General features: G+C 41.8%; 1 protein-coding gene and 1 pseudogene across 1 annotated transcript; both read right to left on the reverse strand.

Moving 5' to 3' along the window:
* Positions 1 to 5,898: 5,898 nt before the first annotated feature.
* PTGFRN (prostaglandin F2 receptor inhibitor) lies at positions 5,899 to 101,438 on the reverse strand. The gene is made up of 9 exons (XM_063126790.1): positions 101,308 to 101,438; positions 67,736 to 68,113; positions 64,652 to 65,071; positions 61,755 to 62,138; positions 56,854 to 57,279; positions 33,941 to 34,360; positions 21,829 to 21,936; positions 10,876 to 11,181; positions 5,899 to 9,242 (listed from the first exon to the last, which is right to left on the reverse strand). Exons 1-9 carry the CDS (start codon positions 101,357 to 101,359, stop codon positions 9,076 to 9,078), a joined length of 2,661 nt encoding a protein of 886 aa, XP_062982860.1. The 5' UTR covers positions 101,360 to 101,438; the 3' UTR covers positions 5,899 to 9,075.
* On the reverse strand, positions 16,762 to 20,446 carry LOC134399361 (fascin-like; annotated as a pseudogene).
* Positions 101,439 to 144,179: the final 42,741 nt, after the last annotated feature.

Consider the following 144,179-nt stretch of genomic DNA (forward strand, 5'->3'; position numbering starts at 1 on the left):
AAACAAATCTTTAAAAAGTTCTGCTTCCATTTAGTCAAAGGCTGAAGGGAACTCACAGGTAACTGATCACCTTTCCTCCAACCTCCTGACCTATTATTGTGGCTACTTTCCTCTGCCATTTGTTGTGAAGGGAGGAGGAATGAAGACCTAGTACAATACTGCTTAACAACAATTCCAGTTTTGCTATATAAAGTATTAAGGGCTAGGGAAAGAAGCTGGCTTTTAATATTAAGCGGCTTATTTAGGCCTCTACGTTCTAGAGATTCTGCATTTCAAAAACTAATTAGATTGACAGAAGCTTGGATCCCAATACAGGATTTCTAGAAGCAGATTTTAAGGTGGGAGGGATTAAATGACTATTAAAGGACAAAAATTAATAGCCTGTACAGCCACCAATTATTACACATTGAAAGAATGGCGGCTGGGGGTGGGGGAATTGATCAGACACATATGGCAGCCCTCCAAATTCACCTCAAAGAAGCAGGGAAACAGATGAGAATTTCAGGAAGCAGAGGTATTTTCCAGGCTCTGGAAGGCAAGAAGGAGACATTTCCTTTCATTTACTCTGATCAGCCAAGGGAGTTCTGCTCCATTAACCCTGGAGATTTCAATTTCAAAGCTTGTCTCTTTCTCTTATTCATGGATTCCTCCACCAGAAATGCTAGCCAAAAGTTCCAAGCATAAGGGACAGGCAGGGCCAATGTGCACACAACCAATTGTACAGTGACACCCTCATGTTCTTCAAGTTGAGATTGTAAACCTGTATTTGAGTTTTGTTGTGATCACATGTTGCTCTTTGGCATCCCAATGTAATGCAAGCAACTGATGGTTCCATCTGCCAATGCATTTCCCTAAAGTATGAAAAGTGTGGTCAGTCTATGTTCCACATCCTGACAGTAACTTCTGAAAAATCGAGAGATGAGCCCCAATTCAGTTTAAGATGTGACAACAGCCTGTTCAAGCAAGCCTAGACAAAACACAGTACATTCTAATGGATCCAAACCACACTATAGGAACCTACAGGGTTATCATCATTTGGGGTAAATGCTAGAAGGCACTGAGAAGTTATGCTGAAGTAGTAACAATGTCTTTATTTTATTGATGTGCCACCTTAGAAGTTCTCATGGCAGCTCATGCAATAAAATAGGTTAAATGAATTCCACATTTCTAGTTTAAAATAAGGTGTGTGGTGAGCATGTACCAGGTTTTAAAGGCAAATCACACACGCTTTTTAAAAGGGAAGTGTGCTTTTTCGTGGCGCCGGCACTGCCAAAACTCAGCAGCATGGCAGCACTTTGGGGTGTGGGTGGCAGGGGAGAGGTGCAAAATGGGCCGGGGGAAGAGCAAAAACAACAGGCCAAGGGAGTGCATGTGGCCCACAAACCAAATATTGTCCACCCCTGCTTTAGTTACTGAACCCAAGCAGTTTAGGGCTTTCAAAATCAACACCAGCACTTTGAATTGGGCCTGGAAATTGGGCCAGTGCAGCTGAGACAGCACTGAAATCACATAATCATATCAACTAGTCCCAGTTAATAGCCTATTTTGGCCTCTATTTTGGACTAACTGAAGTTAGCTGGGAGTTCGAATCACACGTGCTTCTAGGCTGCCACTAAACCTGTACACTGAAATCTTCTGATGTCCTTGTGGACCCACTAAAAGGTGCAGAACAGGGCACTGGGCATTAGAGGTAGGAGCTTTGAAACAGAAAGGCACAGCGACGGCCTCTTAAAAATCAGAAAGAAAACCATTGCTGTGCACAGACACAGCAGTCGAGAGGACGGCTTTTAACTGACGAGAGGCAACGAAAGACAAGCGGAGGAAGGTGGGCAATCATTTAGAAACTATTTGAAATTGGATCTCAAGTAACATCATATGTGAAGACTGGAAAGGTAGCTCCCCCCACCACTCCAGGGTATTTCGGTGTGTCTCTCGCTGTATGCATAAGCGTGCAAGCATATGTTTATCTGTCAGCCTGTGAATTGTGGCTGGATAGAATGTTGTGTGGTGCGACATGAGAGAGAAGAATGGGAGGCAGGGGATCGCAGGGTTTTGTTTTCAGCTGCTGCAGCAGCAGAATGATGAAGATAATTAAAATAGAAGATTGCCACAGTAAATCTAGCAAATTAAAAAACGTCAGGAATTGTACAGAGATAGGCCAGCTGGAATGTTTATTTATTTACAATATTTGTATACCGCTCCACGTCCAAGATTTCAGAGCGGTGAACAGGCTCAATGAATACAAATACCATATTAAAATAATTACTATTTTTTTAAAAAAAGAAAGAAAGCGTTTTGATAAAACTGAATTCTGATAAAACTTGAAAGGGATGAAACCCGAAATTCTGTGAACCTGAAATGGACTCCATTTCAAGTTCACAGCTTCTCAACTTGGTAGCCCACACATTCGGCTTGGTGTTTGAGCCATTGAAAAGCATTGATTTGGGGGTCGTAGAAGATGATACGGAGTTCTCTCTGTGGTGTTTTAGCTGCGGTGGCCCATTTCCACACATGTAAGTCGTTGCTTTCAAAGTTGCAATAACCAAGTGGAGAACATGCATGTGCAAATCAAGGCTATTGCTAAATCTGATTTTAGCAGTTTTCTTCGCTTCCAGCTTCATTTCCATCGACAATACACTTATAGAGTACACCCACGAGCAACGTCTCTGTTTTAGATGGTTAACAGAACCCGCACACCCAACAGAAACTGGCTTCTCTCCCTGCTGCTGCTTTGAAATTTGAAATGCAGTTTGCTTGGAAAGGACTACTCATAGATTGCTGTTTCCATTTCACAAGGGCCATTAAATTCAAAACAGCTTTGTCTGAAAGCCTGGAGTTTTCTTTTTTTAAAAAATGCCTCTGATCAGAACTCTGCTTTATCATATTCATTCATGTATATGGTTTCGGAAAGGGGCTTGGCTGGATCAGCAAATTCGAAAGAAAGAAAGAAAGAAAGAAAGAAAGAAAGAAAGAAAGAAAGAAAGAAAGAAAGAAAGAAAGAGGAAGCTTTCAGATGCATAAGCAGACCTGTAAAAATACAGAGGTTTTAAACCCCGTCTGAAATAGAGTAGGGCTTGAAGTTGTAGAGGAGCTTGTGCATCTTAGGCCTCATTCAATCTTCGTGCCAGAAGGATCAAACGGACCCTCCCAAAAGCTGCAAGTGGATTAAAGAGTCAGAAGTTTATTAGAACCAAACTGCCTTTGTGCTTTCCCCCTGCAAGTGTGCTGCCCCGAATGTTTGGCATAGGATTATACTTCATCACATTTTCAAGATCTCTCTTAATATTTCATATTCAATATAGGACTCTGGGAAGCTAAGGGAATTTGAAGAACTCTCACACTGGAAATGTCTAGTAACTTATAGTGACATGATGAACGGTTAGAAGAGCCCCCTCAATAAAATTAACACCCAATTTACCCCTCAAAATTGTCCTTATCATGGACAATTAGCTGCAACAAGCGCCTGTAGGTCAGGTTGTAGGATCTAGTGGGTTCCTCTAGAGCATGGAGGGTCTGAGTCTTTCCCAAGTATCTGTCAAGCATAGGAATTATTTCCCCTACCCATGACAGAAGCCACACTATTTTGATCACGAGGTCATTTCATATTTGAGACCCATGGGTTATTCTACTCATTTGTCACCCGGGCTTAAGTTTCCTCTTCTACATAGCCATTAATAATTCAGGCACTCTGCCCTCCCTTGCATCCGGCCATTTGGGTAATTCATCTATCAGAAAAAAGAAGTGGAGATGGGAGGAATGGGAAGAGAAAAGCGAAGACAGATGACTGGGACAGAAATTTGTGTATGTGTGTATTGTGTAGCACATATCTGCAAAGTCCCTTGAAAGATTTTTAGAGGCAGATTTGGACATGCCTTCAGTTCTACTCATCTTGCAGAGAATGTAAGTACATGTGCAGTTCTGGTTAAGAAGGGAAACATGCCATGACCAGAGTTATCAGAACATATGTCCACTTACCTCCAATGTTACACAAGCACTTTCAGTTATTACCAACTTATTCAACTTATCGGGGTTTCAGAATTGTAATTTAAACATAGTAGTAAAATCTGGCTGAGACCAGTCCCTTTCACACACTTTGAGGACCATTCCTTCAATGATGTTGCAACCAAGATGGAAATTAAACAAGCAAATCAATCTATTCTGCTCTTCCAAAAATGTCAATGCAATGAATTCAGCTTTGAAATAGATAGAATGTGAACCTATGTAAAGCCGAGAGGTACATTGTAGGGATGTGCTCCACTTCTCCTCAGACCGGAGAAGCAGGAGCGGATCGGGGGGCTTCACCTCCGCTTAAGGCGGAGGCGAAGAGGATCGGGGGAGCCGCGGAGCGTTGCGGAGCGGATCGAGGTGAAGGCGGATCCTTCGCCTCTATCCGGAGCTCCGCAAAAAAAGGTAAGGGGGGTTTACTTGGCCCTGCTGTCGCTGCTGCCCGTGTGGCGACGGCGGCAGAGCCAGGTAAGGGGGCAAGGGGGAGGGGGGTCTTACCTCCATACGTCCGTGGACCCGCGGCTGCTTCAACGGAGCCCGAGGACTCAAGCAGCAGTTGCGGCCTAGTCTTCCTGTTTGAGTCCTCGGGCTCCGTTGAACCAGCTGCAGGTCAGCGGACGGATGGAGGTAAGGGATAGGAGGGAGGGGAGTTTACCTGGCCCTGCCGCCGCCGCCCGTGCGGCGACGGTGGCAGAGCCAGGTAAGGGGGTCTTACCTGCATCCGTCGCGGCCCATCCCAGCTTCACTAGAGCCCGCGGCTCAACCAGGAAGTGAAGGCTGCAATCGGGGCCTACAGTTCCTGGTTGAGCCGTGGGCTCTAGTGAAGCTGGGATGGGCTGCGACGGACACAGGTAAGAGGGAGGGGGGCCTTACCTGGTGCTACTCCCCGCCACTGCAGAGCTCCAATTCGGAGCCGGAGCCGGAGCTCCGGAGCGGAGCGGCCCCTAGGCGGATCGAGGCGGAGCGGGCCCGATCCGCAATTTGCGGATTGGGCGCAAAGAGGATCGGGGGGGGGTCCGTGCACACCCCTAGTACATTGGTACATTTTCAGGACAATTTCTTACTACTGTTAAATTCTACAATGTGAACATACTATCGTATAAGTGAAATTCCAAAGCCCAAATCACCACAATATCTTTATTAGGCCAACTCAAAAGGTCAGAAAACACTGTACAAGGGTTTGGGTTCTCTGGAAAGGTGGTGGTGGAGGTAACAAGTGGGTGATGTTCAAGCCACAGAGTCTACATTTGGTTACAGTCCTGAGATAGAAAGTGGAAGAGGACTCCAGACATTTAAATTAGGCTCTGATTTGAGGTACAGATACGGAAATGGTTTGAGTTGCACTTGGGACCCTCTGAAGAGTTGGTGGGAAAAAGAAACAAACGAACAACAAGCTCGATTTGGTCCATCTAGAGAATTAATTATCTTGGGAATTTAGTTGTCTCTGCCCAATGACTGCAAATTATCAGAAGCTACAAATGGGAAAAAATTCAAACTAGTTACAGTAATGATAAGAGCACAGCCATAGTGCCACCGTTTCCCCCAGTGGTCACAGGACCACCCAAAACAAAAAAATGGTACAAGACTATCTGAATCGCTTTAGGGTGATTATAATAAACCACTATGAAATAGTAGCACTCAGAATAATAGCACTGGTCAAGAACTAAAATCGGCATTACAGAATTCGTACTTTTGACTCCAGCAATTTACTGCATAGACCAATGCCATCACAATTTCATTTCCCTTGTATAAAATGGGATAATACACCAATTTGTCTAGTGGAAACCATAAGGTCCATTGAATACCACATCTAAAGAAAAAGCCTTCAGTTAGTTCCACATAATAAACACACAAGATTTTATAAAAAGACAATTTATTTTCAATGTAAAAAAACACATTACACAGCATCATTATAACTGTCCAACTCCTATCTTCCAAAGCCGTGCTGAACATATTTCTTTAAAAGCTTCCAGAGCTGTGCCTAAAACCTCTCTTCAAAACGAACAAAAATATTTCCGGCCTTTTAAGTAAGTTACTTTTGAAATTATACCCGATTAAAGTTCCAAGTGTCCTGAATTCCCAACTGTGAGCTGGAAGCAGGAAAAGAGAGTAATCAGAATTGACAGAAGCCCTTAGAATACTTGACTGTTGATTCCATGATTGCAACTCTGACAAGCACTGCTGAATATCTTGCTGAATCCCATTCAACTCTGAGTTAACACAAAACAGGAGCGACAAATGTTTTCTAGAGACAGAAGTTCTACTTTTTAAAAAAGAGGAATAATATAAAATTGGCACAATTGGAAGGAGACTGCTGGAGTGGTACTACTTCAAGGTATAGTTAAGTACGAGGGATAAAGCATCACCTCAAATCAAAAGGGAAGAGTTATAACCTATTGGCCAAATTTAGTTTCAAAGGAAATAACTTCCCCCATGATCTAGGAAGAGTGGACAACAACTTGAGGGACAGGAACCCTGCTGTCAGAGGCAAGGAATCCCTGAATCAAAATAACCCTGAGTTTCTTTCCTCAAAGAGACAATGTCAGCGTGCAACAAGTGTTTAAGTAGAATTAAACTTTCCTGGGCTCAACTATTCCATAATTATTGCATTTAAATATGTTTGTGTATTCCTCAAAATGTGATAACAGAAAGACACAAGATATAAAAACATGCATGAAATGATAATTTGTGCTTTAGGTAATTGTTTCTTTTCCACATTTTTTTTTAAAAAAGATCAGAACTTGTAAAGTGGAAAAAGCAAGTAAAATATTAGCTCATAATGTTAATATAGATGTCTGGGATGTCTAGATAGGTGGTATACCAGATTAAACAATATAAGCCAACTGGGGCAATGCTCTAAATGTCAAGTACAACGCAATTTCTCCTGGAGAAGCCCCCCCACCAAAGGCCCATATTTACTAAGCCGTTTGGATGACTCCAACTATGTTGATTTTACACACCTTATGAATTTGCAGATTTCCAGTGAATTCCTAAAGCTCTCAGGGTCAAAATTCTTTCAGAAACCTCCATTTGGATATCCCAGAATTAAAGCTTGCAAACCTAGCTGTACTCACAGTCTTAACCACATCAGGTAAATAAGGGCATGGGCCAGCACCATAATTGCTGAAAAGTGGCACCAAATAAGTCCATAATTAAGCAGATACTGCATAGTTAAAATGGACAATTCCCTAGCATGGTTATGGTTTGAAGCTCCCCAAAGGGACATTACAGATTACAGTTAATCTGAAGCTCTAGTCCATGTGCTTAATGCCAAGATGGATTTTCAAGAATTATAAATGTACATTGAAGTCAATGCAAGCTGAATGGATAACTCTGCACAAACTGATAATTTGTGCAGATTCTCCATGCCTTCAGATGACTATGAAAAATGGACCACCATAAACAGGAAATGTCATACATTGGTCTGTCTCAATGCATAACATTCTGCATGCCACTATGTGTACCATGCCCATTCAAGTCACATTAACCAATGAACTTGGCAGATTGACTGCATTTGCTCTTAAACTTAAAGCACAATAGAGCAGGATGGTTCCTTGCTTGTTACTTGAATTTTCAGTCTTAGTTTGAGTCAAGTCATGCATGTTTAATGCGTAATGTTTTCTGTAATATGCCGGTGATCTGACTTCTTATTGCTTAGAAATACCAGCTGTGCTGGAAGATGAAGCTGCTTTAAATCACAGGGACAGCTTCTTAAATCTGAGAGAAGGGTATGTGGAAGACAAGGTCTAGGTCTCTCTACTACAGCAACAAAGAGTCCCATGATGATAATTTATTGCAATCCTATTGAACGGGGGCAAAGAATGCACTGTATTATATAGGCTTTGGCATTGTGGCATGCAGAAAAAATATATCCAGAAAAGCAGCATTCTCCCCCACATCAATTCATTCCTCCTCATCCTTACCCTGAGTTACAATTGCAGACACTGTCCAATTCATCGTCAAAGTCTAGTTGATGCCCTCAAAAGCATTTGTTTATTTATTTATTACATTTTTATACCGCCCAATAGCCGAAGCTCTCTGGGCGGTTCACAATTTGTGTGTGTATGTTTCCCGAGAGCAAGCTGTGGATCTAGTCACTTGTTTGCTGATCTATGGGAGTCTCTGTTATGGTGCACCTTACTTCCTGAAAGCTCATAGCACACTACTAGCTGCGATCAACCAATTCCCCCCCCCCCCCCAATTTAGGAATACTTGGATAAGGAGAATTTCAACCTCAATTCTAGACCTTCTGGTCACTGGGTTAGATGGTACAGTATCTACTTAAGAACATCTAGCAGTCTCCATCCAGTTTCAAGGGGTGACGTGTTCATTACACAAAATCCATCAGCATAGTGAAGTCTGGTGGCACTTTCCGTTGAGATTTTAGTAACAAGCAGGGCACAGAGACTCAAACACCTCTTACCAGAATAATAATAGTGGACACTATATTAAGCACAGTGGAAGGGTGGGTGGGTTTGTATTGCTGTCCGTTTTCCAAGGAGTCAGTTTGCAGGGCTGCTAAATCAGCACCATTTTTAAATTAAAGATTTCAGAGACTACAATCCACATTTATCTTAGCATCAACTCCAATTCCACCAATAAAAAGGGGTATTTTCTTATTAGATATGTCTAAAACATTTCCCTCCTTCCTTCCTTCCCTAGAGATGTTAACTAGTCAGCTAGTTATAAGGAAGACAGTTATTTTCTCTGAGCTCTTCTGATTCCATTTTCCTATTAAACACCAAGGGGAAAAATATTTTAAGAATACAAATTTTGATGGTGAGTATTGTCTAAAGGCCTGCTGGAAGGACACTGTGGAACTGTTTGCCGCGAAAAAAACTACCCCCATAAAAAGTGCCATTGGAAGAAGAGCTAAATGCTGACAAACATGACATGTGCTCTCAATGTGAAACACTGGTAGAAAAAGGAGCAGCTGTAGGTCCAGGACAAGATCAGATGAGTTTTGTTGTCAGGGCATTTTGGTTTGACACACTCAAGTGTGTGTAGCCTTGGGCCTTTCAAAATTGCCTCCCTCCCAAAAATGTGTGCATCCACCTCTCAGGTTCAGGTTTAGTCCATTTCCATAGACATAAGTCGGCGTCTCTCTCGCCTGGTTTCTTGTACCTCTTTCTTGCAACACCAACGGGAAGTGCAGTAGCCAATCAAGCAGGATAAGAGTCCAATGATTGTGGACAGGCCAATGCCAATCAACAGTGGATATTTGAAAGCATTCAGCACTGAGAGAGAGAGAGGAAGGAAAAATATTGTTATGCACAATCCACAGAGACAGGCCAAACATTTCTTCATGGCACAAAGTCAAGGGAGCCATTTCAAACCTGGTTATGTGCAGGTTAGAAAACAAATGATTTTCCTTGTTACCTTTTGAAAACATTGGGCAGGTTTGCATGATTGAATTATGGTGGGCTGTCACACATGTCAGTAGCCAGTTTGAATATTCAACGCCTGGCTGTGACTTGTCATGTGAATCTGGGCAGTGGAGGTTCTGGCCAGTTTAAACAACCCTCACATAACCTAATAACAAACCATGGGTTATGTGAGAGATGGTAACCCTTATACAACCCCCGCCACTGGGTTCGCACAACATGTCAAGCTGTGCCAAGGGCACTGAATATTCAAATCCCACCTGGCAAGCTGGGCTCTTTTGATCATACAAACCAGGTCATTATCTCCTTACTCCCAAATTCCTTGTTATTTGAGTCAGCAAGGAAGGTTCACAAAGGCATTAATGGAGTTCCAGGTTCTGTCTGGAAAAACTCAAAATGCTGAGTCTGTCAGCTATTGCTATTCATCATTATCTAAAACTTCTGCCCCAATCTTAAGGTAAGACCCATACAAGGAGACTTCCAATTAAGCAACTGAACAATCAACTGGCTGTACTTTTCCATTTCAATCTAATTAAAATAAACAAAGTGAGTGATCCAATTGCCATGAAGACTAAGCATCAAACAACCACCATTGAAAGTCAGCAAAACACAGTGGCCTGGAAGGAAAATATTTTTGAAGAATGTGCATAAAATGTACTGCTCCAGACACCAATATGACTGAACAGTACTTTACTGTAGGCTAATTATGAACTTGAAATGGCATTTTTCTTGCCAAGGAAGAAAAATATGCATTTATTAATGTTATTTCTATATTGCCCTTCTGAAGCTAACCAAGGCAGTTTACAAATAAATCAGAAGATAAAACAATCAAGCTTAGAAGCCATAACAGTTCAAAAAGCCAGGTCAAAAAGAAGTGTTTTGAACCCCTTCCTGAATGCAGAGAGATTGGAGACCAGTCACAACTCCAAAGGAAGAGTGTTCCAGAGCCTGAGAGCAACACAGGTGAAAGCTCTTTCTCAGATGTCCCACAAATAGACAAGCAGAGGTGTCTTCAAAAGGGCCTCCCTTGCTGATCTTAATAAATGCACAGGTTCATACTGAAAATGGTGGTCCCATAGATAGCCAGGCCCTAAACTGATTAGAGCATTCACAGTTAAAATCAACACTTTGAACGGTGCCCAGAAAACAATTAGCCACCAATGCAGACTGGGGTGATGTGATCACGATACGATGCACCGGTTAGCAGCCCAGCTAAGTGGTGCACAGTATTGTGAAACAACAATATGTTTGTAAAATGGGGCCACTAGTATTATAAGAAGTCAAACTGCATGCCATTCTGCAAGTGCGCTCTAGTAGTTGTGCCTGCTTTTCACAGGGACACCATTTAGTGCAAGAACTATTGGAAACCCCTCAAGAGCCAGTCATAAAATTGATAGTGGCAGAAAGTTTGTGGGCTAAAAGATTAAATGTATACATTAATTTTCAACGTCAACTGAGGATGTGACAATATTGGTGGCACTCTTACCATCCATTTTCACAGTTACAAGAATTGGTTTAGATCTGATCTCCATCTCCCGTTGCCAGACACCTGCAGCTGACTGGACCCAGGGAGTTACCAAACAGTAGTGGTTGCCAAAGTCTTGGTCCTCACAGCCATGAACTCTAAGTCGAAATTCCAGGGGGGCTATTCTCTCTAAACTGACATCACTACTCCCATTTCTTCTGGCCTGGGTCACTATCCCATTCCGATCCAATGAAGCTAGGAAAACAGGGTCTCTGTCCATTGCGATTGAGCGCATGGCAAACCAGGAGACATCGAAAGACATGTCATCTGCAATTGAAAACACAAACAAAACCAATATAAGGGTAGTTATCACTCAATGCAACATTTTAAAAGTAGTTCTTATACAATGTCAGGGAGGTTCAGAAATTCCTCTTGCTCTTCACAGAGCTTACTCAACTGCACAGGCATAGCCGCATTCAGCAACGTATGGCCTCTAATTTCAAAGCAATAGCCTCAATTCTAAGCTTGTCAGGTACAGAAGAAAGGATTAAGATAATTAGTGTAAGAAGCTCCATCTGTAGCAGCATTGTGGGGCAGTGCTAGCCAGATCTTTTGTTACAGGGTGACGGAAAAGCAAGAGAACTTTAAAGCATTGTGTGATGTGGCCACACTCCCTTTTTCCTGTCCCCATCCTCTGTCATGAACGGTAGGGTCATTTCCAAAAGTCCTGGTAGATTGCACAGTCCCAAGCTCGATCTGGATCATCCCATGTTGCATTCCTTATTGCTACCCTTTTGAGTTCCCAGCACTGCTACAGCATCATGATTGCTCTCTCTCTCTCTCTCTCTCTCTCTCTCTCTCTCTCTCTCTCTCTCTCACGCACACACACACACACACACACACACACACACCACCACCATCATCATCATCATGATGGCTGTGCACCTCTAACTTAGCCCATCAGATTTGTGAGGGCCGGACGCAAGGGGGTCCACTGCCCTCATGGACTCAACCAGATGCTCCAATAAACTCTACTAATAAGTCTCTATCTACAGAGATAGACAACCACAGTGAAAGCCCTACCCACAGACTGTTGTGGGTTCTTCTGAGATTTCTAGTTTTGCTTCCTAAAGGCCAGTTATGTGTTTATTCTTGCCTTGTTTTCCATGTTTTTGACATATAGTTAAGCTGTTCTTTATAAGGAAAGCACAAAAAGAGGATACAAAAACATTGCATAATTTTGGGAAAGCATAGTAATGAGAACAGGAGCAGGAATGCTGGATTCAGAGTGCCACCAGAGAGGGGGGGGGCAGTGGCACGCCATTTATGGAACAGCCTTCCCAGAGGTTTGCCAAGCGTCGTTCTTGTCATCTTTTTGGCATCAAGTCAATACTTATCAGTTTGCCCAGTCCTTTTATACAACTCAAGTCTGGGCCTCTCAGTTGTAAAAAATATTTTTAATCCTGAGGTTATTGCAAGTTTTGATTCTTGTTTGTATTTATGCTTTTTTTGATTTTATGCTTAGTATTCAAAGGAGGCCTGTGGGTTTGATTTTGGTGGCAGTGTGAATCCAATTTGGGTTTCATTCAGAACCAGCCAGAACTCTAAAGGGACTATCCAAGATCCCAGACCTATTTTGGTGTTAAGAGTTCAGCACCATAGCTTTTAGAATTCTGGCTGGTTCTGAATGAAACTCAGAATGGATTCACAGCCACAACAAAATCAGAGCCACCAAATGCCACTGGTAGCATTCACTGCCTCTGCATCAACTATAGGGATGGGGAAATATGAAATATTCAGTCTCATTGAAATTCTCCAAATTCCTCCCTGAACCTCATTTCACCTTGTTCATTTACTATGAGGTCTGAAAAATGGTGTGCACATGCAACGCCCTCCCTGTCTCCTTAAGTAGCACTCCTGCAAGTTATGTAACATTTTGTTCAGAAAAATTCCCCTAAAATTTAGGCAACTTACGTATGGGCACGACCTCTCATAGGTACTAATACTAATTTCTGTGCCATTGCAAAGCTCGCTCTCCAGTATGCATTGCCCCTGATTCAGATCACCTTTTACCTATATATGTACTTCAGATGTGTGTCATTAGGAACAAGTGCTTTACACCAATTTCACTAAGGGGCTAATCTCTCAAGTGTCTTTGCATTGACTTCTATCTCTAACACTGGATGACAGGTAGTCAGAGTCCATCAGCATATCCTGTATTTTTTTTTGTAGAATGTGCAAGATTATAATAAATCCATTAGCAGATCTGCACTTTTAACCTCATTAGGCTGGTAGCTGAGGATGCAGTTTAATTATTGCAACCACCTTCCAGTGAATGTCCTAGTGCGCCCCACTGCAAGCTGGAAAACAAGTGTGAGAGCTACAAACAGTAGATTTACTACAGTCATGCCTAGAGCATCTGTCAGACTCCATTCGAGAGCCAAAAGGTCATTATTGCAATCTGTGAATAGAGTGGATGTGTCCTTGATAGGAGAAGGCCTTTAATAGCTCTTGCCCCATCTGTGCAGATCAGGGCCTTAATAGATACACACTGAAATACCATGATGCTTACCCATTTTTTTAAGTTACCCAGATTGGTGAAAGGTACTTACTTTCTACACCCTTTTTATTGTCACTGGGTTATGATGGAGCAAAGTCAGCACTGTTGCAACATCTTAAAGATATTGAAATGCAGTCTCAAACGGCTGAAATTACAAGTTGCGCATCTAATAAGCTTTATGTGCATGTAGCCCCTTCTTTCCTTAACCTTCCAAAATATCTGGTTGATTTACCCTCTGTTAAGATGAGAACAGCCTTTTCCTGGGCAAGGTTAAATGTACTCCCCTTGGCAGACTGTATGGGGCGCCTCCAGGGTATCCCCAAGGAAGACAGAGGTTGTCCTTGCAACCTTTTTACTTTATAAGACATCACCCACTTTATTTTAGAATACAAAGTCTATTCAGACATTAGGAAAATTTATATCCTTCCTTTGCTAGTTCGGATGAAGGGAAGATCATCCCTCAAAAAACGGTGTTTTTTATTGAATGATTTTTAAAAATATACAACTTTCAGAACTGCCAAATTTCTTGTGCTGGCCCTGCTCTTGCGCACAAAGGCCAAGGGAATGAATGAATGAATATAACACATCTATGTGAAGCTGTATGGTGGCTGGTTGCTAAGTACAATAAACTTGACTTGGACTTGGAAAGGTACTTATACCTGAGACATAAATTTGGGAAAGAAACTTTGTGCAGGTGCATTTATTTTTTATTTCTTCATTAAATTTCCTGTCTTTCCATGTGTAACGTTTATGGTGACTAAGGATAAAATGCCCAGTAAATCATTAAACATAAAAAACACAATATATCAAAAAGGAACAAATAAAACAGTCAAACAGCAGCCAAATAAAATCGTATGAAAATATAGAGCAATGGAAGATGTAAAGGCAACATAATATTTTTTGCCAAGGTGGAGGAAGCTTTCAAATAAAGCTGCTAATCTTTTTATCATCTACATCTGGGACTAAAAAACTTAAAAAACTAAACCACTAAGGTTCCATACTGGGGGTGATTATGGACATACCAGACTTACCTGGCTGTGCAACCACACTGGTTTATAGGGAATGCAAGTCAAATCTTCACCAAGCATATAGAGAGGCAGAAAGATACACTTTAGGAATGAAAAGGGAGGACTTGGACCTGTGCTACTCACAGAAATTGCCTTCCTCGCCTCAAATACAATGCAACCCAGAGAACTGTATGTTTAGCACAGATTGCCAGACATATTCTTCAATGCCATGAGATTCTGTAATTTCTCCTAAGCCATTGATTGAGTGTCCTTCTTGCAATTATGTTATCCTACCTTCTGTTGAAGATCAAAAAGATACTGTAAGCAAGCATTCTTCCCAAGCCTTGTGCCAAGCCATAATAGGATCATTTTTATTGGATATCCTGCACAGTCCCTGCATCTGCTGTTGCTGAAGGGAAGTCAATTAAACTACATGTGCACATTTTTTTAAAAAAAGTCATATGGACAGCCAATCAGAGGAACTGCCCAAGACCCATCACTGAGATATCCAACAGATGGGATATATCCATCTTCACCCAGATCAGCTATCAGCGTCTGTGCCCAGAGGGATAGAAGCGTCCCAGATACTTTACTCCCAATCCCTCAAGCCATTCATTACCCACATTTCTATCCATTTCATTTCTAGGCCCCGTATTTCTGACTAACTTGATCCAATTACACTTGAACACTCTGGGAGACTTAACTCACAGGGAAGATCAGCATGTCTTGACCTGCAACCTCTCTTGTCCCCCTCCTCACCTTCCCATATGCACCCTATAAAAGAAGGAGTTACTCTTTAAAACAATTGCTTTCTAGGCATTTCTATTTCAAGGTCCCCCCACTCCCAACACTTCTGAGAGTAAACTCTAAACATATCAAATCTTAATGTCATTTTGCAATTTTGATTACAAAAGAAAAGGAATATTTTGTAGTATGGGATATTATAACCTAATACATTTGAGTCAGTACTGTTTGGTACGTAACTCAATATAGTCACTGAGGCTGTAGCTGTATGCCTTTGAATACAGTAGGACTTATTTCTAAACATACGAAGGATTGTGCAGAAAGAATCTATATTCTCAAAGGTGGAGAGGCACTTGGGGATATTCCTTGTGATTCTGTGTATCCTAAAGGCATGGTGTCGGGAGCATAACGGGCTTGGTCCTTCTTCTTTTTTAATGTGGATTTCCTTGGTGCCCTGTACCTCCATATTTTATGATACCAGTATATAAATCAATAGCAATTCCAGCAAAAGGGTCAGTAAATATAGTCAACTCCCTAAAGCAGTGTATCACACCAGAGAGAGAGAGGGAAAAAGGTCGGAGTAGTCAAAGTCTCCTTCCCAGCGATACGGCAGGGTCTGAGATCGCATGGAGAGTTCTATGCACAATCAAGAGAATACAAATAGAACTCCCTTTCAGAGTTGTGATTCAACACAACGGCATGTGCATGTGCACTGAGATGTAGGGGACAGGGCCAACACTCAACCCTCCAAAAGCAGCTCGTTTTGTGTGTACATGCGTGAACGAGTTTCTAGTCCCTATGACTGCACTTGTTGGCCAGCTTACATCTGTCTCTAAACTGACCCTCTGACTTATCCACCACCATTGCCCATACACACACACAAACACACACACACACACAGCTCCCCCCCCCCAACTTCATGAGGTGGCAAGATATTTAGAGTACCTCTTATCTGCTTTAGCTAGAGAAAAGAGGTAGTTCAATTTTTGTCGAGTGCCGAGAGAGAGAGAAAGAACACTAACCTAATCCAGAGTGCTACCCCAGCGTGAGGAAGCTGGTTGAATAGCGGTTACCTCCACCACATCGGGCTGCCACTGTGGCGACTCAAAAGCCTCTTAGCTCAGCTCAATACTAGCTCTTGCTGGGGACCACCGTGTGGGGAGGTGCCAATACCAATTGAAGGGAACGATCCTACTTTAGTAGAGAGAAAGCATGGTGGGATCAGAGGCAGAGATAATGGGAGAGGGGTTGGTGTCTCACCTTTACAAACCAGCACCCACTAAACAATCTATGCAGATAAGAGGGCACCATTTCCTGCAGGTTCATTACGTTTTCCCTGTTTTTAAAGAGAGACTCACATAATGAAGGGAAGAGGAGATCAACACACACACCCCCAATTCTACAGCTGGAGAGAAGCAGCAGGCTGGTCTGAAAGATAACCCCTTTCTTTATAAGAGATACACCAGAACATTAAAAAAACCCATCACCAAAACCCACAAAAAACAAAAACAAATTGGCAACCGAAAGAGAAGATAGGAAATTGGCGGGATAGGAAGAGAGCACAGAGCAGAGGGAAGGAAGGAAGCTGAAGTGCATTTACAACACCCAGAGGGGGGAGGGGTTGATCACGTCAGCGGATGCATTGAGGACACTGGTGTGGTCACCCTTCAGGTATTTCCCATTGACTCTGATGGCCACCTTGCTGTAGTCGCAGAACTCAAAGATGAAGACCACTGGCATGTTGCTGCTGGTGGTGACGGACAACTCATTGCCAACCATCTAGTATTTCCCAGTGGAATATTTGATGTTGTAGGTTCTGAAAGACGTCGTAAGAGGAGCGATTGCAATCTAAGGTGCCGGTCACCTTCCTGCAGCCAATGAAGCCATGCTCTCCCCGGAGGACAATGATCGGTCAGTTAATCATTTTCATGAGGAAGTGTTCCATCTCACTGGAAGTTTCCACGGTGGCGGCAAGCTGTCTATTCTTCTTTGCTGTAACATATTTGCCATTTGCTGCTTTAATGTAATGAGCCAGTCGCACCACTCAATATCAAAGTCACAGCTGGCATTTTTAGTCGAGGCGTTGGATTGCAGTCTGCCATTGGAGGTAAGGGTCCAATATTTCCCAATAAAAGTCCTGAAGGTGCATTTCTTGGTATCTTTACTGATTTCCAGTTGAAAGGTTTCTTGATCGCTCTCCTCATTCTGAAAGGTCCATCCCTTGCCTGGTGGAGACGTTCCGCTTGTTGCTGGTGTGCAGGATGACCTGAGGCGAGCTCTGCTCCAAGACAAAGAGTTCATCCATGCCCACTTTGATGCTTTTGCTGGCCTTAAGGGTGCCACTAGGCCCCAAGGGGGCCAGGTACTTGCCCTCAGCATTGCAGAAGGCCACTTTGCTGGCGTGGAACTCGAGCGTGTAGCCAGCAATGGGCACGGGCATGTCCACGAGTGCACCGTTGTGGTGCAGGAAGTAGTGGTCACACGTCTGCATGCTGTAGCGCTGCTTGTGGAAGATGAGGGTGATGAGAGAGTCCACCCCCAGGGCATGTCGTGGGCCACAGTGATCTTGTTGCAGGCTGCGCTCAGTTGGGCGAAGGGCTTCCTGGTCAGGCAGAAGATATTCACCTGCGGGTGCATGGCAATGTGCACGCTCCACTTCTCAGCTGCCGACACGGCCTGCATGAAGCACAAGAGGCAGTCGTTGGTGCTGCTGAAGTAGCACTTGTGCGGCTCGGACTGCATTGACCATCAGCCGTCGCAATGGACCATGATGAGGAAGTGGCAGTCGGCCATGGGCGCCTTGCTGTCGCATGACACGTGCCCGTCCTTGTCGGCTTCCAGGTAGCGGCCCAGGTAGCTCTTGAGGAAGACCATCAATAAGTTGTCGCTGTTGGGCTCCAGCATCCAGATCTGCTTATTCTTCAAGCTGGGCACAAAGGCGTTGAGCTTGAAGCCGAAGGCTTCAGCTGTCAGATACTTGTTGCTGCAGTTGATCAAGCCGAATTGGATCTGGAGGGACTCCAACGAGACAAAGAGAGGCGGGTAGCTTGCCTGCGTCACCTTTGTTTGCCCTTGGCTGCAAGACCACGCTCCCCTGGCGGTGTTCCTTGCCCTGCCTGCCTCTCGCGCAGCCCTCTTCACAAAGCGGGAACTCTACCCACTTTAAGCCTTCACGTGCTGAGGCAAATGCTTGAACATGCTACAGTTTTCACACATGTAATTGCTACAAGCAGGAAGTATTTTGCAATGCATTTCTAAAAGTGTCTGTTTGTGTCAACATCACTGTGATCTAATGGGGGGGGGGGGTCGGAAACCACCACATTTAGCTACTAAGCCATAAGGCTGCTCTCCACCCTAAAGTCTGAGAGACACTCTCTTAACTAACAGCTCCTTTGCATCAAACAATCTCATCTTAAATTGCATCATTTTCTGCCAAAATACATGTGAATACAAATGAGAGCTGGCAACTATTTCTGCATATATTCCAGAAAACACTGCCAGTTAATATATATTTCATTTCAATTTAATCTCTTGCTATGCTGGAAATTAACCTTCCTGCATTTCTTGTACTTATGGACAATCTTTATGGCAACATTTCCATACAGTTGGTGGACACTTTGCTAGTACTGAAACTGTAAAAGTAGCAATAAAAACATAAGCAGAAGCAGCAGTAGAAACATCAGTCAGAAGCAAGATGCGGTGAAATCTAATAGAAGCACTGGTTGGATTTGGTATAATTCTTATACTAATGGACTTTAAAGAGAGATGGCTGGAGGCAGTTACTATTCTAAGACATTCTACAGTATCTGTCACACTTTGGAGCAGCTCTTGCTAATGTGTCATTGTAGGGGAGGGAAAAGTGCCACATGAAACCGTGATAAATTAAGCTATAAAATCGCATACATGGGGCAAGCTATGTTGCTATGACACTTCCTTCCTTGGGGGAAACTGGCAGCAATCAACATGTAAAGCACACATTTAGGCACATTTTGAATTGACATGCAAGCCTAAGCTGTCTAGCTACTTTCCCTGGTCAATCAGCCTTCATGATTCTGAGCCCGCCTGCTTGGTACCATGCATTTCCACTTGACAGAATAGAGCTCCTTTAGCACAGCACAATGTTGAGACCATATGCATTTAACGACATTTAAGCAAGGGTATATAGAATTTTCCCAGACTGTAAACAAAGTAAAAAGAGCTTATTTGATCATTCCCAAAAGCAGTTGCTAGTTGTGCTTGCAGAAGATTAGACTCCTTTATTCTATTGCTCGTACAAGTGTGTGTGTGTGTGTGTGTGTGTGTGTGTGCGCGCGTACGCTCTCTGACTATACACACCTATGGAAAAAGTTGCTTGAAGGCACAACTACTCTGCCAAGTCTACCAGGCCTTTATAAGGCTATTATTGTTGAACCTGAGATAAAGTCAGAGCATAAGGCAAAAACTTAGGAAAGAATAATTCCAATGCAGTCCCTAATAATAGATTCTGTTTAGCAGAAAGCAAGCCAAGATGAAAAATCTGTAACACCAATATTCCAATTCTCACAGTGAAGGAAAGTGAGTATTTCTAAATTGCAGACACTACAAGTGAGTATCCATCTAGGCATGGTCAAGCTACCCCAGCTGCAAAATCATTGTTTCCTGAAGTAATGGATAGGGGTTGGTGATCATACTGACTGTCCAGCACTCTAATCTCTATACCAAACTGTAGGCATTGAGAGAAACTTTGCTGTGTTTTATATTGTATGGATATAAAAAGTCGCCTTTTGATGCCTCTATTTTTAACTTTATTTCAAAGTAAAATTGCAATAGAATTCCATGGAGGATTCTATTATTTAAGCAGAAAACATGCTTAAAAGTATGCATTAAAATATAAATTTTCATGCAGTTTTTTTTAAAAAATTGCAGCCTGATGCAGAGACAGTATGGAACAGATGTATGGGTTAACACATAAGGAAGTAATACCAATTAGAAACAGTTGATTCACTCATCCCTAGGATGGGGCAAAGCAACCACAATCTAAATTATTAGTTTAAGGATTATAAAGTTCCTTGTCAAATTGTAGGCTTCTTGCAATGGAGCAATATCAACATAATAACCAGGTTCAGACAGCACTCTGAGGCTTGTTGTGGGTTATTTAATCCATGATAAGCCATGGTGCTGAATCATACAACCCCACTCAATGGGGAGATGCCATGTCATATGAACCAAGCAAGCATGGGTTATGTGAGGGCTAAAAAGACCATGGGTTATGTGGGAGTTGTTTAACTTTCACATGAACCATGCTCACTGGGTTCGCATGATGCAACAACTCATGAAACGGGGGTTACAGTTTCACTGTACACTACCTTATGTTATAGTATCATGTCTGCAAATTAAATGCTGATTTAGGACCAACACTTGCATGCACTGAACAAATTGATCTTAAGTTTTAAGGAAAGAAACAGGCTGAGAGACAAAAGAGCATTTGGTTTCCCTCAGCAGAGCAGGATTTTTGAAATATTTGCTGTAAGCACTTTGAACGTATCAACAAAAATATTAAGGATTAAGAAGAATGAATGGTTTGCCCTAGATGTGTCCTCAACATATTGTATTAAAAAAGTATAAACACCCATCAAAATTACATTTGTATAGGTGAGCAGCACAGCTTAACTGAAAATAGCTAAGCCCAGATTTGTATGCTGAATACCCACAACAACCACACAGCTCCCTCAAATAAGCATCCTCTGAAATATACTAGATTTTGTGTGTTCACAAGAGGTATAGTGATTATTAAGGATAAAAATTTTCCATAGAGAAAGACAGAAGATTTTTTAAATGTAAAATTTTATATTGCCACATGAAACACAGCAATCTTCTTTTATATGGGAACTTTCATATTATATGGGCACTTTCAGATGTACTACTTTTCCTAGATTAGATATTCAAGGCCTGCAATTCAACATAGTTCCATTCTCAAGTGATACATTTTAGAACTCCCTGTAGTAAAAGAAAAATCTTAGTCCATTGCTAATCTAGTCAATAGCAATTAATTCTTAACCAGAATTAAGATGGGCAATAACTGTAAACAGTCTCAAAAGATGGCTAAAAGTCAACCCCAAAAGGTCCTGTGTCTTCCGGGAACTATTTCCAATTGTTCACAGTAATGCTTCTGTCTGCAGTTTTTATTCTGTTTTGACAGCTGGGTAAACAGAAAGACCGCTTCAACATGTAGAGAGGGCATGCATAACAGGGGATAGCCAAGTGTAAAATTGTGGCAGGTGTTGTGTTTTAAGAGACTAGGGTCCTCTGTGGGTCTACTTGCTGACTTCACAAGATCTAGGGTTCCATCAACTCCATCTGTGCTTTCATAGAAAAGTCAGATCCAGAGCTCCCTGGTATGACTATGAAACTGGCACTCTACCAGCCATTGCTGGAGCTTCTACAAACAGCTGCTAATTATGATCCAACTCAGACTATAACATGTTCAGTAAAGGGTGAGGCTAGCAAATCACGTATATGCAGATTAAAAGGGTCAATGTTACAGATTTTCCATTGAACTGGTGTTCCTTAATTCCAAATATTATTTGAAAGCATATGACATCCTGAATTGCCAGTTTTTTTAAACAAAGAAGTGGGGGTGGGGGAGAAAAAGCAACGATCATCCAAAACAAATTCATATCATACCTGGATCAAGTACCGTCCCTTCAATGGTGATGATGCAAATCAAGTTCACCAATTCACCTCGATAAATGGTTGGATTATCTGAATACACCGAAATATTAAAAACAGGACCTACAAAGAGAAGAAAAAGCTGTTTTATTTCATTTTTTTCTGCGTGTCTCTTTGTATGCTACCCACCAGCCAGTCTAGTTCAGTATGCAAAGCTCTTTGGAACCCAACATACATGCATAAATTACATCTGATCAATAGTCCCTCACATTGACGGACAAAGTATATTTTATGCTGGTAGTAAGCAACAGGCTGCTTAGAGGATTTCTGAGGCTTCAAACAGGTACACAGCAGGATAGCTGCAGCATTCTTCAGGCAGCTTTCTAGACATATGCAATACAGAAGAATTGTACTGTGACTCATATCCATAAACTATTCAACCAATTGCCATTAGTTGTTGCAACTGTGTGAAGTTGCATAAACTACATTTTAAAATTAGGCAACCAACACACTTGTCATTCAGCACCAAGTGTTCCAATAGGCGGGTTCGCACGTCACACTAAGCCACCTTGCAAATAAGCCAGGGTGGATTGTTTGTTGAACAACCCACATTATGATGGACAGACAAACGTGTTTGCCATGGCCTGTTCTCCTGCTCAGTCCTCCATCTGGCTCCAGCATGTATCCCAGGCAAATTGGTGGCAGAACCAATCTAGTCTCCTCACCTCAGGCCCCCTCCCTGTTCTGAACACTGTTCACCACCTTTTTTTGGGGGGGTGGTACTTCAGTATTATTCAAATATGTTTTTATTAATTATTATTATTATTATTATTATCATCCCCATTTTTTTGCAGGTGCTCGACTGCACTTTCGCCTGTCCTATAGGTGTAGTTTTGCCTTGTCAATGTCCTTCCCTATTGCAGCTGTCAATAGGAGCACCAAATTGAAGTACGTAACAGACAAGGAAACTGACAAGGTAGACTGCACATAAGACTAATTTGCACACAGTTGACAAGGACTGAGGAAAAAATCATACTAAGGGATGGCAGGAACCCATTTATGCAGCCAAGAAGCCCTGAAAAGAAGAAAACGTGTGCACAGTAAGAGCATCAAGGGGGTGGGAAAGACAACATCTCCCACTTGGCAATGTAATTCACTCACTTTTAGGTGTTGAACTGACACTTGTGAGTGTCCTCCTCCCATTCAACACTCCTCTGAGTCTCCAGGATGTCCAAAAAGGAGAGATATTGGCACCTGCCCCCTTTTGTGGCTCCATTCGCCGGTCTTTTTTTAAAAAAAAAATACTGTGGCTTTTGCTCAAGAGTGGAGGAGCAATTGACAGCTGCTGGAGATGCTGTGCTAAATTCCCCACGTTCTACCGCCCTGCCATGATTTTTGCCTAATTTCCTCATTCTGTCAATGTCCTGGTCTGACTTATGTCAAAAAACTGGCCAATGAAACAGTTACTTTTGTTTCACTTGTGACTTTTGTTTCACTTGTGCCTTGCTGATGGGGTAGCATTTTCTATTGAACACGAAAACAGCAGGTACAGCAGCTTACGGGCACAGGATAGGCCATGCAGCACACTTAGGTCCAACACCTTGCCATTGGTCCCCCCCCCGCCCCCCCTGCATCTGCCACCTTATTTTGCCTAATGGAAGAGTCACCTCTGGAGGACCCTTCCCACTATTTCATTCCTTTGTTGAAAATCACACCCTCTGGTTGAAAAAGAAAAATGGACATGCTCCTACATTACATATAACATGTAGTTTGGCCCTAGCCTTTGTGTATCTTTCTAGGCTCTCTTATGCTGCATAAGTATGGCAGTAAGTGCTGTTTTTCTTATAGTCAGGTCAGTATTCTCAAGGGATCCAAGCAACAGGAAAGCAAGTTTCTGTTAAGGATGTTAGTGGCTTGCAAACAACGTTATGTTTTCTTGGTCAGTGCTGAATCAGCCGTAGAAGTCAAACTTCTGTACTGCAAAGAGGTGTTCTTTTTTTTATTAGTAAGATGTAAAAAGCAAGGAAAATCTGATGTAGAATTTTCTACCCTCACAAAGACATTTACTACAAGGCTGTGAACACATTCTACTATAGTAGAGGCAATTACTGCCTTGCTGAATACTCCCCAGCCATATTCAAAATTAACATGGTGTTCTTAATTTTCTCTCCTAATTTACTTTTTTGTATGATACAGTGCCAGATTAATTTATCTCAGTAACTGGGGTGAGGGATAAGGAGGATGAACAAGAAAAGCTCACAAAAACAAAGACAAAAAAACTATTTACATAGAGTCACACAATGACACAGCTCAAGACCATCGCATTAATTCACGTATTTACATGTGAGAGAGGGATGTTTTCTTCTTCAGATGCTGCTAAATTTCTGTACTGATACAGCAGTTCCTACATAGGAAGAGTGTCATAGCAAAAATCTATTCTACATGTTTTCCAGTTCAGACAAAAATAGCTGCATTAAATTAATCCTGTATCAAGTTAAGAGGGAATTACTGCATTTTCTAGCGCCTTATCGGCCTATAAATGGAGAAGAGGAAGCCAAACTCATGTCCCTGATGACAGCACATCCCTAGGGGTTACTGCCAATAGTTAAAACAAGACTGATGGAATCCGTTCCTCCAATTCAGTGTCACTTTGCTTTTAGGATGTTCTATGCATAAACAGGCAGGGAGGAGAAATAGGAAAGTTACACTGAAAGTTAAATACTATAACACAAATCTGTTGAAAAGGAGAGAGAAATAATAACCACAACTCAATCAATTTAACAGGCATTAGCTACTGACCTCTGGCCAGTAATCTGTTGTTTTCCAAATTAACAGGATAAGGTATTGTAGGACCTAGGCATGACTCTTACAGATAATGTAGAGGTCTCATCTTAGGGAATACACCAAGATATTAGAAAAAGGAGATTATATTGATGAACATCAACCTCCACTTAATTAACTTGATATCTGAAAACTTTTAAAGCTTTCACTCAATTTATCATTGAGAAAGCTAGTATATTTATTAGGCTGGTAGAGAACAAAATGTAGAGAACATGAATGCTTACTTACTATTGTGACATTTAGTTAGGTCCTAAGAGAGGCATTACCCAACTGGATTTAAGCACTATAAAGTTTCTTTGTGCTGCGTATATTATCAAAGAAGTGTTTATAATCTGGATGAATACGAGTTTGGAGATATAATATACACTTTATAGATTGTGCTTTAATTCTCTGCTGCTTGGATATTTGTTATTTTGAGTTGTAATTTAATGATGTTTTGTTTCACTTACAAGTACCTTTGTATTTCTAAAGCAGGACAGAAATCTTTTAGATGGGTACTCACATGAAAATGGGAGCAAAGTTCTTCTAATGAATGTTGAGAAAACTAAAACAAAATTCTTATTGATATGTTCATAGGTGATGTATTTGGCTAAGGAATACCTAAGGAAATGTGGTCTATCCACAAAACAGAAGAGTAAGGGTTAATAGGGTTAATAGGTAATTCTTTAGCAGAGAGTTGTACTAGATGTCCTACAAGTCCCTTCCAGCTCTATGAGCCTATGGTTATAACAAAAGCTGAAGCTTGCTTCGGCCTTTGTCAGGATCTATTTCATTTTAAAGAAAGAGAGAGAGAGAGAGAGAGAGAGAGAGAATGAACTAGGGTTCAAGGGTTGTGCTGGAAGCATTAAGTTTCAGATCGCTTATTAATTAAAAAAAAAGAAAACTTTAAATACGAGAACCACACCCCAAAAATTGCCATAGCAAACCATGCACAATGCACTTTTGGTTAAGTGTGTGCTCTTTTGGCAGAGGTTAACTAGTCTTCCGTCTGAGATCAAGGATAGCACATACCCAGATAGATGCTCCTCTATGCATTCCTTCACTACGTCCAATGTTTCCAAATGGAAAGTAGGACACATCTGCTAAAATGAAAACAGGGAGACTTTGGGTGTTTCTACACCTAAGGATTATCCCAGGCAAATGGAGGGATCGTCCTTGCCTCCTCCCGGGATCCCCTGTGTGTCATTTGCATGCACAGGGATGATCCCAGGACGATCCCTGGAAAAAAGGCAGGTGTAGAAATGGCCTTTGTCTCTCTTCACTCCCCAAATGAGAAGAGAGCAACACTCCCTTTGTCAGCTCAGTGTTATATGGAATGGCGTCTTTCTGCTAGTGCAATGCTTCTACCACTTGTGGGAAATCTGTTTTCATCCTTGTATAAGTACCAATTCCAAAACTTTGATTCCGCTACCACAAGATGTACTGCAATGTCTTGCACAAGTCATTATGAGTTTATTAGCCTAGATGTTGCTTGCGCTAGTTGCTCTGCTAGTGGCTGTGCAAACGCTAGTGCAGGGGTGAGGAACTTGTGGTCTTCCAGACATTTTGGCTTACAACTCCCATCATTCCTCCTTATTTGCTATATTGAATAGGGCAAATGGATACTGTAGGCCAAAACATCTGGAGGGCTACAATACCTGGGTACACAAAATGACAACCCACACTCAAGATTGAGTATGGGTTGTAATAGAAAAATGATTTTTTGTTGAACTATGGATTGTTGTGTGAACCCAGCCATGCTAATAAAACATAGTTTGTTAACCATAAACAATCCACTAAGAGAACCCATAGTTTGTTGTTCAGTTGTGAACTGTGGGTTGTCCTCCGATAACAAATTGTGGCTTGTTGGTGAGTCTAGGTTCACACACAACCCATGGTTTAATGATAATCCACACTCAATCCATACTCAACCTTGTCATGTTGTGTGTACCCAGTCATTGAAATAAATGGGATTAAAGTTAATCATGACTAATTTAAGTCACACTCATTTCAATGGGACTATTCTAACTATGACTAATGCTTGAAATAACCCATTGATGTAAACAACCTTGATTAAATAATCCACCCAGGGAAAACTGTAGAAGATACACATATTCTGTGCTGATCACAGCCTGATACAACTATTAATTACACATAAGGGGGCCAAACTTGAAAGAACAGTGGCCTTTGTTGAAATACATTGCCCAAACACATCACAGTAATTTAAAAGAAATGAATTAGCTTAAATTATCTTCTCCATTGAGGCAGGAAGACACACGCATAACTTGATTCTACAGACAGTTGAGCTGACAACTCTGTCTAGGCATACAAGCTTCATAAGAATGTGACTTTCAACGCTACACTAACAAGAGTATAACACAGTATGAGCTGTAGGAAAAAGCGATGTAATCTACAAGCCTTTCTTAATCCAAAGTATTACTCATATCTACCCTGGCATCAGACTTTGCAAGATTAAAGTGAAGCTACTATCATCTTGTCATTTAATAGACCCATTTTTCCTGCCACATAATTCAAGCCATAACCAGCAGCTGTTTTTCTGTATACATTGTTTTTCTTTTAACTAACACTAACCACACAGTAAGATATTACCCTCCAAAAGCTGTGTGTTTTAGCTCTGGCATGTATTGCCAGCCACCAATTGACAAGAGGCCATACCAGAATTATTAAAGCACTTTCCTATCCAAAGCGTAGGAGGAGGGTGGGGAGACGACCTCTTTTATACATTGCCTCGGAGAATGGAAGGGAATGCTTAAAGATTATGTTATATAAATGTAAGAACAGCCCTGCTGGATCAAACCAAAGGCTACCTAGTCCAGCATCCTGTCCCCATGAGTGGCCAACCAGATGCCTCTGAAAAGCCCACAAGAAGGACAAGGGCGATAGCACCCTCCCATTGTTGTTCCCAAGCAACTGGACTGAAGAGGCAATATTGCTTTTGAGCCTGAGTGGTAGGATTCTCTGGCACAAATCTGTCTAATTCCCTTTTCAAGCCATCTGTGGTAGCGGCCATTGCCACATCTTGTAGCAGCACATTCTGCAAGCTAACTATGCACCGAGTGAAGAAATATTTTTATTCTCTATACCCTGACTTTCCTGCCAGTTTCATTGGATGAATCTGAAGTCTAGTATTATCAAAGTTCTTCATTCACTTTCTCAACACAATGCATAATTTCATAAACCTCTATTATGCTCCCTCCTGCAGTCACCTTTAATAAAACAAAAACTCCAGCAATTGTACCAATTCTTCCTTATAGCCCCCTGATCATTTGGGATGCTCTTTCCTGAACCTTTTCCAGTTCTAAAATATCCTTTTTGAGATCTGCATAGTATTCCAAGTGCCAGATCCTTTGGTCAGTGAAGAACATATTTCATTCCACTCATCTTTCATATCAAGATCTCAGTCCAAATCTCAATGGGCTTTGCTACAACCTGGAAATTTTCAAACCAGTTCTCAAAACATTGTTCTGTAATGAACACATGGATTTAACCCAGATCTGGGGAATATATCAAAAAAACTTGTGAAGCTCCCTGTTTCAGATTCTTCTCAATTTTTCCTCCGATTGTTCTGGGATAGAGCACAGTAAATCCTGACACCAGATTTATACCACTTCATTTGAAAACTGGGTGCATTTTGTGTGGACAGCTAAAGCCTAAATGAGGGGCAGACTCCTAACAGTGCAGAACATTATTGTTGTGGGGAGGAATCATTCTGCTCCCCCACACATGCACATAACTAATTCACATTGCACAATCATAAAAAAACCCATACCATTTAGTTTGTACAAAATGTTTAGGACTGTTGTACCAAGGACCTTGGTCCATTATTTGATATGCACAAGCTGCCTCCACCTCATTTCTCCCCATCTAACATCCCACTGCAGCCTCTGCCCCACATACCCAGCATATCCTGAGTGATCCCCAATGCTCAGAAGAATCTGCGGGGGACGGGACACAAGGGCTGCAGTGGGAAGGATGATTTCCCTGGTGTTCATGCAAGGGAATAGACCCTTTGTTTTTACGAGTGCTTTAGTCTGTGTTGCCTTTAGAGTTCTGAAATGCAAGATATGAATGTTTTAATATATATACTTTGATAGTCTGATTTCAATACTGTATGAGTCTCAGGTCTGTGCCCAAGGGAACAACTCATTCTCTCTCTCTCTCTCTCTCTCTCTCACACACACACACACACACACACAGAGGCGGGGGGAGAGAGAGAGATTATTCTAATGGCCTTTTACTGGTTTCTAGTTCTAGGCTATAGGCATCTAACTTTGCGGAGCACTGAAAGTATAAGTTTTGGTAGGACTGAAACTCAAACTACTAAAGCAGATCCTGCAGCAGGGCTTAGGCAGAATTTGGGAATAGGCATGCTTGGGAGCAGCAAGCTAAATATATATTATGGTTGCCATGTGGAACAGCACAATCTAGCAGGGCAATTTGATATCCATGTTCTGTACACTGTTTCAGGATAGGACCTGTGTGTGCAATTCTAGCAACACTAATATTGAACATGTTATTCTTCTGTTACTGAAGAATGCAATAAACTTTAGCTATAGCTCATGTTCACCTATCCTTTCGAAGTACATATCAATTTGTGTTATCATTTTTAACACTACCTGGAGCTCTGAAATGGCACGAACTAGTTTGTTACTGGAAAGCCAAAATCTATTATTAAAAGTTATAAAGAAGACAATGAACATTTGGAGCTTTGACATCACATTTATTTTCTATACTCCTCTCATATTTGCCCCTCTGGCCCTATGGTGGTGCAATTTGCTGAATGGCTTGCCTTCAGGGGGCTCAGAGTTCATTATGTGAGGTTATGCAGCCATTTCCACATCTATATTCTGTCCTGAGACTTACTCTCACAGTGGGCTCCAATAGCCAGGCTTCAAGAAATACACTCTCCATGGAGAATATGGAACCACAGATGGTCACCCTTCCTCCCAATTTTGAAGCTGCAGAGGTAGGAGGGATAATCTGAACAATGATCCCTACCATCACCCCAGCTCCAAGTGGGGAGAAAACCTGGGGGGTTGTTTGGCAGTTACAGGGCAAAGATGTCAGAAAAGCCTTAGCCACACCGGCCCAAACTCACAACCCCTTGTTCCATTTATTTATTTATTTATTTTATTTATTTTAGGATTTTTATGCCGCCATTCAGCCAAAAAAGGCTCTCTCTCTCTCCATTGGCTTTTCCTGCTTTGGAGAAGGAAAGATGAATGGGATGAAGTATTGTACGCTGCTGCCTGAAGGCATCCTGTGCTGATAACTGTGTCTCACACTGCTGTCATACATCTAGGATTCCTAGGAGTAAATTCCTAGGTGCTAATCTGATGCTTCTGGCAATCAAATCTACTAAACTGCTGAATCCATATGCTTAAGGGATTGGGACCTCCCAAAGAAAAACTCAGTAGATTATAGCAGTATTGTGGGCATGGGGTCAAAAATGCCCTGGAATGTCCTAAGATCAACACAAAGTTCCAGATTCAATCATGGATCAATGATCATTCCAAGGCCATGAAACTGAATAATCACAGAGAAAAGTTGCTATCACTAACGTGTCCTAGCCACACAAACAGAGCCCAAATCAAAACACCTGCTAAATTCCAAGTAAAATAGGTATTGAAATGTACAGGACTTAAACAAGAAATATCTTGCTAACAACTAATAGATTGTTTCTCATTTTAACTGGTCATATCCTGCTGTACAGCATGTTTGCATATAGGTTAGAGAAATGGTAACACAGGGTGCAGAAAGAGTGGCCCCCAAGCCTATCCCTGACAAAAAATGGGGGGTGGGGAGAGAAAAAGCTCTAGGAACAGACTCTATGGCTCCTGCTGTAGAAGTCTCACTCCTAGAGCATCTCTGGAGCATCCTAGGAATTCATGCTTGCTCCTGACTGCTTCCTGGGATGCTCTAAAAGCAGGGGTTCTATGACAAGAACTATGGAGCCTGTTCCTATAGCATTTCCCCTTCTTTTTTCTGGAAAGATTCCAGAAAAAATTAGATGTCGGGATCCTTCAATAAGAGAAGGGATTAGAGGAGGGAAAAGCGCTGGGAACCAGGATTCCTGGATGGCTGGTGGTCTGGAAATTGCGGTTTGTTGGAAGAGTGTTGCCTTTATCTGATTCAAAGCAGGTGCCAGGCCTCTGAAGTGATCTTGGGCAGGAGCTATATTTGAGTAAGAAGTATGTTATATGCATTTGAGCGGTATGTTGTGTGTCCCTGCCAGCCCAGCGAATATGTGATATGGCCCTCAGATATGGCACTTTTTGATAACAGAATGGTACAATGTAAACAACAACAACGGAAGTATTGTCATCTCAAACCATCACCAGCTCTAGGAATTGCTACACCAGCATCATCTACTAAACAAGGGACAACACGCATTGTTCGTAATTGCATTTATATCCCGCCCTTTCTCCAAGTTGCTCAAAGCTGCTGACATGTGCTCCCTGTGTTACTAAAACACATCACAGACCAAATGGGGAGTCTGCACCATACATAAGTTGAATAGAATTTGATGCCTCCTGCCTTTATGACATTTTTCTCCCTTTCTCATAATACTTGTACCCAGGGTCATCCCATGAAGCTGATGGAGATTCTGGAGAGATTCAGGACAGCTAAAAGGAAGTACTTCTTCACGTAGTGCATAGTTAAACTATGAAATTTGCTGCCATGAGATAAAGTGATGGCCACCAAATTAGATGGCTTTAAAAGGGGAATAGACAAATTCCTGGAGGAAAAAGACTATATAACGGCTACTAGTCCTGATGGTTGCATACTATCTCCAGTATGAGAGGCAGGATGCCTATGTACATCAGTTGCTGGGGAACATGGACAAGAGGGTGCTGTTACACTCATGTACTGCTTGTGGGGTCCTGATCAACAGCTGGTTGGTCCTGTGTGAACAGAGTACTGGACTAGATGGGTCCTTGGTCTGAACCAGCATGACTCTTCATATGAATATACTTATTTTCTTAGTAAATCCAAGCATATATGTATCTTTATAATTAGCAAAATGGGAAGTGGACTAGAAGATTATGAATATAACATAGAGAAGGAAACCCAGATTAACTAAAAGCACTACATTACCAATACCTGGGCCATGACTTGTTTAGAGTATACAGAAAGATTTCACTAAGTGTGAATAAAAAGCAGGACATTTTCAGCTGCCTAATCAAGGACCATTTCCCAGCAATGAGAACTGTTCAGCTGTGAAATAGTCTTAAGTAAATTAGTGATAGTTCCCATTCTAAAGATTTAATACAGTAAATTGAACAAGTACATTTTGATACACAACTGGAAACTGTCTTTTATAGAGTGATTAAACCTATATTAGAATTTGTGTGTTCTGATTGAGCTCCGGGTTAGAAGATGTCCTAATATCCACAAGACTCTTACTTCTTTCTGTTACAATACACATTACTGCCCTTCTGGAAATCATAACTGGAAAGAATCTGAGAGACATTCTTCCATAAACATTTATGGAAACATGATATTTCATGCTTCCTATGGTCAAAAATAATTAAAAATCGCTGGAGTAAGAGTATATTCACCAATTTATACAAAGGGAAAAAAGAGAGACCACCTGCAGTTCAGCTAAGATTGCACATCCACTTCATGAAGAGATTTTCTTGAAACGTGAAACCATTCAGACAAAATTATGCTCCAAAACAGCTCTGGCAAGAAGCCAAACTAGTTGTAGGAAAGTGTTCTGATCCAAATATGTCCTTCCAGCTTCAAGCAAAAATCAATACAAACATAGAAGTCTATTGCAACAAACACTAAAAGCACTAATGTGAACATTTGTGAGAATTCCTTTATCTGTAGTTCTTCTACTCCTTATTGGCTTCTAAGATTAAAGATCTTTGCCTGAGTTGGGCACAGCGCAGAGAGAATACGGCTAAAATTCTACAGTAAAGTATTTATGTTTTAAATACAGCTGTAGCAGGCACCCATTCCCCCACCCCACCCACATATACTGTAGCCCAATGCTATGAAATGATACTCAAAGTCAGCTGGGATACTCTAACCCTAGTCCAACATGCCTGGAAGGCATCAAGCCTAGATTTAAGCCTAGAATGGGTAACAGGTTAATGCTGATTCACACCAGACACAGCCTTGTGGTTAGGGCAGTATTTACCAGGTGAACAGAAAAAGTGTGAAGGAAAAAATGAGCAGTGGGGAGTTGCTGTTGGTTGCAACTCGACTCATCTTTTCTTCACATTTTCTGTGTTTATTGCAGTAAATACTGCTCCAAAGTGGTGCCATCTACTGAGTTCTGACTTTGGTACCTCAACCATGATGACCCCTTTGTGCACACACATCTGGGAGAGAAGCAGCTGCCTCACTGAACAAGTGAAAATACAGCAAGAGGCTGGAAATGGCAAAGGCCGGGAAAAGCTGTAATAATACAACACTTAGCGCTGTAGCCTTGTTTCCAGTCACACGTCTACAAGAGATGATGCTAGACATCAGGCTGCGTTCTAAAAATCTGCCGTAAATTGCGTTCTGCTTGGCATTCTCCGACTGTATGGCAAGCTGCAGTCTTTTCTACCTTCAGTATCTTACAGAACATCATCCACCTTGCTGAAGGTATGATCAACACGTCTCTTCCCACAGACAGCATAGATAGGCTCAGCTTGATCTCACTACAGTGTGCGTAATGGTGCTTTAAAAAAAAGGAGACAGAGCCAGCATTATTAAGTTTTTATACAAGAGTGATTCTTAGTCTGGCATGTGAGGTTCTACTGGGGAAAATGGAATGTGTCCTGACTACCAACGTTCAGCCTCTCTCAACTGCATGGGATGCAGGGTGGAGGCACATATGGCTTCAGCTTCACAGCCTCAGTCAGCGTATAATCTGAGACGAGCAAGGAGGCACAGACATAAGCAAGTTCAGAGTTTGAGGCAGAGAAGGGCGTTAACAAGCATTAGCACCTGGAATTGTATAGTGGAAAGTATTAGCGATTCATATAACTAGTGCTGCAGCAAATCACCACTTTTCCCCACTGCCCTAAAAAGTGCAAGTTCCACTGCTCAAGCATTGGTTTATGCTAGTGTAGCATCATTAGCATTAGTTCTCAGGCACAGTTGAAACCTACCCATGTTTCTTAAATGCTAGAGGTCTCCTAACATATGAAGCACCAGCGGTATAAAAGATTTGAGGGAATTTCAGTCAATGCACCAAAGCACTTCTAACTGGATGACTCACTCGTACAGGCACTGTAATCATCATCATGTTCTTAAAATAATTAACCATGCTGAACTTTGTACTGACCTGAGCTCTGGAAGTCTATCTGGATGGGATTAGATAAGCCATTGACTGCCTCCCGCCACATGCCGCCACCCCCTGGTGACCATGCAGTCACCACGCAGCGATACAGCCCAGCGTCAGAAACTTGGGTCTGGTACATCCTGTAGCGGAACTCGTTCTCCTGGACCTTTTCCAAGACTACACCATCCACTCGTTCCTGATCTGTCCAGTCTTCCCGTCTGACCACTGAGTCTTGATTGAGAGAAATTATGCGAGTGGTCCCATTAGGATGTGATTGGTCACTCAGAGGCTTCTCAGCTGTAATGAGGACTGAATAACGAGGAGTCTTGATGTTCTGGGAAGACACCTTGCATGTCATTTCAAAGGTGTGCCCTGCCATGAAGAATGGCTTCAGCTTCACAGCCTCTACGGTCAGCGTATAATCTGAGAAGAGCAAAGAAGGCACAGACATAAGCAACAAGCAAAGGGTGGACAGACATATGCAATAGACAAGGGATTAAGCTGCTGACATTCTGCACTGCCATTTCAAGTCAAACATTAAGGAGTGCACCATAGTATGTTAGAAGCAGACATACAAAGAATCACAGGACAGTTCACATCCCTAACAGCACAAATCTCAATATATTCAATGGAGTTTACACCCACATAAGTATGCATAAGACTGCAGCCCAAGTGAGATAGGTTTCAGCAGCTATTTAGTGGCATGTTTTGACAATGCATGAAAAACAGAAACAGCAGGCAAAGATTGGCATGCAGAATAATGACATACTGAGAATTTTATCTCCATGCTTGAATGAACTCCTAACTGAGCCTTAATAAGAAGTCAGAGTTTCAATTTCATATTATGGGATGGGCTTTATAAGTGAGCATGGGTATACAGAGTCAGAAGGAATTAACTTTACCAGACCAACAGTACCTCCTGATATAGAGGGTTTATATGACATTTAGTTCAGACTGTCAGTAATTCAGGATAAGGAATCAAGTCAACTACTGAATGCATCTCACAATAACTGTAAAGGTTCCTCTCTCTTAGTATTCTTTTTTAAAAAATCAATACAAGACTTCCATTTGATCTTCGACTTTTTTTGTACTACCATTAGTTCTAATACAGTTGCATTTATTAGAAAGCCAGATACGTTTTCTCACTTTTATTCTTTATCTCAGCAGTTAGCAATGGGCAGTCAATTGACCATTCAGCATAGTATCGTGTCTGTGCATAATCTCCCTTCTATTTCAAAGGTAAATATTACAGCTCAGTTCAGAGAAAAGCACTTTGCCAAAATGGAAGATATTTAAAAGCACAACATCAGTCCGCAAGATTTATCAGGACTGTGTTTCACATTGCTTTAATGAAGAAGTAAAATCAACTGCCTCCATCTCCTTTCTACATTGGAGGACAGAAGGTGATTCAGGCAATATGTAAAGACTGATCTTCACATTTCTGTGACCGGCCATCAATCTAAAATGTTATAACCTGTTGCTGCTATCTTTAAAGGGCTTGGAATAAACTAGCATATATGCAGTTCCAGTCCCTGAGTATTGGTTTTTCCTTCAACCTATTCTCTCATTTGGTCTCAGCTTCTACAGGTGCATCACATACGTTTTAGCTTTTCGGTACAAAGGAAGCAGGTCACGTGCCATGAAAGCAGAGTTATTATTTATAGACCTGAACTAGCTTGGCATTTAGAACTGTTTGTACAACAATCCATTTTCTTCCAATAAAAAACTGGCTGAATATTAAACACAAGGTGAATCTTTTACAAGGCAACAGGGAAATAAGATATACCAAGCTCGCAACACACTTCACAAAATTAAAACTACATACAATAATACTTGTGTCCTCCCCCAAGAGATCCACAAGGTAGTTGTCGTGATTACATTTTGCTGCATTTTGCCTTCAGGCAGCAGTTTTCACAATGAGTAAACATTGCCTAGAAGATGAGAAAACCGAATATGACAACTGTATCAGCACTGTACAAAGGAGATCAGGGTGCAAAGCTATATAAAGGGAACAGCAAGAGAGAAAGAACAGTGTACCAACTGCAGCTTAGCTAAGCATCAAACCATCCAATCCCCACCATTTAAAATGCTTTCAAGGTTGCAGAAGTAATCCTTCAAAACATCGAGAAAATCACATTTCTTAAAATGGACAGCTCTCAGATTTCTCACCAACACTCAGAAAATGTTCAACAGTGCCTCTTGTCCTTAAGTTAATTAGTACAGCTGCATGGTCTGGAAGGGGGTGTTTCATTTGGCCATGGGCATGGGGTCAACTTTACAGCATGCTTTTAAAGCACCTCCCCTGCTGAGTGGTGGCAGTGCAAAGCTGGGAAATCCAGAAAGGCTAACTCCCGATGTCTAGAAAAAGAGAAGAATACTAGAAAAGAACTCACTGGGCCCATTCAGAAGACACTTTAAACCATGGCTTTAACCATGGTGGTAAAGCCAGAAAGCCAGGCTGTGTTCAGAAGACACCTTAAACCATGGCTTTAACCATGTTGAATATGGCTTTTTGCTTTATTCACCATGGTTAAAGCTGTGGTTTAAAGCTCCTCATAATGTCCCATAGCTATGCTAACATGAACAAATGAACTCCCACCTGAGCTGAATCTAGCTTGCATGTACTAATGATGGAACAGTTTAGGGATATTACTTGTTCCCCTGCTAAGCAATCATCAGAATACTACAAATGCTAGACCTAGCCAACACCAGTACTGCTCTTAAGTTAGCCAGCGCCACTACTACGATTCCTCTCAACCTGGGAACCTGAGAATTCCTGGTTGAACGGACTTGCACTTGATCATCTCTGTGGGGCTGGCTCAGAGGAGTACCTGCCAATGGAGCCCTATAAAGAAGAAGGCAAAAACAGGGACATTCTGATTACCCATTCTAGACAGACCTTGCTCTTATTAGCTTTATTCCAAGTCTTCCTTGTTCAACTAAGTAAGTGTTGCCAGAGGCTTTCAAGTAACACCTTGTTGACATAAATCAGTTTTAGAACCTTTCTAGGAACAGAAAGGTTCTAAAACTGAAACAATTGCTGCTTATTATATAGGGGTACTTTAAAGCAAACTATTTACAAGTTACATGTATGCAGATAGTTCTTTCAGCTGAGAATATGGTCTTCATTTACAGAAGGATTAGTCAGTGTCAATTAAATAGGTGGTCTTAAATACTTAGGAGTAGAAATATTGATCATCAGTTACAAGCTTAACTTCTAAAGCATACTCTGCATTAAACTGTAATGTAAATGCCTGTCTTTTTAGCCACAAACATTCTCAGAAGGTTGTTAACACAAGTGCACTTCTTGTCACAATATTTTGACTAATCACTTAAGGAGAAACACATTCCCTTCCTTGTGAGATTTCCATATGAACTGTCCTTGACTATTTTTATATTATAATAAAAGCAGTCTTTTAAAAAACTGGAGGCAGTTCAAGCTATTAAACTCTCCAACAGCTCCAAGCTGTTTACGCAGCTTTTACTTGCTCCATGTTGATTTTATATTTCCAATTATACACCGGCAAGGCAAAAAGCTGAAAAACATTCCATAAACTAACGTTAAGATGTGTTCGTAGTTAAATGGAAAGTATTTTATTGTAGTTAGCACTAATAGTGTAGATTTACAATGATGTATAATAATGAGAAAACTATTAAGAGTAGTTCCTGAAAATCATTACCAGTATAATTAAATTCTACAAGGAAGCAACAGCATGCAACTTCATTGAAAAGGTTGCAAATGAATTTGCCTTAATTTTCCATCTCAAATCTACACTAGCATTCTAGATAAAAACATGTCATGATAGAAAGTTACTTCCCTAGCTCCATTTTCCCTCAGGTTTCATCAAGAAGTGAGGAAAAATGGAAGGAGATTACTTCTGTATAGGGGTGGGCAGACCTCAGGCTTGCATATTCTACTTTGACTGTGTTCAATTCACACATTAACCCACGATGGGTTAAATAAACCACAATGATTTATTTAACTCATGATCACTTAGCATGTCATCTGTCAGCTCTTTTCCCAGCCATGGTGTGTTATTACCCCCCAAATAGGCCACCTAGGAACACATGGTCTGTAGCAAAGGTTATTTTACCTATGGTGGGTTAGTGAGTCATCTGTCACACCAATGTGGGTTATGGAGATCACCTACAGAGCCACTGGACAAGAGCGGCCAAAGACACTGCTGCCACTCATCTCATCTCAAGCAATCTCTGAGCAAACTTGCTTTCCTGCCATATTCAGCTATATAGCCAGCTCCAGTCTTGCATGGTTCCGAAATGGTTTCACACGTCGATAAATCCTCATTTTTCAATGAAAATGCAAAATTCCACATTTATCCAGTAGTACATATAGTGGTGCCCCATAAGGGGAACCTGTATATTAAATTTCACTCCATTTCTCCAAATGTTCAAAGAGATAGAGCCCCCCTTTTGTTGCACATGGGTGAAGAAAGAAGACCCAGCAAAAGTTTGAAAATCTGCAAAGGATGCAGGGATACTGTCTGGCTGGATGGGAGTACTTCGGTGGGGGGGGGAGAGGTAAGGGGAGAAAAAATAAACTAAGCTGTGTAACTTATTATCGTCTGTCAGGGCACAGTAGGCTATTTGCAAAATAAGCTACTCTGCACAGCTAATAAGTCACTATGGGTTAATGTGACATGGGAACAGGCCCTTTATTTTTTACTAGAAGCTTGAGATCTACCAACCTGAGACACTTGCAAAAGACATACACTTTGAATTAAAGAATTATGAGCCCAAGCATTTGTTCCAAGTACCAGAACAGAAGTGAACTCACAGTCCTTCCACACACAAATCCACTCCTAGTTACTCTCCCCAGCTTACCTCTGATCTAAAGGGGTGTCATTTTGTTACCCTTGTTAAACAATTGGGAGTCAGAAATCCTTGATCTTCTCCAAATCACCCAGAGATCTACCAGTAGATCCTGACTGACCTTCCGATCAGCACTGCTTTACAGCATCCTACAAAGCTGTGTATACTTTAATGGAGGACCCAGGAAGATTCCTTCCTAAATGCCACTTTGAACTTCATTTTATGGCACTTTAGGATCCTAGAACACCAATAATGACACCAATATTTGTGCCTCTTAAGTTTGGTCAATCACTCACGTGTCTCATTTGGACAAGGTTATACAACTACCTTCTAGTAGTCTACTATAAAATGCTTCTGTGAATTTCTGTGTTCCATGATGTAACAATAATAACAATAATAATAATAATAATTATAATAATTTATTTTTTACCTGCCTCTCCCTCTGGATCGAGGCAGGGTACAACACAAATAAAAACACCATAAAATACATTCAATTAATTCAAACGTTTAAAACCAGCGCATCATTAAAAACAGCACACCATTAAAAAAAAGGCATCTTAAAATTCAACTGGGTAGGCTCGCCGGAAGAGACAAGTCTTTATGGCTTTCTTAAATTCTGGAAGACTGTTAAGTTGACGAATCTCTCCCGGAAGCCGTTCCACAAACTGGGAGAGAGGCAGAAGAAAAGGTCCTCTGGGTAATAGTTGTCAGCCTTGTTTTTGTTGGCTGGAGTAAATTCTTCCCAGAGGACCTGAGTGTGCGGGGCGGATTGTATGGGAGAAGGCGATCCCGCAGGTAGCTTGGACCCAAACCATGTAGGGCTAGCTGCAGATAAGTCTATAGTAAATAAATAAATAAATAAATAAATAAATAACAACTTTCTCTGTGTACAACTTCACTGGACACCAAATAACAAACGGGAAGAGAAAAAGATTAGAGGGAGTCATACACACACACACACACACACACACTGCCAGAACAACAGGATGATATGAAAAAGGGTCCATTACTACCATGAACAAAAGCCCATTGCAAGAGGCATTCAAACTTCCTGCTAAGATAAAATGGGTTAGGAGTACTATTTATTTCTTTATGCAGAAAAGGGGCAACTAAAATGATCAAGGGGCTGGAGCATCCTCCCCTATGAGGGAAGGTTACAACAGCTGGGATTGTTTAGCTTGGAAAAAAGGATGCTAAGAGGAGACATGATAGAGGTGTACAAAATTATGCATAGTGTGGAGAATGTGGATAGGGAGACACTTTTCTCCCTCTCCCATAATACTAGAACCCAGGGTCATCCCATGAAGCTCATTGGTGGGAGATTCAGGATGAAAAGAAGTACTACTTCACACAGCGCATACTTAAACTATGGAATTTACTACCACAAGATGTAGTGATGGCCACCTATTTGGATGGCTTTAAAGGAGATGGGGTGAGTGGGTGGATAAATTCCTGGAGAAGGCTATCAATGGCTACTAGTCCTGATGGCTATATGCTACCTCAAGTATCAGAGGCAGTAAGTCTATGTTTACCAGTTGCTGGGGAACATGGGTGGGAGGGTGCTGTTGCACTGTGTCCTGCCTTGTTGGTCCCTGGCTGATGGCTGGTTGGCCACTGTGTGAATAGAGTGCTGGCCTAGATGGACCCTTGGTCTGATCCAGCATGGCTCTTCTTATGCTGCAACACATCTGGAAGGAGCACCAGATCGGAGAAGGTTCCACTGTAGTGGAAGGTAGAATTATACTTTGAGACCAAATCGTCTCTTTATAAAAAGCATTCCAAATGTGATAAGCTGGTGTTAAGTGCTTTAATTGTGATCCAGAGACTATGAAGGGAAGTCTGACATTAACTTTGATTTCTTTTTGCTTAATGCCCACATTCCTGAATGATAATATACACTGAAAGCAACTGCCATGCGTTTCCAAGTCTTATCGCCTCAACTAAGTGATTGTGTAGAATAACCGCTGCATATTTTTGCTGGTGTTCTTAGGCCACTGAATATTGACTCGAGGCGAGACAAACTACAAGCATCTGATTTCATTGCTGTGGGCTTTGGACAAAGCTTCCAAGGCACTTGCCTCAGAAAACCCCACATTCCATAAGAACTGCTGCACAGTACAAAGTGTAAGTAGCATAATGGCTTTCTTTTCATATAAATTACTTACATGATCTCAAAAATGAGTGTTCTGTTAACTTTTTTTTTTTGTAATGCATTTCAGAAATACAAAGAAAGGGGATCTTTTAATTTTGGAATCAAACATGAGAAGATAGAGTTACTTTATCATTACTGATCTCTCATTTTCTTTGACTTAATTTGGTTCTCAAAACCAGTCATTCCAGGAATATTTAGACTGAGACTTCTTTGCAAATACTTTAATAGATGCTTTTAATTCTCCCAGAAAAGACAGATAAGAACATGTTTTGCAGAGTTCTTGGGGCAAAATAATTCTCTGCTCCCAGATCGCCTGTACAAGAAAGCACATAAGGGCTGGATAAAGTGTTACTACAAGTTTTCTCCACGTAGTTCCCAACATATATTTGAATAACCCTAGGAATACTATATGATAGTAGCAAAGTACATGGAGGACAGGTGTACTGACAATTACAACCCACAACTACTTAAGACAAGCTCCACAAATTGGTCTACATGGTATTTCTCTGCGTCATCCGGCTGCTCACTGATAGACTAGAAAGTAAAGCACACAATCAGTGCATCCAGGAGATGCATGTTCTCCTATACCAGCCTTCCCCAACCTGGTGCCCTCTAGATTTGTTGGACTACAACTCCCAGCAAATCCTAGCCAGGCCAACTGCCAACATGGCTGGCTGAAAGATGCCAGGAGTTGTAGTCAACGTATCTGGAGGCCACCAGATTAGGGTAGGCTGTCCTAAACGATAGACCTACTGCTATAGACATCATTTTGTCATATGTGTGTATGTGCATTTGATGGCCAAATTCATGGACATGTTTAACATATAGTGCTCATATAGAATGAATCTGTGCTATGCACACTATGTTGCATCATGTCGGTCTGATATATTTTTGTTGCTGCATGACCTGCATTATAAAAAGGTACAATGGAGTGCTGTAGACTGAATAGTATCAACAGTAATGCAAACTCTGCATCCTTCCATGGCACAGTATAAAGCTTATAAAGTTTCTTAGAAACTATACAAATTCCCATGCTGTCTGGAAGACACCAGGTTGGCGAGAGCTGTCTTACAGGATTGGGTCCTAATGCATGGGCTTGCAGGTTTACATTTATGTTTGAAACGTTAAGAACACTCCCACAGCATCAGACCAAAGGCTTATCGGCTATTGGGCGGTATAGAAATGTAATAAATAAATAAATAATAAATATCTAGTCCAACATCCTATTTTCATAGGGGCTCACCAGATGCCTCTGTGGAGCCCATAAGCAGCAGATGAAGGCAACAGCCTTCACTCACCATTGTTACCCAGCTACTGGTATTCTGGGGCATGTGCTTATGGATCCTGCTAGAGGTAGTACATACACATAATGACTAGTATTTATTGATAACCTCATACATTTGCCTAATACCCCTTTAAAGCCATCCAAGTTGGTGGATATCACTACACCTTATGACAGTGGATCCCATAGTTAAACTATGTGCTGTGTCCTTTTATCTGTCTTGAATTGCACACCAATCAGCTTCATTGGATGAACCTGGGTTCTAGCATTATTAGAGGTGGCAAAATCCATATCAACTTTCTCCACACCATGCATAGTTCTTTATATACCTAATATGCTCCCATAAACCCCAAACTGTTGTAGGCTTTCCTCATAGGAGAGTTGTTTCAGCCCCCTGATCATTCTGGTTGCCCTTTTCTGCACCTTTTCCAGTTCTATAATATCCCCTTTGAGATGTGGTGTACACAGTTTTCCAAGTGTAGTCACATGATAGATTTGTATTAAAATGTTCAGTTTTTATACTTGAAGCTCAGAAAGAAAAGGCTCCTGCAGGAAATCTGATCCCAACTCAGTAAGTGTGCTGAAGCAACACAACATATGGCTTGGTGCAGTCACAACTTTCCCAATTGCTTACCAATGGTTAACTTAATGAGGAACTGAGAACAGGATTGCACCTATAACTTTCCACCTAGTATTTTCTGTTCTCAAAAGTAATAGGCAAACTCCCCTCTGTTTCACTTTGAATTGGGTCCATATTTATGAACTATCTCAATGAGTATTTAGAAAAAGATTGTCTATTTTCTGAAAGTTCTCCCCTGACTTGTTACACTGGTGCATGTTCACCAAGGGTGCCTAATGCCTATATATGCATCTTTAAAAATCTGTAAAAAAAACCACCTGTTTTGGGAGGCCCCAAATCCTAGTTTCAAATACATGTACACACACCGCATGTTGATTTGAATCTGACACCTTTCCAAACCGTGTTCTCTGTTCCCCTATGCATAAAGTCTTGTTAAGAAATTTAATAATGGCAAAGGCAACTTGGCCTCTTGCCCTAGATTGCCCGGACAATGTCCATCTTCCTGTAACAAAGGGGATAATCAGTTTCCATATTCAGATTCCCTTCCCACTCAGAGGAAAATGGTTTTACTATAATAAGGTGGGGGCTTCAGTATGGTTCTCCGTCCCCTCCCCACACTGCCCCAAGATCTACCAGAAGATTCCCACTAGGGGAAATTCTGGCAGGAAATGCCAGCATATTATAGCTTAAACCTCTTCCTGCCAGTAACTAAAGTGTAAGAGAGGCATTTCAACCTTTTATAATGGAGAAAAACTGCACAAAACCCAGGAAACCTCCAAATAATTGGTAGGTGGGGCAAGGAGAAGGGGCATGACCATCTGGGGAACCCCAAAGGGCCAATTTGGGAGCCCAGGGCCAGATCTTCACCCAGCAAATTATGACATTTTGAAAACAGTTTGAAAACTGTATTTGGAGTGTGTCCTGGGCCCCAACAGTTGTCACTACTGTTATAAATCGTTTTAAAGCAGTAGTGTAGATCTTGCCCAGGATGGCTGGATTTGGCCTCCAGGCCTGAGGTTCCCAATCCCTGCTTTTACTCCAATTTCTTTAGAAAATCCAAATTAACTTTTTAAAAACCTTATGTTTGTGTTGATGGTTTAATTTCATATTGCAGTCTTTGTTTGGTTCATAATACTAAGGAGGAGTTTCCTTTAAAAAAAAGTGTCTGTAATCACTCCTCAACTATTTCAGATAGTTGTAGAAAGTTTCTTTCCACCCTTTATCTAATTGGTAGGTGGTGGCAGCTGGCTGAGGTACCAGGAGATTACAGGGGTTCTTTGGGCTGGTATCTCTTGCCTTTTACCCTGGATCGTCACAGGATACATAGTAAACAAAACAAAATAACCGATTGTCTAAAATGAAAACTAAAAACAATTCTCACCAAAACAGAAGCAGTACAGTCCAGATACAGATTTATCATCTCAATGAGAACTGATTCTCTTGTAGCTGCTTAGTACACTACTGTGTGCATTGTACTTATTGCTACCTTTGTACCAATTTTGAATGAATGAATCAAGTAAAGGTTGACCTATAAAAACTGATTGGCATTGGCAAATGTTTGATTTATGAACAAATTTGGAAATCATGTTATTTGAAAGGGTAAGTGGGTGAGAGACATGTGCTGAATGTGCGCATGACTTTGAACCAACGTAAGCCCTATTCAGCTGTTCTGTACCTGAATGAGGCAAGCATGCATCAAGAGGGAGCGTGCTAGCCCCATTCCTCTCCTTCATCACATCCGTCGACCTCTCCTCAGGGAAGGTGACTATCAGAAGAGGAGAATGTCCTGTATCCATGGAGCCAGTACACTGATTTTCCTCTAGTGCACTCCCTCTCAATATGTCTCTATTCAAATACAGAATGCCTTAAAGGGGCTCTTATATGTCTGGAAATGAATAATTGTGTATAAAATTAATATATTTTAGGCACCAGTCTATAGACTTTCTATCTGCTTTTACCTGCCCTGAGCTGGAATACAAATACCCACCCTAATTACAGGATAAAACTTTACCTTAACAAAAATATCAGAGATCAGCAGCAATGAAGGTGGCTGTTTATACTAGCTTGGCTGGTTGATTGAACTCCCTCCGAACCCAGGCTCTGATTCCTATCCCTCCTCCTCTGCCCTTCTAAAAAGTCGCCTTTGATGATCAAAAGATATTAAATATGAATAAGAGATAGCAGAAGCTTGTCAGTAAAGAGATACTGATTCTTGTCTCTGAAAGGCAGGCCTGTTCTTAAGAAGTACTCCTTGATTTGCCACTTAGCTCTCAGTTTCCGTTTGTGATCGATCTCCTTACAAGAACTAAGTATCTATCTTCAACTTGTCAGTTGAGCACATTACTTTGCATTTAATACAATTCACAGTGCTCTAGATACAGCAGAGCTACCCTTCAAAAATGCCAAGTTCCACTCTACTAAATGCATAGTAGGGAAATGAAAAGAGGGAGTATTTCAAGGGTGGAAGCTTTACTAGCTTTGTGGAATGGTTCAGAACATTTATCTTCTTAAAAAGACTACCACAGGTCAGTTCCTAATATGAGGTTTCCCAGCATACTGCTATTTGGGAAATTCTTTTCAAGATAGGCAATCTTCATATTGCCTCCAAACATGGGTTTTAGAAGCCAAAGTTGGAGGGTTGTGTAATCTAATCTTGTTTTACACTATGTAATTCTACGTCAGACCTACTTCTAAGTAAATATGCAGTGTTCAATGGAACCTAATCCCAGCTATGCATATGTCTGATTGAACTCTAAATGTTGATCTACTCTTCAGTTAGAATTCCTGCTCTTATATCATATACAGCGCCATACTCTTGCTGCCTAGCTAATTTAATTAGCAGAAAAATAAAATAAGAGCTCATAGCTGTCTACATTTGGAACATCTGACATTTCCTAGACACCCAAACCCCCAAAACACAACCAAGGACTTCAGGGTAGCTGACCATCACTGGTGTTACATGGCACTGTATACACTAGAGCTGTGTTAGAACATAAATAAATAAATAATAAATACTAGTTAGGTTATTTAAAACATTTATAGCCCGCCCTATATCAATAAGATCTCAGGGCGGCATACAGATAAAAGCATACAGTATAAAAACAGTAAATATACACAGCTAAAAACAAATTAAACCATATTTAGTGCTACTGGAACAAGCCCCAAGCTCCTGCACTCCACCCCTCCCCACCTCTAGCATGGCAAGTAGCAGATCAGAAGCATTTTCTTCTATTTTCAACTAACTGTGGCTTATGTTTCATTTTGTTCATGGAACTGAATCTTTGCATAAACTAGGCTTCGATAATAAAGTACACTACTTCCCTTAATTCCATCATAGCAGGGGCAGCCTCTTCAGTACAGCAGTGTCAGTACAGAGGTGCAACATATGTAGATAGATAGCAGCTCAGCAGCCTTTACACACATTACAGTAAGTCTTCTTGACATCCACAAATGAGTAACTATTCTTATGCAATGTCTCAAAAATGCTACAACCATTGCAAACATGTTTAAAGGGAATGCATTTGTCACAACTCTGCACTGACAGCATAACATCAGATAATGCCAAATTTAGTTCTCTATTCTAGATGCAAATCTTCAGATTAAAGGAATTAAAAGGAAAGTGTTTGGTCAAGATTTGCATTTTGACTAGCTGCCTGTTAAGCCTTTTTGAAGACTGGGTACCATTGTCTTAGTATCTTTAATATCTTTTACATATTCCCTGAAACACAGAGAATGCTGCAGATTAGGCTACCAACGGATAATAATTTTACACCACTGTCACATATTAAGGCAGCTTTCTCCAACCTCAGGTCCTCCACATATTTTGGACTACATCTTCCATCATCACTGACTACTGGCCATGCTAGCTGGGGCTGATGGGGGTTATTATCTAAAACATCTAGAGGACATCACATTGGAGAAGACTGCATTGGGGGATTGCTATTAAAACATTCTAGTTTAGAGAAGTTGTCACATTTTATGAGGAAAGTAAACATCACGTAGAATATAAAAGGAGGAGGAGGACACATAAGATTGGTGGATGTTAAATTGAGTCTCATACAAATATCCATGGAGGATTTCTGAGTGATTATTCTTTCCCTCAAGAAAATATTTCCACTACCTAACCACCCACTCCAACTAAACCAACAATGTGGAAGGCCAAAGGCAAGGGTCAAGAATGTAACTCTCCATACTTCTGGTGGAAAAATCCATCCATTGTGATACACATGAATGTCAGTAGACATTTATGGACTATGACAATGTTGGCTTTGGGGTGTTTGCTAGGGTCCCTCATCTACTGGATATGTCAGATACACACTTGTGGATGGTGGCTCAGGATTTCTGGCACAAAAATATTGGCTGAGGTTTTTAGGAGGTACTAGACTCTGGGGTTCATTGTTAATCCTAAAACACAGGAATGTTTAGGGACTGCCATAGTTCTCTAATTCAAGTATCTCATAGAATCATAGAATAGCGGAGTTGGAAGGGGCCTACAAGGCCATCGAGTCCAACCCCCTGCTCAGTGCAGGAATCCACCCTCAGCTTTCTTCAGCCATTGAAAAAGCAATACACTTGACTGTCTTAAACTACTACTCACCTTACTGGGCAGAAATGCAGTGCTACACTAGAAGAGCAAGACTGACAATGTACTGCAACTGATTCCAATTGTTTTGGCTTGGAACCTGGGACAGCGGGCACCAGCACCTATGGAAACCCTGGTGGCCTTTTCTGAGAAGGAGTGATCCAGGTAGGCAACTTCTTCACTTTATTAGCAGTCTGGGCTCCAGACAAGATAGAGCCAAAGTCAAGACCTAGAAGAACAACCGGTGTGCTATAGGTGGTTAAAATGTAGAGCCAGACAAGGGAGACCTGGGTTCAAATCCCCACTCAGCCCAAAGTTTACAAAGATAAAATCCTTCTTTGGGATTGTTGAGGGGAGAGGGATGGGGTATGGGAGAGGGGGGCATGTTTACTGCCCCAGGTTACTTGGAAAAACTGAGAGATAAAAATTCAATAGAAATAAATGTTCAGTATTATTTTTATATAAATAGATGAATGCGATCCACAGAGATTTATGTCCAATACACACATACACACACACACACACACACACACACACACACACAGAGTACCTTAATCCCCTTAACTGTAATAATGTGCAATCTTTGATGCAGTACAGATCACCACTTCATGCTACAGGCTAAACCAACAGATACTATTTTCTTCTCAAGATATTGGGGAAAAGGAGCAGTCAGCAGGGAGCAGGTTCCATACCCTGAACCAAATATGCCACATAATCTACTTGGACGTCCATAAGAGGTCAGGGCTATCACAAATCTTGAGCTAGGTAACCTACTCTTGCTGGCTATGTGTCCAAATCGTCTGCCTAAGGCAAAGAACACCTATGTTCAAGCCCTAGCCTGCACAGAGTCATTCCATTGAAGATTGCAATCAGCAACTCTTAAGTCAAGGGCTTAGAAGTTGCAAAGCCTAGTAAAAACGTTTGCATGGACCTATGTATTTTAGTTTAGCATTTTTGTTTTAATGGATGTTTGTTTATAGTGCAACTCAAAATGCAACTAACAGCGAGGCAGCACATAAGACCCACTTGAAAAGGTATTTGAAATGCAAAAAGCACCATTAAAAACAAAGGTGAACTGTCAAAATGCAGGTTCCCTCACATTTTATACACCTGGCGAGATAAGGAATTTCTAAAATATATTTTAAAAACCTGCCATTACTAAAGGCTTGGTGGCAGGGAATGCCACACATACTGCTGTCATCGCAGCCTCTTTCAGATCATGCAAATATGATCCAAAGAAGCGTAAACAGACTTCCACGGTATAACAAAAACAAAAAAACAAAAATCAGATGAACGTGTCTTTCACAAATAAGACTGCATTTTAAGTTTGAGCAGCTATTACACTGTTTATGCTACATTTCTCTCCAGAAGCAGCTAAAAAGCCTCATGAGAGTGACAAGCAATTTGGCTATTTTATTTTACATACCCCAAACAACGAACCTCCCCTCCCTCCCCACCCCCACCCTTAGCTTCCATTTCAATACAGAAAAAGGAAAGCATTCTTAGCGTAAGTATGCCAGGGCAGATTTTAAAATGTCACATTTCTGCAGAGAGCTGAAGGCATCCCTACATGGACAAACACATCTGTGAACCTGTCTCATAGAAGTTCAACACTGGTCTCCATTTTCTGATCTCTGAACATTTCCTGGTTCAGAGATCGGGAATGCACTGCAGTTTGACACGCTCCTTCCTCGCTTCTATAATTTGCTTTAGCTATTGTTTGTCATTTCAGTTGAATCAGCATCAGCCATGGTTAGAGCCAACTAAAAATTGTCCAGAAACCATGGTCTGCAGTCTACAAAGACTTTATAGATTTTGCAGTTTTGTAAATAAAGTTATAAATAGGAAGCAAATTGCACGACTCTGTATTTAAATCAGACTCAAGTGTTACTTATGGATGTGGGTATTAATTCCCTCCAACAAATGGTAGTCATGTACTGGTTTTGACCTTCATTGAAGCCATCCTCCATTCTCCCACAGATTTTGGGGTTCCAAATATTCTCAGAACAAAACCTACAGGAAAACTTTAGCCTCTGCAGATATAAATGGGCCAAAGAATCACCTTCTTACATATGAACCTGCCTGAGCACTGCGATAGGCCTGAGACTCTGGCTCACTGTTCTTCCACTGGCAGAACATGGAGCCAGAGTAGTTCATAGAATATTCTCCTAAGAAAGGTCCACCTGGCCTCACTGCTGCTCAAGCAATAGCAACCCTGTTGAGAGATTTTACTACATTCAGTGGTATATAAAGGCAGGCAGTAAAGACTGTACTGTTTCAGCAGGCCCTTCTGGATGCTGCTTTAAAATAAGACATTGTCTGCTGCTGCTTTGTTTTTTATTACTTCAAGATCAATTTTTAATGTGTTGTAAATTGCTGCGTGTTTTTATTGACCATTGTTAGTTCCCTTGATTATTATTATAGAAAGTCAAGGTAAAAATACTGAAAATAAATTAAGCCAGAGTAGTTTTCCTCACTGTCTACAGCTTGGATGTAACCAGGTCACAGCTAAAATGGAATGTACAAGGCAATTGTGGGAGAAACACAGGAGGAATTGAAGGAAGACCTGTCCTCCTGATCTACAGCACTGAGCAAACGAACACAGGTAGCAGGGCATTAATTATAATATTGACTGGAGGTGGGGGAGAAACAGGAAGGAGGGATCCAAAGTATGGTTGGCATTTTACCTTCTGACTGAGAGACACTGTGGGAAGGAGGAGGAGGAGGAGGAGATCCCTTCATGTCTAATATGTCTCTTCATCTTTTGACATAGCAATATATATGGTACACACTATACAGTACCAAATGCATGAAAAATGTGTGTGTGTGTGTTTTAAAAAAGCTTTGATGTCTGCATACGCTTTTCCAGTCAGGTACACATTAAGACAGTGATTCTGCTTCTCCCTGACTTCCACTCACCTTTCTCTACCACTGCAGCAGTCACACAATGCACACTCCGCCCTAGTCTTAAAAAGCTACGCATTATTTAAATAGGGGGGCAGTATACCACACAGCCACCTGCAATACTACTACTTAGTGTTAAAGACTTGGCAGCACTATGTCAGTTGTAAATATGGCTCTCCTCTCCTTTTTAGCTACAAAGGACAACCAGCTCCTTAAGAGTTCTATGTCTACCACTGATGTAGTAGCAGACTTACACAGTACAGTGAAAACTGCTCATACTGTAGCCCTCCAGTGAGCAACAATGAATATGCTGCACAGGATGGAGATCCACGTAGGTGCCTGTTCATTGGCAACACCTACTCAACTCAATGAGCAGCAAACTATATAGTTTCTTGAAGGTCACCAGACAACTGTTTTTAAACCACCTACAAAACCCGATTCTATCACCCAGAAATATGCTGAGAGAGAGGAAGTTTCCGTGTTTGCGATGAATGCTTGGGCACCTAATTTAAACATACCTTTTTGACAAAACTGGGTTCTATGATTTGTTCCTATAATCAGTATTCCATTTATTGAAAGAGACCAGTGTGTCAGGTGCCCAGGGACAAGACACAACCTTGTCAAGATACATTTCCCTAGCGCCACCCACAACTGAAATGCACAATGGATCTCAAAAAACGTACTAATGTGTCATTCATTCCAGAAACTCCATGTCTGGATTTTACAATAAGCACTTCCTTACTACTTTACTTAGCTGCTACATGTGCATTAGCTAAATGAACCACAGATTATTTACAGATTCCTTTTAGACAGAACTAGAAATTACAGAAGATACATGGCTATTTCCAAAAATAGCCCCTGCCACTTGGGAGTACAGTGACATCAACATCATATGTTTTGCATTTAGTAAACATTACAGAAGAAAGAGAGAGAGAGATAAGGAATGAATGAGAGATGGGATACTATTTTCCGTTCTGGCCTGTGTTGCAGACCAAAAAAAAAAATGAACAAAGGCATGGGGAAAGAAAGCAGCAAGCAGGGCTGGGAAGTCAGTAAAGCATGTTGATTGAAGGTTACATAATGGGCTTCAGCAACAGAGGAACCACTGAGATCTCACACTTTACCTGGCTACTAGGCCCTACCCAGAATTTTTGCCTGATAAGGAACACTAAACAATGAAATGTAAATTATCCCCCAGAAGTTACTAACCTGCAACACATTTTACTCTCCTCCTTTTTTCTCTTAAGAGGGGCTAAGCGGAGGCATAGTACTCTGTCCCACCTTTGCCAGCCCCTCTTATGAGTAAAAAGCAGGCAAATAAAACATTTATGCAGCAAGCTAGCGGAGGAGACATGGAGCCTCCTCCACCTGTTCACTTGGTTTCTATACTAAGCACATATGAAGAGGCTTCATCTCCTGCAAGTCCAACATAGAAGTACAGCTAACTGGCAGCGAAGGTGTCAGAGGTTACATTGAGAGAAATAGGAATAGCAGTATGACTTTCTCTAAAACTTAAGATGAGGTCATCTGCAAAAGAGTAATAAAAGCAAGAGTTAGATCTAATTGCCCAGAGAGATCCCGGGAGAATGAGATGCCTACCCAGCATGATTACCTAAGCTCTGCAAACCATGCTTGCCAGTTTGGTAACTAGAAGATCTTAATGATGACTACTCTGTTAGTTGAGAAGAATTAAACTTTAATTTTATTAAAGAATATGCTAGCCACAATTTCAATTATACTTCTGATCATCTTAATTGCATTGTATGTAGTAATGTGTTTTGCTTGTTCTATCATTGCATGATTTGTTATTCCCTAATATTGTTTGAGCAATAAATGTATATTTTGTGGTATCACTTTGTGCTACTTGGCTTGAGAGAAGTTTCAAGGACCACAACCCATATATATTAATTCTTGATGCCCAGAACACTCAGCTGGATTTGTGAATCTATCACTGAGTGGAATCTGTCCTTTAAAGCTATTCTCTCTTGATCAGGTGAATCTCAGAAAAACAGTTCAAGTTTAGGAAACAAGCTAGTCAGAGTGGGAAGGAGTTACTAGTCTCAAAGGGATGGAGCTATCTTTAACTCTGCCACCAATCCAATTGATTTCTGGGCCGGACATACAAGAAGGGAGCGTCTCTTGCCATTTCCAGCATGGAAACATAGCAGGCCAGGGGAAGAAGTTCTCTTGCTATGGCTGCCTGCCTGCCTGCCCTGCTAATAGAGTAACATCTAGCATCAAGCTGCAGACCCTCAGATGTGCTGTTGGCATGCAGTCCTACTTTACCACACAATTCCCATTAGGAAGCTTATCTCTTACCTACGACTTCATGAGAAATCCTCACGATAAGCTCTGACCGCAGACACAGCCTCAAAAACTCCAAAGTAGATACCGGATACATGCGGAACAGATAAACCTTTGCCTTCTGAGACAACATGAACTGTGAAGCCTTCTTACTCTGATCAGTTATTATTATTATTTATTTATTTATTTATTTATTTATTTAGCGCCATCAGTGTACATGGTGCTGTACAGAGTAAAACAATAAAATAGCAAAACCCTGTCGCATAGGCTTACATTCTAATAAAATCATAATAAACAATAGGAAGGGGAAGAGAATGCACCAAACAGGCACTGGGTAGAGTAAAAGCTTCCTTGACTGGAGTAAGTGTAACATCATTGACAGTAAGAGAGAATGAGAGATGAGGAGAAGGTTTAGGAGGAAAAACAAGCAATTCAGTTTTTGCCATATTAAGTTTCAAACGACGATGAAGCAACCAAGCTGAGATATCTGAAAGTCATGCCGAGATACGATCGTGAACATCAGGAGAAAGATCCGGTTGTTGCAAGAGATTTGAATATATATATATATATATATATATATATATATATATATATGCAGCTGCCTTATAGCAAATCAGACCCATTGGTCCACTTAGCCTAGTACTGTCCAGTGACTAGTAGCAGCCCTGCAACCCAAGATACCTGAAGTGGATATGATAGGAGTGAGTCAAATGCTATGGAATTTTAAAAAATGCACTGCTACTGAGCAATGGATCCTAAACTTGTTCTCTGTATTTCCTCTCAGGAATTCATATTACCAGAAATTTGTATCAAAAGAAAAGGAGGGGGGGGTGAGTTCCAATCTGTTGATTCACTGACTGGGTTTGGACGATTTCATGGTAAAAGAAACCATCGTGGCTTCTCCAGCTCATGCATGTGCCATGACCGTCATTTGCATAATTCCCCACAATGCAGTTATCCAAGTGTTGGAGTGCGGTGCAGCAAAGGTAGCTTTGTACCAACTTGCAGTAGGGGTTGCAGGGTGGGTATGAAGTCACCCACGCTGGGTTCGGATAACACACCACCTTATGCTGCATCGTAGCGAATTATACAAATGACGGTCACACATGGGGGCAAGGGGAGAAGCCATGCTGGCTTCTTTTAACACTTTCTAGGTAGAAAGCCAGGATTTCCCAGCTCATGTTGGTCCTTCTTCTACCAGTTCATTTATTACCAGACCCAAGGAAAACAGAAAAGAGATAGCTATACTGAAGACATGCTTCAACCAAGTACATAGTAGAGACTAGGTCAGGTTTTTGGCACTAGGCAAACTCTTGCCCCACCTGGCCATTGAAAAGGCTGCAGCAAGTTTAAATCTACTTGGGCTCCTGGGTTTACTTCTTCTTTATGCGATATCATACTTTTATTGTACTGTACTTTGTCTCTTTTTTAGTACATCATGAAATTAATCTGTAGTTACTACCCTGAGAATATTTGTTATACTCCAGCTTATTAATACAATCTCTAAACAAACAAACAAATTTCCAGTGGTTGAAGGTGGGTCTTGAGTGCCCTGCATAGCTCTTTGTTCCTCAACTTTACATAATTTTATTTTAGTTTTCTTGTAAAGTAGTGACGTTTGCAGATTTCTACAATATAATGGAAATTGTGCAAACCTGATCAGTTTGAAGAGTTAATACAATTCATAGATTTTAGCTTTTTGTATTCCAGAGAGTTCTCACAAGCCTGAGTTTTTTCAATTGAACATTTGAAACCCTTATCCAGAGCATTAGTTGGATATCTTGTGCAGCATCTTGCACACTCTTTAAGCTCATAGCAAACTGCTTCAACAACTGGATCATCACACACATATTCAAAGCATCTTGACAGAGAAAAAGAAGAAATCTGCTGCTGCTATTACTACTAATAAATTTTATGAATTAGAGGTGCTATAATAAAGCAGGTTTCCCCAACCTCGTGCCCTCCAGATACAACTCCCAGCATCCAGAGCCAGCCATGCCAGCTGGGGGTGGGGGGGAACAGGGCTTGTAGTCCAACATATTTTATTTATTTATTTATTGCATTTTTATACTGCCCAATAGCCAAAGGTCCCTGGGAGGTTCATAAAAATTAAAACAATTCAAGTATAAAACAAACAGTATAAAACATGATATAAAATACAATATAAAAGCACAACCAGGCTATCTGGAGGGCAACAGGTTTGAGAAGGCTGCTATAAAGTGCTTCACATAGTGAGTTTTCACTCTTACAACCAACTTGTATAGCCAATCCGTGAAAGTAAAAATGGGAATAAATGAACTCTGGTTCAGAGATAGCAACCTGTCCAAGGCATTCACTAAGTCCACATCAGAAATGGGACTCAAAACTCCAGCTGTTGATCATGTCAGTTCTCAAGTTAGCCCTTAGCAAAGAATGTGAATTGGTGCTCCTGGCAAATAATTACATCAAACAAAATCCTCATAAGGGCAGCTCAAGTACATGGATTGATGAGTACTATTTCAATTCTCCTATCCCTTACAAGCCAGATTTTAAGGGTATTTCAATTTACTCTTGTCCATGCCAGGTCACATTAATGCAACACTCCAACTGTACATTCTACATGTAGTGAACACAAGGCATTCCAGGAAAGAGACAACTTGTTGTTTAACAGCATATTTCCCGCATTTCAAGTTGTGTGCTGGAATAACCAATCAGGAGTGTTGGCTGCTGTCTAGACACTCCTTTCCACAGGATAAAAGGATCAAAATCAATTATGTTTGATTTCCCTCATTCTAACTTGCTTACCAAGGCATTATATTAGGACAACTACTGCCATCAGGCCCCCCACCCTTACTATCATTTTTAAAAAATATCTCTAGCATCTTGAATTTATTTATTGCATTTCTATACTGCCCAATAGACGAAGCTTTCTGTGCAGTTCACAAAAATTAAAACCATAAAGTACAATTTCATGTATAAAACTTAAACCACAATATAAAACGCAATATAAAAGTACAACCAGAATAAAGCTAAGCAGCAATGCAGAGATTTAAAACACAGATTTAAAACAGCAAAGTTAAAAGACTAAGATGGTAAAATGTTAAAATACTGGGGAAATAAAAAGACTTACAGTATGTATTGGCTGTGACTGTTGAAGTCTCACAAGCAGTGGTGTAGTAGTAAATTTTGAAGTGCAAGTGCTCACCATGACAATCCCTATAGCCATTCTCCAAGAAGATTACAAAACACAGGTAGCTGGGTGTATTATATATGTTGAACTACAATTCCCAGCATCCACAGCCAGCCATGTTGGCTTTGGGATACTAGGAATTCTAGTCCAACTTATCTGGAGGGCAACAGGTTTGGCAAAGCTGCTATAGTGAGTTTTCACTCTTACAAACAAAATGTATAGCCAATACCTGAAAGTAAACATGGGAATTATTGAACTCTGGTTCAGGGACAGCAAACTGTCCAGCTCTCTGTGTGTATTATATACGACTTTTGTAAAGCTAATGGGTCTTAAATAACCATTCAGCCCAATGCTACTCAAAATACAACAGGGATAGCTCACAATAATATATTGTTATTGGCAAATCCATTTCCCCACCCCCACCCCAGCTACTGTGAGGATTGCAGCTAAGATCAGAGGGAAGCCTGATGGGCACTTTGACCCTGGGAGCATTGGCTCCCCTACATCACTGCTTGCAAGGATTTAGTTTAAATATTTGTGCAGGGGTGGGCAGCTCGTGACCCTCCAGGTGTTTTGGCCTTTAAGTCCCATGATTCCTTACCATTGGTTATGCTGGCTAGGGCTGGTGAAAGTTGTAGGCCAAAACATCTGCAGGGCCACAAGTTGCCGACTTCTATGTGCCTTGTATAATTCCTTACATTATCACCAGTTGTAGATCCCTTAACCCCAAGACAATTATTTCCTCTAGAATCTGGACCTCTTCTTTAGACACATTTCAAGCTCCTTACTTGTACACCACCAGGAGGTTCTTAAAGGGGCAGGGTCTTGTGATGTTATTATATCTCCTCAAAGGTTCCCCTAAAAATTTTCTAGCCCTGGGCTCTTTGCAACTTTAGCCTAGCCTGATCGTTGGTTGTGTTATTATTCTTACTCAGTATTCCTAATTTGTACCATGCTGTTGTTTCCAAAGATGGCTATGGCATTGGCAGATGCATATGCTTTTATCAAGATCCTTTAGAATTTTTCCATCAGAGTGTGTGTACTAACACCAGCCACTGAGTCACCAGCAACTTGCATCACAAATTTTAAAGTCAGACTGTGCAAAATTCCTACCTTGTGAAGACCATAAAATGCTTACAGGCATCGAAGCCACATCCTTGATCTTTATCCAGCTGCTGTTGCGCTGCCGGCTCCATGAAGAAATTACACAATAATACTGTCCTCTATCTGATTCAGAGGTCCACTGGATTCGTAAGCGGAAGGTGTTCACCGTTGGCTTAGAGAAAATAATTCCCCCATTTTGAGCTCGTTGTTTGCTTTTATCCCCAACTACCAGCGTCCAGTCTGCATCCATGGTGGCGAGAAGTTCATCTTTTACCACTTCATCACTGCGTGTGGGCAATCTGTAGTACCAGGTCACCGTGTAACGTACATTTGCTTCCGTGTTCTGTGTCTCCATAATTCTACATTCCAATTCTGTGGGATCCTCTGAATATGTAGGTGTTTTAGACGCATTCAGAAACACATGATAATTTGGCTCTGCGTAGGATTTGGAAAAACAGGAGGAAAGCCAAGGAAACCAATTAAAAGCATGAAATAAAGACAAATATTCAGAATATAGGTCATATTTTCACATCAATATCCATTCACAATTGCAAAATTCCTTCAGTACCCTACCTGTCATGACTTAGAATGTGGTGTCTACCATTGGCTGGTGACAGTGGACACTCTCATTCCATAAAGCAGGAGTAGGCAATTTGTGGCCCTCCAGGTGTTTTGACCTACAACTCCCATGATCCCTCCCCATTAGCTATAACTAGAGCTGATGGGAGTTGATCTGGAGGGCCACAAGTTTGCCCACCATTGCCATGAGTTGACCCCACTATCTTCACTGTATTACCTTCTATGGCCCCCAGCCAAACGAAAGGCAAATTCTACAGCCAGAATTCATTGAATTAAGCTATTTGGTAGTGATTTCATAATACACAGAACATTGCATTTCAAACTGCAAAATCTATCTCTCAGGAAACCTTTGATTTCAATGGCAAGAGATCAACATTTTGGAAGATATGCCAGGTTTCTTTGCACTCCTGTTCACTTTCAGTGACTTATTAACACAGAGAAAAACTCAAAACAGAGTATGCAAATATTGGAGAGCAGCCCACATTTACTTGTTTCCGGATGCTGGAAGCAGTCCTGAACATACACTTCAAGTTAACTTTACAGACTTTACAGACTTTACGTTTACTACTCTTCTGACAATATCATAATCACAAGTCTGAAGGACCCCTTCCCTGCTTTTAGTAACAATATTCAGATCCTGCAGAGGGGCAAAATAATATGTACTAACAAGGGATTTTATAAATCAGAGTTTTTGAGGTTAGTGGCTGCACCCACACAGAGTTTACTGAAGCAGAGAGTTCCCAAAACAGAAGCATGAATAACTGCTTTCTGCTCTGATAAGAACTAAGGGAATGATGAAGGGAAATGGGGTTTTAGCTAATCATGTCAGTATTTGGAAGGCCTATAGGGTTGGATCACTAGGGAAAGTTTGGCTTTGACAGTAGTGCTCCAGCTAGGCTCTTCACCCTGACTCTCAGACAGAGGATTTAGAGGGAAGGAAATAAAAGGCTTGTTGGATAAGCCTCATTCCTGCACTCTGTCAGCTGTCAAAGAACAGCCTTTCTGACAGTTCAATGACTTAATACCCTGCCAAGCTCACAAACTTCAATCGAGGAGGAGGAGGCTGGCGATGAATTTTGGATGCTGTTTATGTACCTCTGATGATGAGAATCCCTCTCCCATTTTACCCACCCCCGGGCAACATAAGTTCATTTGAAGAATACTTTTATCCTCACCCTTTACCTGCACCCCAGTAATTACTAATTGTGGCTATCAAGGAGAAGGAATTCCCACTAGCCAACTAAATACTTTAAATGCAGAACAGAGGCACCCTATTCAAGCTGGCTTTTGAGGGTAGGGAGACTACCAGATAATATTTGAAACAGAAGTACAACTCTGGAGGAATGCAGCTGCATCTTTCTGCACCGGTTCTTTTATTTAAACCACTCACCTGGTAGCTGACAAGGAATGGCATGCAGGTGAACGAGCAGACAGGCGGAGAAGGGATGAAATGCTCTGTCCGTCCTCTGCACCCAATGTAAAAAACAAGCAGGTTTCCAGGGGAGAGAAGCCCCCACCGCCACCGCCACACTCCTCTGTGCCCTGCATAGAAATGCAGCTGACTACTGGAGCAGGGCCAGGGCTCCCTGTTAATCCTCTGCCAGCTCCCAGCAGGCGAGTGACATTTTTTGCAGGCTAGTAACTTTGGGGGGTTGATTTCTGCTCTAAATGAAGTGGGAATGTGCATCTTCTGCATGAGCAGAGAGAGAAGCTTATTCTCATAGCTAGATACATAGAAAACAGTAAAAAGCAGGACAATGCTGAAACTGTTTTTCCCTGTTGGATGTCTCTTTTACATCTTAAAATTTAGAATTTGCTCTGCTCATCTTCATTCCTCCAGTGCTGTAATCTTACACTAAAATTATTAGAAATGAAGTCCTACTGTACTCAATGAAATTAACTTCCAAGAAACATGTTTAGACGGGCATTGCACAAGTAACATAGGAATGGCTTTGAGACATCTTTGGACTCAAATAAAGGAGGCAGTCTGGCTTTGTCAGGGCAGGGATTACCACCGACCTATTCTCCGGTTGTGCTAGCTTAGTGTATATGCACCAATACTTTAATTTCAGTAGAGAGCATAAGTAGAAATGCTCGCTTCCGTTGTTTGAAAGGCTGTCAGGAATCATCTGGCTCCTAATTGCAAAGTCAAAAGCCAGAAACTTGATTTTTCTAATTATTCTCTAAGAGATGCTGACACGTCAAGGCAAACTCCACGGAACAACATGGTTCTTTAGAAATTTATGCTGGGGTTTCAGTTTTCTGTATCTCTCCTGCCTGGATGCTCATTTCTCAGAATATTTGCATAAAAAGCAGGATCTCAATAGCTTAAGAGTTTAGCTAGGAAACAGAGCAACAGTTACTGAAAACACAATACTCCATAAAAGTCACAGCAGAATATTGCACTAAGGAAAACCAAAGAGTCGATTTTATCATTCTTTTGTCTACCTAAACCTATGGCCCACCTCACTACTCTTTCCATAATATCTGATGGAGCTTTGCATCTCTGTTCAGATTAGATAATCTGCAAGTGATTATCATCATAATATGGATTTTCCAAGGAAATCTGGCAGACTTAATTTCAGGACTACAAATACATTGTAGTGATGACTCGGGCTATGTCCCATTTATGATCTAAGACCCTGGTTTATGCAACATGAGAACCCATACTCAAGACTGAGTATGGATTGAATGTGGGTTGTACATGAAGCATGGGTTGTTGTTGAAGCATGGGTTGTTGAGTTGTGTGAACCCAGCTGTGCTAAGAAACCATGGTTCATTAATCACAACCTACAAAAAGAACCCATGGTTTGTTGTTGGATTATGAACTGTAGGTTGTTCGTGGTTAACAAACCATGGATTATTAGCCATGGGTTCAAACAACATGTTTCAAGAAGAACCCATGGCAAAACAACAACCATTCTCAATCCATACTCAAACTTGAGTGTGAGTTGTTGTATTGTGTGAATCCAGTCAGTGCAGGACAGCAGCAAACTAGAGTACAGGAAAGTATTTAGCTAAGCCGCTAAACTGTTTGAAACCAAGTCCTACAATGAAGCCTTGCCGCGAGATGCTATTTTACTGACATACTAAGAAAGAGAGAGAGATGAGACTGTAACAATTAGCATGGTTTTCTATATATTTAATGCATGCCATTTCTTTCCCTCTTTCTTTGTATGAGAACAAGCACAACATTTTTAAAGACTTTAAGAAATAGGTAGACCATTCCTAGTTTTAAAAATGGATGAATTTTGAAATTTTCTCTTTAGCTGATCCATGGGATGGGGTGGGGTGTACACATCCCTCTGAAGGAGTCTATGAAAGCTTATCTTTTGACTTAAATAAGGATGAGCTTTAAAGCTGACTTATACCATTGCTGCTCGTTGCAAGCCTTGGCAGTTCCTGTGATGGTTCCCTGAAGCTTATTTGAACAAGGCCTCTTTAATCTTCCCAGGGCATAGCGGTTGCACCACCAACACCACCTTCAGGTTTGTGTCCCCTCTTGATTCAAAGGCAGAGGGCATCTTCACAACTCATGCCAAGACTATTTAAACTTCCTATGCTTGTAAGTCAATTGACAGATCCCCATTGATCAAAACATATATTCTGTTTCAGAGTGTTAATATTCTTTCTATGTCACATTCATATTTCAGAAGCAAAACAGTAGCTACTAAAAGGCACACTTAGAGTTTCTCATGAAAATGGCCAAGATAGTCAAGAGTCTAAGTTGGACACTACTGCCAGTGAGCATTAATTGGTAGCACTGAAGAGATTAGCACTTTTAAGAGTTAAATAATTTATTAGGAAACGAAGTTCATCCCAACTGAATGGCACTTTCTATTTTACTTTCATTTTATGGTACAAACAAAGCACAAGGTAAGATTAATCAACTGTGTAGCAACATAAGAACATAAGAAGTGCCCTGATGCTGGATCAGACCAGGGGTCCATCTAGTCCAGCACTCTGTTCGCACAGTGGCCAACCAGCCATCGGCCAGGGACGGACAAGCAGGACATGGTACTACAGCACCCTCCCACCCGTGTTCCCCAGCAACTGGTGCACACAGGCTTACTGCCTCAAATACTGGAGACAGCACACAACCATCAGGGCTAGAAGCCATTGATAGCCTTCGCCTCCAGGAATATATCCAACCCCCTTTTAAAGCCATCCAAATTGGTGGCCATCACTACATCTTGTGGTAGTGAGTTCCATACTTTAACTCTGCGCTGTGTGAAGAAGTACTTCCTTTTATTTGTCCTGGATCTCCCACCAATCAGTTTCATGGGATGACCCCGGGTTATAGCATCCATCATCACCATCCAGCTACTTACCTAATGCCAACACCTCCACAGTGACTGGCACAGATGTCCTCTCTGCTACCTTGTGCCAGCTACCATTTTGCTGTGGCACCCAGAGAGCTGCTTGGCAAAAGTAATAGCCTGAGTCTTCAGGGCCAACATCACGTATCAACAGGTGGTAAGAACTTCGGTCCACATGGCTGAGGCTGATAAGGGTAGAGTCACTAACTACAGAATCACGGTCTGCACTCAGCAAAACCCGGGCCTCTGCCATGGGGCCATCAGGTGATTCACTGAAATACCATGTGACTTCTGCTTGGAAAATACCACTTCTATCTGTTGTGAAGTTGCAGGTAAGGTCAAGGGAGTCTCTGTCTGTCACAGATACATTGCTTCTGGTGAGGAACACACCTAGAGCTGGGAGGTTTGAGGGAAAGAACAATACCAAAGTGTTACTTTCAGATTTGTAGTTCAACAGGTTCTTTCATTATCAGGTTCTACTGCTTGCTTAACAGTTAGTGGTCTGTACAATAGAAATAAACAATAGAACAATAGAAATAAAGGTAGCCAACTTCTTTCAAATTTCACAAATATCTGCTTGTATGATCTAAAGAAAATCTACTATACGGTTTCAGTTTTAAAGCCTGCCACCTTTCACTTGTGCCTGGATATGCAAGGCTTACACATTTTTCTGCTGAAATTCAAAGGTGGTCCAGCTTAAAACATTTTACATTTTACCTGTAGTATGAATATTGTCCTCCCAACAGAAGGTGTTCTGTTAAATTAAAGGCTGTAAATTTAGCTTCCTATAATCTCTCCTCCCTGAAGAAGAACCTCATGCATAAGCCTCCCTGTGGTTGATGGTATATATTCACTTCAATCCAACACCATTGGACTTTTAAAAAGTTAACTTCACTTGACATTTAAGAACTTGACTGAGCAATGTGGGTTTAACCATATCCATCTTGAAGAAACAGAATGGGCTTCTTACTAGCTGACACACACTCACAAAGAAAGACCAATCAGATTTTACAATCTTAACCACCTCCAGAACAAAAACCACATCTAAATTAGCTATCATAATTGCATTCTCAAATCCTCCCTGTGGAGATTAAAGGACTTCAAGCCCTTCCTGAAAACACTTCCCAAACACACTTCCCAAAATGGATAACAACCTGCTTTGGTCAAGATTGTTAGCAAGAGTCCATTTTTTTAAAGAATGCCTGGATGCGCACCTTCAGACATGCAACCTTGACACTTGAAGGAATCTTTTACCATTGAGCACTGAGCATCCCAAAGCGTAGCACCTTACAGGTTTAAAGGGATTTGGAGATTGAAGGCACAATTGCTTAACCCAGGAGTAATTCATCAAAAGGAATTAAAACTTACATTCAAAAGAAGAGACTGAGGAAATAGGCATTTTATGGGGTTAAATTTCATACAATACCAGCTCTAATTTTTAAGGCAGATACATTAAAGTAAGGGCTTAGTGTAATTGACTAATAGGTTGGGTGTGGGTGAGAAGAAGAAGCCCTAGCAGTAGCCAGAAGGAGGAAGAAGAGGGATGGGGAATGAACAGTGGAGATGGGGTTGCTGAGCTTGTGAGCAAAGCAAGCTGCAAGTTGCTTATCTCCCAGAAGAGAGACACAAGCCTGGGGAAGAGACAGAGAAAGGAGCAGAGGTAAGATGACAAGGTTCTCCAGAAGAGTTGGGGTAATTCAAGAAGGGGGTCTTGGCAAGTTAATGGACTTGCAAGGGAGGGGTTAGTAAAGGAAGGGCTTTTACCAATCCATATCTGCACAGTCTGGTGTGCAATGAAGTTGGAGGCAGCAGCAAAGAGAGAGAAAGAAGGGCAGAGAGAGCAGGAAAGGCGTCTTCACAAGATTCCTCTTGTGAAAAAGAGAGTGAGGCTTCTTTAGGTGAAATGAACTAGAGGGCTGTCTGGATTATTTATATATAATATATATGCCCAAAATTTGAGCTTAATTGTTAAAACTCAAACCACAGCAAAACCTAAAATAAAATAAACCCTGTGTCTGCTGGCCTTTTAAAGCTAACATATATGTTAAACTGACAATCTTTCCTTCCTCCCAGCTTACACAGGAAGGTAAAAAATGGATTCTTCTAGGCGGATTTTATCTGCAGATAATTGCAGATTTTTGAAGTGATTTTCAAGGCGGGGAAGATGTCAAGGGATTAAGTCAAGGGTCATGCCAGAGGGGGCTACGACTTTATATCAGGTACACCCTTCTGCTTTGAGTGACAGGCCTGCATTTAGAATGGCAGACTTCTCCTGTGCTTTCCCAGCAGGAATGAAGTCTTCCTTTCCGTGTCACAAACAGCAGAATGTTGGAATGTCTGGCAACACTAGCTTGCTTACTCACTTACTCACTCACTCCTGCTCCCCTCCTCTCATGACAACTGTACACCTTTTGCAGTCTGGCATGATTCACAGAAGCACATGCATTTGACACTGATGTTCTTGGCATACAAAAATATTTTAGTTATCTAAAAACAACTACCAGGCAACTAAGTTCTTGAAAAAAATGCTACTAACTCTAAACAATTGCACATTATGGTTCTCTTTTAGCCCTGAATGAGCCCTAAAGCCATCTTGCAAGACCTCTGCACAATACAAAAATACCAACCAACATCATAAGATCCCAAAAACAATTATGCAGTAAAATATTCAAAGAATATATCAATATATCTTCATAGGTAGGCTTTCACAGTTTGAGTTGAGATTTCATGCTACCTGCACTTAAGACAATAAATATTGTTACTATGTTATACTGTGCTAAGCTACATAGGGATCAGTCACAAGTGCTGATTTTGCTTACTAATTGCACATTCTATCACCACCACGACCACATTATTACAGCAGAGATGCACTTATGGGGAACATCATTTCATGAATATTGCACACTCACCTGTTGGCTGCACCACAACATTTGCTACATCAGCAGTCTTCTCTTGGATCTTTTGCCATGAGCCATCTGCACCTTTAACCCACTCACTCACTCGACACCTATAGGTACCTTCATCGGTTGGAAGAGCCTGGGACATAGACAAGCGGTAAATGTCATTGGCCATAGCATCTAAGCGCACATCCCCATTGATATAGCGCTCGTTATACTCCAAACCAGGCTGGAACTTGCCCTCATGCGTCAGGGAGAGGATTTCTTGCCAGGCAAGGCCATTCTTGAATTCCCAAGTCACATACAGATGGGTGTGCTCTGAAGAATTGGTGGAAGCTGAGCAGCGCAACTGAAATGCATCTCCTTCCAGTAAGTCCCAAGGGTCTGTAGAGCGGGCTTTTGACCCACTGACAGTTAAGCCATCTGCAATCACTGTTTAGAGAAAAGATGTGGATTATAATAAATGGTTTTACATAAAGAGTGACGATGAAGCAGAGTCAAGCTGTGGTAGCTTGTCAGGAAAGAGATGACTAATTATGCTAATGAATATGCGGAGCCAGAACAAATCACTTGTGTCAGAAAACATAAGCAAAACACTGTTTTAAACACCACACCACCCCAACTCAAACAAGTATTCCAGTATTATCAAGGGCCCCAATTCTTTTTCCAAGTAAAATCTACAAGTGGAGAAATTTCCATTTCCATTGCATTGCATTGCATTTAGAAATAAAAGACAGAGAACTGAAATGCAAAAATTGGTATTTTCAAGAACAAAGCTTTAAATCCAAATGATCAGTTCACTTTATGGGGTTCTTTGAAGTACAATCACCCTCACCTGCTTCCATTAAGGAAATATAGGGCAGTGCCAGTCAGTTTTGGAACACAAATGTGATGGGCACCAATATAGATGGCTTTAAAAAGGGTCTGGACAGATTCCTGGAGGATAAGGTTATGCTCTTCCAGAACATTTGAGAACTACAAGTTCAATCGCAGCTTTTAAAGCTCAGCTAAAAACTTTTCTTTTTCCTAAAGCTTTTAAAACTTGATTTTGCTCTGATTTTTATACTGTTAGTTTTACTCTACCCTGTGCCTGTTTGGTGCATTCTCTTCCCCTTCCTATTGTTTTATTATGATTTTATTAGAATGTAAGCCTATGCGGCAGGGTTTTGCTATTTTATTGTTTTACTCTGTACAGCACCATGTACATTGATGGCACTAAATAAATAAATAAATAAATAATAATAATAATAATAATAATAATAATAATAATAATGTTATCAATAGCTACCAGTCTTGATGGCTATATGCTACATCCAGTATCAGAGTCAATGTGCCTATGTACACCAGTTTCTGGGGAATTACTGCACTCATGTCCTGCTTGTGGGTTTCCTGTGAGCAGCTAGTTGGCCACTGTATGAACAGAATGCTGTATTTAGAAGGATCCTTGGTCTGACCCAGCATGGCACTTCTTATGTTCTTATGTAAAAAAAATATCATGGGGCACTTTGTTAAATGCCTTGCTGGAATGAAGATATATTATGTCCACAGCATTTCCATGATCTAATAAGAAGGTCACCTGATCAAAAAATGAAATAAGATTAATCTGGGAGGAGTTGTTCTTGACAAATCTATGCTGGCTCCTAGTGACCACTGCATTAGCGTCAAGGTGCCTACAGATGGAGCGCTTCATTATCTGCTTTAGAAACTTCCCAGGTATTAATGTCAGACTGGCTGATCTATAATTCCCCAGACCTACCTTTTTGCCCTCCTCCAATATTTCACCCATTCTCTAGGATTTCTCAAAGATGATAGAGGCTCCGAGAACCTGTCCTGTAGCTCCTTCAACACCTTATGATGCAATTCACCTGGACCTGAGGACTTGAAGTCCTACAGGTTGCTAAAATATTCCTTGGCCATATGTCTGTCAACCTTAAATTGCACTCCTTCCCCTTCAGATTGTTTGTCACATATGCCAGGTAGGACATAGATTCTCTATTGGGAGAGCCAAAACAGGAGTTGAGCAGTTACAATCTTCACTGAGCAGCTGGTGTATAGCTGGTTTTGTTCTCCTTTTGCTTTGAATATATCTGAAGGAGCCCTTTTTCTTATTCTTAGCATCCCTCGCCAACCTCAACTCATTCTGAGCTTTAGCCTTTCTGACACCGTCTCTGTAATTACAAGCTATCTGCCTGTACACTTCCTTGGTGACCTGTCCCTCCTTTCACCCCTATATGTATTATTTTTTATTTTCAGATCATCGCTAAGCTTATTGTGTAGCCTTTTGTAGTCTTCCATTCTTTTCCTCATTGGGATTGTTTCTGATTTCTGTAGCATCTCCTGTTTTACGAACTCTGATCAATCAAGTATTTGATACTTGGAAAAACTGCCCACAGATATGTCGCCTTTTTGCAACTAATAGCACTGAAGGTGGCTAACATTAAAAAATAAAACACAAAATTATAATTAAAAAAGAAAAGCAAATCAGTCTAAAAACTGCATCAATAAAAAAAGCAGTACTCAACAGTTAAAACTGTTTAAACTTAAAATCCCATAGCTGTCCAAATAAGACCTGATGGGTGTGTGATGTTTACAGGAATTTATAAAGCACATATTTATTATTTATTTATTTATTTAATTACATTTATATACCGCCCCACAGCCGAAGCTCTCTGGGCGGTTTACAACATTTAAAAATAGTAAACATTAAAAGTATACAATTTAAACACACACACACACACACACACACACACATAAAAACAGTATAAAAACAACAGTATCCATTTAAAAAACAACAATTGTGGGGTCCATTAAAAACAAACTTAACGTTGTTAAATGCTGTTAAAATGCTGTTAAAAATGCCTGGGAGAAGAGAAAAGTCTTGACCTGGCGCCGAAAAGATAACAATGTTGGCGCCAGGCATAATAAGCATAAAAGAAAATAAACCCTCTCTTCTTACTGTCTAACTTCGGATTATACAAAGACACAAGGGAGTGTGTAAAACTAAATTATTTCTACTTAAGATTTTCCACATAATGCTTGCAAAATTATTCTAGGACCCGATACCAATTGTAAATACCCCTCACCCTGTAGAAGTACCTTTGACTTCGACTACAGCATTGTAATTTCCCTGAAAGACAGCATCTGTGCTAGGTGTAGTGCATCGATACATCCCTTGGTCAGTAGGGCGGATGTTTCCAATCACAAGTTCCACAGCATTGTTACTGTTTCTTCTTAAGGTGATCTCCTTACTGTTAACCCGATCTTGATACTCCCGAGACGTGAATGAAGGGTCCCAAGTACTCACTACATGTACAAATCTAGTGTCCTGAGCAGGGCTTGTAGAGAACTCCCAGTCAAAGTTCTGCTCACTGGGTCCTTCATACTGAGTAACACTGCATGGGATCACCACCTCTGTGCCTTCAACTCTTACTAGGGGACCTGCAGGTACCTTCACAATACGCCCATAGCAGGAAGCTGAAAAAGAAAGAAAACTATTTTGAGTAAATATTGAAATTGTATTTAAACCAACAAGGAGGAGGGGACCTGATGGAAGAACTGAAGATGGTATTGTAGGTGAAGATATTTCTCAGTGAATTAGAAGGCAGAGAATATTGGATTGAAATGCGGAAAGACTCAAGATCAAATCCTTGCTCAGTTATGAAGCTCTGTGGGTGGCCTTTGGGAAGTTGCTGTATTTCACTACATCTTTATTCAGCCTTTCATTGGGTGCCATCTGGGATTATGAAGACCATCAGCAGTAATGGAAGAACTCTTGTTCTTTCCCCAAACATAATTTCCTTGATCCTCCCTTTCGCCTGTGCTATGTAGGACCATAATTTAGCAGAGTTAACAAAACTGAGTCAAGAATTAAGGAGTCTAGTTCCTTAGTTCCTTCATATTTCTTGCAGTTAAAACGTTGTATCTTGTTTCAGAAGAAGGGATAGACAGAAATAAGCTACCTTCCCAGAATCATCAGGCCAGAGTTGCCAATTCTGCTAACATTTGGCTCCCAGTTTTCAGGCTTCCGTATGAATCTAGAAACCTTGTAGCTGCGTGTTTTCTCTGTAGCTTTTTTTTTAAAAAAAAAACAGAGTATGTTTCAGGCCCTGGCCCTGCACCTCCAATTTATATTGCCAAATATGGATCCATTTGCTTTAATGCAGGCGTGGACAACTTCCCTTGGGTTGGAGGCTTCAATGTCTTTGGATGGGTAGCTAGGCGACTCAACTCATGCATATATGTACACACACACACACACCATCCAATTCTACTGCAGATTGATGTGATTGGGACGAGGTTAGAGCATCCCCAAAAAACTGTGATGCTGCTGAAGTTTTAACCATGTCCCCATCACAGTGGTTCTCGAGGGAAAAAGAAGGCTCCTAAGACAAGAGCCTGCTGCTTCAGGGCAGCAGCTTCAACAGCAGCAGAGCGGTGACAGCACAGGGGAACACGCAAGGGACATAAGTAGACCAGCCTTGTTTTAATGCATCACAATTTAGCAAAATAAATTGCAGGCATAGGGGGCTGAATCCAGATTGCAACCACAGAATGGGGAAAAGGTTAGCGACCCCCTGCCCCCACATTAGAGCCTCAACCCAGATTAGGGCCCCATATTTACTCTAGAGTAAAAATAAATAGCTGCAACTACACCTTTAAAATAATGTTTGCTTTGGGTCACAGTCATAGTTTCTCCTGCTGGTGGGTCCCTGGTTGACAGTTGGTTGGCCACTGTGTGAACAGAGTGCTGGACTAGATGGACCCTTGGTCTGATCCAGCAGGGCTCATCTTATGTTCTCATTGTGGATTATCGTGCGGTCTGAATGCAGGCAGGGTGGCTTGTTAACCACCCTTAACAACCCAAGTACAAACTATGGGTTCTCGGGGTGACTTGTTAGAGAAAATAAGCCATACTGCATGGTTAACAAGCCACCTTGAGTGCACCCAGACAACATGCTAACCCACAGTTCAACAAACAACCCATGGTTCGAAACAACCCACACACAACTGCTGAGTGTGGGTTAGCATGTTGTATAAACAGCCTCATATTCTGTAGTCTAGAGTCCCATGTGTGAAGTTATGCTCCAATGCTTTCTTTCTGTAAAGAAACACCTGTCCTACCCATTCTTCCCATTTCAAAAACTCATGAGCAAGGAGAGAGGAGCTATTACATCAGAACAAACACAGAATATATGTACCACCTCTTCCATTCATTAGTGGGGTTTCTGGATGACCATACCTATGTATGCAGTATGTAGAAAAACATGGAGCTTCATTAAGTATACTCATTGAATTTCATGAGCATAAAGGTGCTTCAAGTAGCCAGTTCTAATCAGGAGACAAAAACTCTTCTGCCTTACAATCAGCTTGTTCTGAAGCCTAGATATCCTCAGGAACTACAAATTGGCTTTGACAGGATCCCTTATTTCCTAAGAATGCTAAGCAAGCACTGCCTTTATTTACAGCTAGCTCAAGACTTTCCATAAAAGGAAAAGTGTTTCAGCTGCAGAGACACTGTTCAATTTCAGCCTCCAAACAAAATCGTTTAAACAACATGTAATCCCACTCCATCATAAATCCATTCCGATATATATTTAGCTTCTTGAAACAGCAGGAACCCCAAACACTGCCAAAATCTCTTTCAACCCATGTTTCCAGTCCCACATCAAGGGGCTCAAAGGTTTGTAACCTTCCATCTTTAAACTAAAATTCAAACAGGCTGGAACACAGATACACAAACGTTTCACTCCCCCATTAGTGCAGGCAAAGCCTCATGGTAAGGGTGTGGCCAGTATTACACCTTTTTTCAACCTGTATTAGTTGACTATTCAAGTAATTACAATCTGATATCAACAAATATATGCCACTGTATGCCACTCTGAGATCTTCATGATATAGGGCGGGATATAAATGTTTTAAATAAATAAATAAATAAATAATAAATATTCCAAGCCTAATTAATTCTCTGTCTCTCACAGAAATGATCACTTGTTCAATCACACCTGCATGGCCAAAGCACATTTTTACTTGATCCTGAGTTTTGCATGTTTTGTTCTCACCTTTCCTTGGGTCTCTCCCTGAGACGCATCAAGGACACCCTGCTAGTACTACTACTGCTACTTCAATTTTCCTGCCACCCCACACACTTCACAAAATTAACATAAGAAGAAGGCTTGTACTGAATCAGACCATTGGTCAGTGTAGCACACTCTTTCCCAACACGGGTCCCTGAAGATGTTATGGATTACAAACTCCCATCAGCCCAGCCAGTACGGCCAATTGTCAAGGTTAATGGGAGCTATAGTCCAAAGCATCTGGAGGAACCTATGTGGGGGAAGACTAATTTGTACTATCAAATGGCAGCAGCCCTTTAAGACCTCAGGGTCTGTAGCTGAGGGGCTCAGAATGGGAACCTTTGGGTCTGTGTACTGCTGCCCTATGAAATAAGCCAGTGAACTCTCTGGTGTAGCATCTGCCTAGACATCTTAATATCCTTAGGCCTTGGCCTGAACCTGCCCACTCAGGCAGGCCCATGGATCCTCCTGGGCAGGAAGAGCAGAGGGCTTCCCAATCCAGTTAAGCCATGCTTGAGCAACAACGTCTTCCTGAACTCTGCATGTTCCTATATCCTTTGGATGTACTTCAATCTCAATGTACTCATCATTCCTAACTTCTGGCTTGCTCTCAATCTTGCTTCCTGGCTTGTCCTTCAGTCCCAACAAGTTCTTTTATCCCAACTACTGGTTTCCTCCCATTGGTTCTGGCTGACCTCATATTGTCGTTGATGGCCTAGCCCTGACATGAAGACAGGGGTGTTTCCCAGCCCTGTTACCCAATATCCTTTTAATTAGAGATGATGGGGATTGAGTCTTCCACATTCAACTTATAAAGCATACGCTTTACTACTGAGCAATGGCCCCTCGCTGCCAATATTTGACAATGACAATAATTATTTTTATCCATTGTATGATGCATATGTTGCATAATTCGTCCTTGTCAATAATGGCCTCGGTTTCACTGAACTGATATTGCCTCTAACAACTATGATGCAAATCACGTATGATCAAGATCCCATTCTGCTTGCCATCAGCAGCATAAGCCAATATTAAAAACACACACGTAAGCCATGCCGGTTTTCTCGCATGGTTCGGCTAACCAATAAAACAGATTGTTACATCATCTTCACTACAGTATTTCTTGTAATGTACTTTCCTGAGGGCATATCCAGCCAGACAGAGAAACACATTTTGCAAGGACTTTTATTTCTACTGTGCATCTGCATAATGCAGCACAGTTCATGCTATGGGAACCAGAGATAACTTCACAGTTCATATGCCATAACATTTTTAATCTTGGTGATTTAATAATCAAAGTGCTTTGCATTTGGTATAAACTGTTAAAAAGATAACATTTTAACTCAGAAAGGTGCCGGCTGGGGGGGGGGGGGGGGCTATCCTAAGCCTGACAGGAAAGAATTACAAAGCACTGAAACATTATGAGACAAGTACAAGGTTTTGAAGGTACTACAGAACCAAAAAAATCCCCCCACAAGGTAGTTTACTAGGCACAATCCTAATACTATGAGTTTGACAGTTCATTTAAAACAATCCAGTTCTCTTATTTCAGATAAATATATAACCCTAGTGTGACCATATGAAAAGTTGCATAGAAAAGGGAATTTCAGCAGGGGTCATTTCTATATATGCAAAACCTGTTGAAATTCACTCTTCATCACAACAGTTAAAGCTGCAGGAGCCCTGCCTTCTTTTGTATCTGGTCACTCTAGCTATTCTAGAGTTATACAACTGTTAAAGATACAGGAGCTCTGTCCTCCTTTCCATATTATCACCCTACTTTAAAGTCAACTAGTATAGCTAGAGTGACCAGATACAAAAGAGGACAGGGCTCCTGAAGCTTTAACTGTTGGGAATTTCACCAGGTGCTGCATGCATACAAATGACACCTGCTGAAATTCTCTTTTCTATGCAACTATTAAAGATGCCTTGTAAATGAGGCATTCACAACAGGAAACAAACAGGAAGTCATTTTTTCCTCTGGGTTACAAAGCGTAATTGCTCATACCCATGAATGCAACATTCCAAAATGGAAAGTTCAAAAGGAATTATTTCGGGCAAGGTCTGCATATTTATACAAGGATTAGCAGGTTCTATGCAACTCATCATCCTTGAAAAGGTCAGTAAGGCTCTCACTGCTGAAGAACTAAATTTTGAAACATGAGTTATTCCACTTTAACAAGAGGAATGGAGGGAAAACACTGCTTAAGAATTTTGGAAGGGCTTTAAGCAAATTATTATTATTTATTTACTTAATTTAATTTCTATACCGCCCATAGCTGAAGCTCTCTGGGCTGTTTACAACAAACTGAATCCAACATAAGAAAAATAATTAGCTAATGTCCATAAAATGATCCAAATCTTCAGGGTTCTGTTTGACTTAATTAATTTGTTCACAATACTAACAAAATATACCACATAGTATACCACATAGCATATGGACTAGGTTGCACAGAATTAAACTAACCAAAAACCACATCTAAACCAAAATCACATCTTCGCTTCCTGTCCCCCTCCCATGCACCCCTCTCTCTCTTTAATAGCAGAACTAGAACAGAGACTGAACAATTTTTTGAAAGTCTGTTGAAAGAACCTGAAACATGTTGGGATCAACAAATCTTTCAGATATAAATATCCAATATATTTTAAACCACATAGTATGAAAAGCAGAATAGAGTAACATAACTATTTTAATCGCTCGCTCACATATGCAATTCAACATCAGTGTGAACTTCCCATATGAACTGCAGTTTAATAATTTGGTTACTGATTGGAACCAGAGTAAAAGCAGAACTATTGCATTCATGACTTGAACCTGAACCGCCTCAGCCCCTGCAAAAAAACCAAATCAAAATAAAACCCTTTACTTGCCCATTAAAATGCTCACTAGCTGCAAACCTTCCAGCTCAACCTTAAGTTTCATAATAGCCTATGCACCATCGTAACTCGAACATTGCATGTAAGGTTCTAGAGTCCCCACAAGACACTTTGCTTTATTTCCCTAATCATCTTGACCCCATTTTATGCCTTTTCCCAACTTGTAACTGTACGGCTTCATGTCAGATTAACAGAGTGCTTCTAGACAGACGGCTCCTAGTGCTACCAACCAAAAGGTATTGTACAGCTATTCCATTTTTTCATCCCAAATGGATTTTTTTTCCTAATAAGAAGCACAACAACAACAACAGAAGCAGTATTGGGAAAACATGGGAAGACGTAAATAGAAACATCTGGACCCCCTGTAAAATCCTATGAATGAGGCAGTGCAATTGCACAATAAATGACTTGTTTAGAGGTATTCCAAATTTCACTACTACTTTTATCTACAACATGAACCCCTCTATTCTTTTATGCCTAAATAACCATAATATTTATTTTTCCTTTACAGATGCTTAAATAAGTAAGCAGGATAGCAACAGACTGATAACTCTATAGATTAACAGACCGATAACTCTATACATCAGAATTTCTTCCAGATTCCACTATAGAATTCAAGCCTGCCCACTAATTTGTTTTGGGCTAAAGCATGTCCAGCAGAAAGCCCACTATCAGATTCAAGGTTCTGTTGAAGACTAATGAAATAAGCGTTATCGGCGTCATATGTGTGACTTCATTTCTAATATGAATTTTGGAGCTCTCACTATGCTTTCTCCCATGCTGAAGATTTTCAGAGCCCAACAGTTGCTTGTGGTGAGTATAACTTGAACATTTAAAAACAGAATTTTTACCCAGATTTTTTTCTTAAAATCTAAGTCTTAAATTACAACCTATGCTTTTAGTTCTTTGCAAACCTTTCAACTCCCTGCTAAAATAAAATGGCCTGAAAGGCTTCCCCAAATGTCCTTTCATTGTAGAATGTACACAGAAGTAGAGCTACACAACACAGTCCTCTTATGACATTGTATACTCTGATTAAGCCATTGGGTTGCCTTTATGTCCCCAAAACCATGCAACATACTGGAGGTATAAAAATGTCCCATGTATTTTCCAAAGAAAACTGCTCTAGTGAAGCAGGCTTAAGTTCTCTGGGTGTCAGTAAGTTGGAACAAACCATGGGATGTCGTTGGGGAACAGGGGCAGATTTGTTATAGCATTAGTATTTAGTAACAATAAAGTTCTGCCTCAAGAAGTACCTTGGCAGTTTAGGATGTGTTTCTCATATTTTGATTTTATAACACACTTTTGACACCACAGACACATGTTTATGGGGGCATTTAACCACCCCAAGATACATTGATCACATTTTTAAAAGGTGGGTTCTATACATTTCAGGGGTCAGGAGCTTATCATGATGATATATGAGATGGGAAGAGTTTCCTCAAGTTTCTCTTTTCTTTCTTTTTTTACAAACACAGAAGGGTTTGCCACCACTTGAAGTGCTGGCAGAGGTGCAACAGCAGTTGTGTTCAATCTCATAGAATTCCTAAATAGGAATAAAACTACATCATGACATGCCGCCCACTGGCCACTATCCTCCCCAAAATGATGACAATATTTGGCTATCACCCCACCCCCTGAAATGACACTATTTTTTAAAAAAAAAACTGTCCTGAAAATCACCAAGCTCTGACTGGTTTCTGCAGGAGCCTATGAGAAATACTCTTGCTGGGCAATCCTATGCGTGCCTACCCAGAAGCAAGCCCCATTGAATTCAATGAGACTTACTCCCAGATAAGTGTGTATAGCACTGCAGCCTTAGTTACCTTTCGCAGTCAGTTCCCAAGGTCATCCCACTGACAGTTTATAAGCTTTTAATTTAGGCTCTCCCCCAAGACTGAGGTTTTGCATGCACTTTTAACATGCCAGAATGGTGAGTTTTGTGGATACATGGAGGCTAAGAACCAAATGAATAGATGCACATTTAGAGTATATGTCTCTTCTTATTTGTCATAGCACATTTCTTGATAACACCACTGAAAAGCAGAAGACTCCTCTTTCAGTAGCCTGTGATTAAAGATATTGAAAGGAATATCTAGATGCATAGTTCAGATGTGCATGTCAAGAACTCACCCTTCACATTTATTTCCCTTCCCATCCAGCCTCCAAATAAAAGGGGTGGAAAGTGTAGGGACATTAAGTGTGTTTATAAAGTTGCTGAAAATGGCATGTTTATCCCTACAGTATCATTTATGAAGAGAATCTATCCAATTACAACCTTTATCTCATACTGTGCTTGCAGTCAGGCAAGAAGTAGATTCAGCAGGCTGAATGAAATTTCAGAGTCAAATTCTGCAAGCTATTTCAAATACAATTACTTAAATCTAATTAAAGGAAATATGTCTTGCCCTAACCCCAAACATTCCTCCCATTTCTCCACCTTTAGATTTATACTCCCTTCACTTTAGCAGACTATGAGACTTTGTGGCATAATGTCCAACCTTAAAAAAAAAAGAAGTCAAGCTCTTCCCACTCCTCCCAAGAAAGAGCATTTAGATTGCCGCGTTTGGCACAGCAACTTGCTATCTTACAAGACTGTGCAGCAAAAGCACTGCAAGCTTCATTAGAAGAGCCCAAATTGTAATCTTTATGGCTAAGCTATAATCATCCTTGAAGCTATGAAGTCTCTTCAGCTTGTGTCATGCTCCAAACATCACTTGCCTACAACACAGGTTTGCCTTCCAATTGTGGAAGGTTCACGCAGGTGTTTATGCTCCCAGAAGATCTTCAGAATTATCATCCCATAACACTGATAAAGAGTGAACAAGAGAAGCCATCTGGGACACACATTCATTGCTTATTCCCTGGCGACTCAGGTTGTTGTTTTTTTAATGGATAATGCAAAGTGCTTTTAAAAGGAATTAGCTGGGTGTAATTGCTTAAAACCTATTATCTCTATCAGTCTGAAATAACGCCTATCACATCTTAAGCAATGCCTCAGAAATGTGATCGGAGGCTAATAGTGGTAGATTGCTCTAATCCAAGTGCAACTTCAATTAAGCAAAAATAGGTTAGCAGATCCTCACATTCTACACATCTTTAATCATCCTCCATCCAACAACATGTGTTCTGGTTATTCAGATATGTTCAGAGCCATGGCTAAGGGTGCAAATTGTGGTGCTGTCCTTGGTTCAAACCATCTCAGTCAGGATTCTCTCAGCTCCCATTGTTGGAACATAGAGATAATACTTGGCTAATTTACACCAGCACTAGTCAAGCTTCAGCCTTGCAGGACATACATTGGGGGGTTTTATGAACCTGAGCCAAGTGCAAAATGGTGGTTTAGAATTAAAGAATAGGGTTTCTCTGAGCACATGTGCAGCTCAGGAATTTGTTTTCAGTACCAGATAAAGTTTTACAGAATGGTACTGACCCTCCCTTTTTAGAGGTTTAGTTTTTCCCAAATTTCTCCTACTTCTACCATAGCACCATACAGCATACTATGGCTGCTGAACCAAGATCCTCTCCTGCTGCCCATGTGTGCATATGCATGTACACACTCAGTGTCCCAACCTTATCATTTCAGTCAAAGACCAAGGGGACAGAAGCAGGCAGAGGAAACATCGGGGCCTGCTCCAGTTGGACTCTTCCCCCACCCCCACAGGGCAAACTGTCATCTTGGCCCTGTGGGGAAGAAGAAAGACCAAGGGGACAGGAGCAGGCAGAGGAAACATCGGGGCCTGCTCCAGTTGGACTCTTCCCCCACCCCCACAGGGCAAACTGTCATCTTGGCCCTGTGGGGAAGAAGAAAGACCAAGGGGACAGGAGCAGGCAGAGGAAACATCAGGGCCTGCTCCAGTTGGACTCCCCTCCTTTGGGAGCAGGACAATCCTATCAGCCCTGTTTCCGGTCCACTTAATTTCTCTCTCTCTCTCTCTCCCTCTTTCCTCCTGGACTCCTTTTCCTTGTGTGTCATGTCTTTATTAGACTGTAAGCCTGAGGGCAGGAACTGTCTTTTTTACTAACTAAGTGTAAGCCGCTCCGAGAGCCTTTTTTTGGCTGCAGAGCAGGGTATAAATATGATAAATAAGTTTGTGGAGATACTAGGAAGGCCTTAGAATTGTGTGGCCTGCACACTACAAGCAAATTTGTGTCTCCACCTGTTGCCCTATCAATAGGATTCCAAGGAAGACACGATGGGCAAACATATTACAGGTGCACCTTTACTGGCCGATATACCTGTACTTTCACCAGCCTTTCCGTGACTAAAACAAAAAATTGGTGCTGGCTTACAGATGTGACTGTATAACACTGCCTTTTCATAAGGCAAACACTTTTGTGCTCATCACCCTGACACAGTAGTTGAACAAACACTGAATTCCAGCTTCAAGGCATTCCTTCTTCTTAATGGCTCTCATTGAACACTCTCTCCCCATGATATTTATGGGAGCCAGGGAGGCGAACTGCTGCTGCTGTCCAGTGGATTTTTGCTGGCTTTAGACAATGTGACTCACAATCAGCCAATTTGCTATCAGGTCGTGCGAAGCCTGTTTCAGGACCTTCAACACAAAGTGGCACTTTTAAACCCATTAATCTCTGGCTATTGAGGGCAAACCTGCTACTCTTGGCAAGAAAAAATCATATACATGCTATGATTAGGGAAGAGCACACATCAGAGAAAGGACTTTTTCTCATCTTAGATTTACATGATTGGTTTTGCAACCAAAAAGATAGCTAAATATAGTTACTATCCCTATTGTCCCTGATTCTTTACCACCACCTTAAGAAAAGCATGCACAGGTTCCTACTCTACTTGCTGGCAGAAAAACTAATTAGAAAATTGCTGCCTTTAGCAAGTAGGAATATCAATGCAGAACAACTATTTCCAAAATTATTAGAAAGAAGAAGTCTACCTCATACAAACCACAAAAGAGTAGGGTCGTAAGAACCTCCTTGTATTTCATTCACATGTAGTTTTTAACTAGCGTTTGCACAAGTTTAAAGGCCTTGTTTTGTGAACCGCCCAGAGAGCTCTGGCTATTGGGCGGTATAGAAATGTAATAAATAAATAAATAAATAAGGGTCTAAGAATGCATATTAAACTCTGAAGCTACATCTACTGATTATTTTGAAATTTTGTATTCCATTTTTCTTCAATAAACTCAAGGCAGGAAACAAATAAACCTTAAAATATAACATTTATTACAACGTGGCAACAAACAAAATCCAGCTATTGAAAAGTCAGTCAATAACAACAATCAGGCCTGAATGCCTGGCAGAACAAAAGGAAAAGTCTTCAATTGTTTTCTGAAAGTTCTGAACTTGGTGACTTCACCTGGGAGGAAGTTACACAACTACAGTGCAATATTACAAAACCAGTTCAGATTAGGTCTCCATTTGGTCAAATCCAGGTTGTAGAAACATCCAGAAAGTACTTTGTGTTCCCATGAGTAAGCAATCAATGCCACAAGACCTACTACTTGTTTAAACTAGAACTTACCTTACACACTACCCATAGCACCCTATAATCAGGAATAAAATAATCTATTTGCCATAACAATGTGGTGCTGTTCCCTGGCCAGCCTTCCTTCCAAGTTTAAAGTGTAGAGATGAGTGGGGAATTGCTGTTGCAATTCCTAATATATTAGGAGCACAATCCTACCAGATTGACACAGATTGACTGAGGGATCTCTGAACCTTTTTTTAAAAGCAGTCTATTCAACTAAATGGCTAATAAAATGGAAAAGCCGTTTTTTAAAAAAGCACTGTATTTAAATGAATGGCCAATAAAATGGAAAAGACCAAGCCAAAGCGCCCAGCTAGCACATGGGCCTGTTTTGACAGGGTCAAATTAAAACTTGCTTTGTTTACAGATCTAAATTGCAATTGCCCTAAATTAAATTTCCCCAGAAAATTGCTACTCTTCAATTTTCAGTGTTAATACATTTCCCAAAAACTAAGAAATAAGAGCATTATTTGGATTACAATAAAAACAAAGCACAATTTCAAAGTATCTTATGAACATAGAAAACTTGCTTGCTGCTCAATCCTCAAGTGCCTGATCTCCGACACTCTATACACATTTTATTTTTCAGAGAACAGATGGCCAGCACATTGAGAGCCAGGCCCCTTTATGGCATATCTCAAGATGAGCCCACCATGCCACTTTCCACTAAGAAAATCTTAATACATTTACATATCCGTATGGAACAAAAGAGCTCAAATTGAGAGTTTAGAACCAACTGGCAAGCTTAATTTCTATTCCCATCTCTTGGAGGTTGCTCCAGTGCTTGTTAAATTGTATCAAAAGGAGAAACGTGAAGAAAAACCCCAGCAAAAAGAAAAAAAAAGAAGCAGCTAAACTTAAACATTAAAATGCTAATAGAAATCAGCAGGCTTATTTGTTTGGCTGTTTGGTTTGAAATCACACACATACCTTGAGACAAATAGCAATGTTTTTAATCTAAGAGTAAATAGCATTATGCCCTGCAGACCAGATCCAGCACTCTAAGGGTGTGTTGTTGTTTTTACTGGCCGACATAACCCTGTGCTTCAGCTACAGTTATCAGGTGTGCATCATCCCCACTCCTGGTATTGCAGGATGCTCTGCAAAACTCTTGTAAGGAAGAGACTGGAACATCTCCTTCAGAAGTGAGCTGCAACATTTTAAATGCTAGCATCATCAGTTTGAGACTTTAACATGGAGATGAAAAGACCCTAATTAAGTACAACAATATAGAGTACGTTCTCTGGTCCCTTTCTTTCAATATGCATTCATGTATTCAGTTACACAAAGAAGGTGCCTTGTTTCCTTAGAAAAGGATAAGAATGACCTCAGCATTTCCAATACAATTTGGTTGCAAAACACACACACACTTTCCCTACCAGAAATGCAAAACCACTGATTTCTAAGTGGTTTGGGCAGACTAAGTACACCTAACATACAGGAGCCCCAGTGCTGGCTGCTCCTGCTCCTCCTGCTGCTCCTCCTCCTCCTTCTCCTCCTTCTTCTTCAAGAAAAGCAGTGTGGGTCGGGTGGGGTGGGGGGAAGCAGAGAGGTACATTATACTTTTCCCAATGTCAAAACAAAGACTGTTTTCTCTCTAGCATGAAGGCTAACTAAATATTAAATGCAAACGTGTATAAGAGCCCTGATGCTGGGTTTATCAAAAGGAAAATCAGCTTTAAGGGAAGGGATTTGAGTAGCAATAAAAGGGGTGTTTATCTCTTTCCCTGTCTGTAATATTTGCTCAAACACCAAAACCTATGGCTTTTAACTCCCTATGATTCAAAACTCGGATTTTGAATTCCATGGGATCAAAGCTGCATGGGGGGGGGCAGGCATTAATCTGGAGCAGAGACAACATGGACAGGGAAAAAGGTTTGCACCCCTTCTCTTCACCTCTTCTCCATTCAGGATCTCCACCCTCAAAGCTCAACGGAGAAGTAAAATACAACACAGATCAAGAGCTATCTAAATATTCCTAATCCTTTGAATTTAAATGCATTAGAATTTAGAATATTGGCTTCCCACACCTCACATTTTAAAATTAATATCACACCTCTGCTGCTGTCAGTTGTGATTCTCAAGAAGCACCCACTCAAAAAAAAAAACACCACACAACTCCAGAACCAACTGATAAAAGCCACTTGTTTCACACTTCTACCTATCTAGGGAAGTGCTCCATTTAGTGATGGCAGACTGAGTTCAACTTGAAAGTCAAACTATATCCAGGAAAGGTGATGGTTTATCAGGAGCTCCAGCCATGGAAAACCATGAAAGACTGATTTCTTTTTGAAGCTTAAAAAGGGGAGTATCTTTCTAAGAGTGCTATATATAAACAAAAAAGGAGATGTACGTTCACATGAGCGAGTTTTTATTTTCACAGCCATTTACTTATTTACTATATTTATATGCCGTCCAATAGCAACAGTTCCCTTGGTGGCTTACAAGAAGAGCTACATAGGAAAATAAAACCATACATTTTAAATACAACATAAGACAGCAGCAGAAAACAAAATCAATTAACAAAGTTAATAGTAGCACTGAAAAATTGCTAGAAACTTAAAAGATCTATAGATCACTGAAACATATTAAGACTCAAAAGATTGGACATTTTTGAGAAGTGTAGGCACCAGGCAAGCCTCTTTTGGGAGGCCATTCCATAATCAGGGCACAAGGACTGAGAAGCCCTTCCCTCTAGTAGCCACCTGGCACACGTCATTGGGCAGGGGCACCCAGAAAGGGTCTCCAAAGAAAAACTTTACATCTGAGTAGGTATATGTGTGATCCTTTTTAAGGTTATAAATTACCAGCACCTTGAATTGAGCCCAGACACAGACTGGAAGCCAGTGCAGATGACAAAGCAGTGGTGTAATATGATCATATCAACCAGTCCCCATTAACAATCTCCCTGTCCTATTTGGACCATTTTCAAGGGCAGCCCCATATACAGAGCACTGCAATAAACAAACCAGGTAGTTACCAGAGCACAGATAAGAATAGCAAGGCAACCTCTGCCCAAATAGAGTTGCAATAGATGTATCAGCCTACACTGATAAAAGGCATTCCTAGTCACAAAACTCACTTGTGCCTCCAGTAACAGTGCTAGATCCAGGAGCACTCCCAAACTGGAAACCTGGTGTTTTAGAAGGAGTGCAACCCCAACCAGAACAGGCCAAAGTCTATTCAGCTAGGCAGAAGAACCACCTACTAACAGTACCTCCTCCTTGTCTGCACTCAGTCTCAGTTTATTGACCCTCATGCAGCCCTTTTCCATGAACAATTCAGAACATCCACAGCCTCTCCGGGATTTGATGAAAAGGAAAGATTTAGTTTGCATAATCTTTTTCAAAAGCAGCAAAGCTGCTTCATCAGCCAATTCAGATAAAGAGCTCAAATAGCTGAACAACACTCAGTGTTATGGCTATATAGTTGCTTCAATAATTGACATGGTTCTTTGGCTCCCGGCTTTAACAGCCACCCTCTGAAACACCAAGAGCCACATCGCAAACTGCTTTTAAAACTGGGGTGAGTTCCAAAAGCAGTTTGTGACTGGAATTAAGGTGAGCTATTCAAAGCCAAAATAAATCTACTGGACTACCCCAAACCCTTTGTCTGAGCCTAAGCAGTTCTTTGGATCTCTGCCATAATTATTACTGGTGGCATGCCAATGATAACAACTGCTGTCAACTGACCAGAGACAACTGCACCAATGTGTACCTTCAGCACAGCTTACACTTCTGTGATCTTGAGTACACAGTAAACCCAGTAGAGAAAAGAGAGATTGCCTTTCCAGGACCTAGGGTAAAAGAAGGCCCAACTCCCAAGATGCAGCATTTTCTGCCTTGCCCAAAGTCTTACATTGCCCAAGAAGGGAGACTTTGCAGAGGGTGGCCCATTTCCTCATTTTTTTTTCTGTCTATGCCTTCCTTCTCAGGAGAAGAAGAGCAAAAATAGATGTAGACGCTTAATAAGTAAATATCATCATCAGGGGAGATGTGCTGCATCTCCCATCCAATTCACATTGACCTTGGGACAAAGGATTGTGTGACAACTCCTATCCCAACTATCTCCTTGAATGGTGCTGGAAGAATCTGGGGAAGACATTGGAGGGGGCAAGGAAGATACGATGCCTGATACAAGATGGGGAGAGAGACACAGAAATTTGTATTCCTCCACTGAACTGTTTAGAACCATGTACCAAACGTGCAATGCCCTGGACAGACTCACAATAGGAATTAAAGCATTGGTGGCATGCTATTGGTGCTCTCTCTCGCTGTTCATGACTTTATAAGCCCTTAGAGCCCAATCAGTAGTTGCTCTGCCAGCTCGAATCTCACTGAGCTTAATGGGACTTATGCCAGCCAAATGCTTTAGCATCCACAGTGGATAATACATTCCTAAAGTATCCAAAAGTAAAGATGTCTGCACTTGCCCCGTAGGAGAATGCATGAAGTCTGTGCCATTACAAAAGTCTGCCAAGCAAGCTATCATGAGCAAAACTGAAGGAAGAGCACACAACACTTGTCAACACTTGCTGCAATCCACTATGAAGTTGGATTTCTGGAATACCAACTTCCCTCCAGCATTAAACATTAAGCTTTAAAGCCACATTTGAGGAAAAAGGTTTTAGATATTGAATACGGCATGGCGATTAAGTCGAAATCAGAATAAATTCCAAATTTTGAAATTAAGATTGTAAATTAAAAATATGAATGCAAAAATGCAAATATGAATGCAGAAATGCAAATATGAATGCAAAAAGTGAGTGCTATTGACATTCTTAATGTGTATGTTTTTAATTTTAACTTAAGTGTCTTACTTCTTCCGTTGTCTTTTCTTACCTCTTCCTTACCCCTTTTCTTACCCCTTTCCACAGAGACTGTAAGCCTGCAGGCAGGGTTTTGACAGTAATTCTGTGTTTTACACTGTACAATGCCTTGAGTTTAAGTACTTAAAATGTAATATTATTTGTCAATTGTCAAACATAAAAGTGCCATAAGCTTACAACAATATTGCCAAGAATTCCAACATCAGTCATCACAAAACAAGTAGCTGACCTACGATAGTGTCAAACAGTATTATCAAATGTTCAGAGAATAATTGGAAAATATCCAATATGAAATTTCACATGAAATTTTTGAAGGGAATTTCTAGAAGTGGTTTTTTTTAATCCCTACTTTACATAACATATATTAAATAATGAAGCTGGATTCTTAAATGGGGGAAAGAAAAAGTTATATTTCTCCTCTGAAAAGAAAGCAAAAAATTCTTAACCTTGAACTTTGCCAGTTATTCAACATCTTGTAAGTGGTCCTCACAAAATCAGTCCTAGGATTGTGTTTCAAACACATTTAACTGGAAGTAGAGAATCCCAGTTCTCCAGTCAACGCACATTTCAAAACCGACTTTTATCCATACGCAATTGATTTGCACAGTGCACACATTTTTTAACCCCCCTGCCCACCATAATGCTGAATGGCATACAGGAAGGAAGGAATACAGTGGAAACTAGTGGCGAAGACAGTGAGAGGCACATGGACAAAAAATGGAGAGCAGCCAAGACTGATAACAATTAGCACTGCACTGAAGAAGTGTCTTGAGTTACTCTATTGCATTATTAGTTTCCAAGCACCACTTTGGGAAACAGAGTGTCAAAGAAGCAACTTGAGGTCCAAGAGGAGACAGTTTGGAACTTCAATTATGTTGTATGTTAGTTCCATAGATGTGGTTCAGCAGCCTTCTCCAACCTGCTGCCCTTCAGAAGTGTTGAACTACAATCATCTCCAACTGATTGAGGGATTATTGAGAGCCAGTGTGATGTAGTGGCTAAAGTGTTGGGCTGGGAGTCGGGACATCTGGGTTCTAGTCCCCACTTGGCCATGGAAACCCACTGGGTGACTTTGGGCCAGTCACAGACTCTCAGCCCAGCCTACCTCACAGGGTTGTTGTTGTGAGGATAAAATGGAGAGGAGGAGGAGGATTATGTATGCTGTCTTGGGTTCCTTGGAGGAAAAAAAGGCGGCATATAAATGCAATAATAAATAAAATAATAAATTATTGTAGTGGTAGTCCAACATTTCTGAGGAAATGCCTTTTGGTTTCCATATGATCTGGAAAGGAGTAAATATTGCATCTTCAAGGAGTTTCTCAAACTTTCAAGATGCTTTTCAAAATAATTATCTACAAGTTAAAGTGTGCAAGTAAAACAAAAACACGTTGCAGAAACTGTCCCAAAAGCAAGTTGCAGAAACTGTCCCAAGTCCAGTGATCTGAAAGACTGCTTCCTGCTATGAGTGCATAAATTGAGTTGAATGAGCACTTTAAGAATGTAAGAACTCACAAAAGGTGTCCCTCCCTGTTTCTATGCATCTGTTTGCTGGTTTTGACCTATAAAGCCTTACATGGCTTGAGACCACAATACCTGACGGAACGCCTCTCCCAACGTGAATATACCCAGTCACTACGTTCAACATCTGAGGTCCTCCTCCGGGTGCCTACTCCAAGAGAAGCTCGGAGTGTGGCAACGAGGGACAGGGCCTTCTTGGTGGTGGCCCCCAGGCTCGCCTGGCACGAACACTGCTATCTTTCCGGCGCCAGGTTAAGACTTTCCTCTTTGCCCAGGCATATGGCGGCACATCTTAATCACCCACATGTTTAGTTTTGTGTGTATGTTCTGTGTTTCAGAATTCTAAATTTTGTATACTCGTTTTTATCTTAATTTTAGAATTTCTGTAAACCGCCCAGAGAGCCCTGGCTATGGGGGTGGTATATAAGTGTAATAAATAAATAAAAATAAATAAATAAGGAAGATTCACATTTCCTAGTAATTAGATGTTAGCACTTGAGATCTTGCTAAATGCAACATCCTTAGAGCAATAGGGCTACAACTTGGGGAAATTATTATACCCAGGTTCACATATGGTAAGAATGAAGAATATGTTAACTACTTTGATAGTTTTGTGGAAAGTGGTATATAATTCTGAACAACACCAACAAACATATTGAGCTATGACCTGATAGTCTGGAAATGCCCTAACGTCCTAATAATTTCTACTCAGAAGTAAGCCCCACTGAATTCAACAGGACTTACAGCCTAATGTGTAAAGAACTGCAGCCTTAAACTCCTGTTGAGGAACCTAATTAAACACCATAGGTTGTTTAAGCTCAGAGTCCTTTTCTTGTTTGTATGCTTTTATGCTTTTAGCTTTCACGGTCACATATGCACACAAAAAGTGTGTGAATACACATAAGCTCAATCAGTAGTCTAACAATGCATATTCAGAATAGGTATTGGAAGATCTTGCACTCAGGAATTCCTCCCTATTCTTTCCAGACAAATATACTACCACTAATGAATGGATAAGGAGACTTTTAAAGGTAATTTTATATGCTTGTTACTTTAAAAAATTCAGCTGAAGGCCTCTTAATGGAACATAACACCTCTGAACGAATGTACAAGTACTCATATGCAAATATTTGTTTTGCTGCTATAAGCAAGCCTCTCCTGCAACAATACCTAGGCATCTCCTCCTTTTGGGGACACTTGGGATTGTTGCTCCTCTGGAGTAAATGCCCAGGGGTTTGATGGTGGATTGGGTGCCTGCTGACTAAGAGAGGCTGTGTGTGGAGTTTAGTCCTAATCCTGCAAGCTCGCAAGGTTTTCCAACTATTCCCCATTAAGGGGGCACTTGGGATTTTCCCTCCTTGGTTAATTATTATGCAGGTGGTTGATGGTGGATCAGATGCCTTATGACTGGGGGAAGCTGTGCATGAAGTTTTGTCCCCAACCTGCAAATCTCCAGTGCTTCAGAGCTGAAACAGCACCAATGCTCGGGTGGGAAGACTGCAGCAGGACAGGGGGTTGAGTCAAATTACACATAGTAGCTTAATAAACTACTCACAGTAGCTTATTTGTCTGATCATGTAGGTATAACAATAGCTTATTTTCAAAATCATGGCTGAAAATAATGTCTGAACACAGCCAGTGTAGACTAAACTGAACTAGATGAACAAATGGCCTTACCAGGTATGAAGACGCTTCCTAAGTCCCTACAAGTGCATACATCAGTTTGGAAAATCATTTTTTGTTTAATTTGGAAGCTCACAAGATTGTGATCCTCCCCATTTCTGTGCATGTTTACTATAGCAAAGAAAAATCACATTTCTGATTTTCACAGAAATAGGGGTAAGGGGAGACTTCAGAGGCCACTATTATTATTATTATTATCTTCATCATCATCATCATCATCAAATCTACCACTTTTAAAACTGGAAATAGAATATAGAACAATTAGCTCAGCTTTACAAATAAGTCCACAAAATTACTAGACCACAAAAAAATATTAATAATAGGCTGCTTCCCCTTGTTAGCTATGATAGTCTTTTATAGCCCAACAGCACTTTTCAAGTTTTGTTTTTTGGGTCTCACAAGCTACCTTAAAAAAAAAACATTTTTTCCCCCCACAACATAAACACAATCAGTGCCATATTATAAAAATCACAGGCCTAGGCTACGTTGATGAGAAGCCCCCACCCCCTTAACTAGAAAATGTGTATGGAAAATTAGACTGCTCAAGCACCATACTATGAAAATTACAGGCCCTAGCCCAAGGCCTTTTAAACCAGTTCAATAAGCCAGGCCTTATCAAAACACCCTTGTTTTCACCATAAGAAAAAAATAAATAAATCAAATGCAGGGCCAAGTACAAATATTCAACAGTTCCATAACCTTTCTGTGGACCACCTGAATGGACCTTGCAGAACACCATCGATTGGTATGAAAGTAGTTTAAGAACTTCAAGGCAAGAAGTACCACCAACATTAGTCATCTGGAAGAGGTTTGTGTCAGTGACAGAGGACTATTTCTATATGTGTATACACTGTTTTGAATGATATACCGCGAACACTGTTCCTGGAATTAAAACCAAATACTTCAATATATAATCAGGGTCGGTGCCAGCCTCCACTGTGCTCTCAGCCAATGGGCCATGGCCACTGATGTCAATCTCACCAAAGCCCCTGCAGCTGCCTTTCTGTCCCCCCTGAAGCCTCCACTCTCAAAACCACCAGTACCCCATGCCCAAACTGCTTGCCTGATGCCAAAGCTGCCAACATTCTCTCCCCACTGTGTTTTCTTTATCTGGAGTAGCAGCAGCAGACAACCCCGCCTTCCTCCTCTTCACCTGGAAAAGCACTGTGGCACCCAGCTACACACATAATCCTACTCCCGTTTTAAGTAGCATCAATCTGAACCAATCAGAAGCTGCCTGGGGGGGGGGGAGATCCAGCCACTGAGGGTACAGGAGTGGCATAAAGACCAGCCTGTGTGCTCACTGCTGCTCAAAATAAGTAAAAAAAATGCCTTTTAAAATGGGACACTGTGGTGTCTGCAGTAGCATCACTTTGCTATTTGACTTCTACATTTGTTCTTTTGAAATTTGTAATTAATCCATTTTTAAGAAAAACCCTCCCTCTCCATATGCTTTTATCAGTTCAGTGGATTCCAGGACTGTTTTCTTAATACCTGAATGAATTAAATCCAGAGAATAGCCTTACTTATAAAGTTAGCTAATCATGTAATTATCTTTTCACTAGCTACATTCTTTCACCAAATTATTGAATTTTTAAATATTATTTTCTCAATATTATGATATCCTAAGTATTTCTTCTAATTTATTGAATATTATAATTTATCTGACATCGTAAGGCCCCAGCAGTTGGTTTCTGCCTCATACCCCAATTATTTATTTTCTGTCTGGAATAACTAGTTTTTAGGATAGCCTTGTATTATAGTCATCAACTACTTCTTCTGCCAGATGTTCAGGAAACTATACTTTTTAAAATGTACATATTGATCTTATTACAAATATTTCTACCAGGCCTTTCTATAACAAATTCATTCCAAGTGGCTATATAAAGACATAGCAATCAATAGAACACAGAGCCAAATTTTCAATATGCAAGTTAGTTCCCTATTTGATGGTAATTCAGATAGAACTTTAGCTCCTTCGGGATCAGTTCACAAGACAGCTTTGCTCTACACAACCATCCTCAGGAAGCCCTCAGGTGGCCAGTATTAAACGTGGTACTAGCAGAAAGAGCTAATAGCTGATCTGTCAGCTCTCATGCTATGTTTACGCTTACATGGATATGGTCAGATGTTGGGACTGTTCACATGTACAAGAAAAGGTTTTAATTGGGAGGGCCCTCAGGAGCATGGCTCTCAAAAGCACATAATGGGCCTTGCTACAGGTACATGGAAAGTCACTTGGGGAGGCTCAAACAGAATAACAAAAGATGGGAGGGGGCAATGTCACAGAAAGAAAACTCAGACGATAACAGAATGGAATGAGGGGAGAATAAATCCTTTCTGATGGAACAAAATTGTCATTCCAAGTTATGTGAATTATCTCAATATCAAGATCTACCTGAAAGCTCATCAGGTTTGACAGGTAGGCAAAGGATGGCTAGCGCCATGCCTACAATGCAATTTCCCTTCTTCTCCTATTGTCTCAAGGAGAGAAAGGAGGTAAGAACTGCCTGTTTTACCAAACCTGATCATAACTCCTGCTCCCCCAAACCAAGAACATTCTCCAGGCAGTAAAAGGGGGTAACATTTTAACCCAGGAGTGGGTCATTTTTCAAACACAAACAAGTTTTTTGTTGGTTTGCTTTAATGGTTTTGCTAGGGGCTACAGAGCACCAACAGCACCAAAATCAGCTTGCAAACAAATTAATTGTGACCCTTCATAAACACCATGGATTCAAATCTGAGTAAATTTGGGGGGAGGGGTAGAAGCTGCATGTGTTTCCCACTCCTGCTTTAGACCCCAGACATTTTTTCCTGCTCTTGAACCTGACTCCTGAAGAGTTTAGAGGGCTGCAGTAATATCAGAAACCTATTGCACACTCCCACCCACAACCTATGAATGCTTCAGGAAAGAGAGCAGAGACATTGCTCCCTCACATTAGGCTTCTGTCAGTGGAGAATGAGCCACTCAGCATGCAATCCTATGCATGTTTAGATAGGGGGAAAGTCTTTTTTTTCTGCCTGGTCATGCATAGGATTTGCGCCCTCAATGTCCAAGTTGCTAGCGTTAGAGCCTGCCCACCACAGCATTGTCCCTACATGCACTGCTTTGCTTTTCCCCATTTGAATGAAGGGCAGCCATTCGTTTATATGGAGGAAAGTCAAAGTTTGCATTCAAGGATACCACTATGATGGGAGGTTACATTTCTTTTCTTAGTGATCTCACGTTTGGAGTGAAATGCATGGCGTGTTCTCTTTCAAATATGCCCTAGATTACAGCCCATTTAACATGTCTCACAGAACGCTATAGAAAGCTATCTGTACAGCCCTACCCTCGGATTGCTTTTCTTCACCACAGTGCTATAGAATGTTTCACAAATGAGATACAATGCTGGGAACCGGCTGCTTGTAAGCAAGAGATTCTACCTGTAGCCCCAAACAGACGGAAAAGTGATCTGTAAGCATTCCTTCTGTGTAATACACAGAAATTTTATTCTTGCTCAAGGGAGGGGAAAAACCTCGAGTCCTTCGATAACTGAGAAGTAACATACCTTTATGTGCATTCTCAAAATATAATAAATCATCATAAAAATATGTCTTTTTGTGGAAACTCAACGTTGTTTCATGACTAGCAAACCTTATTTTAGGCCCATCGGCCTGCCCTGGTTATATGTGCTTTGCAGCACAAATTCGCACCTGCCTGATAGCATTCCCTATTCAAACAAGCAGCTCTCAATTATTTCCTCATCCTCAGTTATAAAGAAGTAACACAATCGCTTTAGACTCACTTTCACAATACCCTTTTCATTTGACAAAATGAGTCTACATTATAGTTTCCTGCAACTCAAACCTGAGCTGTGATGATTCATAGAACTTGTACTTCATTTATATCAGGCAATTTAGCCCTTATCGGCTGCCAAAACATAAGTGAATCCACATTTACACAGTTCCACACTATCTTATGCCAAGAATCCCATCCAAGACTTTGTGGTGTTTTTCTCATGCCATCTCAAGAACCTGGGAAAGTCTGACACTTACCCTCAATTTCCCCCCCCCCCAAAATTATAAAGAATCTCCCAAGGAGAAACACATAATTGCATGTCCCTTTACTGAAACAGTACTGGAGCACAACTCATGTTACAGATTGGTTGCACAGCTGCCCCAGAACAAAGAACCAAACACAAAAATCAGGTAGATAATACACAAACATATTCATTCCTTTCATACCACAAGCCCACAATAAATGTATAAAGGTATCTGAAGAACATAATTGAGGGTACATGGTCATACTAGTTCAGTTCACATATTACAAGATTGATGGCAACTTATAGTGTGACATTTCTCTCTTCAGGTGCAAGGGGGATAAATTTCATGTAATATCCTAACTATTAGAAGAGAAATATGATTGTCATTAAAGCAGGGCCATATTATCATGGAAAGAGAGGTTCCCAGTAGCAGAAACTCTCAGGAGTTTCAGCGTAGACACTGCAAAAGGATGAGAGGCTAAATTCAACTTCAACTTAACACTGGGTAAACCAATAAAGTAAAACCCATTGATTATAATTAAACCTAACACATTCTCTATCAATTATCTCCTCCCCACCATCTAATTTCTTTGGTTATTCGAGCTTTGTATCCCCCATCCCCCATCCACTTCGGATCAGTCCTTTACTTGGCAGACCGTTTAGTGAAAACTGGTTGTACTGCCTTTACTGATAGTGGAATTCTTATTTCATGGATCTTTAGGAATCAAATATTTCATTAATGTATAAGCATATTAATATTTTCCTGTATGCTTTCTACAATCATTCAGTCTTACAAAAAAAAAAATCTATACCCATGCACTATCTTTCCTTCTTTGACTTCTTGTTTAACAAACAGCCCCAGCCTGCTCCACAGGGCAATGAAAATATTAAAGACCTTGTGTCCTTGGGGTATCAACATAGAGTCCTGCAGGCATTTTATTTAATTTAAATCAATGAATTACCAAATCCACATGGGCCAGTGCAGATAATGTTTTAAGACAAGAATATCAGCAGGATATGAAATACCCATCTTTGAAATGAATATACTGCAGCCTTCCCCAATCCAGTGTCCTCCAAATGTTTCAGTGTTCAAGTCCTATCAATCTAAGCATGTCAATGATCAGGAATGCTACCAGCTGTAGTCCAAAACATCAGGAGGGCACCAGCTTGGGCAGGCTGATATACTGCTAAAACAAGGATGGGGGAGTTTCTGCACAAATTGTAAGTGCAGTTCTTTCCCATAAGAACACTCATGCTGGAACAGACAAAGTTCCTCTGTTCCAACATTCTGTCTCTAATACTGGACAGCCATGTATCTTTGGAAACTGACATGTAAGGAATGAAGGCAATGGCCCTGTGATGCATCTAGTAGTCCCCTAGGCCCTGGCCCCTAGCAGTCACTGAGTCCAGATGTCTTGGGACTCCCTAAACACTGGCTACCACCATTAGGACTGTGCAAGTTTCAAGATTTGGCTTCTAAAATCGAAGCATGATGGCTATTTCATGATGAATCCAATGGATCCGCCATTTTAATGCAGAGCCCTAGGCCCCCATGCAGCCTATAACTCCCAGCATGCAGAGCCTGAGAGGGCAGTACTTACTGGGGGCCAGGAATAGAGGTTATATATGTCATCACAACTGCCATCGCCAGCTCCTCGGCGCGATCACCTCCTTCCCACCGCCACTGCCTGCTCTTCAGTGTTGTCGCTGGCATCCCCGTGAGAACGCCAGCTTCCCCACCAGCCCTACGAGATCAGCTGGCGTCTCTGCCGGTCCTGCAATCACGCCAAAGAGCAGGCAATGGCAGTGGGGAGGAGCCGATTGCACCGAGGAGCTGTATGGGGTCCTAGGGCTCTGCATTAAAATAGCGGATCTATCGTCCTTCAGTTTTCAGTTGTGCTTTTTATACTGTATTTTGTATAAAATACTGTATTTTTGTATTTGTGTTTTTAGACTTTGTTTTTAGACTTTTTAAAACACAAATTTTGTATTTGTGTTTTATTATGGTTTCAATTTTTGTGAACCGTCCAGAGTGCTTCAGCTATTGGGCGGTATAAAAATGTAATAAATAAATAAATTACACTTAACACTTAATTTTAACTTAAATTTAAATTTTACTGTTCTAACTCTGTATTTTAATCTTATATCAATTTTGCTGCGTGGTTTTATCCTGGTTGTGCTTTTTATACTGTATTTGTAATTGTGCTTTTAACCTGTTGGTTGTTTTATTGTAGTTTTAATTTTTGTGAACCGCCCAGAGAGCTTCGGCTATTGGGCGGTATAAAAATGTAAAAAATGTAAAAATGTAAATGTAAATTCAAAGTCAACTCTTGAACTTTGCAGAGCTCTAACCATCATCTTCTGGTACGTAGAGCAGAACTTAGCTGTGTATTTCAAAACTAGTACATGCAATGAAATATTATTATTTTTACTGGTTATTTATTACATTTCTATACTGCTCCATAACCAAAGCTCTCTGGACAAGTTACAAAGGTTAAAAACATTAAAAATATGTAATATGCAAAATTTAAAAACTCAAAAAAAAAAAAAACACCAACACACAATATACACAGAGCCAACATATATCTAAAAACAAATCCAGGATCAATTAAAACTCATCATGTGCTGCCAAATGCCTGGGAAAAGAGAAAAGTCTTGACCTCACACTGAAAAGATAACAATGTTGGTGCCAGGTGGGCCTCATTGGAAAGATCATTCCATAATTTTGGGCTCTCTACCTTGTCGCTATTTTCTGAGCCTCCCTACAGTAGGCATGCCAACCTTCAAATCCACCCAGACTAGACTATACACATTTTAAAGAATAAACTATATATATTTATGTAACATGTAAACATTCGACAGTCATCTGATAAATTGTAATAAACAATGCTTCTAAAGGTTTAACACCAGATCTCAGCCTTCAATAACCCTTCTCTCTCTCCTCATACACCGTCCCGCATTCTACTAAATCTGGCCCCTAATTCCTCTCACTGTCTCTCTCCTTCCCAGGGTGGATTTGATTTACATCAATTTGATTTAAATCACTACTCAGAAAGACTCGATTTAATCATGTGTCTCCCCCACCCCAAAAAGTGCACTCTATTCATTGAATTTTTTGAAACTTAGCACTTAAGAGGTAAGGGGTTGATTTTGTGTACATAGATTTGCAAAGGAACAATGGGATTGTGATCTCTGCAGACACAAATTCACAGTTTTGAGAACTGTAAAACCAAGCATCTGTGATAATATCTTCTAGATAAACTAGAAATATGATACTTGCCGTCTGACACGAAGATCGCTTTAAATGGAATATAGCCGTATGTATTTCTAACTATTTTAGTAGTTGTTTATGTTGTGATGTAGTTTGTATAGTTTGTATTGTTGTTTTACCTTTCCTTATATGTTCTGTTTATGTGGAAAATTAATAAAAGTATTAATACCAAAAAAAGATAATATCTTCTAGATAGAAAAATTGCCCAATAATCTTACAGAAACTTCTGGAAGAGCATGATATTGTGAATGGATTAATGGAATTCATTTACCCAAAAATTTAAACATTGCATGAATATACAGCCTCATGCTACATAATTAAAAACTAATCCTTATTTCATGATGAATACTTTGGACTATAATGTATCTTAAAAAGAAAACTATCTTTAGATAGAGTTTTCCTCAAAAAGCATTTTATTAAAAAATCCAATTTAAATTAAAATCTCCCCAAAAAATATTTATTTTTTTAAAAAATCAATTTTTATCCACCCTGCTCCTTCCTAATTCTACCAATTCACTCTGACCTCACCTTAACTGCCCCTCTCCTCCTTCCAACTAACTACACCCCCACCATTCTATTCTGGCCTCTGTCATCAATCATTACTCCACATAACACTCTTCTGTTATTTTCCCCAGTATCTGGTACTCAAAGAGTATACTGCCTTCTAGAGAGGGCTCTTTTTAGCTTTTATGGCTTACAGTGAATAATACATCTGTCATGAATGCATTTGTGTATTGTTTTGAAGCCATATAACCTAGGGGTCATCACAATATCCTGTGTTAATAACCTTCTTAGTGTGAAGTACTTCCTTTGACAGCTGCTTCAGACCTGGATTTAACTTCATCCAGTGGCCTGAAGCTTCAATATTACAGAACGGAGAAAGAACTCTAGCCATCCTCCTTGAAATTCATAATTTTATAAACCTCTAACATGACTAGTGGACCTCTATCATGTTCCCATCCCCCAAGAATACAAGAATATCTTGTATTCTTAGTAAGACAGTGCAGATGAGGGATTTTTTTTTCCAGAATGCTTGTTTTGATGTCAGTGTTTTGTAAAATTCTCAAATCATTACAGAACCAACATAATGAATAATTTGCCTCTGTTCTCAATTATCAGTATTTAATTATTTATTTCTCAATTATCTGAAGCTGAAGAGAATTTCAGAAACTCACACTACTGGCACAAAAATATTAAGTAGCAGTATTTTTAAAGCTGGCTACTTTCAGATATTCAGTATGAATGAACAAGATGTATTTAAAAGAAGGTCAAACAACATGCAACACTTTGGCTCAGTTCAGACAACACATTTCTCAATGGTGGTTTTAGAACACCATGGTGGAGTTTTTACACCACCATTGAGAAATCTGTTGTCTGACTGGGCAACAGTGGAGTTGTTTTGGAAAACACTCCACACAGAATATCCATGCTGTGTACAGGAGAGTTCCCATACAACTGTTGTGTTGCATGTTGTGTGGCAGGCTCTGTGGAGTTTTCCGTTGCATTGAGTTAACTTTTCCCACTGGCTACAAAGTTCTCTGGCAAAAGTGGTGAAAGAAGGGAGTGCCACTCTAGGAGAGCCGCCAGGATTTTTTTTCGCAACAATGGCTGATAGGATACCATCAGGAGGACTAGGGGAGGAGAGAGGGAGGAAGAACTGTCAAATATTGCATTGACTTTTACTCAACTCCATGGTAGCCCACAGTCACACAACGGTGGAGTTAGAACATATTGAGTATGGTTTTCCAGGTCTTACTTTGTACCATTGGGCCTATCTATTGGCTTGTACTAAGTTTTGGTCTTTTCCAGTTCATTTAGACTGGCCAGTTCTGGAATCCTTATGGTTAGAACCCCTTCCCACATGGATATTACCTGGTTCTCGACATATTAGAATAAATAATCCCCCTCTTACAATTTTGGCTGCTAGAGAGGTGTGGCATATAGTATCACGTAAATTATAGTTTGATCCATTCTCTCATGTAAAATTGACTTTATGGAGAAATCCAGATTTAAGAATTGGACAGAAAGTGTTTTTGTGGAGGACATGGACGGATAAGATGATCTTTACTTTGGTTCAATTAATAGGCTCGGACGATGAGTTTTTGTCATTTTCTGATTTATGTGCTAAATATAATCTACCTGCTATGGCTTAATGGCAATACCTGCAATTGCAAGACTTGATGGAATCTAGGTTCAGTCCAGCCCCATGTATTTTTTCTTTTTTAAACATCAGGCCCCAAGCTGTGTCAGGTTGTTTTTTAAAGTCCCCTCAGTTTAAAAAGGTGCTTGCTATATGGCACAGGGGAGGAAACACACACAAGCAAGGAATGCGGTATTAGCTGTGTGTCTCTTTGAATCCTGGTCAGGAACTAGAAGTTCCTGTACTTCACAAGGGACACTTCATACATTACAATTCAGCTGATATGTTGACAACATTATTATTATTATTATTATTGAGATTTTCAACCCACCTTTCAGGGTGCACTACTCTCACAAGGTAGCTTAATAATACATACAATTACAATTAAACACACAGGCTCTAGTAGCAGCACAATTATTTTTAAGACCAAATATATAAACTGGAACAAATGAGTCTTCAGAATTTTATTAAAAGCCAGCAGTGATGAAGCTATACAGTCTCCCTGGAGAGAGAATTCCAAATGTGTGGGGCCACTACTAGGAAAACCCTATTCCTAGTACCCTCCAGCCTAATAGCTCTTGCTGGCTATTAAGATCAGCATTGGAGGCCAGAGAATAGGGCCCCTGATGCTGATCTTAATACATGGACAGGCTCATACAAGTTTAGGCAGTCCTTCAGAAAATGTGGTCCCAATGGGGGCCAATCACAGTTCTTGCAGGAGCACATTCCACAGGAAAAAACCCTTTCACATGTGCCCAATAAAAGGGCTTCTGTGGGTAATGATGCCCGATAAACGGACCTCTCCTACAGACCAGATAGCCATGTCAATTGGTAATGAAGTAAGAAAATCAGAGGGGAGAGTCTCTGTGCCACCTGCCTGCATGTAGCTGCTTTTCAGAGCACTGAACTACTTCTGAAAGTGAGGAACTAAGATGAATAGAAAGAGCAAGCAAAGATTTGACAGCCCAGAAGGAACACACCTCAAGTGGAACTCTCCCTTTTGGTACTGAGTTGGACAAACTTCACATTTAAGAGTATCTGATGGCAAAGTAGAAAATATTTTCTTTTATTTATTGCAGAGGCATGAAGAAAAAAAAGAATATCAGATTGCTGGCAGTTGGAAAAGAACAGGTAACTCAGTACTGGCTTATTCTACTCTTTTCCATTCCATCACCAGGATTTTACCATATTTTTCCTCTGCACATCCATTTCTATTATTGATCTGCCAAATAGCATATCTAATGGGCAAAGTCCTTTATGGTTTCTTGTTTCGTCTTTTTACCATAATTGCGTTGTAAAGGACACTGTTTCATGAGGTTCATGATTATAAGCAGACAAGCAACTAATTACTGGAAGCCTTTAACTGCAGGGTTTGAATTAAACCTTGATTCAAATTACTAACTGTTGTAGCATCAAAGAAATCAAACAGCTGGAAATGCAAGCCAAGGCAAACAACAATGGAGATGAAATGAAGTTCTTTGAGAGATCCCTAATGCTAGCCAGAAGCTGGAGATTAGACAGAAAAAGCAATGCAAGGATCTCTGAAGCATGGAAGACAAATATTGATTACCTGGGGATCTTGCAAGTTGATTGGGAATGTTTTTTACGGAGGTATAACATGAGTCACCTACTTCCCTCAAGCCCTTTCCCACCAAAAGAAAGAAGCTGGTTTTTTTAATTAAATTGAATTACTTATCTTAATTAGGACTGAAAAGCCTAACATTTGCTCTAGTTACAGATTAAATACATGCAACTCTTAAGAATAAGAACCTGCAAGGTGGCTTTCCATGTGGCTTTGCAAAGTCTGTCTTATTGTAGGTATCTGATTTTTGAGCTGTTCTCATACTATCAAAAGGTGGTAGCTAGATAACCTTATGGACTGAAGCACCAAGCTGTGATCCAGAAAGTTCACATCAGGTAAAGCCCCTTCTTTCCCTGGGTATGCGCCTCCCTGTTTCTACATGAAACCAGTTGCAAGATATGCTCTTTTAAAGCCAACAACAGTGAAACACTTCTTTTATACTTATCTGCTCTAGTAAATAGATAACTAGGGAATTACTTCCAATGTAGCAGACAAGACCTTTGATCACATGACACAGTTCACCACAACACTTTATGTGATATAAATTAGCAAAACACTTCCCTAGACTTTTTCCTTTTTACACACTTTCATGGGCACAAATCCTATCTAACTATGCTGAACATCCTAAAGGCTGTAATCCTAAACACTCATGAGGGATCTAGTCTCAAACTCCCTATGAAATTGCTTCTCATCAGGACTTTGCTTCTCAGTAAAGACGCTTAAGATCACACTGGGCAAATATGCAAGAATGAGAGAAAAGTCAAAAATTGTCTGTCTGTAGCTTTCCCCTGCTATTTTAAATTTCTGCATATAGGGAAATTTTGAACATGAGGATACCTTTAAAACAAGTGATTTCACCATAAGCATTCTGGGCAGCAACGCATGCACACACAAAACACCTCTATTAGAATTGGCTTTTTCAGGCTCAAACTCCAGGCCAATGGCACTGGGTAGACTAATTTTTAGAGAAACAAGAGCATGCATGTGAAGGGAACTGACCACTATAGTGCCTGCTGCTTACCTCCCTGTAGTCTCTGCTTCCCACCCCGCTAGCAGGTAATTCACAATACCCAACTCACTTCCAGTCTCGGAGGCCAGCCGCAGGAAGATCAACACTGGAGAAAAGGCTACAGGGCATCACCAACTCACATATGTATGTGCCCCTTTTGCTCTAAAAGTCAGAGGACCTACTTGCGCAATTTATATGTGATTGGGGCAAACCTGGATAATGCACCGATCTGCCAATGCCAAGTATACCTCGGACCATGTTTGACAAAGGACAGAACTCTTCCTTTTTGTGCTAAGTGAACATCAGCACCAAGCTCTGCTAAATTTGGTAAATTAAGGAATTATTTAAATTACTCACCTCTAACATAATCTGAGTGCAGGGGCATGAAACCTGGCCTATCCAAATATTAAATTCAGTATCTTGCATATGAAAATACATAGTGCTTCAGAATTGATGAAGATCAAAGCACTCCAGCAATGATTTTAGATAATTGTAATACTTAAGAGGAATAGTCTTTCCATTATATGCCCCAAGGCATGAATTCCCATTACCCTTAGTTTAAGCCAATAAAATTATTATAAATCCTGTAATGTTAAAACAGAAACCTTCTTGAAAGATTTAAAGACATTTTATAACAGATATCTTACAGGTTAATTACAGATGCTCTGAAATACTTTTTCCATATGCTATGAAGCACTAGTAGCCTCTTTTGAAAATCCTTTCTGCATATTACATTTTCTAGGTTTATTCACTCTCTCACACATACATCTTATTTTAAAATGTGTTGTTACAAAGTGCCCCAAGCACTAGAGGCCAAAACCCAAGTATAAAACACATCTCCCCTTGTCTAGCACCGGAACCCACACCAGGACAGCTGTTCCACAGAGTCTACAAACTTTTAGCAATTATAGATGTGCCAATCATTAATTAGCATGGTATATTGAGAACACAAATTAACAAACCTAAAATTAGGGCTAGAACACCTCTGTACACCAGAACACCTCTGAATACCCAAAAGCCAAGATACACACAAAGCTAAATTCAGCCCTGTTTAATGCTAGCTCTTCAATGCTACAAAGCTACCTTAGTGAGTTCTAGCAGAAGCTTACGTATTCCACCAATCTAGATGTCAGAGAGAGAACTATGAAGTGAAAACAACTGCTGGAGACACTGCCAGTGCAGCTTCCAAAAACAAAGAATTAAATAAAACGTACTGACAGAAACTGTAGAAGGTTTCATCAAAGCACCGTGCATGAACAATGAAAGAAGATGCTGCTTTCAAATCATTAACACACTACAGCTTTAGACTGTAAAGTTCACAATAATGAAATACACTAACACCATACAGGGGGCAACTACTAAAGCCTTATACTCTAAAAGAGAAAAACTCAAGGTGAATATTCTTTATTGGTTGCCAGTGAGTAGGCTGGAGAGACAACTAGACCTCCTGAGGTTACATGATGGAAGGAACTCTACACAGATGGGTTACCTCCGCTATGGCTGGGAAGTGCAGGGAAGTACAAGGGTGGATTCCCCCCCCCTCCCCCAAGCATTCTAACACACACTTATAAAGTGGAGATATAGAGTTGCATTAATGATTTTGAAATACAGAGGAAGATGTTAATGCCACTTTAACACGAGGTTAAAAGGTCTCGTTTCTGTCAAAGTGTAGTGCTGTCTGTTCCATTTAATGGAACTATCTGTCAAAAAGATACACCTGGGACCTAAGGTGCTCTCCCTGGAATATCTAATCAATTAGAAAGAAAGAAAGAAAGAAAGAAAGAAAGAAAGAAAGAGGTTTCTAAGCATGGGAAGAATGCCTTCATCATCACCTACTCCACTTAACAACTTATCCTGACACAGTTGGGATTAAGGAGAAAGGCTTTTCGGGAAAACAACATGGCTCTCAAGCAAGCCTGACACCCCCTCCCCGCCTTTTAGCAATTTCACACTTCCCACCAGAAGCAGTATTCCCAAGGGCAACTAGGTAATCCGTGGGTCAGGATCCCCACCACCTTATTCGCACCAACATGATCTCACACCCGCTAATAGATTCCCCCAACACACACACACACACACACACACACACACACACACACATCCCACCCCTCACATCTACGCCTCTCCCCCTCCCCAACCCGGTCCAAGGACTCACCAAACAGCACCAGGAGGAGCAGAAGGGGCGCGTTCTCGCCTCGGTGCCCCATACCGCTACGTCCAGAATTGGGGGGCGGGGGAGGATAAGCGCGCCGAGAGCCAGTCGGAGCCCCCGGGTCGGTGGGTCAGTCCGTGAGCCGGCAGCGCCTCACCCAAGCGGAGCTCCGAGGGGGGCGGGGCAAAACAACCCGAGCGCCAGCGCGACCAGCAAACAGCCCTCGCTCGCTCCCCGCTGGCTGGCTTGTCCTAGGAGCCGGCAGGAGCGAGGCAGGGAGGGACGGACGGGGGAGCCGCCCGCCTCGCCGCTACCGCCGTCCCCCTCCTCAGCCCGGCCGCGCAGCCAACCACAGAGACAAACTTTCCCTGCCCCCGCCCCGCTCCCCCTCCCACAGGTGCCGCGGGGAGGCCAGCCCGGCTCCCACCCCTTAAAGGGGAGGAGGAGGAAGAAGAAGGGGAAGAGAAAGAGGTGAAGCGGAGACCCTCCTCGCCTTTCGACAGCAGCAGCGAGAGCCCTGCTGAGGAGTCCCCGCGTTTCCTTGCCCTGGCTGAGGAAAGCCACCAACTCTAGTGACTCCTACATCGCAAACGGCGAGACATCCGTACCTAGCTAGTCCACGCCCCACACCCCGAGCTCCAGTGCATGAGGGCGGGCGGGCGAGCAAATCCCACCCCTCTCCCTCGCTCTCTTTCAGGATCCCGAAGGGGAACAAAGTGCCTCCAAGTCGACCGCGGAAAACCCGCGCCTCCTGGGTCGAAGGGAGAATGGAAACCTCCACCACCAGTCTCTTCTCCCCGCGTTCCCGCCCAGATCCGGGAGCAGGGAAAGAAGGCGGGGAAGAGGAAGAAGAAGAAGAAGAAGGTCCGCTCGCGCACAAGGGCGAATTTCAGGCAGATAAAGCGCGGGAAGCGGGTCAAGGAAAAGAGAGTCTCGGAGTCAGGCGCGTTCGTGGTCCCGGCCATTCCCGCGCAGGGTCCTCTAGCCCGCAAGAGACAGGAATCGCTCGCTTATAAGAAGAGGCTTTTAGGGTTTCATAAGAACGTAAGAAGTGCCACGCTGGATCAGACCAAGGGTCCATCTAGTCCAGCACTCTGTTCACACCGTGGCCAACCCGTTTCATTGCAGCGCAGTCCTATGCACGTATTTACTTGGGCGTAAGTCCCATTGTGTTCAGTGGGGCTTGCTCCGAGGTAAGCGTGGATAGGATTGCAGCCCTGAGCCCCAGCATCTATGGCTTTGGGTCTCCACAACCATGTTCACTTGGAAGCAAAGCCCTGGTTTACGATCGGGCTTTACACCCGATATGAGAAATACGCACCCCCTTTTTCCACGCTGCATACCTTTGGGAATATGGGGCACATGGGCGGGTGAGTGTGTGGAATGGGGAGCGGGTGAGAAGACACAAAGGTTGGTATTTCTCACTTTAGAAGTTGAGGATTCTTGCCTGTAAAGTAATGGGGGGGGGGGGAATATGTTAAACATACTATCCTCTGTCAGCAATACATTTAAGCTTGATACAATTTCCTTTTCTTTTTTTGTATTTGGATGTTTGTATTTGGAAAATTTATAAAATCTTTACAAATAAAAGTGATGTAATAAAGAAAGATATTGAGGGTTCTCACCAGCACCATTCTGCTCATCCAGTTACAGCCATGGCTTATGCTGGAAAAAGATCCATGAGTCTGATTCTGTTCATTCCAAACAGTCTGGATACTGGAATAGAAGGGAGATCCCTGATCACAACAACGAAAAGGAAGGGGAATGCCTAATCACCACCAAGAAATGGTTCCTCTGCATCCAAAGATGGAAAGCAGAAAACTGATTTCTTCACAAAATATACACTGTGTATTGGGAACAACTAAAGAAATCCGTGATCACAGAAATGATAAAGCAACATCTTTAATTTTAAAGGGCATCCCACCCTTCTATCACAAAAACACCCCATAGTGTGGTGTTCGATACTATCCATCATTGTATCCTTCTGAACCAGCCTTTCCCAATCTGGCCCCTCCTGGATATGTATATGCATAGCTGGCTAGGGATTATGGGAGTTGTAATCTAACAGCTGGAGGTCAACAGAGTGGGGAAGGCTGTTCTGGGCAGTCTTGCTGGGTTGGGGCCTTGGAAGGAGACACTGACCCTGTTCAGAGGACATGCTAAGCCACGTTGGTTAAGTATTTTGAGCTAAACAGTATGGCTTGCCATGTGAGCCATGTCTTCGCATCTCTTGTAAACCATTTCTAACCATGGTAGCTACATAACCACAGTTTAAACACTCACCATTTGCTGCAAAAGGGTTAGTGGACTAACCAAGGCTTAGCATGTTGTTTGAACAGGCCCACTGTTTTGCCATGGGTTAGATCTGGAGTTAGTCCTACTTAGAGTAGACACACTGAAATCAGGTTTGCAGTTTAGGGGTTTTCTGGGTGCCTAGATGGCAGCAGCGGCCAGGAATGCTTCAGCCTAAGCTGGTATGCCAGATATTCACTGTTGAACAAGAAAGAACTGGTCACCACAGCATGCTTGATAACGTCTAGATTAGACCTATGAAATGAACAAGTGGAACTGAACGCTGTTTGGAAGCTACAACCGGTCTAGAATGCATCAGCACAATTGTTGAACCTAATTTTACATGTACTTCACTGGTTTCTAGTTTGTTTCTGAACATAACTAAAAGTGAGATGGTTTATTGGTTATACAAGAATACAAAATGTACACAATGATCACATTGGAAATTAGCTTGTTAGTAATAGGCACTATATGAACTCCAGTAGGCCATTAAGTAGCTCACATATACCTGACAAAGCTATGCAGACTTAACATACAAGGCAGAAATTCAAATAGAGACCATGGAAGCCCATACACAGGATTCAGAGATGGGGAAATTAACTTACAAGACATTTGGCCTCTACTTGAACAGAAGCAGGGCTCAAGCAGCCAGACCCAGGTGTTCTGGGGGGAAAGATTGGTGAGATTCTTTGGTTCTGTGGCTTGGAATGTGATTTTTGCAGGTCTTTGCAGAAAGGAAGCAAAGGTCCAAGAACCAGTGGGGCCAAAGGAATCAGCAGAACTGAATGATGGAATGGAACAATGGGCACTAAGCCCAGGGTTATATAATATCTTTAGACAAAGCCAAATAAAAGGGACAAATGGTTGGCCAAATCTAATCAATATGGAATCTTCCAAGAGTGCTGCACCCAAGGGTGGGGATCTCCACCAGAACATGATATTTAGAAGTATTTATGCAACACCATGGTGGTATTCAATGCTTTGACTGATGTATTCATTCCTAATGCCTGAGTAAGGTGCCTCCATTCCCATTAAGGGGCACTCCTTTTAGTGTGATGAATTGAGTTATTTCAGTGAATCTTGTCCTGACTACATGACCAGGGGTTCATGTCCTGAAGCAATCGCCTCCTGGAACTTCTCACTCATTCCTGCTAGAACTGTCAGCCTTTCATGCTTCTCCTTCCACATGGGGTCACGCTGAACTTCTTAAACCAATTTCCACAATATTAAAGAATACAGGAGCAAATTGACTCCCAGACACTCATGCTCAGCAGCCTGCCACCACTGGTATGCAGCCCCTGAGAGATTTCCCATGCTGGCTGGGAATGCCAGGAGTTGTGGGCTTTTTTCTGACTAAACTTGCATAGAATTGCACCTTTGACCATCTGTGTGTTTATATAGCTTAGTCACTAGGTGGCACTGGACTTAGTTATATCTGGATGGAGTCATGTGTTTCCTGATGCTGGTCTGTTCTTGTTGAAATGAAACAATAGAGTTCTTAGCTATTTCCTGACAGGTGTGTCCTATCAGCCTTTCATGACAACTTCTATGCATTTGTATTTATGAGACTGGATTATTACATTTTTGTCAATGTAAGGGACAAAGCTTCACACTTGCCACTCCATATATAAGAGATAGGGAGCCATCTCCTTGGATTCCACCAGGGGGTGGGGCTTGGTTCCCTTGGATGATGCTCCCTAGCCAATTGGGAAGGTGAGCGGTGTACAGGGGAATCCCCCGTATTATCTCCAATCACAGATCAGAGAAAACAGTGGAGATCAGGTGTGCGTGAAAAAGAGGACTCAGCCAGTGCTGGATTGGTGGCAACTCCCAGCACCAACTGAGTTTTCCTTCATACGCTTCTTGATGCCCTGAAAGAGGAGAGTGAGGGGTGCACAGCAGAGGTGCCTGGCTTGGCTGGCTCACAGTGGAGCTGTTCGTCTCAGCACCAGCTAAGTTCATTCAGGTGCCACTCACTGTCCCATCAGGTCAATAAATGGTACAAAGCTTGGACTCAGCTGCCATTGGGAGCAGCTCTTCTCATTGCCAGCCAGGTCTTCCTTTGGGCATCTCTTCCCACTCCCAATTGTGACAGCAAGAGGCACACAAATGAGGCACATGCCTTGGCCAGCACTGGGAGGCAGTGTTTCTCCTCGCACTATCTAAGTCTGTTTGCACACCACTCATTGTCCCCATAAAAATGACAACATCATGCAAAGTCAGGGAACATGGGAAAAGGCACTCCTACCAGTACCAGCCAACGACACTGTCAGCTTCAAGAAAGGCAAAATGAACAAGGTGAGGATTGTGACACCTCACCCAGTGATTCATCTGGAAATTTGGGGGCAATTTGGTCCCCCACCTTCAAGAAGTTCCTCATCCTGCCCTATATGAAATGCCAATCCAATTATCCATACATCTTCTCAGGACAGGCCTTTCCAAGTTCCTCCGCCAGTTCCATAAATATTAGCAACCATTGAAAATGGTCATGTACAATATGGAAACAGGCCCAAAGCAAAGGGATGCTAAGAGGATATCCTATTGTGCGATCGTTTCTGATTCTCTGTATGTCCTGTAATAAAATATACTAGTATAATGACTGCCTCACACCGGATTCTTCAGCTGCCTAGGTGTTGATCTCTTCCACTTACCAGTACAATAAATTAGTGTTGTAGGTTTGGTCTACTGACTCAAACATTCTTTGCTTCTAGGCGAGGTTATTTACTTTGCAAATTGTGAAATAGGTACTGTTGATTCAATTATTCAAAGGTGTTTGAATTTCACTTTTAATTCTAAGGTTTCATAAAGGGAAGTATGCTCTGTTGATTTAGCACTGCTTGGGGTCATCAGGAAAAGAGTTTTTCTTATTGCTTCCCTGTTCCTTGTTTTCTTGATAGATACAGGCTACAATCCAATAAAGAGTTTGGTGTGCATTGATATCTGCCGGCCTGTGGTCATAACATTTATGTAGCAAGCCCTGCATGCTACTACATGTGCATGATCGGAACTAGCATTTGGAAGGAAGGAAGATAAAAATGGAGACACACAACTGGTTGTGAAGGATGGATTTGGATGCATAATGCAGTGAGAGGAAAGCTTCCTCTGTGTGTATGGCAAGCACTAGTGTACCATTCCTATCTTATAACAGCCTTCCCTGACCTGTTGCCCTCCAGATGTTTCAGACTACAACTTCCAGCATTCCAAACCATTGGCCAAGCTGGCTGGGGCAAATGGGGAAGTCCAAAACAGCTAGAGGGAACCAGATTGTGGAAGGCTGCTTATTGTGGTTACTGCATCAGTGAGAATTCCAACATATTTGAAATGTCCTGACATCCTGAGGTTAAAGTCTTTGAGGTGAAATACACAAAAAGTGCATAGATTCATGAAAATAATATTTAAAAATGCATTATATTAGAAAAGTTGCTTGCAAAAAAAGCATATTAAGCAAAATTGCATACAAAATACATGCGTTAGGAGAAATGTGTACAAAATGCATGCTAATGTTCATACAAACTATTTTTAAAAAGTCAAAGTTCAGGATGAATCAAAGAGTTAACACTGGAAAAATGGGAAATGGGGAGAAACCAAAATTGATAGATTTGTCCATCCTTACCAGCCTGAAGTGTTTTAAAACGAAGAAACCTGGGTGCTCTACTGCTCCAGTCTTGGAGTGTTTCATTTATCCTATCTCATTAAAAGAAACAGGGAAAGGAAGCAAACAGATATGCTAGTGCAGACTGCTGCATCCTGGCTAACGCTAGACTAGCATGACTAATCTTCCCCCAAAAGTAAGTCCAAAGTACTGTTAGATATATCCACAGTCACTGGTGCAACTAGGGTTGGACCTTGGGGTGAAAATCCAGGCCCCCACAGCCCCAGGATGGGGAAAGGCAAATAACCACCCAGAGAGCAGCAAGTGAATGAAGCAAACTCCATTTTATTCCAGTAGTCCCAATGGTACTATGATTTTGATGAGCTTAACATGCACTACTGCACATGCTTTTAGAATATTTGTTTTAGCAGTTTGGCAAATATTCTAAGATCAGGAATACAGAAGCAGTTGTAAAGCATGGAATGGCAGTTGAGGGCAGGGTGGGAGTGAGAGAAATGTTAGTTGTGTGTTTCCCAAGTGAAGTAGCACATATGGCCATCTAAACCCACCCACGCACCCCCCACCGCCTGCCCCAAGACCATTAAGTCCAGGATTTCAAACTACCAAGCTGTGACACTGGGCACAATTCATAGGTGTGTAGGTATGAAATAGAGGTGGTGCAGCTGTATTCACAATGGCACTGCAGTCAGTTTACGCAAGGGTTAATGACTTGTTCTGCTGCAAGTGTGTGTGTGTGTGAGAGAGAGAGAGAGAGACAGACAGACAGACAGACAGATATGCACACCAACTTTATTTAAAGGAAGACATTAAAATCAAGAGCTGTTTCACAGATCACGCAGATACATCTAGTGAAGAGGCTGATACGTATTTGCAGTTTTGCTCCTTTTTTGCATGCTTCAAGTCCTCCATTTGCATGTTGCTTATTCTTATCTTATCTTTGACGGACTGATACACCGATGGATTTAGGCCATTTCCCCCACAATTTGCATTTTGTAGCAATTTAAGCTTTCATCCAAGGTGTCAGATTAAGTCAAAGGCTTTTGAAAAGACCATAAAGCAGTCTCCTATATTTTTAAAAAAACAAAATCAAAATACATATATATTTATGAGGTGCACCATAAATATGTGATCAATGGTTTGTTTCAATGGGAAGAACCCAATCTGACTTTCATGTATGATGGCTGGATGCTGTTTTATTGTTTTGTTGCTGTTGCAGCAGATTTGTTTAGTTACATTTCCTCAAACATGGGTGCTTCTGTAATTGCTGGCCCAAAGAAATCTTGCGTTTTCTGCACTGGGATAATTAGTCACTTCATGCATATCTCAAGAGAATGTCCAGAATAAAGAATTAGTGGGGAAATATGTTTATGCTTGCAGTTTATGGAACAGCCCTGAAGCACTAGATATTAGCAAACAGGGTGCCCAAACACGTACCCAGAAAAACATGTCACCCACATCAATAAGCCGTCTTTGGGTGCTCCGGATCTCTGCTGCCCCCAGGAAGGGTAGTGCTCACCATGAATTGGAATGGAAAGTATCTCAAAAAAGATGTACCAACTAGCACAGGGGAGGGATTGCTGCTCATATACCACACTGCCACATGCTACCTGATTGCACCCTCACCTTATACATGATTACACCGAAAGAAGTGCTCCAGAATTCAGAAGGGCTGACTCCCAACAAATGTCCTATCTCAAAATGAGAATGTCTTCTCTCAACATTCAGAGCTCCTCTAAACAAGCGAATTATTGCATGCTTGTGATTTGCCACTCATGTTTGTGGGTCTGTTACACGATGTCGTCAATGATGGTGAGAAGGAGAAGTAAATGCCACAGCCTACGTGCTCACTCGCTCTCTGCTGAACAAGCAAGCAAGTGGTATCAAAGATAAGAGAGAGGATGAGGAACAACAGGAGCTGGTGACAATGGCAGTGAGAAGGTTGATTCACTGATGGAGGGGAGGCATTCCAGTTGTCTTTCCCAAGGGCTCTCAGAAACCTGGAACCAGCTCCAGCTTCCTGACAGGGGAATGGATATGGACTTATAAATAAGCATTTGTTCCCATTACTTGCATGTTAGTCAGCTCTTCCACAATAATTGGCTCACCACAACAGACATGAAGAGGAAGGACGGAGAAGGAGTCCTGGCCATGAACTTTCCCACTGGATGACCAGGGCAAGACAACACTAAAATGGCTGGGCTTCCAACCAAAAACTTGTTGAAAGACAGACTGAATTCCTACACACACACACACACACACACACACACACACACACACAAGCACTTGAAAGAGAAAGCAGATACAAGGTTGGAGACCATAATGTATAGGGAAAGGATTTCCAGGTGATAAGATGGAACTGAAAGATACCTGTCCAGTGATCCCATTGGATTGTTCCTGAAGAAGGCGCTAGGGTGTGGGGAAATCCCTGAGGTTGCTTTGGTGGTTGCTCCTAGCAACTGCAGCTCAGGGCTGCACTCAAGGACTAGGAATGTAGACAACTAAACTTGGGCAGAACCCTGGGTTCTGTGGCTTCAGATATTTCAGTGGGGGTAATGAGAGCCAATGGATGCAACCAGAACACAGGTTGTCACGCAACCAAAGAGAAGAGGTATCAGGCTTTCGGGAGGCCATGTATGTATGGTACTTGCCACAAACCAGGAACGCGGTGTGGTATCCTGCTTTTGTGGAGGAGGCCAGGAACCAATTGGTTTCGGTGAGTGATTTCAGCAAAGTGCTACCTTGCTGTTGGGAGGCCAGGAACAACTGGGGCAATCAAAGCTCAGGATCTTGATGGGGTTTAAACTAGGGGTACAGAACTACTTTTGGAGGGGGCTGAATGACCCCACCCAGTCCTCCACAAGCTGTATGACATCAGGTGTTTGGCCACATCCCTAATGTCACTGGACGTCCACGTCCCCCCACCAGACATCATTTCCTTCCTAAGTCAATGTGGTGTAGTGGCTAAAGTGTTGGACTGGGAGTTGGGAGATCTGGGTTCTAGTCCTCACCCAGCCATGGAAACCCACTGGGTGACTTTGGGCCAGTCACAGACTCTCAGCCCAACCTACCTCACAGGGTTGTTATGAGGATAAAATGGAGAGGAGGAGGAATTGGATTATGTATGCCGCCTTGGGTTTCTTAGAGAGAAAAGGGCAGGATATAAATGAAATAACAAATAAATAACCCAAGCACCAGGTAGATTTTCCAGGGACTAGGCTTCTCTGCACCTGGGCTTTCCTGATTAGGTAAACTTCATGCCCAGCGAAGCTGAGTTGGACCAGCCCTGTGGTTCTTCTGATGGGAAGCAACGGAGACTAGCTTGGCTCTGCCGTGTTCTCGCACACCCCACCTCTTCCTGGGACCAACTCCCATATTAAGTTCCATGTGACTTGCTACCTAGGAAGAGTGATTTAGTTTGCACTGCAGGTTTAGTCCTTGACCTGATTCTGTACATATGTATGACTCAATCCCAATTGTGTATTTTTTCTTCTTCCCTGATAGGTCTTGCATTTGCCACGCATACTAATAGCCCACTTTGAAAATTGGTGAGATTTAGCAAAATACTACCTGACACAGAAACAGGAAATAGTAACAAAATACTAAAGGCACAAAACTGGAGAAGGGCAAGGCAGGAAGGAGTCTCAACTAAAGGTGAAAATCTCCTACCCTTGCAGAAAAATAGTAAGGATCCAAATTATCCCTTCTCCTTCCTTGACTCCCCTTTCCCAGATGTGTTTTTCTCATATTACCAGAAAATATCCTTCTCAGCATGTTCTGACAGCTTCACCTAGCATTGGGGTGTGCGCGGATTGTTCAGTTCACACATTAATGTGACCTTCCCAAATTTTATATTTTTGAACCACTGTGTAAACCAAAACCCAATTGTATTGTTTATTTGTTGTTTCAACCATCATGGTCATATCAACTTTACAAATACAATAAACGTAAGTGCACAAAAACCTCTACAATACAAAGAAGTAAAATACTAAAAGATACTAAAAAGGTTTTCATTAGAAGGTGCCCCACAAATATGTAAAAGTTCATTTTAATACAAAGAATTAAAATAAGAGACACTAAGAATTTACATTAAAAGGTCCATAAATGTATAAAAGTGAATACTACTGATATGTTAAAACTTGGTGTTAAATTTCATCATTACAGTTCACCATATTGACCTCTATGAATCTTCTCAACTTTTGGGCAGCCACTGCGAATCTCACAACTCTGTCAATTGTCCATCAAAATTTGCACATCTGAATTTTGCAATGGGGTTCTCCAATCTAAGAATGCATCTACTTGGAGAAATGACTTCTTAAAATGCATTATATAAGGGAAATTGCTTTTCAAAAATATGTATATTATGCAAAATACTAGCGGGTGGCTGCTTTGCAGACTCCGGCTGATCCCCTCTTTCACTGTGGCAAATGTTGCCACAGGTGAGCAGCTGGTGGGGCGCTCTGGGGCACTCACTGGAAGACGTGACCAGCCCTCCTGGGGAGTGATGCCATTTGCTGCTCTTCCTGCTCCACTGAAAGATGGCGCTCAAGGCAGCTAACAATAACGTCCACATTAAAAACAAAATCTTAATTAAAACATAACATAATGACAAATTAAAAACACAACATGTCTATATATTCCATTATCTTCGTACTATCAGTTTGGTAAATAATTTGATGATGCATTTTGATAGGAGGCCTAATCTTCCTTTGCAACTCTGATGGAAGCAGTAGGACAGAAACAGGCATGGCCGAAAGCATACAAGAAACTAATCCCTTGTCATTATAGCTCAGGTTGTTGTCATTCTGCACGTTGTATATGCAAATATATCTCAACTCAGCTGTCCAAGATAAGGCTCTCTTGGCATCTAATGAAAAGTGTAAAGGATTCCTGTGAATTCTCTTTCCTAGAACTGGCCTGTTAGCATGGGAAATGCATGTTGTGCCATGATTTGCTGAACAATGGGCTCAAATAATGATTTGCAGAATATTATTGAGACATTTACAAAGGTAGCCAGATCATGGAATTAAAATATGCTTATGTGAAAATATCCATTGAAAATTGCCCAATACATTGTTTAGCCAGAGATTCAGAGAGCTAAGCATTCACTAGAGCACCTTGATGTTCACAGGGAGTGAGTATATGTGTGTGTTGTACATGAGAGAGAAAACTCACATCGACAGGAAAATGAATAAGGAACTAAAAGGCTGTTAAGGATTAGAACAGCATGGTGCCACATTTCTGAGCAAATTTGCGATGCATTCAAACTGGAACATGTGCTCTAACTGGATTCTTCTGTGTTTCCCCACCACCATATTATATTGGTTTAATAATTCTCAGGCTTGTATCTGTTTGATACAATGGCTGACACATTGCAAAATTGAAAAAATATTTTTCCTTGCTCTTTTAAGTGCTGATATTTTTTCCATGCATGTTGAAAGACAAACAGGACTGAAATCCCCTACCCCATTTCCCAAAAATTCTCTCCTGTGTAAAGATGGGGGCTGATTTTCTGCTGCTTTCTTTGAGGTGTGGGAGTTGCAGAGAGAGCTTTGTGCTGTTGAGAGTATTGTGGGGCCTTAAAAGGGGGGTTTAAAGCAAGTGGGGGGGAACAGAAAACCTTCAGCCACCTCGTAAGGTTAAGTAAGGTAACTGACAACACTCAAGGCAAACATTATTTTGAGGCATTTCTTTTTACCCCCATGATCTTTCAGGGGCAGTTGTTTCACTCCCACCCAATGAACGGTCCAAAAAGCTGGTTGAAATTATTGGCTCAGTTCTAAACATACATACATACATACATACATACACACCAGTGCCATTTGTTCTGTTGCCAAAACAGAAGACAAACATCACCCAAAAGTAGAACAAAAGAAGGTACAGATTTGCATAAAAATTGAACATGCTAACTTATATGTATATATGCTAATTTAGAAATGATTATTAGAATTTAAATATAAAATCATTCTTTTTTTAAAAAACCTGCCTGTTTAAAAGACCAGAAAATAAGGCTTTCTCATCTTCGTTTGAACTACACAAAGCCAAAAATTGGAAGCTAAGGCTAATGCCTTATCTGATGTGCCCCGTGATCAGACATGATGTTGTGCAATGTCACAAATTGTGCTTGCTGACAACTTACCCTCCATGCACCCACACTTTTCCTTGGGGCAGTTTATAGTCTATTGTGTTACCTTACCTGGCTCACTTTTTTTCCCCTTGAATATTCTGAGAGGCTTTATGGGCACCACCACAGCACTTTTTCCTCAGGTGAGTGGAACAAATGGAGCTCTCTTTTACCATCCCCTGACTTTTCCTACACACATAGGAAGAGATAAGGGATAACGGTGATTCTGTTTTCTGATTTCTTTTAAGTTACATATTTGCAATGGAAGGGGTAAGTCCAAAGAGCACATTTTTGCAACTCCCCCCCGCCCCAGTGTGCTGTTTTCAATCAGGCTCAGACCGCACAGAAGGCTGAGGTATGAAATGGGCTCAATTTTGTTCCAGCCACAAGCACTTTTCCAAACTTACTCAGGTGAGAGATTGCTAGTCTTGTCACCACATGTTCTCCATCTGTTGCAAAGTGGATGAACGCACTATATCACATATTTCAAGAGCATGCAATCTGTGCAATCAAGGGGACATTATCTGGACATTTGGTCCTCATTTACAGATTGTAATGTTCATGTTAATGGCATAAGTAGATGGGCAGAGGAAGGCTTACCGGAGAGAGGGAGAGTGCCAGCCAAGGTGTGTGTGTGTGTAGGTCAGGTGTGTCCCCCTTCTTTTTCTGCTTGTGATTCATTTTTAAAGTTACCTTTTGAAAATTCCACCCATTCATTTCAGCGCCAACTCCAGGCTGCTGTGTTTGAGGGGCCAGACCCTGGAGTCTCTCATGGGGGGATCCAGAAGATCTAAGTTCTTCTTCATCCCCTACCCTGAGCCTGGAATGCCCCAATTCATTATAGCAATGGGTCCTACCATTGGCAGAAACACCCCTAGCAGTAGATCTACACCTCTGGAAATTAGTTCAGGCAGAACTGTTGCATTGGGTTGGACAAGTAGCCCCTGTGGAGATGGCACTTCACTCCATCTGAACCCCTTCCAGCCTGCAGATCTGATGATTAAGGGCAGTATCCAATAATATTCCTACGTAAACTAAGACTATTCACTTCAGGGGGTCTACTCTGTGTAGGAGTACTGTTGGATAGTGCCCTAGGATTGCTTTTGATGTCTTTAGATGAGAGCATATTTTACTTCCTTGCCTGCTGTCATCGAAAGAAATATATGCATGCTCTATGTACAAGACAAGTGTGTGCAAACAATGTGATCTGCCCATATTTCACAGGGCTCCAGTGATTTTTGAGAGTTTGATGCTTGAGTTATTTTTTTAAAATATCATCACAAAAAGTAACCACCTGAACTGTCTGTGGGAGAAGGGACCAGGTAGTATGCTGAAATGAATGATTTGTCAACAGGAGTTCCCCGTAGCATAGCAGCGTGACCCAATAACAGAGAATGTCAAGTTGTCATTTTATCTCCCTCACTGAGAAACCAGCTCCAAACTGCCTCACCATAGGATTTTCTACATACTATGTGGGAATCTCCAACCAAGAAGCATTTCCTGCACATTTTCTCTCTCTCTTCTTCCATGCTGGATGATACGTTAGATAGTTATCCAGCCAGCGGGGAAATAGATCAGGAGTTACAGATGTCTCCATGTGCATCGCCAAAGGGTATATGATAACAAGCTGTTACAGGCTGCCTTGCTGATCTACTGGTTGGCCTGTGACCTTTGGGTATCAGTAGAAGGGTTCACACCAGAGTGTAGCTATGGTCTTTGCAACTGGTATCCACAGCGCATCAGTTTTAGAGCAGTAGTTTACCGATTGTTTGGAGGAGTTTTAAGGAGGGCAACGTGCAAGAATTTTTGACTTAAGATCTCACTGATACAGAGCCCCAGACTAGCTTTTAGATGGAGGATTCTTCTAGCCTTTCTGAGTCTGCCCAGTAACATCTGTGCCTTTGTAAATCATTAATTCTTGGCAATTATCATTTCAACAAGAGGTTTCTCTAATCACCTTCAAATAAGCCAGCTGGCAGATCCTTATGTGTACTTGATGACCAATCGCAGTTTCAAAGAGTTCAGAAGATCACCTTCACCAACCCCCAGCTAAAGAGAAGAGTAATGGTAAATGCAGCAAACATGTGTGCTCCACCTCTCCCCTCCCTCTCTCTCTCTCTGCCACATACATGCACACTCACATCTGGGGAACCACATACATGGAAATGCTGCTTGAAAGAAAAAATAGCACCAGCTATTGCAGAAAAACACACACATACCTTTAAAGAATGCTTTGCCCTTGTAAAAGAATTATTTTGAGAAAGACGTGTGTTGCATTTATCTACACATATATATGTACACGTAATTATTTATCTATCTAAACAATCGCTCAAACCACTAACTTAAAACATTTGAACAATCCTAAGAACAGCTTACACACTTCTACATTTAATTGATAATCCAATTCCTCTAAAGCAGGAGTGGGCAATATGTGGCCCTCTAGATTTACGGGTGGCTACAAGTCCCATCAGTCCTAACCAACATAGCCAATGGATCTTGGGAAGGCCACAAATTGCCTACCCCTGCTTTAAAACATGAGATTGTTTTGTGCCAGGCAATTAATTTTGTTCTTTCTTTAAAGGAAGTCAAGGATTTTAAAGGCAAGACCTTGATTTTGTTTAGATTCACCACTGCAACAACACTCTTCTTCTTTTCTTTTTACAAGTATTTCCTTTATCCTAGGGTAGCCAGGTGTCCTCATTTATAGAGGACAGTTCTCTATTTGGAGGACAGCTAGAGGACCTTCCTCTGAAAGGACCCTCTGTTTGAAGGCTGTCTTGTCCAAATCCAGTTTCAAGATAATGAACTATAAGGACTGGTGTCCATCCACAGTTAGCACCTGGACAGCAAGCTGACCGGACAATTACACATGTCGCCTGGTCACAGCCTTCTGCACTATGGTGAAATGTACTATCTTCCTATTTAAACTATAATAATTATTTCTAAATTTGCATCTATACCTATAAATTAGGATATGCAAATATTAGGCAAATCACTGTCCCCTTTGGTCTTCTTTTTGGGTGATTCATAAATGCCCATCCTTCTCACTGAACAAATAAGGGTACTTCCAGATAAGCTTTTATAGCACCCAGTGGAGGCTCATGGCTCTATTATCAGTGAGGCGGTGAATCTGCTCTGGGTTTTGGTCAGAACTCTAAAGGAGCTTTCCAAGGTGTGAAGCTATCCTTCAGAGTTCTGACTGGTTCTGATAGCACCATCATCTGATAGCCTCATTCATAGAATTTCTGAGGGGTTCCAGATGCCACTATCTCCTGCTTGTAACCCGTTTTCCCAGCACTTCTTCCATCTTTTTTTTTTCTTACAGCAGGTAATCTATTGTCCTGTCCTAGCTTGGCTTAGGGCTACAAAAGGAGACTTGATTGCAATGGTGATACGAAAAGAACATTGGGGTTGTTTATATGAGTTGATTGCAGTGGTGATACAGGAAGAACCAGGGGCTGCAAAAGCAGTACTTTTGCTTCAGGGTGGTGGCAGTTAATCCTGTTGCAGCAGCAAAAGTCCAGGGTTTCCAGTGGCTGGACTCCCCTCTGCCCAGGTGGACAGCGGCCAATCAGGTTGCCATCTGCCCAGCCATGCGTCCACTGCAACTCCGGAGCAAGAAAAGGTAGCAGATGTGCCGTACTTGCATCACTTTGGAGAAAAAAAGTTGTGGTAAGTCCTCAACTTTTTTTCTTCACAGCTTTGCAGGAAAGCCCTGTGATGGTTGCAAGGTGACTGCTGCATCGTATAATTGATGCACCACCACACACACACCCTGGGGTTACCATGTATATAGACAGTCCCCAGATCACCTCTAGTAAAGTAAGATAGGCAAGGCCAGATCGCTGTGGCAGATATAGGTTAAGCAACTGCTCCCTCTATCAGATTTTCTTACTTTATGATATTTCTAGACTCCCAAATTTCTCCAGTCAGTTCACAAAAATTAAATCCATAAAACACAACATGATTGAAGCATAAAACCTTTATAAGTTTAAAACACAATGGGTTTGGAATTGTCATTTTGTCATAAATAGAATATGGGCATTACCTGGACACAACTCCGTGGCCAAAGAACTGTGACATTGGTTCAAGAGAAGTCAGAAGAGGTGAAAATATGCCAGAGAGAATCTGGGTGTTTGCCAAGGTGGATTGTTATGCATCCAGAGAGCCAGAAGGAACATCAGGCATTTGCATCTGAGATACAACCACCCCCTGGATGTTGGCAGCTCCATCGCCATCTTGAGAAGACATTGCTGCAACTTTCTCATCAAAAACCACCACAAATTAACACTTCTCTGGGGGTTCTTGAAGGGTCTTGGCTTTCATGTCCTAAGGCTTCATTTTGCTTGCTGGTTCTGAAGAGGTTTTGCATTGAAAGGCTTCCTGCTCCAGGACATGTTCATCTCATGACCACTCCATGCCACAAAACCGAAAACAAAGAAGAGGGAACATCTGTAATTACACACATCAATTTTTAAGGAAGGAAACAGAGATATCTCTGTTTCCATGGCAATCATTCTATGACTTAAACCAGCTGGATTGGCAGTCAGAAAGTTGGCTCCTAATACCTAGAACACTGATAAATAAAATAGAAGTCCTCACTCCTTTCCTGATTTCACATTTCTCCCTTTTTGCCCAGTCAACTTCATTCACTTGTTGAGCTTCCTAAAATGATAATTCCCCTTACATTTTCTATTGGCCGACAAACCTGCAAGTTTACCTGCAGTGGCATTATTAATTAATAGTATTATTAAGTAAGGGGGGCCAACCTGTGGCCAGAGGGCCACCTTTGGTCCTCAGCCTAATTTCCAAAGCCCTCTTCAATCAATCAATTCAGATTTCTCACAGAAGTGATCTGTCCCTCTCCCAGCAGCCTGCTGGGCAAGATGAAGGTGGGAGATGGAAAGGGAGAAGGAAGAAGAGCAGGGGGTGGCAGAAAGAGAAAGCAAGAGAGGCCCTGGCTCTGCCTGCCTCCGGCTTCAGTCCAGTTTCCTGACAGCATGCAGCCCCTGGCAGATTATACCTGTTGAAAGTGGCCCTCAACAGAAAAAAGGTTTCCCATCCCTGATCTATGAGGACAGGCATCCCATACCTGGCCAGGTGATGGCTGGGGCACTTACACTCTTCCAGAGATGTAGTGCATGTGTTGCAGCCCTCTGCCAACGAGGGTGTCACTGTAGCCTGCATGCACTGTGCAGTCTGCCCCATCTCACCACACAAGATGGCCTTGTGCCACATTACCCTACCTTTAGGAGCAATATCTTCTTGCTGCTTTTTTTTTTTAACCTACACAAATCCTGAAGTAGGAGCGGGAAGGAGCTCCTGTTCAATAGCCTCTGATTTCTGACACTATGATCCTGGACAGCTACCCCATGTGTGAGTCATTGTGCAAAGACTCAACCCCACTGTGCAAATGCACAGCACTCTCATTTCCTTCCATTCAGGCCAGAGAATAGAGAAGATGCATTTCAGCTTTGGCCAAAGTGAACCATTCCCCTAATGCATCCTTCCCCAGCCTAGTGCCTTCCAGTTTTGTTTGGACTATAACACCCATCATCCCCATCCAGCATAGCCATTGGTCATTATGACGGGGTGATGGAAGTTGTCAGAGCTGGAGTCAAGGGTAGGCAAGATCAGGGACTTGCCGAGCCCATATGCTAGAAGGGGACCACTAACAAGATCCCCTTAGAGTTGAACAATGAGGACCTGGCAACAAGGGTGGTAAGAAGCAAGACTCATTGATGGAGAGGGCCCATTGAGGATGTCTTGCCCAAGAGCCCTCAAAAACCTGGAGCAGTCACTGGGAGTTGTAGTCCAAAACAGCTGGAGGCACCAAATTACCCTAACAAGTCCTTGTTCTTGTGATGCCTCCTTGTGCCACAAGGCCCCATCCTCCATAGTGTATGGTTGTCCAACCTTCCTGCATTATTCTACCTAATATCACTTTACTTTCAGATGACACCAGTATTCTCTTCCTGGGGTCCCTTTGAAATGATTTTGGCCACATTTGCCACTCCAAATAGAGTTGACTGAAGGTAATCTCCAGCCCTCCTCCATTACTGCAGCCTCCCTAGATGTACGTGGGGCTACGTTGACACCCGCTTAAGCCATCGGACCTATCCTCTAGGATTTGGTCTCTCTAGAAGTAGGATCCCAATTTGGTAGCCCTTAATGCCACTTTATACCAGTTGTTGGGGAACATGAGCAGGAGGGTGTTATTGCACTTGTGCCCTACTTGTGGGCTTTCTATAGACATCTGTTTGGCCACTGTGTGAACAGAATGCTGGACTAAATAGGCCCTGGGCTGATGCAGCAGGGCTCTTCTCATTTTCCTCTTTTTTTGACCCACCCCACCCCAAAGTGTATAGAATGTCAGGGGGAACTGTGGGGGGGGGGAAGGTTTATCCTCCACTCCCAGAACATCATGATCCTGGTCCAAATCAGGGCATTGTGCACTTACACAGGAGTAAAAACACAGCAGGAAACCTTTGGAGTTTCAGAACTACGCCATTTTGGAGAAGAAGAGACAAAAACACACCCCACCGTAACACAAACAACATGGTGGCAGGAAGTAGCAAAGGGAGGGAAGCGCTTTCATTACATTTCTGCTTACTGGTGTAGACAGAAGGTTGCGGCCTGTAGCAGCAATTTCCCCCAACAGCGGTAAAGTAAATGGAAATTCCACTTGTACTTTACAGGGGAAGGCCAATGATGAGTGGTGCTGGGAGCATTCTGTCCAGAAGAGCGCTCAGTCTTCAGTCCATTCAGACATGCTGTCCCAAGCTTCCCACCTGCTTGTGCCCAACACACCGATGATCCCTACACAGCCCTGTCTGACAGACCCAAGGCTGAATAGGGAAGTATCTCACCCTTAGAGCTCATGCCGATGTCACGTTCCGATCCTCCAAACTATGGTTAGGAATATTCTGCAGCTTCATGAATTTCTTCCTTGCCTCTTGTGTTCAAATTGGGTGTCCTCTAATCATAGTTTGCCATGATGTCCAAACGGGGCAAACTATGGATAGAGCTAACCTCGAATCTATTATTGGAAATCATGATCTGAAGTAGATTTGCCATCCAGGTTAATGCTGAGCATAATTTGCCTGATTCTGATGTCATGGTAAACTGTAGATAGAACAATCAGTGTACCTGAGGGAAAGGAGGGAGTGTGTGAGCCTCTGGCATGTTCGCAGTCCTCCAAATGCTTTAGTAGATAGTTCATTGATCTGCTATAGCAGGGCTACTGTTCTATCACCTTGCCCATGCATTTTGGTCCATAAGAGGATTAAATGTTTAGCTGTTGCCAATAACCATCTAGATCTGAAATGGAACGAAATGAGCAGACTAAAACATGACTTACAAAATAAAGCTGTCATGCTACAAACACCATTTTTTATTTTTTATTATTTATTATTATGTTTATATCCCACCTTTCTTCCTCTTGCATGGACCCCGAGTTGGCTTACATTGTCTTAGAATCATAGAATCATAGAATCATAGAATAGCAGAGTTGGAAGGGGCCTACAAGGCCATCGAGTCCAACCCCCTGCTCAATGCAGGAATCCACCCTAAAGCATCCCTGACAGATGGTTGTCCAGCTGCCTCTTGAATGCCTCTAGTGTGGGAGAGCCCACAACCTCCCTAGGTAGCTGATTCCATTGTCGCACTGCTCTAACAGTCAGGAAGTTTTTCCTGATGTCCAGCCGGAATCTGGCTTCCTTTAACTTGAGCCCGTTATTCCGTGTCCTGCACTCTGGGAGGATCAAGAAGAGATCCTGGCCCTCCTCTGTGTGACAACCTTTTAAGTATTTGAAGAGTGCTATCATGTCTCCCCTCAATCTTCTCTTCTCCAGGCTAAACATGCCCAGTTCTTTCAGTCTCTCTTCATAGGGCTTTGTTTCTAGACCTCTGATCATCCTGGTTGCCCTCTTCTGAACACGCTCCAGCTTGTCTGCATCCTTCTTGAATTGTGGAGCCCAGAACTGGACGCAATACTCTAGATGAGGCCTAACCAGGGCCGAATAGAGAGGAACCAGTACCTCACGTGATTTGGAAGCTATACTTCTATTAATGCAGCCCAAAATAGCATTTGCCTTTCTTGCAGCCATATCGCACTGTTGGCTCATATTCAGCTTGTGATCTACAACAATTCCAAGATCCTTCTCGTTTGTAGTATTGCTGAGCCAAGTGTCCCCCATCTTGTAACTGTGCAATTGGTTTCTATTCCCTAAATGTAGAACTTGGCATTTATCCCTATTAAATTTCATTCTGTTGTTTTCAGCCCAGCACTCCAGCCTATCAAGATCACTTTGAAGTTTGTTTCTGTCTTCCAGGGTATTAGCTATCCCACCCAATTTTGTGTCATCTGCAAATTTGATCAGCGTTCCCTGCACCTCCTCGTCCAAATCATTAATAAAAATGTTGAAGAGCACTGGGCCCAGGACTGAGCCCTGCGGCACCCCACTCGTTGCCTCTCCCCAGTTTGAGAAGGTTCCATTGATAAGTACTCTTTGAGTCCGATTCTGTAGCCAACTGTGGATCCACCTAATAGTTGTTCCATCTAGCCCACTTTTAGCTAGTTTGTTAATCAGAATGTCATGTGGTACTTTGTCAAAAGCTTTGCTGAAGTCAAGATATATGACGTCCACAGCATTCCCACAGTCCACAAGGGAGGTTATCCTATCAAAATATGAGATCAAATTAGTCTGACAGGATTTGTTCCTGACAAATCCATGTTGGCTTCTAGTAATCACTGCATTGGTTTCAAGGTGTTTACAGATTGACTTCTTTATAATCTGCTCCAGAATTTTCCCAGGGATGGATGTCAGACTGACTGGTCTGTAGTTCCCAGGTTCCTCCTTTTTGCCCTTTTTGAAGATAGGGACAATGTTAGCCCTCCTCCAGTCATCCAGCACCTCACCCGTCTTCCATGATTTTGCAAAGATAATAGACAAAGGTTCTGAGAGTTCTTCCGCTAGCTCCTTCATTACTCTTGGATGCAGTTCATCGGGCCCTGGAGATTTGAACTCATTCAAGGAAATAGGTGTTCTTTGACCATTTGTTTATCAATCTCAAACTGCAATCCTGCCCCCTCAACTTCTGCTTCACTTTTTCCAGGGGGGTCATAGACCCGCTTTTGGGAGAAGACCGAGGCAAAGTAGGAATTGAGCACTTCAGCCTTTTCTTTGTCATCTGTTATCAATTTGCCATCCTCATTAAGCAGCTGAACCACCATTTCTTTCCTCTGTCTTTTACTACTCACGTATCTGAAGAAAGCCTTTTTATTGCTTTTAGCATCCCTCGCTAATCTCAGCTCATTCACAGCTTTAGCCTTCCTGACGCCATTTCGGCACTTCTGCGCCACTTGTCTGTACTCTTCTTTTGTAGCCTGGCCTTCCTTCCACTTCCTATATGTATCCCTTTTTGTTTTCAGTTCATCAATAAGCTTTTTGTGGAGCCACATTGGTTTCCTCTGTTGTCTTCTATCTTTTCTCCTTGTTGGAATTGTTTGTAACTGTGCCTTTAAAATTTCATTTTTTAGATACTCCCACCCATCCTGCACTCCTTTTCTCTTTAGGCTCCCTTGCCACGGGACCTTACTTATTATAGTTCTGAGTTTATTAAAATCAGCTTTCCTAAAATCCAGAGTACGTGTATGGCTACGCTCGACTTTTGTCTCCTTCATAATCAAGAATTCAAGTTTGACATGGTCACTTTCCCCCAGAGTTCCCGTAACTGCCACTTTATCCACTAAGTCATCCCTATTGGTCAATAACAAGTCAAGGATTGCTGATCCTCTAGTTCCTTCCACCACTTTCTGTAGGAGAAAGTTATCACCCATACATGTCAGGAATTTCTTGGAAGGGCCGCTTTTGGCAGTAATGGTCTCCCAACAGATATCAGGGTAATTGAAGTCCCCCATCACTACTACATCACACTTCCTTGAAACACTGGTAATTTGTTTCTCAAAAGTTTCGTCCTCGTCTTCTCCTTGATTGGGTGGTCGGTAGTAGACTCCGATTATCATATTCTTTTTATTCCTAGCCCCATTTATTTTAATCCAGACGCTCTCGACGGGGCTCCCAATCTCATCCGCCTGTATTTCTGTGCAGGGATAGGTATTTTTAACATATAGTGCAACTCCACCTCCCTTTCTATTTCTTCTGTTCTTTTTGAACAAGTTATATCCTTCAATTGCTATATTCCAGTCATGGGAGTCATCCCACCAAGTTTCAGTTATACCTATCAAGTCGTATTTGCCTTCATGTAATAAGAGTTCAAGTTCATTCTGTTTGTTTCCCATGCTCTGGGCATTAGTATATAGACATCGAAGACCATGTGTTTTATAGTCTGGCTTTGTTCCTACCTTGTTGCAGACACTATTTTGGGACACTGTTGGAGCTGTTCTCTGTACTGCGGTGCATTGGCCTTCATCCATTGTTGCCTCAAAATTTACGTCTCCCACCCCCGTAAGATTCAGTTTAAAGCCCTCCTGATGAAGTTCTTCATGCTGTGGCCGAACTCATTCTTTCCAGCCCTTGTGAGGTGCAACCCATCCCTTGCCAGCAGTCCATGTTCCAAGTAGCGTAGCCCATGGTCCCAGAATCCAAAGCTCTCACGACGGCACCACCTTCGAAGCCAGTCGTTCATCCGGAGTATTTTTCTTTCCCTTTCTAATCCTCTTCCAAGAACCGGGAGGATGGATGAGAAAACTACCTGGGCCCCAAAGTTCTTCAGTTTCCTTCCCAGAACTTCAAAGTCTGAAATGTTTTCTTCATAGCTCTGCTTGGCGACATCATTTGTTCCCACATGGATGAGAAGAAAGGGGTATGTGTCCGTTGTCTTTATGAGCTTCGGTAACCTTTCAGTCACATCTCTAATCTGTGCTCCAGGGAGACAGCACACCTGGCGAGTCCATGGGTCTTCACGACATACTTGGGTTTCAATCCCACGCAGCAGGGAGTCTCCCACAACGACTACTCTTCTCTTCTTCTTGGTTGACCTACCTTCTGTCCCTTGGTCACTGTTGCATGGTGTCTCCTGTACTTCCTCCTCTGCAAACTGTCCTTCAGTCTCATTCTCCAGAAGCTGAAAGCGGTTGCTTAACTCCAATGGCCCCACCGGTGCAGAACGCCCTCTAATTCCTCCTCTCCTAACTGTCACTCTTTTCCAAGGAGTTTCCTCTTCATTGGCTTTCCTCCCCTCAGCATACTCCACTTCTGCTTCAGCTGGCTGTTGTTCTTCAATCTCATGTGCTTCTTGTTGCTGTTGCAGTTCCACCGTTCGGTCTAAGAACTCCTCGACTTCTCTTATTCCTTGGAGGGTGGACAATCGCTGCTCAAGTCCCCTCACTTTTTCTTCCAAAAGTGCCACCAGCATGCACTTGTTGCAGGTATACGCCATGTTGAGCTCAGGCAGAAACACGAACATTGCACACCCTTTGCAGGTCACCACCTCTAGGGACTCCTTTCCATCCATATTGTCGATTTCTGCTTTGGTTTTTTTCCTTTTTGATTATAGTAGAATTGCCTTTGCTTTGTTGTGTCCTCTCTGAAGGTACACAACTATATGAGTATGTCTTAAGGGAAAGTAATCTTTTGGGGGTTTTTTGCTTTTGTTTGGTGGTGGTTTTGTGGGGGGTTTTTCTCTTTATGTTTTTCTTTTTTTTTCCCCCACCTCTTTTTTATTTTTATTTTTTATTATTTTTTTATTATTTTATTTATTTTTTTATTTTTTTATCTTCCTCCTCTCCATTTTATCCTCACAATAACCCAGTGTGGTAGGTTAGGCTGGAAGTCAGTGACTATTCCAAAGTCACCCAGTGAGCTTCATGGCTGAGTGGGGACTTGAACCCAGGTCCCAATTCAACACTCTAACCACTATACCACACTGGATCTCAACTCACATTCCATCAACATCATCACCACACAACAACAACTAGCATTCCATGCTTTACAACTCCTTCCACATTCTGTATATATCAGATGCTCTAACCACTACACCACACTGGCTGTATGAGCTCATTCATTTGTTCACCTTGCCAAGGATTACCTTTCTGTGCTGGAAGGTGCAGGTGTTTTTATGCTCCTCACTGCTGTACATGCACGGCTTTGTGTGAACCAGGCTCTCCACATATAACGCGTGCACATGGAGGCCCAGATCACATGATTCATTCCCTCATTAAAAGTGGGGTGGGGAGAAATTACATGAATCAAGGTTTATTGCTGCCCTAATCAAACAATGGTGCTTGGTACACCTAAGGCTGCATAGAATCAGGATGTTACTGTCAACAAATCAGCCACCCAGCTGTATAAGTCCCTGTAGTGTTTTAGTCTATTTGTTCCAATCCAGCATTATCCTTTGATTTCAAGGCCATGGGGTAATATATTGGGTGAGGCAGCTGTTCTCCACAGAGCAGTAACCTTGTTTTGCAGCATGACACAAAACAAGCATTCAACATCCAGCTAATTACCGGCAGAACATGAGGCAGAGATCACAATGAATGGTAGCAACTTTGACATCTGCGAGAGGAGGGGACATGCCAGCTTCTTCCTTTTCACTGGCATGAAGTGCAACAGGGCAATGTTACATTTGTAGCCTTGGCAGAATTCCTGGAATAGCAGATAGGCTTACAAGAACCCACAACTCTTCCTCGACTTACATAAATGCTGCTTTTGTGCGGGCAACAGGTTCAGGACTCAGGTTCCTCCAGGCAGCAACTCATTGCTGGTTTTCACAGACTCACATGTGCCTCACTCATGACATTGGAAGTTCCCAGCAGTTATAAAAGCAACAATCATTCATCATGTTGCAACACTTCCACATTTCCCTGCATAACCTGTTATAGGAAATCTCATTATCAGCTTCCCAGTTCACCCAACTTTCTTAAAGAATGCCAGATCTACACCAAGCAGGATATAACAGTTTGAAAACTGTTTGAAAACAGTATATGGAATGTATCCTGGGCCCCCACAGTTGTCAATGCCATTATAAACTGTTATAAAGCATCTGTGTAGATCCTGCCATAGTTAGGTACAAACATATTCCTCTTGCGTCCAGAGTTCCAAAGGTAAAAAGAATTCCAATAGTGGAGGCTGATTGGTCTGATTTTGGTGTGGGTGTAAATCGATTCTGGGTTTCAGGCAGAAACATTCAAAACTATAAAGGCACTGTGTTTGGGGGATAGGATTCAGCATCTCAGAGAGCTCCCTAAGAGTTTTGGCTGGTCCTGACTGAAACCCAGAATGGATTCACAGCCCCATTGAAATCAAAGCCACTGGCCTCCACTGAATCAGGCTAAATTCTATGCTACATTAAAAACCCAATGGAGCAGCACCAACAGGCTCTTGAAACCCCTTCTTTTTAGGCTGATCTGACAGTCTGAGCAATTTGTCCCATTTAATCATAACAGAGAGTCTCTCTCTCTTGCCTCGTACCAGCCCTGCTTCACCTCACCAATCCAGTCTGGTATTTCACTTCCAGCATGTCCATGACTATATCTTCTGCCTGTTTGCCTGATCCAGGGCCTGATCTCCAGTGTTGAAATGGAGCCAGAACTCACAGGGTCAAATCACTGGGACTTTCTAATTAGCAAGGGATACTTACACCATGTGCTACCTCCCCCACCCCAGATTTCCCTGTTCTCTTTGAACATAACTGCAATAATCACAGTAACTGAGGGGAGAAATGGACTTTATTTTATTTATTTATTTATTTATTGCATTTTTATACCGCCCAATAGCTGAAGCCCCCTGGGCAGTATATGTATTGACTGGCTTCGCGTGATCTTGGAGGGGGAAATCAGCCACAGTGGCTTATTTTCCCCTCCACACATGCCAATCATATGCTAGGTGAATCAGCATAATTACTCTCAGGAGTGCTTGTCATGTCATGCAAACCCAACAAGAGTGGTTTGTTGCCATGGGTAACAAACCACCCAGAGCCCATGGGCCACAAGCTAGGCCCCAGACCTAACAACCCCCCACTGACACATCAAGAAAGGCAAGACTAAAGTCCTCCACAACCTTTTGCTCAGGTCAACCACATCTCTGCCTTCCTTCAAGATATTAAAGCATGTTCAGCTATGCTAACTGTTTAAAAGAACAACACAAAACAGAAACACTATGTTAAAGGAGTTTATTTTTTCCAGGGTGTATCTGAAAAGAAATCAGCAGTTTCTTGGTTGCTCTGTTTAGGTTATTTCCTCAGCAGCTGCGGATTCTTCCATAATAACAGAAGAATCTAAGAGAACAAATTGCAGCTGTAGCTAATGCAGACTGCTTTTTTTATGAGATATTGAACTCTTTCTGCCATTCCTTAGCCCTTGTTTATTTGTTTGTTGTGTTTCCAAGGAGGAGTAACCTTGATTGATATATAGATATATGGCCCACCCACACTGCATGCTCCTCTTCTCCTGCAGAAACTTTAGCAGTTTGTTTAGCAATATGTTTTCCTTAATGCTACAGAGGAACCTAAGATGGTTTACCAGGGCATGGGGGCACTTGGAGACAAAGGCTGAGTTTGGATGACACACTAATCAATGGTTGTTTCCCATTCTGTTCTTATTACCCCCCGCCCAGTTGATTAGCATGTCATCCCAACTCAGCCAGTGTGTGAAAGAACAGTGGTCATTTCCAAATTTTCCAGCACAGTTGCATGTCCATGGACCAAATGTTTACTGCCTTGGGTCCCCTTTTGTACATCAGGAGGTCTGTCTCTGTCCAATGATTCATTCAGGAAATCCCTCTTGGAGTATTTGAATCAGGCAAGGACAGTCATTATTGGTTTCTTTCCCAGGGGCAGATCCACACACAGGCTTCGGGACGCCCTGAAGGCGCTTTAGGGTGCCCCGAAATCGATGATGTAGATCCTGTAAGGGATGAGTGGAATATTACTTGGAATGGTTTGGGTTTTAATATGTTAAATTTTATGGCTCCTAGGAACTGGGCGATAAGCGGCCAGCTGCATGGGGGCGTACCGGCACATCCAGGAACCGCTTGGGGCAAGGCCGGCCTTGAGAGAAATTAACATCTCTGGCGGAGGTGTGAAAAGATCTTCGCATGGAAAGCCAAGGGGAGGGGGGAAGGAGCGGGGAAAAGAAACTATAAAGGCTATTCTGGGGGAAGGGGGTTGGTCTGAGCTGGCTGACTTCAAGGTTGGGTGATGTATGAGTTGTAACTTAGTTTCTAGCTTGCTTCTTCTGGGTTCTTATATATGCATGTTTTATAGTTTTAGTATGCTAATCCCATGTAACCTACCACTTATCCTGAAATAAAAAAACTGGTCTTAAACCTCCAAATTGTGAGCTGTGTGCGTATGTTCTGGGGATCTGTGCAAAATCCAGTGGAAAGGCCAGCTTTGCTGGGGCGTGCTTCCTTTACAGACCCTACCTTAATCGTTCCAAGAAGAGGTGGAGGAGGAGGAGGAGGAGGCCCCGCATCACCCCTCGCGGGGACGGGATGAAGAGTTGCCGCACCTGGCGACTTCGCCAGGGAATCAGCTACTGCCCACCTACCCGCCAGCCTCCTTTTGCCGGCGAAAGAGCCACCAGGGCCCACCCGGGTCGGAGAGCTCGGCAGAAGAAGCCGCCACCGGCTTCCGCCCGGGTCATAGAGCTCGGCGGAAGCCGGCAGCGGCTTCTTCCGCCGAGCTCTCCGACCTGGGTGGGCCCGGGTGGCTCTTTTGCCGGCAAAAGGAGGCCGGCGGGTAGGTGGGCAGCAGCTAATTCCCCGGCGAAGCCGCCGGGCGCGGCAACTCTTCATCCTGTCCCCGCGAGGGGTGATGCGGGGCCGCCGCCGCCTCTTCTTGGAACGATTAAGGTAGGGTCTACATCATCGATTTCGGTGCGCCCTAAAGCGCCTTCAGGGCATCCCGAAGCCTGTGTGTGGATCTGCCCCTGGTCTGACCCAAGTGGGATTAGGGAGCTGCTCATGTTGGGATAACAGTTACATTTCTGATTTTAAACATTTTAATTGAGGAAGTTTATCTTTTGAATGTACATGTTTTTAACTGAGATTTTTCCTTTTCCTTTTTTTTTTTTTTGCACCTTTACTGTGAGTTTTTGGATACCTGCATTACCAATCTTAACAAACTCCATGCAGAGTTACATTGGGCTTTTCCGTACAAGGCATTTATGGTGCACCCATCATTTCCTACTCATGCTTGTTTATGGGTTCGTTAGACGATGTTGTGACCATCCAGTTTCGCTTTGTGTCTAATCAGCACTTTGGACAAGTTTTTTTTTTCTAAAGTAGAGAAAATGCAGCAGTTAATTATGAAAGAGAAAGAAAGCACTATTTCTCCTTGTGCATTTCTGCTATTCCTCTATACCCCAATGCCACCTAGAGGCTATGTAGCAGGAAACCAGGAAAGGAAATGTTTCTTGTATAGTGCTTTGATCTCAATTCTGTGACAAAACTGAAATTCGATACAGTGGATTAACAGCTGCTTAATTGTCTCATGTGGAAAAGGTTTTAATATTGACTTGTTCTCTGCTTGCAAAGGTCACTGAAGTCCTTTTTATTCTCCATCTCCTCGTTGGTTGACTTTTGCACTGACATCTTTCCCCCTTTCACACTCAGAGTCTCAGAAGAGAAAGCCCTTTTCACCATCTTATCAAAGTACAACTGGTAGCTGAAAACAACTATAAGAACTAAGATCGTGAGCCCTTCCCTCTTATTCTCTTCTATAGCCATCTTTCTTATCCAAGAATTTGAACTTCTCAGAATATGCTCATTTAAACACATCATTAATTTGCATCAACTATGTCCCCTCAAAGTGCATATGGTGCTATGTGAGAGGACCCTGCACTAGCAGGACGAAACCCTGAATTGACAGCCTGGCTGGCTCCACCTATTTGCTGTGCTAATGGTTGAGAAGCTAACATTTATTCTGTTCTGGGAATATGTGGCTTGTAGGAATCAAACCGGATGAATGAGCACATGTGATCTCCTCAATGCCCATTTGAGAAAATGCCTATTGTGTAGATACTACTTTGAACTGTCATTTCTAAAAGTACTCAGTTCTACTTATATTTATAAGCCCAAATCCTAACCTGTTTAATGAAGAACAAAACAAACTGCACTGAATAGGAGAATGAAAGTAAAATACAAGAGCAGTCTGGGGTGGAGGGCATTTTTTAAGCTCCAACCAAATATAATAAAAACATAAAATTAATCCATTACTACAATACTACAGTCACGTTATTAATGGCTTTTCAAGACTGAAAAAACCATTTTTACTCACTGCTGAACGAAACTTGCTGAAGGTAAACTGTGGTTTTTTTAAGAGACCTGGCTCTGGGAGTCAAGTTTTAATTTATTTTCCCAAGGTGGCGAAATGATTGGGTCAGCCATATAATTTCTTGAACTCCTCAGTTGCAAGAGATAGTATTTCCATTAGGACATGCAGCCCAATATGGCTCTGAGAAATGGCATCAGAGCTAAGCAAGCATTTTCTCATTTGACATCATTAGGACTTGCACTGTGCTTTTTTCATGCTGCACCATGGAGCAAAATCGGAAGGCATTGGGAGGCTGTCAGATATGTTACTGCTGCCTTTAAAGTAGCTCTATTTACATACTTCTTCCTTTTTTGTATCTACACTTCTAGATCAGATACTGCACTGCAAAAAGCTGAACCTGTGACTTTGCTTACACTTTTGAATACATTACCCATCTGTTTCACAATTCAGACAAATGGTTGAGAGAAATCTCTTCAGCAAAGTAACATCTTTCAGATGAATTTTTTACAAGTGCAGATGCTTGCAAAGTGATGTTATTTAGTCTTCAGCTCCACTTAGCTTCTTTCCCTCTATGCTACATCCAACATATGCCTCATTCATGTCTGGCCAGGTTAAGATTTTTTTTTAAAGAGTCCGTGTGATAAGAGGAAAACACAACATATAACAGGGCAGGCTATAGAGACTCAGGACTGCAAATCAAATCAGGCCTAACCCAACCCTTTAGGGTTCCCCAGGTGTCCATGTCCCTTTCCCCTGGCTTTTCCCCTGACCATCAATTATTTGGTCTTTTGCTGAGGTCTTTTCCCCATTCTAAAAAGTTGAGTTTCCACTCTGTCACAATGACCTTGTTCAAACAACATGCTGGTTAAGCAATTTGAGCTAAACATTATGGTTTAGCGTGTTGCGTGAACCATTCCTAACCATGGTGGCTACATAATCACAGTTTAAACACGCTCACTAACCATTTGCTGCAAAAGGGTTAGTGGCCTAACCATGGTTTAATATGCTGTGTGAACAGACCCAAAGTGTGCCCCTTCTGCCAAGGGAGGCATGTCCCTTCGTCTTATTCTCTTCCCAAATGAACAATGAGACCACGTTATTACAACAGCTAAGGACTTTATTAATCCTTGTTACAGCACAAGATAAGTCAAGTCAGTGTTTATTTATTTATTTATTTAGAATATTTATATACCGCTCCCCATTGAAAAAAGTCAAGTCAGTAGCTGCAGGATCGAACTCACTTTTTGGGAATTATAGTAAGTAACTGCAGGATAAGGTGGAGCATCTCTGGTCCTTTCATCCTGGCCAAGAGCCAGGATGAAAGGTCACAGGGTTCAATATGTAGCTGCAGAACGGAGATGGATTTTACAGGGTGATATAGGCAAGTATCTGCAGGATCAGGATAAATGTCCATAGAGTGAAGTAAGTATCTGATCCTGTCAATGCTTGCCTGTATTAGACTATAAGCATCCAGTCTGCTGGATGCTTATAGTCTAATACAGGCAAGCATTGACAGGATCAGAATGAAGGCCCTCAGTGTGGGTAAGTAATTGCAGAGTTAGGGTAAATGTCCATGGAGCAATAATGGTAAGTAGCTGCTAGATCAGAGAGAATATCCACAGATAGGGATGTTGGAGGAATCTATTTGTGGGGTGGAGCTCAACAAGCTTTTGTCAGCTTACGCACTCATCCAGACTCCAGTCCAAAATACGCCAGCTGGCTCGACTCGGTCTGCAGCAAGTTGGGCCAACTGGCAGATTTTCTGCACCCACTGCCACATATACCCCTCCCCTTCTTCCTACCAATGCCAACACATGCCCCCTTTAAACCAGATTAGATTTGAGGTGCACCTGAGGTTCATGTTGCCTGAGGAGAGAAAGGGAGCTCAACTTGGATGGCCACTTATACACTACCAAAGAAAAGGAGAAAATGCATCGCCCAAAAAATGGATACTAATTGTATAGTATTTGCACATACAATAGTATTTGCACATACAAATGTATATGTATAGATACAAATAGGAAATAATAACTATAATTTAAATAGGAGTACTATTCATTTCACCCTGTGACCAGTTGATCTGTGTGCCTGCTCAGGCTGCTGTTGTCCAGGTGTTAACGGACTACTTCATGGCTCCAGATGCTCTCAGTCTATATGGTGCTTTGACTTAAAACCAGATTTGGTCTTGGACTCTTCAAATACAGGACTGCCCTCTCTGTAAAAACAGAGCATTGTGAAGTTCTGAGGATGGCTAATTGATCATCTATCACAACTGGGGCATGTGAGTATACATTACCACTTCCTCCCCACTCTGAATGGAAACCAACATCTCTTCCATGTTCCCACATGTTTCATATATGCAAGAGTGGTGTTAGGAGCCTGTATGCATATCTCCTTACAGGGATCACAGGGAGGATTCTCTGCAAAGCTTTTCCAACTGCCTTTGATCCTGGGGCTTCCTGGTTTCTTCCAGGTGGAAACAGGGGTGTTATGGTCAGTGCAATCCTATACATTTCTACTCAGAAGTAAGTCCCACTGATAGGTTCATCACACCAGCGTTATACTGTGCAATCACTGCGAATTGCATGCAAAGGACTCTGAAGTTTCCAGCTTATAATCTGCTTTGACTGCAAAGCACTCCCATGCATCCTGCTTTAATTGTGCTTCCAAGCCAAAAGAACCAACGTATTTTACTACCTCTTTAGGAATGAATCTTTTGTTGTTCTCCGAGCGGCCACTGGGGGCGCAGAAGGATGATTTTATATGTTTAAAGTACAAATTAAACAAATACTAACATCTGTGTAACTTTTAAAGATAAAGACATTAAAATTGGCAATAATAATAATAATAATAATAATAATAATAATAATAATAATATATTTATTTGTTACCCGCCTGTCCCTCTGAATCGAGGCGGGGTACAACACTAATAAAAATACCATAAAATACATACAACTAATTCAAACATTTTAAACCATATAGTTATTAAGGAGGGCTTTCAGCATACCAAATTTGAATTGGATTGGGTCATCCGTTGATTTTTTTAAATGATTTTTTACATTTCTCCCCCTTAAACCCTTTTCCTGGTATGCAAAGGATCTTAGGAGCACTGCTGCCTGGGGTGTGATTTAGCTAACAACAACAGCATCAGCTTTACGCTATGGGGATAATTCCAGGGAAACGGGTATGTGGGATGAAGCTCTGAATTACATTAAGGGTCCTCAGTTTTTTCAAGCCACTTTGCATAGTGACTGTTGGCCTGCTTTCTGCAGTTTGCTAAGGCAAAACACACTTTCAACCTTGTCGGGGACAGCTGAGGTAAGGAACACTCTGGTTCTTGAAAACTGCACTCCCTCCTCCCTAGATTAAAGGAAAGAGGTGGGCATGGAGAGGAACATGTCTGGCCTTTCATGGGCATTAGTTAGGGCTGCCTCTAATCCTCACAAGCTCTCACCAAAGGCAAAATGGCTCCAAATCAGGTAGTTAGAGGCTGCCATCTTTCACTCAGAAGAGTGAAAAACAGGTGTCATTTCAAAATATACATTGCCTCTCTTTTTTCAAACAAAAATACGGCTGATACAATTCACATCGCAGTCATTTGTATTCAGTGCTGGCTGAATGTGCTTTAAAAGTATACACCATCAAACGTATCTACGATATTTCAGGGTGAAAGCATAGAAGTTCTTTTTCGTTGTTGCTGTTTTTACTAAGATTAAGAGACATTTCAAACAATCACTCAGAATTTATGAGAAGCCTTAAATAAGTCCTGTTCAAATACTGAGGTTAGTATTTATACATACTTGCTTGTTCAGGACAGTAATATATTTGGAGATCCCAGCTAACGCTTATGTTATGTGTGCATGGACACATCCTTACGCTTGTACTTACACATACTTAAGTTTTCAACACCATGACTACTAAGCACATTCATCCATTGATTTATTTTTTAAGCTATCTTTATTTCTCAGATGTTTGCAGCCTTCTCCAATTGGCTGTATTTCCAGGACTGACAAATTTTCCATGGTGTCTCACACTCAGAAATTCATAGCAAAGAAGGAAACATTGGGCTGGGCTGGACACATCTAAGAAGAACAGGACAGAGATGATTACTGTAAAGAAAGGGAATGACTCAGTTTTCTTTATTTGGTTCCATAGCTTTTCTTTTTTGTCACAGCATTTTGGAGTTGACTAGCCCTGCAACAGGCTAGAGGGGAGAGCTGGCTGGTACATAGACCGTTGACCACCTGAAGGGAGGATGGTCATCTTGAAGGAATGGCTCCTGTTATCTCAGGCTTCAAGGTCATAAAATGTCTAGCTCTGTGGGAGTCAGCTGGGCCTGTGTGAAAAAGTGTCACCTCTCCTTTTGACTTTCCATTCCAGAGGGGAGGGGAGACCAGGGACTAGCATAGTGAGGGTATATAGTTGGGTAGGGCCACCATGCCCATTCTTATCTTGCTTCTGAAGAAGGAGTTGTCACGTCTAGTGTAGCTTATGAGAAAGGTGCCATATGAAGGTCTGCGCAGGCAGATCCAAAATGCACAACTGCACATTGTTTTATTGTTTTTAATCTGTATTTGTGTTTCCAACTGTTTGTACTTGTATTACTCTGTTTTGTAATAAGATGGCTTTTGCAACATCCAATCTTGTACCAATTTGGACTTTGTAACTTCCAACTCCCTTTTCCCTTCTTGTAGATAAACTATCTACCTCTTCAAGCTTTCCAGCTTGAGTGAGCGAAGTCCAGTATTACTCTGCGGCTAGTGCTACTAACTTTATTTTGTCCTTGAGTCTAGGAAATTGCAGGAACTGGTTTCTTTTGATCCTTGATTTGGCAGAGTTAAGGAGACTAAGCAGGGCAGGCAACTCCCCTGTCTCAGGTTGATAGCAGAGGGCGGGGGAGCAGGGCGGCTTTCTATCAGAAGTGGTTCAGCTTTGAATCACATTCTTCCCTTTGCCTTCCTTTATATTTATAAATTTTGCTTTGCCAAGCAGTCTGTTATGAAATTCCATTTCTAGAGAGTAGTAGTAAGTGCGCTTGACATCCACAATCCATATTTAACCACTGGACAAGGGTTGCCCACCCTGAATTCCAAGGGCTTGAAGCTTTACCCCATCTGAAAGTGGCCTATACCCATACACCCCAGTGTTTATAGGCTTCAGTCACTCTTTGCAAGAGGGCACAGGTTATGCCTACAAAGTCTATCCACCCAGGATCCTTTTCATATGAGGCCTCAAAGCTATGGAAGTTTGTGGGGGTGCAGCAGGTACAATCAACCAGTGGGTCAGCTAGGGCCAGTGGAGGCTGGTGGCTCTGATGTCGTTTGTGTGGTGAATCCATTCCAGGTTTCAGCCAGAATCAGTCAGAATTCTAAAGGAGGGATCTAAGGCGCAAAGCACTTTGGATTGGTCCTTTAGAATTCTGACTGGTTCTGACTGAAACCTGGAGCAGATTCACCACCCAAATGACATCAGAGCCACCAGCCTCCACTGGCTAGGGCTGGACCTTTGGGGCCAAAGTCCAGGGCCCTAAAGCCCAATCATCTCCCCTCAATCAACACCCAGAGAGTGGCAAGTGGTGAGGTCATCAGGGTAGCCGGGTTTTTTCCTGTAATTTGGATGGTGCAATGATTTAGGTGAGCTTAAAATGCACAACTGCACATGCTCAGAGTATCGTTTGTTGTTTGTATATATGTTTGTTTATTAGGATTGACAATATTCTGACATACAAGGAATGCAGAAGTAGTTGTAAGGCATGGAATGTCAGTTGTGGTGGTGGTAGGATGGGGAGTGGAATGTCAATCGAGATCCAGTATGGTGTGGTGGTTAGAGTGTTGGGCTGGGACTAGGGAGACTTGGGTTCAAGTCGCCACTCAGCCATGAAACTCACTGGGTGAGTCACTGACTCTCAGTGTAACCTCCCCCACAGAGTTGTTGTGCAGATAAAATGGAGAGGAGGAAGAGAAGCACGTAAGCTAACTTGGGTTCCTTGCAAGAGGAAAAAAGGTGGGATATAACTGTAATGAACAAACAAGAAAGGTTCGTTGTGTGTTACTTCAGTTGTGAAGCACACTAGGGCCACTCAATGCCCCTCCACCACCCCATAAGAGCATTCCGTTCATGGTCTAAAATAACCTAGATGCAGCACTGCAACCAACCCTCCTCTCCATGCATCCATGTTTGAACATCTGCACAGGACTTCTGTGAACAAAATGAATGCCAACCTAGCAGGAGATGTAATAGACATAAACAATGACACTGCTCTGTTTTCTGTATTCTTGCATTGTCAGTCACCTTATAAACAGTTGAAGCTGAACCACGAGTCTTTGGATCGCTTCTTTAGAGTTCTGACTGGTTTTGAGTGAAACCTGGAGCGGATTCACCGCCCCACTGGCATCGGAGCCACCAGCACACACCCCGCCCCCAGTATAATATCAAAAGAAAGTACCAGCTCCCATTTGTTTATTTTTACATCTCTCTCTCTCTCTCTCTCTCTCTCTCTCTCTCTCTCTCTCTTAGTGCAGAGGCTGTAGCATTTAAGATGGCTCTTTGTTGTCGTTCTGCCATCCCGGTTTGTTTCCACACTACCGTTTTCCTAACCAGACGCTGTGCTTCTGCAATTTCTCTCTCTGGTTGTCCTAAGGGGGTTCTATCAAAAACCTCAGTAAAGACGGCTCGTCTCAGAGCCCGGGAGCTTTACATAAGCAATGCCCATTAGCGCTAATGGAAGGGGCTTGCATAAGTCTCTCAGGCGAGGATGGGAGAAGAGACCCGCGGGTATGCGCGCACACATCAGTGCCGGAGTTCTTATCGGATAAATGGGGGAAGATGCATTTGCACCTGCTTCTGTTCTTGCTTCTTGGCCTCCCAGAAGAAGCTTCTGGTGCACTCTGCAAATCAAGAAGAAGCGAAATCCATTGTCGTACATCTAGTTAAGTCTATTCTACAACGGTAGAATCCAGGGCAGTATTTAAGAACATTCAGCGCTAAGGACATGAGGCAGCGCAGCTGGTAATTGTCAAGCAGCAGCCAGGAGCCTTTCTCTGCTGCCTGTCTTGCTGTGCGCTTTGCATCCCTGTTCCAGCACCGTAGAGGATTTCTTCTACTATGCAGGCGAGATTGTGCAGACCACAGTGTTGTTCCCTCCCTCTCCCCACTGATGGTTCTCTTGGAAATCAGTCAAATCTTTGCCGGCTAGAAAATGATCCTACGCATAAGAGGCACAGAAGTTGCTCTTTCCTGTTAACTTGGTTCTGTGATATTTGTGATCCCAGCCTGATTGATCCATGAACGAAGCCTGGAGAGTTGGCATGTTACGACACCAGACCCGCTGACCTTCATCTCCATATCGACCATGATCAGTGAGGAAGAGGGGTTGCAGAGCATGTCTGATTTCTATAACATCCGTTATGCCAGTATTAAACAGTGGTCAGTGTTGACGGATTGGGCTTTGGAAACTCTTTGCATCAATGGAACACTTGTCACTTACAGTTTTTGCCAAAATAATAATTAAAAAACAGACAAAAATAAGTGAGCAACACTCTTGTACAATATAAAGTGATTAAAAAAGAAGTACCAACTAAATCTGGGGAATCCTCTCTTATTCTCTGAACATATAAAATGTCTCAACAGAGTATATTACAAAGGATGCATCTCTGCTTAATAAACAGAACGGCTTTCCCCCTTTTGCAGACCTCATATTTAAATATTTAACAAGCAATTCAAGCAGTTTCTTTCAAAGCTTTATATAACAGATATTTCAACACATGACATAGCAGATCTTCCTGTCCATCCCATGAGCATCTATCTTGAACAGGAATTCAGTTCCAAAATTCCAGCAATTTTCATCTGACTGAGAGCTCCATCACACCTATTTTCCCCCTCTGGTTTGTCTCCGCATTTTTTACCTCCGTTTCATAAGAGCTGTAAGGGCTCCCTCATGCACAGTCCCTTTCACATGGGTTTTTGCTTGTTTGCGCTTCTATTACACCCCGCCCCTTCTCCTGCCTCCTCCAGTTCATTGGTTATGGTACTCTGATGGTGTGGGTTCTCCCCGCCCCTGCTCTGGCTTTGTTATCTAGCTATTACTTTTAAGGTTTCCTCTGGGCTCCATTTCTGTGGGCAATGAGGAGGGCGGTTGTAGCACTAAAAAGTTCATTCAACTGACTAACAAGTCCCTATGATGACCATGCTGGAGGAGAAGAAATGCCCTGCCCTCCCCTTTTGACAGCAAGACTCTATTAGCACACACACACAACAAAGGAAAAAACGAGAGGGGAAAACAATCCAGACTTTCCCTGCACCAAAGTAAAACACAACAAGAGGGAGAAGGGGCGAGATGAGTGCAGGACAGGGATGACTTCACGTGAGTATCACGCTGCAAATCCACATACCAGGAATGGCAAGTGTGCGATCAATCACTGGTGTGATAGAGCTCTAAAAGGCAAGTAATTAAGGCTTCCCTTAGTTTAAAATTTAAAACGGTTGCTAACTAATATATCAGTGCAAGAGAATACTTGAAACATGACAGGAATGAGGTAGTACAAGGCAATTAACTGCTGACACACCATGCTTGCTAGTACCCTATTCCTGTCTACATTCAGCATTGTGAATGAATGAGGATAAGAACTAGATTTACTACACAGAAGCTCTGTGCTCTGGCTACTACATGCCAGGCCGAGATCCAATAGGTGACTCTTTTCCTTGGGAAGGATATGCAGTGGGGGGAAAGGCTGCACCTGTTGAAATTCTGCCTGGTTGGCTGCTCTTAACAGCACAGGAAAAAGCATAGCTGTGGATCATGCTAAGCAGTTCAGTGGTGCTAGTGGTGCTCTTTGGCCCCAGCTTAATGCCCTGGACTTCTAGTTCCTTTATTAATACAATATAGTGAAAGGAAAAGACAATGAAATAGATCGGGGGTGGGTAACTTGTTGCCCTCCAGATGTTTTGGCTTACAACTCCCACGATCTCTCACCATTGGATATAATGATGGGAGTTGAAGGCCAAAACATCTGGAGGGCCACATGTTGCAATAGATCATGACATATGGAACTTATATTGTTTGTTCCCCAGTCAATGGAATGTAACCAGGTAGCAGCATGTAATTAGGCCTTCTCAGTGGTGGCACTCGCTCTTCGGAATACTCTTCCCAATGTGTAGTTCAAGAGGCAGAAACCGTGATTAGTTTTAAATGCCTCTTAATAACAAAAGTACTCACACAGGCTTTCCCTGTCATGTGAGGGACTGCTACTACCCTCTTTTACAGTTTATGGTATCGTAATGCTTTTAATTGTGTATTATCTTGTTTTTATCTTGGTTTATTGTGGTTTATTGTGAACCTCTTAAGGATTTTAGTACGTTAAGGGCACAATCCTATGCATGTTTAGACAGAAAAAGTCCTACCACTCACAGCATTCCCCAGCTAGAATAAATAAATAAAATGGCAACAGGAGGAGAGGACTATTGCCTTCATGCCCTGCTTGCGGCCTTGCCAGAAACATCTGGTTGCCATTGTGAGAAACAGATGGACCTTCTGACTTAACAGGGCTCTTCTTTTGTTCTTATGTCTCCTTGATTTTGTTTATGCTTGCTACACACCTGTGAGACATGATGGAGAGTGCAGACAGCGGGGACCAAAGGTACTCCCTTTTTTGCACTCAGAAAGGGAGAGATGGCAGCTATTGCAAAGAAAGCTCAATTGCTCAATATCTATTTTGCTATAGTCACTACAAAGAGAATACTTCAGCTGTTGGAAAGAATCAAATCCTCTGGGGGCAGATTATGTTCATTCAGAGTCTGAAGGAGCCATCTATGCCCATCTCAGAATCATTCATATTTATAGTTGAGAATAAGTTGGTCTTGAAAGACAGGAGAAGAAAGACAAAGGGATAGGATGGTCAGACACCATGGAATTATCAACATGTCTGTTTGATTTCAGTACTGGCCAGCTCCAGCTTTTGGAGGGTCCTGGGGAGGCTGCTCTCTGTGGCCCTTGCCATAGCTGGCACTAAGTCCCCGAGCTTACTAGTTCATGGGCAGGCAGGTGATGGGCCCTGCTGGGTATGCTAGATGTTGGCGCTGGGCCTGGTTCAGTTGCTGGAAAACTACTAGGAGATATAGATATAGATGTATATCAAGGAATTTGACAACGGACGGATCTACACTACTGCTTAAAGCACTTTATAACAGTTTTGACAACTATATATGGAGCATGTCCTGGGTCCCAACAGTTGTCAAAACGGTTATAAAGCCCTTTAAAGCAGTAGTGTAGATCCTGCCAACATCTAGAAGGAAACAGGACAATTCCTTAACAACAAACATGGTTTTCAGGTTAGATGATTTTGGTAATTTTTTTCTTTGATAACTGGTAAAGTAACTTTAGGGAATGTATTTGATATAATATAACTAAGCTTCAGCAACTCCTTTCTCATCTATCCTTCTCATAAAAGCTCAGAAAAGGTTAACTAGAATGAAAGTAGATGCACGTTCAGTTGAAATACACACAAACTCAGACTGACAACAGATTCAAGAGAGATTTCTAAAGGAATCAGTCCGAGGCTGCATGATGTTCAACATCATCCTTGGTTACTTGAAAGTGAAAGTGCATGTGTCAAATTTATGGATGACACAAAACTGGGAGGGAATGCAAAAGTAACAGAAGATAGACTGCAATTCAAAACGAACTCCATAAATGAGAGAGATTGGATGATTACAATGACATGAAACCCGGCAAAGAAAAAATATAAATAGGAATATCATAAATAGGGAAAACTTCTCCCCTCTATGATGGGAATTACCTGGCTAGTCAGTAGTATTGTAAAAAATGGATTAAGTGTTGTAATGCATAGGAAACAACAGTATGATACTCTGGCATTTTCAGAATTTGTGCTTCAGCAGAATTCTCAATCAATCAAATGTCAATCACAGCAGCATCCTGTTCAGGACATGCTGCAACACTGTAGCAAACCACAGACTGTCTCTGTGTAATGTATGAAAAATGGCTACATCTGAAAAGAAATCACTTACAGAAATTCTCAAAACTCTCCATTGCTCAGTTTAATGTCAAATATTATCAGGATGTTCTCCCAAACAGGGGTGCTAAATCCCTGGGCTAAGGGCCAAATCCAATGCTCCTGGGGTCCCAATTTGGAATTTGGGGCGGGCACGTCTTTGGCCCCACCTCTTTTTTCCCCATCTACTAATTGTTTGGTGGTTTTCCATGTTTTGCCCATTTTCCCCTTCTAAAAAATTGAAATGGCAGCAACAGCTTTAAACTAAATTAGGCTGGTATTTGGGGGTATATTGGACCCGCCCATTTTTGCCTTTGCCCCCACCCCCCCAGTGGAACGCAGCCCTCAAGAGACTCCTCAAAACTGAATCCAGCCCTTGGTTTGAAAGGAGTTCAACATCCCTGCTCCGAACCATCAACGTCTGTGTGTCTGCCATATAACCTATGCCTGTTCCACTGCATTTGGAGCCATCTTCTAGGGTGGCACAGTTCACATAGGGCAGTGTGAATCTCATGCTGAGCCTGTCCCTCACCCACTGTGAACTGAGAATGTTTCCTAGGACACATGCAACATTCCCAATGGGTGTGCATGGCAGAGGGACTTCAGTAGCGGTGCACTAGCTGCCTTTAGGGTGCTCTGTGTTTCAGCTAAATAAAGGAGAGTACTTCTTCACATAATGAAATTATGGGATTCACTAGCAGAAGATGTAGTGATGGCCACCAATTTGGAAGGCCTTGAAAGGGGATTAGACAAATTCATGGAGGAGAAGGCTATCAAGGGCTGTTAGTCATGATGGCTATATATTTCCTCCAGGGTTGGAAGGAGTATGCCTATGTACACCAGTTGCTGAGAACATGAGTGGAGAGGTGCTATATTACATGCATGTCCTAGGGGTGGTCTATGCAGCCTGTTTGCCCTGTGGTGGCTGCGCAATGGCACTGCATTGGTTCTACAATGCAGCTGCCAACTCGCAACTACCATGGGGCTTTTTCCCGACGCGCCACATTTAAAAAGTCGGGGACCTAACCCAACTTATTCCCTTGAAGCAAAGTCACCATGGTCCTTCCACTATGTGACCTCACTTCAGCGTTGAGCTGGGGGCACCCCGCGTTTCCTTCTGCCATGGGATTTCCTGTCGCCACCCCACAGCAGGGATTTTCTCTGGAGGAGCAACAAAGCGGCGCAGTAAAGGCAAGGTCCTAATTGTAGGTTTTTGACAGGCAGCTGGTTGAATCGAATGCTGGACTAGACTAGATTAGTCTGATCCAGTATAATCTTTCTTTTCTTTCAGCAACTCTGGCCACCACAAGAAGAGGATTGCACATTAGGTGATTCTTTAATTAAATGGTGCTAGTAGAGGGGGAAGTGATAAAGCAGTCCATTTAGGATTGAAATTTACAGGATTATTGTTAATGAAACAACACTATGAGGAAAGCCTAAGGGCAAATAAACCATCCCAGCCTTTGCTGTTTGAATCTAAGAGGTAACATCACTGCCTGTGCTGAGTTCAGCTCTCAAAAGTATGGAACGGGGGTGGGGGGCAAAGGGTTGTTTAGCTAAAACCCGGATAAAGTTAGTTTCCCATTGTCAGTGATGGATGAACAGACCTTTTTTTCCCCCATTCATAGGCATTTCCCAGGCTCTGGCAGCAGCTCCAAAATTCATTTCACCCTTTAATTTGATTTCATGGAGGAGAGTAAAGAGAGGTGGGGCAGAGGAGGAAGACCAGGGGGATAAGGGAGAGGACATCTGACATTCTCCCTCAGAACGCAATGATGCTCTTGATCCAGTGAGGGGTGGGATAAGTGGTTGCCATGGCAATATATTCCCAAATACACACTTACGCAGGCACACACACACAACTGGGAAGGAATCCAGTGGCCTGTATTGGGTGTCAAATTTCAGCAAAAAAAGCCCACAAGTCACTTCCATTTCATCATCTTTTTTATTTAAGAGAGAGAGAGAGAGAGAGAGAGAGCCCTGCTGGCTTTAACTAGGTCATATTTTCTTACCAAAGCAGAAGCTACTGTAGTCTTGCTCAGAATGGCTTAACCACCCAAGAAGAATTTTGTGAAGGAATTTATACACCAGAATTGGAGGTAAAATCCCCTTCCTACACTCCGGAGAAATAAAGAACTTCACTGGAAGCAGTGGGGGCAAGAATTTGGAGCAGTTTCCACTCAACTGCGACATTAAAACAGCAGTTTAAAACAATGACGTATTCCCCAAGGCAGGCTACAGCTGTACACACATTGAGCGCATTTGGGGAGTGCAAGGGCGGCGGAAGAGATAGTGGGGAGTGGGGGAGAGATTCAGAAAGTCTGTATTCTGTTTCTAATTGTCCATGGCCAATGCCTGGAAAAGGCTTTGTAACATATAATGCTATTCATTCAGGGCAAGCGTATATACAGAATACTGTATATAACATACATGGGCCCAGTTCAGATAAAGTTAAGGACATCTATGTCCCATTCATTTTAGGTAGCTTCCAGACAAAGAGCACCTAGTGCTATAAATCGAAAGGCATTTCTTATTCGGAGGGGGTGTTCTTCTGGTAAAAAAAGAAGATTGAAACAGTAGGGAAAGAGGGGGAGGGTTACAA

Source organism: Elgaria multicarinata, chromosome 5, assembly GCF_023053635.1.
Source record: "Elgaria multicarinata webbii isolate HBS135686 ecotype San Diego chromosome 5, rElgMul1.1.pri, whole genome shotgun sequence".
Taxonomy (NCBI): domain Eukaryota; kingdom Metazoa; phylum Chordata; class Lepidosauria; order Squamata; family Anguidae; genus Elgaria; species Elgaria multicarinata.

Excerpts from the sequence above, each read along its gene's own strand:
- PTGFRN (XM_063126790.1), bottom strand. The coding sequence starts at position 101,359 with ATGGGGCACCGAGGCGAGAACGCGCCCCTTCTGCTCCTCCTGGTGCTG. Across the intron at positions 21,937-33,940 it reads GATAGACTTCCAGAGCTCAG|GTCCTGTTTTTAATATTTCG; the intron begins GTCAGTACAAAG and ends TTCTCTTTGTAG. Across the intron at positions 9,243-10,875 it reads TGTAACTGTGAAAATGGATG|TGCTGAATGCTTTCAAATAT; the intron begins GTAAGAGTGCCA and ends TCTCTCTCTCAG.